Consider the following 143,413-nt stretch of genomic DNA (forward strand, 5'->3'; position numbering starts at 1 on the left):
GAGATAAGGAGGTGCTGCTCACAGGGAAGAGAGATTCCCTTTTCGGTGGGAACGTGATCTTTTGGAGTACGCGATGGTGTAAACAAGCAAAGTAGGCAATTACTGGCCGTGGTAGAAAAGTATGTAAAGAGCACGCTTGCTTAATACAGCGGATGTCGGTTTCGATCCTGCATATCGCAGTCCGCGCGTTCCCACCGCCACACGCCCCCTCCCCCGCGGGCCGCCCCCCGGCCCCGGCAGCGCCCCGCTCCGCCCGCCCGCCCCCGCCCTGGGCAGGAGCTCCCCGAGCCCGCGCCGCCCCGCCGGAGCGCAGCGGGACGAGCAGCTGCAGCGCCCGGTGCCGCGGGGCCGGTTCCTGCGCGCCGTCACCCGCGGCGGGAGGAGCCGCACCGCGCCCGCGGGCACCGGCGGGGCTCGGCTCCGCTCGGATGGGGTCGGATGGGGTCGGCGGGGGTCGGATCTGTTCGGCCCATCCATCCCCCAGTGGTGGGAGGGGAGAAGGGAACCCCCCCGTCTTTGCCAGCGCCGCCTCCTCCCCACAGTGTCCCCCAGAGAAGGCTCTGAACTCGGGACGATGCCAACGCGGGGGGGGACTGCAGTCTCCGCCCTCCGGCACCCACTCCGAGGGGATCTTCCGCTCTCTGACCATCTCCTGCTCCCGCTGCGGGGAGTTCCTGCTCTGGATGGATCCAGCCGGTTATGGAGGTATCGAGGGAAGTTGGACTCTCGCGTCCGCTACGGGGAGGTCAGAGCTGGGAAGCGCTCCGTACCCCGGCAGCAGCGGGGGGGGGTCGAGCTGAGCAGGGAGGTGTTGGCCGGGCAGGAGGAACTGCTGCGCTGTCCCTGTGTCCCTCCAGAAGGACAGCGGCAAGAGAGGAGTGTGGGAGGAGGAGGTGGCGGGGGCAGAAGAGGAGGGGGAAGGGGAGCCGAACGCGGAGGAGCTGCGGGAGAAGAGCTGGACCATGGGGCTGTCCTGCCCCCCGCTGCCGGGCACGGGGGTCTGGGGGCACCGAGGGCTGGAGCTGTGCTCCGCAGGGCTGTGCTGGCCCCCAGGTGCGGTTTTAATGTTGAATTTCTGTAAATGACTGGCTTGTAGAAGGCATGTGTAGATTTGGGGAGGGGGGAAGCAGGAGCTGTGGCCGTGGGGGGGTGCATGCAGCTGAGGGGGTGGAGCTGTGACCTTGCTGGGCAGGAAGGACCACGGACCTGTCCGTGTCTGATCCCTGCAGCCCCCCGGCTGTCCCCCTGCAGCTCTAGGGGAAGGGGCTGCCAGCGTCGGACAGGCGGCTCCGGCTCCTGCCCCCTCCGGGGGAAAAGGGTCCCCGGGGCTGCGGGCAGAGCCCCTCCTGTGCTCCCCGGGGGCTCTCGGGAGGTGCCCGACAAGGTGCCGTCAGGGGCGACCTCCTCTTGCAGTAGCAGCGGGGGGGGCAGTGCCGCCCGAACCAAGGTGCCTGCCTGTGTCAGGTTCTGCAGGCAGCCTGTGGGCAGGGACGGTGCCCGGAGGGGGCTGGGGGGACCCCGCGCTCTTCCCACATGCCTGCAGCAGGGCAAGCAGCCCCAGGACCCTCCAGCTCCCCACGAGCGCTGGGGGATGTGCCTGTCCCCACCATGGCCTCGCTACGGGGAAACAACATCCAGAGAGACATTGCAACATGGCAAAATGCATAGCAAGAGTCGTAGCTGAGAGGTTCCTGAATGGTGACCCTGGGGCAGCTCTACCTTGGAAGTGGCAGAAAGCAGAGCCATCTGGAGCCATAGAGCAGCGGCTTTGGCAACCAGATAAGGACAGTTGACCAAAACAATACAGTGATTAAAAAGGAGTCAACGACTCCCAGAGGATTCTGAAGGACTATCCGAGAGACTATAATGCGCATACCGGGGTGGGTAGTAGCCTATGGTAATGAGTTCCCGGAAAAGTAACGAACATGTTAATCATTTCCCCAAAACCTTGTGAATGTGTATATATAGCATGTCTGTAAGCTGTATAACTAACCCTTTACGGTGTGTAAGTTTGGAGGAGCGATCCCCCTTGCACCAGCGCTGCAATAGACATAGCTGCTTTATAACGCTGTGTGAGTTGTGGACTTTGTTTCCGCACGTCAGCACTGCAGGGCTCAAGGATGGGGACACCCCCCCCTCCCCCGTCCCCTCCCTTCTGCCCGCAGGGAGCAGCCCCAGGCAGGGATGCTGAGCACGGGGGTTTCTTGACAGGCCTAGGGCTGGCAGCGGTGACACTTGGCTGTAGGACATGTCCCACCCAGGCAGGGGTGCAACTCCTTCAGGGGGCAGCATGTCACTCAGAGCTGGGGGGGACTTGGATGGTCTCGGGCAGAGTGAGTGTTACCCCAGCCTGCTACCATGGCCCTTTGCAGCTCCGGTGGTACCCGGGCAGGGACGGGATGGGCTGGCCTGAGGCTGGAGCACCCGAGGGTGATGCCCCCCCACCACAGAGCATCCTCAGACCAATGCGTGCTGTGGAGATGGTGGGGCAGGGCTGGATGAAGGATGCGGAGCAGCGGGGCCAGGGCAGGGCCAGGGCCATCACCTGTAGCTGTAGCCAAGGGGAAGCCGAAGTCCTTTTGGGGTGGAGGTGGTGGAAGGAGTAGCGAGGGCGGCACTCGCTGTCGGACAGGTCCAGGTTGCAGTTCCAGCCGATGGTCACACTGATCATCCAGTCCTGCAGCAGGGACCAGCAGACCTCACACAGTGCCAGCACGCTGCGGGCACAGCATCCCAACGTGCACGGCACCACCATGGTCACAGCATCTCCAGGGGCACGGCATCCCCATGGGTACAGCACCTACGTCCCTGCAGGCGTAGAATCTCCACAGACATGGCAATCCCCCAGGCACAGCACCCCAGTGGGCATGGGAACCCCCACGGGCATGGCATCCCTGCGGGCACAGCATGTCCACGGGTATGGCATCCCTGGGGGCATGCAGCATCCCCCCAACCCACACTGCTCCCGCCCGGCCACGAGCACAGCCCCATCCTCGCCCTCCCCAGCAGGACGGGGCTGGGTTGCCACAGGCGTTGGGCCACAGGCCCTTGCCAGGGACGCCGTTGGCACTGCCTGCTGGCCCAAGAGTGCCCGGGAAGGGGCTTCCCAGAGGAGCTGGCCGGGCAGCAAGGAGCAGGTCCCAAAGGACGGGAAGACGCTGGGGACGGGCAGGGGGGCAGAGAGCGGGGGAAGGATGGAACAGCGTCGAGTGCCTCTCCTGGGGGGGACTTGTCTGCTCCTGCAGGTGCAGAGGGCAGGGAGGGCCCTGCGGGGACGCTGCGCTGCTCGGCCACCCGCCCCCCCATCCCCGGCAGAGGCGGGAGGGAGTCCCGGGGAGGCGGCACTGCCTCGCTCCGGCCGCGCCTGCCGCCTGCTCCCCCCGCCCGGCTCGGCCCGGCTCTGCCCGCACGGCTGGCTGGATCGGCTCGTCTGGGCTCGGCTCGTCTGGGCTCGGCTCGAGTGGGCTGCGACCCTGCGGGCCCGGGCCGGGCCGTGCGGCGGGAGCCCCGGCGGAGCGGCGGGGCAGGTGTGGGCGCGGAGGGGGCCGGGGGTCCCGGTGGGTGCGTGCGGGGGCTGCGGGCAGGGGGCGTGTGGGCCTCGCTCCGCGGAGGCTGCGGAGGCCGCGGCGGGGCCCGAGGGCAGAAGCGCGGGGCCGGCGGGCCCGTGAGCGGGTCCCCGCGGGAGCGGGCAGCGGCGCAGCCGTCGGGCGTCCCCCGGGCGCGGCCCCGCCCCTGCCCGCTGCTGCCGGGGGTCTGGCGGGGCGGCCGTCGGCGGGCAGCGGGGGTGCGGAGAGGGGCCGGGCTGCGGCCGCTGGCTGCGCTCCCCCCGGTGCCGGCGGGGTCGGGGACGGGGACGGGGACGGGCCCGGGGAGAGGCGGGCTGGCGGCGGGGCAGAGGCTGCGGGGCTCCCCCGGGGCACAGGGTCGGGCCCGGGCCGGTGGAGACGCTCTCGGGCTGCGGCCGGGACAGACGAGGCACAGCCGGCGGCTCTGGCAGAGGAGACGGAGGCTCCGCTTCGATTGCCCGCTCCGTCCTGAGGCAGCATGGCGCCTGCAGCCTGTGCAAGCAGGCCGTGCCCGGCCCAGGGCAGAAGACCCCCGGGGGGCTCGTGCAGGGAGGTCCCGGAGGTGCCCCTGCCAAGCTGGCACAGGGAGGAGAGGCGGAGGGATGGAGGGCACCGCTGGACTCCCGCTCCTGCCAGGACAGGGAACCGCTGGCCACAACTGGCCCCGAGGAGCCCTGGCAAGGGGCCGTGCTCGGGGCTGCAGAGGAAGGCGAAAGACCCCCGGGGGCCCATGCCAGTGTGCCCCGGGGGAAAAAATTCCTTCCTGACCCCAAAAGTGGCGATGGGCTGTTCCCTGAGGACTCGAGCAAGACCTTTTGCGAGGCCTCCAGGGCAGCGGTGGCTCCAGGGGACACCAGCACTGCCCAACCCCTCCTCTGCTTCCACTGGGGCACTTCAGGGCCATCTCAGCATGGAAAACTGACATGGTTTTCTCTACCAAAACACTCTTTTTCTATGAAAATGTATCCTCCAGGGTCCACACAAGACTCCTCCGAGGCAACTCCTGCAGGCTCTTGATCACAGCTTTAGGGACCTGAGATCCCAGGAAGCAACCCCAGACTCGTCCAGGGAAGATACCCGAGATGATTTTTCTCCTTGGACAATGCTCCATCCTCTGGGATGCACCCGAGACTTATCCCAGCTATGTCCCAGGTATGGCCCTGAGTCTTTTTTTCCAGTGTTTTGGTGACCTGTGATCCCGGGTAGCAACCCCAGACTCCTCCAGGGAAGATACCAAAGATGATTTCTCTACTTGGGAATGAGCTATCCTGCAGGAATCACTCAGAACTCCTCCCAGGCGTCTCCCACAGTCTTTATTCCGGTGGTTGAAGGTCTGGTCATCCCGGGTAGCAACCCCAGGCTCCTCCAGGGAAGAAAGCCAAGATGATTTTTCTCATTGGACAATGCTCCATCTCTGGGATGCATCCGAGACTCCTTGCAGGTATGTTCCTGAGTCTTTTTTCCGGTGGTTTGGGGGCCTGTGACCCCAGGTAGGAACCCCAGACTCCTCCAGGGAGGATACAAAAGATGATTTTTATCCTTGGGCAAAGCTCCATCCTCTGGGATGTATCCGAGATTCCTCCCAGGCGTCTCCCGCAGACATTTTTCCTGTTGTTTGGGGCCCTGTGATCCTGGGTATCAACCCCAGACTCCTCCAGGGAAGATACCCGAGATGATTTTTCTCTTTACAAAATGCTCCATCCTCTGGGATGTACCCCTGACTCCTCCCAGGCGTCTCCCGCAGACTTTTCTCCAGTAGTTTAAGGATCTGAAATCCCAGGTAGCAACCCCAGACTCCTCCAGGGAAGATACCCAAAATGATTTACCTCCTTGGGCAATGCTCCGTCCTCTGGGATGCATCCGAGACTTATCGCGGCTATGTCCCTGAGACATTTATCCGGTGGTTTAGGGTCCTGTCATCCCAGGTAGCAACCCCAGACTCCTCCAGGGAAGATACCGGAGATGATTTTCCTCCTTGGACTATTGTCCATACTGCGGTATGCACCGGAGACTCCTCCCAGCTCTGTTTCTGAGTGTTTTCTTCCAGTGGTTTAGGGTCCTGTCATCGCGGATAGCAACCCCAGACTCTTCCAGGGAAGATACCCGAGATGAATTTTCTCCTTAGAAAATGTTCCATCCTCTGCGATGCATCTGAGATTCTTCCCAGGCATCTCCCGCAGCCTTTTCTCCAGTGGTTTGGGGCCCTGTTATCCCAGGTAGCAACCCCAGACTCCTCCAGGGAAGATACCCAAGGTGATTTTTCTCCTTGGACAATGCTGCATCATCTGGGATGCACCCGAGACTCCTTGCAGGTATGTCCCTAAGTCTTTTTTCCGGTGGTTTAGGGTCCTGTCATCCTGGGTAGCAACCCCAGACTCCTCCAGGGAAGATACCCAAGATGATATTTCTGTCTTGACAGTGGTCCATCTTGCGGGATCTACCCAGAACTCTTCCCAGGCGTCTCCCGCAGAGGTTTCTCCAATGCTTTAGGGCCCTGTGATCCCGGGTAGCAACCCCAGACTCCTCCAGGGAAGATACCCGAGATGAATTTTCTCCTTAGAAAATGTTCCATCCTCTGGGATGCATCTGAGATTCTTCCCAGGCATCTCCCGCAGACTTTTCTCCAGTGGTTTGGGGCCCTGTTATCCCAGGTAGCAACCCCAGACTGCTCCAGGGAAGATACCCGAGATGATTTTTCTCTTTAGAATCTGCTCCATCCTCTGGGATGTACCCCTGACTCCTCCCAGTTGTCTCCCGCAGACTTTTCTCTAGTGGTTTAGGTATGTGAAATCCCAGGTAGCAACCCCAGACTCCTCCAGGGAAGATACCCGAGATGATTTTTCTCCTTGGGCAATGCTCCATCCTCTGGGATGCACCAGAGATTCTTCCCAGTCGTCTCCCGCAGATATTTTTCCTGTGGTTTGGGGCCCTGTAATCCTGGGTAGCAACCCCAGACTCCTCCAGGGAAGATACCCGAGGTGATTTTTCTCCTTGGACAATGCTGCATCGTCTGGGATTCACCGGAGACTCCTCGCAGGTATGTCCCTGAGTCTTTTTTCCGGTGCTTTAGGGTCCTGTGTTCCCGGGTAGCAACCCCAGACTCCTCCAGGGAAGGTACCCGAGATGATTTTTCTCCTTGGATAATTCTCCATCCTCTGGGATTCATCCGAGACTTATCGCAGCTATGTCCCTGAGACATTTTTCCGGTGGTTTAGGGTCCTGTCATCCCAGGTAGCAACCCCAGACTCCTCCAGGGAAGATACCCAAGATGATATTTCTGTCTTGACAGTGGTCCATCCTGCGGGATCTACCCAGAACTCTTCCCAGGCGTCTCCCGCAGAGGTTTCTCCAATGCTTTAGGGTCCTGTGATCCCGGGTAGCAACCGCAGACTCCTCCAGGGAAGATAACCAAGATGAATTTTCTCCTTAGAAAATGTTCCATCCTCTGGGATGCATCTGAGATTCTTCCCAGGCATCTCCCGCAGCCTTTTCTCCAGTGGTTTGGGGCCCTGTTATCCCAGGTAGCAAGCCCAGACTCCTCCAGGGAAGATACCCGAGATGATTTTTCTCTTTAGAATCTGCTCCATCCCCTGGGATGTACCCCTGACTCCTCACAGTTGTCTCCCGCAGACTTTTCTCTAGTGGTTTAGGTATGTGAAATCCCAAGTAGCAACCCCAGACTCCTCCAGGGAAGGTACCCGAGATGACTTTTCTCCTTGGGCAATGCTCCATCCTCTGGGATGCACCAGAGATTCTTCCCAGTCGTCTCCTGCAGATATTTTTCCTGTGGTTTGGGGCCCTGTAATCCCAGGTAGAAACCCCAGACTCCTCCAGGGAAGATACCCGAGGTGATTTTTCTCTTTAGAATCTGCTCCATCCTCTGGGATGTACCCCTGACTCCTCCCAGGTGTCTCCCGCAGACTTTTCTCTAGTGGTTTAGGTATGTGAAATCCCAGGTAGCAACCCCAGACTCCTCCAGGGAAGATACCCGAGATGATTTTTCTCCTTGGGCAATGCTCCATCCTCTGGGATGCACCAGAGATTCTTCCCAGTCGTCTCCCGCAGATATTTTTCCTGTGGTTTGGGGCCCTGTAATCCCGGGTAGCAACCCCAGACTCCTCCAGGGAAGATACCCGAGGTGATTTTTCTCCTTGGACAATGCTGCATCGTCTGGGATTCACCGGAGACTCCTCGCAGGTATGTCCCTGAGTCTTTTTTCCGGTGGTTTAGGGTCCTGTGTTCCCGGGTAGCAACCCCAGACTCCTCCAGGGAAGGTACCCGAGATGATTTTTCTCCTTGGATAATTCTCCATCCTCTGGGATTCATCCGAGACTTATCGCAGCTATGGCCCTGAGACATTTTTCCGGTGGTTTAGGGTCCTGTCATCCCGGGTAGCAACCCCACGCTCCTCCAGGGAAGATACCCGAGATGATTTTTCTCTTTAGAAAATGCTCCATCCTCTGGGATGCATCTGAGACTTATCACAGCTATGTCCCTGAGTCTTTATTCCGGTGGTTTAGGGTCCTGTCATCCCAGGTAGCAACCCCAGACTCCTCCAGGGAAGATACCCAACATGATTTTTATCCTTGGGCAATTCTCCAACCTCTGGGATACATCCGAGATTCTTCCCAGTCGTCTCCCGCAGACATTTTTCCTGTGGTTTGGGGTACTATAATCCTGGATAGCAAGCCCAGACTCCTCCAGCGAAGATAGCCAAGATGATTTTTCTCCTTGGACAATGCTCCATCCTGCGAGATGCACCCGAGACTCCTCCCACGTCTGTTTCTGAGTGTTTTCTTCCTGGGTTTTAGGGCCCTGTGATCCCGGGTAGCAACCCCAGACTCCTCCAGGGAAGATAGCCGAGATGATTTTTCTCTTTAGAATCTGCTCCATCCTCTGGGATGTACCCCTGACTCCTCCCAGGTGTCTCCCGCAGACGTTTCTCTAGTAGTTTAGGTATCTGAAATCCCAGGTAGCAACCCCAGACTCCTCCAGGGAAGATACCCGAGATGATTTTTCTCCTTGGGCAATGCTCCATCCTCTGGGATGCACCTGAGATTTCTCCCAGGCATCTCCCGCAGATATTTTTCCTGTGGTTTGGCGCACTGTAATCCTGGGTAGCAACCCCAGACTCCTCCAGGGAAGATACCTGAGATGATTTTTCTCCTTGGGCAATGCTCCATCCTCTGGAATTCACCAGAGGTTCCTCACAGGTATGTCCCTCAGTCTTTTTTCCGGTGGTTTAGGGTCCTGTCATCCCAGGTAGCAACCCCAGACTGCTCCAGGGAAGATATTTGAGATGATTTTCCTCCTTTGGCAGTGCCCCATCCTCTGGGATGCACCTGAGATTCCTCCCAGTCGTCTCCTGCAGACATTTTTCCTGTGGTTTGGGGCCCTATAATCCTGGATAGCAAGACCAGACTTCTCCAGGGAAGATATCCGAGATGATTTTTCTCCTTGGACAATTTTCCATCCTGCGGGATGCACCTGAGACTCCTCCCAGCTCTGTTTCTGAGTGTTTTCTTCCTGGGGTTTAGGGCCCTGTGATCCCAGGTAGCAACTCCAGACTTCTCCAGGAAAGATACCCAAGATGATTTTTCTCCTTTGACAATGCTCCATCCTGCGGGATGCACCCGAGACTGCTCGCAGGTATGTCACCGAGTCTTATTTCCGGTGGTTTAGGGCCCTGTGATCCCGGGTAGCAACCCCAGACTCCTCCAGGGAAGATACCCGAGGTGATTTTTCTCCTTGGACAATGCTCCATCCTGCAGGATGCACCCGAGACTCCTCGCAGGTATGTCCCCGAGTCTTATTTCCGGTGGTTTAGGGTCCTGTGATCCCGGGTAGCAACCCCAGACTCCTCCACGGAAGGTACCCAAGATGATTTTTCTCTTTAGAAAATGCTCCATCCTCTGGGATGCATCCGAGACTTATCCCAGCTATGTCCCTGAGTCTTTATTCCGGTGATTTAGGGTCCTGTCATCTCGGGTAGCAACCCCAGACTCCTCCAGGGAAGATACCTGAGATGATTTTCCTCCTTGGGCAATGCTCCATCCTCTGGGATGCATCCGAGACATATCGCAGCTATGTCCCTGAGACATTTTTCCGGTGGTTTAGGGTCCTGTCATCCCAGGTAGCAACCCCAGACTCCTCCAGGGAAGATACCCGAGGTGATTTTTCTCCTTGGGCAATGCTCCATCCTCTGGGATTCACCGGAGACTCCTCGCAGGTATGTCCCTGAGTCTTTATTCCGGTGGTTTAGGGTCCTGTCATCCCAGGTAGCAACCCCAGACTCCTCCAGGGAAGATACCCAAGATGATTTTTATCCTTGGGCAATTCTCCAACCTCTGGGATACATCCGAGATTCTTCCCAGTCGTCTCCCGCAGACATATTTCCTGTGGTTTGGGGTACTATAATCCTGGATAGCAAGCCCAGACTCCTCCAGCGAAGATAGCCAAGATGATTTTTCTCCTTGGACAATGCTCCATCCTGCGAGATGCACTCGAGACTCCTCCCAGCTCTGTTTCTGAGTGTTCTCTTCCTGGGTTTTAGGGCCCTGTGATCCCGGGTAGCAACCCCAGACTCCTCCAGGGAAGATAGCCGAGATGATTTTTCTCTTTAGAATCTGCTCCATCCTCTGGGATGTACCCCTGACTCCTCCCAGGTGTCTCCTGCAGACTATTCTCTAGTGGTTTAGGTATCTGAAATCCCAGGTAGCAACCCCAGACTCCTCCAGGGAAGATACCCGAGATGATTTTTCTCCTTGGGCAATGCTCCATCCTCTGGGATGGACCTGAGATTTCTCCCAGGCATCTCCCACAGATATTTTTCCTGTGGTTTGGCGCACTGTAATCCTGGGTAGCAACTCCAGACTCCTCCAGGGAAGATACCTGAGATGATTTTTCTCCTTGGGCAATGCTCCATCCTCTGGAATTCACCGGAGGTTCCTCACAGGTATGTCCCTCAGTCTTTTTTCCGGTGGTTTAGGGTCCTGTCATCCCAGGTAGCAACCCCAGACTCCTCCAGGGAAGACACCCGACATGATTTTTCTCTCTTGACAGTGGTCCATCCTGCGGGATCTACCCAGAACTCCTCCCAGGCATCTCCCGCAGAGTTTTCTCCAATGCTTTAGGGCCCTGTGATCCCGGGTAGCAACCCCAGACTCCTCCAGGGAAGATACCCGAGATGATTTTTCTCCTTGGACAATTCTCCATCCTTCGGGATGCACCCGAGACTCCTCCCAGCTCTGTTTCTGAGTGTTTTCTTCCTGGCGTTTAGGGCCCTGTGATCCCAGGTAGCAACCCCAGACTCCTCCAGGGAAGATACCCGAGGTGATTTTTCTCCTTGGGCAATGCTCCATCCTTTGGGATTCACCGGAGATTCCTCACAGGTATGTCCCTCAGTCTTTTTTCTGGTGGTTTAGGGCCCTGTGATCCCAGGTAGCAACCCCAGACTCCTCCAGGGAAGATACCCGAGATGATTTTTCTCCTTGGGCAATGCTCCATCCTCTGGGATGCACCAGAGATTCTTCCCAGTCTTCTCCCGCAGATATTTTTCCTGTGGTTTGGGGCCCTGTAATCCTGGGTAGCAACCCCAGACTCCTCCAGGGAAGATACCCGAGGTGATTTTTCTCCTTGGACAATGCTGCATCGTCTGGGATTCACCGGAGACTCCTCGCAGGTATGTCCCTCATTCTTTTTTCCGGTGGTTTAGGGTCCTGTCATCCCAGGTAGCAACCCCAGACTGCTCCAGGGAAGATACTTGAGATGATTTTCCTCCTTTGGCAGTACTCCATCCTCTGGGATGCACCTGAGATTCCTCCCAGTCGTCTCCTGCAGACATTTTTCCTGTGGTTTAGGGCCCTGTGATCCCGGGTAGCAACCCCAGACTCCTCCAGGGAACATACCCAAGATGATTTTTATCCTTGGGCAATTCTCCAACCTCTGGGACACATCCGAGATTCTTCCCAGTCGTCTCCCGCAGACATTTTTCCTGTGGTTTGGGGTACTATAATCCTGGATAGCAAGCCCAGACTCCTCCAGCGAAGATAGCCAAGATGATTTTTCTCCTTGGACAATGCTCCATCCTGCGAGATGCACCCGAGACTCCTCCCACGTCTGTTTCTGAGTGTTCTCTTCCTGGGTTTTAGGGCCCTGTGATCCCGGGTAGCAACCCCAGACTCCTCCAGGGAAGACAGCCGAGATGATTTTTCTCTTTAGAATCTGCTCCATCCTCTGGGATGTACCCCTGACTCCTCCCAGGTGTCTCCCGCAGACTTTTCTCTAGTGGTTTAGGTATCTGAAATCCCAGGTAGCAACCCCAGACTCCTCCAGGGAAGATACTTGAGATGATTTTCCTCCTTTGGCATGCTCCATTCTTTGGGATGCACCTGAGATTCCTCCCAGTCGTCTCCTGCAGACATTTTTCCTGTGGTTTGGGGCCCTATAATCCTGGATAGCAAGACCAGACTTCTCCAGGGAAGATATCCGAGATGATTTTTCTCCTTGGACAATTCTCCATCCTCTGGGATGCACCCGAGACTCCTCCCAGCTCTGTTTCTGAGTGTTTTCTTCCTGGGGTTTAGGGCCCTTTGATCCCAGGTAGCAACCCCGGACTCCTCCAGGGAAGATAACCAAGATGATTTTTCTCCTTGGACAATGCTCCATCCTGCGGGATGCACCCGAGACTCCTCGCAGGTATGTCACCGAGTCTTATTTCCGGTGGTTTAGGGTCCTGTGATCCCGGGTAGCAACCCCAGACTCCTCCACGGAAGGTACCCAAGATGATTTTTCTCCTTGGATAATGCTCCATCCTCTGGGATGCATCCGAGACTTATCGCAGCTATGTCCCTGAGACATTTTTCCGGTGGTTTAGATACCTGTCATCCCAGGTAGCAACCCCAGACTCCTCCAGGGAAGATACCCGAGGTGATATTTCTCTCTTGACTGTGGTCCATCCTGCGGGATCTACCCAGAACTCCTCCCAGGCATCTCCCGCAGAGTTTTCTCCAATGCTTTAGAGCCCTGTGATCCCGGGTAGCAACCCCAGACTCCTCCAGGGAAGATACCCGAGATGATTTTTCTCCTAGGGCAATGCTCCATCCTCTGGGATGGACCTGAGATTTCTCCCAGGCATCTCCCACAGATATTTTTCCTGTGGTTTGGCGCACTGTAATCCTGGGTAGCAACCCCAGACTCCTCCAGGGAAGATACCTGAGATGATTTTTCTCCTTGGGCAATGCTCCATCCTCTGGAATTCACCGGAGGTTCCTCACAGGTATGTCCCTGAGTCTTTTTTCCGGTGGTTTAGGGTCCTGTCATCCCAGGTAGCAACCCCAGACTCCTCCAGGGAAGACACCCGAGATGATTTTTCTCTCTTGACAGTGGTCCATCCTGCGGGATCTACCCAGAACTCCTCCCAGGCATCTCCCGCAGAGTTTTCTCCAATGCTTTAGGGCCCTGTGATCCCGGGTAGCAACCCCAGACTCCTCCAGGGAAGATACCCGAGATGATTTTTCTCCTTGGACAATTCTCCATCCTTCGGGATGCACCCGAGACTCCTCCCAGCTCTGTTTCTGAGTGTTTTCTTCCTGGCGTTTAGGGCCCTGTGATCCCAGGTAGCAACCCCAGACTCCTCCAGGGAAGATACCCGAGGTGATTTTTCTCCTTGGGCAATGCTCCATCCTTTGGGATTCACCGGAGATTCCTCACAGGTATGTCCCTCAGTCTTTTTTCTGGTGGTTTAGGGCCCTGTGATCCCAGGTAGCAACCCCAGACTCCTCCAGGGAAGATACCCGAGATGATTTTTCTCCTTGGGCAATGCTCCATCCTCTGGGATGCACCAGAGATTCTTCCCAGTCTTCTCCCGCAGATATTTTTCCTGTGGTTTGGGGCCCTGTAATCCTGGGTAGCAACCCCAGACTCCTCCAGGGAAGATACCCGAGGTGATTTTTCTCCTTGGACAATGCTGCATCGTCTGGGATTCACCGGAGACTCCTCGCAGGTATGTCCCTCATTCTTTTTTCCGGTGGTTTAGGGTCCTGTCATCCCAGGTAGCAACCCCAGACTCCTCCAGGGAAGATACTTGAGATGATTTTCCTCCTTTGGCAGTACTCCATCCTCTGGGATGCACCTGAGATTCCTCCCAGTCGTCTCCTGCAGACATTTTTCCTGTGGTTTGGGGCCCTGTAATCCTGGGTAGCAACCCCAGACTCCTCCAGGGAAGATACCCGAGGTGATTTTTCTCTTTAGAAAATGCTCCATCATCTGGGATGCATCTGAGACTTATCACAGCTATGTCCCTGAGTTTTTATTCCGGTGGTTTAGGGTCCTGTCATCCCAGGTAGCAACCCCAGACTCCTCCAGGGAACATACCCAAGATGATTTTTATCCTTGGGCAATTCTCCAACCTCTGGGACACATCCGAGATTCTTCCCAGTCGTCTCCCGCAGACATTTTTCCTGTGGTTTGGGGTACTATAATCCTGGATAGCAAGCCCAGACTCCTCCAGCGAAGATAGCCAAGATGATTTTTCTCCTTGGACAATGCTCCATCCTGCGAGATGCACCCGAGACTCCTCCCACGTCTGTTTCTGAGTGTTCTCTTCCTGGGTTTTAGGGCCCTGTGATCCCGGGTAGCAACCCCAGACTCCTCCAGGGAAGACAGCCGAGATGATTTTTCTCTTTAGAATCTGCTCCATCCTCTGGGATGTACCCCTGACTCCTCCCAGGTGTCTCCCGCAGACTTTTCTCTAGTGGTTTAGGTATCTGAAATCCCAGGTAGCAACCCCAGACTCCTCCAGGGAAGATACTTGAGATGATTTTCCTCCTTTGGCATGCTCCATTCTTTGGGATGCACCTGAGATTCCTCCCAGTCGTCTCCTGCAGACATTTTTCCTGTGGTTTGGGGCCCTATAATCCTGGATAGCAAGACCAGACTTCTCCAGGGAAGATATCCGAGATGATTTTTCTCCTTGGACAATTCTCCATCCTCTGGGATGCACCCGAGACTCCTCCCAGCTCTGTTTCTGAGTGTTTTCTTCCTGGGGTTTAGGGCCTTTTGATCCCAGGTAGCAACCCCAGACTCCTCCAGGGAAGATAACCAAGATGATTTTTCTCCTTGGACAATGCTCCATCCTGCGGGATGCACCCGAGACTCCTCGCAGGTATGTCACCGAGTCTTATTTCCGGTGGTTTAGGGTCCTGTGATCCCGGGTAGCAACCCCAGACTCCTCCACGGAAGGTACCCAAGATGATTTTTCTCCTTGGATAATGCTCCATCCTCTGGGATGCATCCGAGACTTATCGCAGCTATGTCCCTGAGACATTTTTCCGGTAGTTTAGATACCTGTCATCCCAGGTAGCAACCCCAGACTCCTCCAGGGAAGATACCCGAGATGATATTTCTCTCTTGACTGTGGTCCATCCAGCGGGATCTACCCAGAACTCCTCCCAGGCATCTCCCGCAGAGTTTTCTCCAATGCTTTAGGGCCCTGTGATCCCGGGTAGCAACCCCAGACTCCTCCAGGGAAGATACCCGAGATGATTTTTATCATTGGACTATTGTCCATCCTTCGGGATGCACCCGAGACTCCTCCCAGCTCTGTTTCTGAGTGTTTTCTTCCTGGCGTTTAGGGCCCTGTGATCCCAGGTAGCAACCCCAGACTCCTCCAGGGAAGATACCCAAGATGATTTTTCTCCTTGGGCAATGCTCCATCCTCCTGGATTCACTGGAGATTCCTCACAGGTATGTCCCTGAGTCTTTTTTCCGGTGGTTTAGGGTCCTGTCATCCCGGGTAGCAACCCCAGACTCCTCCAGGGAAGATACCCAAGATGATATTTCTGTCTTGACAGTGGTCCATCCTGCGGGATCTACCCAGAACTCTTCTAAGGCGTCTCCTGCAGAGGTTTCTCCAATGCTTTAGGGCCCTGTGATCCCGGGTAGCAACCCCAGACTCCTCCAGGGAAGATACCCGAGGTGATTTTTCTCCTTGGATAATTCTCCATCCTCTGGGATGCACCCGAGACTCCTCCCAGCTCTGTTTCTGAGTGTTTTCTTATGGTGGTTTAGGGCCCTGTGATCCCGGGTAGCGAGCCCAGACTCCTCCAGGGAAGATACCCGAGATGATTTTTCTCCTTGGATAATTCTCCATCCTCTGGGATGCATCCGAGTCTTATCGCAACTATGTCCCTGAGACATTTTTCCGGTGGTTTAGGGTCCTGTCATCCCGGGTAGCAACCCCAGACTCCTCCAGGGAAGATACCCAAGATGATTTTTATCCTTGGGCAATTCTCCAACCTCTGGGATACATCCGAGATTCTTCCCAGTCGTCTCCCGCAGACATTTTTCCTGTGGTTTGGGGTACTATAATCCTGGATAGCAAGCCCAGACTCCTCCAGGGAAGATAGCCAAGATGATTTTTCTCTTTAGAATCTGCTCCATCCTCTGGGATATACCCGTGACTCCTCCCAGGTGTCTCCCGCAGACTTTTCTCTAGTGGTTTAGGTATCTGAAATCCCAGGTAGCAACCCCAGACTCCTCCAGGCAAGATACTTGAGATGATTTTCCTCCTTTGGCAGTGCTCCATTCTTTGGGATGCACCTGAGATTCCTCCCAGTCGTCTCCTGCAGACATTTTTCCTGTGGTTTGGGGCCCTATAATCCTGGATAGCAAGACCAGACTTCTCCAGGGAAGATATCCGAGATGATTTTTCTCCTTGGACAATTCTCCATCCTGTGGGATGCACCTGAGACTCCTCCCAGCTCTGTTTCTGAGTGTTTTCTTCCTGGGGTTTAGGGCCCTGTGATCCCAGGTAGCAACCCCAGACTCCTCCAGGGAAGATAACCAATATGATTTTTCTCCTTGGACAATGCTCCATCCTGCGGGATGCACCCGAGACTCCTCGCAGGTATGTCACCGATTCTTATTTCCGGTGGTTTAGGGTCCTGTGATCCCGGGTAGCAACCCCAGACTCCTCCACGGAAGGTACCCAAGATGATTTTTCTCCTTGGATAATGCTCCATCCTCTGGGATGCATCCGAGACTTATCGCAGCTATGTCCCTGAGACATTTTTCCGGTGGTTTAGATACCTGTCATCCCAGGCAGCAACCCCAGACTCCTACAGGTAAGATACCCGAGATGATATTTCTCTCTTGACTGTGGTCCATCCTGCGGGATCTACCCAGAACTCCTCCTAGGCATCTCCCGCAGAGTTTTCTCCAATGCTTTAGGGCCCTGTGATCCCGGGTAGCAAACCCAGACTTCTCCAGGGAAGATATCCGAGATGATTTTTCTCCTTGGACAATTCTCCATCCTCTGGGATGCACCTGAGACTCCTCCCAGCTCTGTTTCTGAGTGTTTTCTTCCTGGCGTTTAGGGCCCTGTGATCCCAGGTAGCAACCCCAGACTCCTCCAGGGAAGATACCTGAGATGATTTTTCTCCTTGGGCAATGCTCCATCCTCTGGGATTCACCAGGGATTCCTCACAGGTATGTCCCTCAGTCTTTTTTCTGGTGGTTTAGGGCCCTGTGATCCCAGGTGGCAACCCCAGACTCCTCCAGGGAAGATACCCGAGATGATTTTTCTCCTTGGGCAATGCTCCATCCTCTGGGATGCACCAGAGATTCTTCCCAGTCGTCTCCCGCAGATATTTTTCCTGTGGTTTGGGGCCCTGTAATCCCGGGTAGCAACCCCAGACTCCTCCAGGGAAGATACCCGAGGTGATTTTTCTCCTTGGACAATGCTGCATCGTCTGGGATTCACCGGAGACTCCTCGCAGATATGTCCCTGAGTCTTTTTTCCGGTGGTTTAGGGTCCTGTCATCCCGGGTAGCAACCCCAGACTCCTCCAGGGAAGATACCCAAGATGATATTTCTCTCTTGACAGTGGTCCATCCTGCGGGATCTACCCAGAACTCTTCCCAGGCGTCTCCCGCAGAGGTTTCTCCAATGCTTTAGGGCCCTGTGATCCCGGGTAGCAACCCCAGACTCCTCCAGGGAAGATACCCGAGAAGAATTTTCTCCTTAGAAAATGTTCCATCCTCTGGGATGCATCTGAGATTCTTCCCAGGCATCTCCCGCAGACTTTTCTCCAGTGGTTTGGGTCCCTGTTATCCCAGGTAGCAACCCCAGACTCCTCCAGGGAAGATACCCGAGATGATTTTTCTCTTTAGAAAATGCTCCATCCTCTGGGATGCATCTGAGACTTATCACAGCTATGTCCCTGAGTCTTTATTCCGGTGGTTTAGGGTCCTGTCATCCCAGGTAGCAACCCCAGACTCCTCCAGGGAAGATACCCAAGATGATTTTTATCCTTGGGCAATTCTCCAACCTCTGGGATACATCCGAGATTCTTCCCAGTCGTCTCCCGCAGACATTTTTCCTGTGGTTTGGGGTACTATAATCCTGGATAGCAAGGCCAGACTCCTCCAGCGAAGATAGCCAAGATGATTTTTCTCCTTGGACAATGCTCCATCCTGCGAGATGCACCCGAGACTCCTCCCACGTCTGTTTCTGAGTGTTCTCTTCCTGGGTTTTAGGGCCCTGTGATCCCGGGTAGCAACCCCAGACTCCTCCAGGGAAGATAGCCGCGATGATTTTTCTCTTTAGAATCTGCTCCATCCTCTGGGATGTACCCCTGACTCCTCCCAGGTGTCTCCCGCAGACTTTTCTCTAGTGGTTTAGGTATCTGAAATCCCAGGTAGCAACCCCAGACTCCTCCAGGGAAGATACCCGAGATGATTTTTCTCCTTGGGCAATGCTCCATCCTCTGGGATGCACCTGAGATTTCTCCCAGGCATCTCCCGCAAATATTTTTCCTGTGGTTTGGGGCCCTGTAATCCTGGGTAGCAACCCCAGACTCCTCCAGGGAAGATACCTGAGATGATTTTTCTCCTTGGGCAATGCTCCATCCTCTGGAATTCACCGGAGGTTCCTCACAGGTATGTCCCTGAGTCTTTTTTCCGGTGGTTTAGGGTCCTGTCATCCCAGGTAGCAACCCCAGACTGCTCCAGGGAAGATACCCGAGATGATTTTCCTCCTTTGGCAGTGCTCCATCCTCTGGGATGCACCTTAGATTCCTCCCAGTCGTCTCCTGCAGACATTTTTCCTGTGGTTTGGGGCCCTATAATCCTGGATAGCAAGACCAGACTTCTCCAGGGAAGATATCCGAGATGATTTTTCTCCTTGGACAATTCTCCATCCTGCGGGATGCACCCGAGACTCCTCCCAGCTCTGTTTCTGAGTGTTTTCTTCCTGGGGTTTAGGGCCCTGTGATCCCAGGTAGCAACCCCAGACTCCTCCAGGAAAGATACCCAAGATGATTTTTCTCCTTTGACAATGCTCCATCCTGCGGGATGCACCCGAGACTGCTCGCAGGTATGTCACCGAGTCTTATTTCTGGTGGTTTAGGCCCCTGTGATCCCGGGTAGCAACCCCAGACTGCTCCAGGGAAGATACCCGAGATGATTTTCCTCCTTTGGCAGTGCTCCATCCTCTGGGATGCACCTTAGATTCCTCCCAGTCGTCTCCTGCAGACATTTTTCCTGTGGTTTGGTGCCCTATAATCCTGGATAGCAAGACCAGACTTCTCCAGGGAAGATATCCGAGATGATTTTTCTCCTTGGACAATTCTCCATCCTGCGGGATGCACCCGAGACTCCTCCCAGCTCTGTTTCTGAGTGTTTTCTTCCTGGGGTTTAGGGCCCTGTGATCCCAGGTAGCAACCCCAGACTCCTCCAGGAAAGATACCCAAGATGATTTTTCTCCTTTGACAATGCTCCATCCTGCGGGATGCACCCGAGACTGCTCGCAGGTATGTCACCGAGTCTTATTTCCGGTGGTTTAGGGTCCTGTGATCCCGGGTAGCAACCCCAGACTCCTCCACGGAAGGTACCCAAGATGATTTTTCTCCTTGGATAATGCTCCATCCTCTGGGATGCATCCGAGACTTATCGCAGCTATGTCCCTGAGACATTTTTCCGGTGGTTTAGATACCTGTCATCCCAGGTAGCAACCCCAGACTCCTACAGGGAAGATACCCGAGATGATATTTCTCTCTTGACTGTGATCCATCCTGCGGGATCTACCCAGAACTCCTCCCAGGCATCTCCCGCAGAGTTTTCTCCAATGCTTTAGGGCCCTGTGATCCCGGGTAGCAACCCCAGACTCCTCCAGGGAAGATACCCAAGATGATTTTTATCCTTGGACTATTGTCCATCCTTCGGGATGCACCCGAGACTCCTCTCAGCTCTGTTTCTGAGTGTTTTCTTCCTGGCGTTTAGGGTCCTGTCATCCCAGGTAGCAACCCCAGACTCCTCCAGGGAAGATACCCGAGATGATTTTTCTCCTTGGGCAATGCTCCATCCTCTGGGATGCACCAGAGATTCTTCCCAGTCGTCTCCCGCAGATATTTTTCCTGTGGTTTGGGGCCCTGTAATCCTGGGTAGCAACCCCAGACTCCTCCAGGGAAGATACCCGAGGTGATTTTTCTCCTTGGACAATGCTGCATCGTCTGGGATTCACCGGAGACTCCTCGCAGGTATGTCCCTGAGTCTTTTTTCCGGTGGTTTAGGGTCCTGTGTTCCCGGGTAGCAACCCCAGACTCCTCCAGGGAAGGTACCCAAGATGATTTTTCTCCTTGGATCATTCTCCATCCTCTGGGATGCATCCGAGACTTATCGCAGCTATGTCCCTGAGACATTTTTCCGGTGGTCTAGGGTCCTGTCATCCCGGGTAGCAACCCCAGACTCCTCCAGGGAAGATACCCGAGATGATTTTTCTCTTTAGAATCTGCTCCATCCTAAGGGATGTACCCCTGACTCCTCCCAGGTGTCTCCCGTAGACTTTTCTCTAGCGGTTTAGGTATCTGAAATCCCAGGTAGCAACCCCAGACTCCTCCAGGGAAGATACCCGAGATGATTTTTCTCCTTGGGCAATGCTCCATCCTCTGGGATGCACCTGAGATTTCTCCCAGGCATCTCCCGCAGATATTTTTCCTGTGGTTTGGGGCCCTGTAATCCTGGTTAGCAACCCCAGACTCCTCCAGGGAAGAAACCTGAGATGATTTTTCTCCTTTGACAATGCTCCATCCTGCGGGATGCACCCGAGACTGCTCGCAGGTATGTCACCGAGTCTTATTTCCGGTGGTTTAGGGCCCTGTGATCCCGGGTTGCAACCCCAGACTCCTCCAGGGAAGATACCCGAGGTGATTTTTCTCTTTAGAAAATGCTCCATCCTCTGGGATGCATCCGAGACTTATCCCAGCTATGTCCCTGAGTCTTTATTCCGGTGATTTAGGGTCCTGTCATCTCGGGTAACAACCCCAGACTCCTCCAGGGAAGATACCTGAGATGATTTTCCTCCTTGGGCAATGCTCCATCCTCTGGGATGCACCCGTAACTCCTCCCAGCTCTGTTTCTGAGTGTTTTCTTCTTGGGGTTTAGGGCCCTGTGATCCTAGGTAGCAAGCCTGGAGTCCTCCAGGGAAGATAACCAAGATGATTTTTCTCCTTGGACAATGCTCCATCCTGCGGGATGCACCCGAGACTGCTCGCAGGTATGTCACCGAGTCTTATTTCCGGTGGTTTAGGGTCTTGTGATCCCGGGTAGCAACCCCAGACTCCTCCAGGGAAGATACCCGAGATGATATTTCTCTCTTGACTGTGGTCCATCCTGCGGGATCTACCCAGAACTCCTCCCAGGCATCTCCCGCAGAGTTTTCTCCAATGCTTTAGGGCCCTGTGATCCCGGGTAGCAACCCCAGACTCCTCCAGGGAAGATACCCGAGATGAAATTTTCTCCTTGGGCAATGCTCCATCCTCTGGGATGTACCCCTGACTCCTCCCAGGTGTCTCCCGCAGACTTTTCTCTAGTGGTTTACGTATCTGAAATCCCAGGTAGCAACCCCAGACTCCTCCAGGGAAGATACCCGAGATGATTTTTCTCCTTGGGCAATGCTCCATCCTCTGGGATGCACCTGAGACTCCTCACAGGTATGTCCCTGAGTCTTTTTTCCGGTGGTTTAGGGTCCTGTCATCCCGGGTAGCAACCCCAGACTCCTCCAGGAAAGATACCCAAGATGATTTGTCTCCTTTGACAATGCTCCATCCTGCGGGATGCACCCGAGCCTGCTCGCAGGTATGTCACCGAGTCTTATTTCCGGTGGTTTAGGGCCCTGTGATCCCGGGTAGCAACCCCAGACTCCTCCAGGGAAGATAGCCGAGGTGATTTTCCTCCTTGGGCAATGCTCCATCCTCTGGGATGCATCCGAGACATATCGCAGCTATGTCCCTGAGACATTTTTCCGGTCGTTTAGGGTCCTGTCATCCCAGGTAGCAACCCCAGACTCCTCCAGGGAAGACACCCGAGATGATTTTTCTGTCTTGACAGTGGTCCATCCTGCGGGATCTACCCAGAACTCCTCCCAGGCATCTCCCGCAGACTTTTCTCCAGTGGTTTGGGGCCCTGTTATCCCAGCTAGCAACCCCAGACTCCTCCAGTGAAGATACCCGAGATGATTTTTCTCTTTAGAATCTGCTCCATCCTCTGGGATTTACCCCTGACTCCTCCCAGTTGTCTCCCGGAGACTTTACTCTAGTGGTTTAGGTATCTGAAATCCCAGGTAGCAACCCCAGACTCCTCCAGGGAAGATACCCGAGATGATTTTTCTCCTTGGGCAATGCTCCATCCTCTGGAATTCACCGGAGGTTCCTCCCAGGTATGTCCCTCAGTCTTTTTTCCGGTGGTTTAGGGCCCTGTGATCCCGGGTAGCAACCCCAGACTCCTCCAGGAAAGATACCCAAGATGATTTGTCTCCTTTGACAATGCTCCATCCTGCGGGATGCACCCGAGCCTGCTCGCAGGTATGTCACCGAGTCTTATTTCCGGTGGTTTAGGGCCCTGTGATCCCGGGTAGCAACCCCAGACTCCTCCAGGGAAGATACCCGAGGTGATTTTCCTCCTTGGGCAATGCTCCATCCTCTGGGATGCATCCGAGACATATCGCAGCTATGTCCCTGAGACGTTTTTCCGGTGGTTTAGGGTCCTGTCATCCCGGGTAGCAACCCCAGACTCCTCCAGGGAAGATACCTGAGATGATTTTCCTCCTTGGGCAATGCTCCATCCTCTAGGATGCATCCGAGACATATCGCAGCTATGTCCCTGAGACATTTTTATGGTGGTTTAGGGTCCTGTCATCCCAGGTAGCAACCCCAGACTCCTCCAGGGAAGATACCCGAGATGAATTTTCTCCGTAGAAAATGTTCCATCCTCTGGGATGCATCGGAGATTCTTCCCAGGCATGTCCCGCAGCGTTTTCTCCAGTGGTTTGGGGCCCTGTTATCCCAGGTAGCAACCCCAGAATCCTCCAGGGAAGATACCCGAGATGATTTTTCTCTTTAGAATCTGCTCCATCCTCTGGGATGTACCCCTGACTCCTCCCAGGTGTCTCCCGCAGACTTTTCTCTAGTGGTTTAGGTATCTGAAATCCCAGGTAGCAACCCCAGACTCCTCCAGGGAAGATACCCGAGATGATTTTTCTCCTTGGGCAATGCTCCATCCTCTGGGATTCACCGGAGACTCCTCGCAGGTATGTCCCTGAGTCTTTTTTCCGGTGGTTTAGGGTCCTGTGTTCCCGGGTAGCAACCCCAGACTCCTCCAGGGAAGGTACCCAAGATGATTTTTCTCCTTCGATAATTCTCCATCCTCTGGGATGCATCCGAGACTTATCGCAGCTATGTCCCTGAGACATTTTTCCGGTGGTTTAGGGTCCTGTCATCCCGGGTAGCAACCCCAGACTCCTCCAGGGAAGATACCCGAGATGATTTTTCTTTTTAGAAAATGCTCCATCCTCTGGGATGCATCTGAGACTTATCACAGCTATGTCCCTGAGTCTTTATTCCGGTGGTTTAGGGTCCTGTCATCCCAGGTAGCAACCCCAGACTCCTCCAGGGAAGATACCCAAGATGATTTTTATCCTTGGGCAATTCTCCAACCTCTGGGATACATCCGAGATTCTTCCCAGTCGTCTCCCGCAGACATTTTTCCTGTGGTTTGGGGTACTATAATCCTGGATAGCAACCCCAGACTCCTCCAGGGAAGATACCCGAGATGATTTTTCTCCTTGGACAATGCTCCATCCTGCGAGATGCACCCGAGACTCCTCCCAGCTCTGTTTCTGAGTGTTCTCTTCCTGGGTTTTAGGGCCCTGTGATCCCGGGTAGCAACCCCAGACTCCTCCAGGGAAGATACCCGAGATGATTTTTCTCTTTAGAATCTGCTCCATCCTAAGGGATGTACCCCTGACTCCTCCCAGGTGTCTCCCGCAGACTTTTCTCTAGTGGTTTAGGTATCTGAAATCCCAGGTAGCAACCCCAGACTCCTCCAGGGAAGATACCCGAGATGATTTTTCTCCTTGGGCAATGCTCCATCCTCTGGGATGCACCTGAGATTTCTCCCAGGCATCTCCCGCAGATATTTTTCCTGTGGTTTGGGGCCCTGTAATCCTGGTTAGCAACCCCAGACTCCTCCAGGGAAGAAACCTGAGATGATTTTTCTCCTTTGACAATGCTCCATCCTGCGGGATGCACCCGAGACTGCTCGCAGGTATGTCACCGAGTCTTATTTCCGGTGGTTTAGGGCCCTGTGATTCCGGGTTGCAACCCCAGACTCCTCCAGGGAAGATACCCGAGGTGATTTTTCTCTTTAGAAAATGCTCCATCCTCTGGGATGCATCCGAGACTTATCCCAGCTATGTCCCTGAGTCTTTATTCCGGTGATTTAGGGTCCTGTCATCTCGGGTAACAACCCCAGACTCCTCCAGGGAAGGTACCTGAGATGATTTTCCTCCTTGGGCAATGCTCCATCCTCTGGGATGCACCCGAGACTCCTCCCAGCTCTGTTTCTGAGTGTTTTCTTCTTGGGGTTTAGGGCCCTGTGATCCTAGGTAGCAAGCCTGGAGTCCTCCAGGGAAGATAACCAAGATGATTTTTCTCCTTGGACAATGCTCCATCCTGCGGGATGCACCCGAGACTGCTCGCAGGTATGTCACCGAGTCTTATTTCCGGTGGTTTAGGGTCTTGTGATCCCGGGTAGCAACCCCAGACTCCTCCAGGGAAGATACCCGAGATGATATTTCTCTCTTGACTGTGGTCCATCCTGCGGGATCTACCCAGAACTCCTCCCAGGCATCTCCCGCAGAGTTTTCTCCAATGCTTTAGGGCCCTGTGATCCCGGGTAGCAACCCCAGACTCCTCCAGGGAAGATACCCGAGATGATTTTTCTCCTTGGGCAATGCTCCATCCTCTGGGATGTACCCCTGACTCCTCCCAGGTGTCTCCCGCAGACTTTTCTCTAGTGGTTTACGTATCTGAAATCCCAGGTAGCAACCCCAGACTCCTCCAGGGAAGATACCCGAGATGATTTTTCTCCTTGGGCAATGCTCCATCCTCTGGGATTCACCGGAGTCTCCTCACAGGTATGTCCCTGAGTCTTTTTTCCGGTGGTTTAGGGTCCTGTCATCCCGGGTAGCAACCCCAGACTCCTCCAGGGAAGATAGCCGAGGTGATTTTCCTCCTTGGGCAATGCTCCATCCTCTGGGATGCATCCGAGACATATCGCAGCTATGTCCCTGAGACATTTTTCCGGTCGTTTAGGGTCCTGTCATCCCAGGAAGCAACCCCAGACTCCTCCAGGGAAGATACCCAAGATGATTTTTAACCTTGGGCAATTCTCCAACCTCTGGGATACATCCGAGATTCTTCCCAGTGGTCTCCCGTAGACATTTTTCCGGTGCTTTGGGGTTCTATAATCCTGGATAGCAAGGCCAGACTCCTCCAGCGAAGATAGCCAAAAAGATTTTTCTCCTTGGACAATGCTCCATCCTGTGAGATGCACCCGAGACTCCTCCCATGTCTGTTTCTGAGTGTTTTCTTCCTGGGTTTTAGGGCCCTGTGATCCCGGGTAGCAACCCCAGACTCCTCCAGGGAAGATACCCGAGATGATTTTTCTCCTTGGGCACTGCTCCATCCTCTGGGATGCACCTGAGATTTCTCCCAGGCATCTCCCGGAGATATTTTTCCTGTGGTTTGGCGCACTGTAATCCTGGGTAGCAACCCCAGACTCCTCCAGGGAAGATACCTGAGATGATTTTTCTCCTTGGGCAATGCTCCATCCTCTGGAATTCACCGGAGGTTCCTCACAGGTATGTCCCTGAGTCTTTTTTCCGGAGGTTTAGGGTCCTGTCATCCCAGGTAGCAACCCCAGACTGCTCCAGGGAAGATACTTGAGATGATTTTCCTCCTTTGGCAGTACTACATCCCCTGGGATGCACCTGAGATTCCTCCCAGTCGTCTCCTGCAGACAATTTTCCTGTGGTTTAGGGCCCTGTGATCCCGGGTAGGAACCCTAGACTCCTCCAGGGAAGATACCCGAGATGATTTTTTTCTTTAGAAAATGCTCCATCCTCTGGGATGCATCCGAGACTTATCCCAGCTATGTCCCTGAGTCTTTATTCTGGTGATTTAGGGTCCTGTCATCTCGGGTAGCAACCCCAGACTCCTCCAGGGAAGATACCTGAGATGATTTTCCTCCTTGGGCAATGCTCCATCCTCTGGGATGCATCCGAGACATATCGCAGCTATGTCCCTGAGACATTTTTCCGGTGGTTTAGGGTCCTGTCATCCCAGTTAGCAACCCCAGACTCCTCCAGGGAAGATACCCGAGATGATTTTTCTCCTTGGGCAATGCTCCATCCTCTGGGATGCGCCTGAGACTCCTCCCAGCTCTGTTTCTGAGTGTTTTCTTCCTGGGGTTTAGGGCCCTGTGATCCCAGGTAGCAACCCCGGACTCCTCCAGGGAAGATAACCAAGATGATTTTTCTCCTTGGACAATGCTCCATCCTGCGGGATGCACCCGAGACTCCTCGCAGGTATGTCCCTGAGTCTTATTTCCGGTGGTTTAGGGTCCTGTGATCCCGGGTAGCAACCCCAGACTCCTCCAGGGAAGGTACCCAAGATGATTTTTCTCCTTGGATAATGCTCCATCGTCTGGGATGCATCCGAGACTTATCGCAGCTATGTCCCTGAGACATTTTTCCGGTGGTTTAGATACCTTTCATCCCAGGTAGCAACCCCAGACTCCTCCAGGGAAGATACCCGAGATGATTTTTCTCTTTAGAATATGCTCCAACCTCTGGGATGTACCCCTGACTCGTCCTAGGTGTCTCCCGCAGACTTTTCTCTAGTGGTTTAGGTATCTGAAATCCCAGGTAGCAACCCCAGACTGCTCCAGGGAAGATACTTGAGATGATTTTCCTCCTTTGGCAGTACTCCATCCTCTGGGATGCACCTGAGATTCCTCCCAGGCATCTCCCGCAGACATTTTTCCTGTGGTTTGGGGCCCTATAATCCTGGATAGCAAGACCAGACTCCTCCAGGGAAGACACCCGAGATGATTTTTCTCTCTTGACAGTGCTCCATCCTGCGGGATCTACCCAGAACTCCTCCCAGGCATCTCCCGCAGAGTTTTCTCCAATGCTTTAGGGCCCTGTGATCCCGGGTGGCAACCCCAGATTCCTCCAGGGAAGATACCTGAGATGATTTTCCTCCTTGGGCAATGCTCCATCCTCTGGGATGCATCCGAGACATATCGCAGCTATGTCCCTGAGACATTTTTCCGGTGGTTTAGGGTCCTGTCATCCCAGGTAGCAACCCCGGACTCCTCCAGGGAAGATAACCAAGATGATTTTTCTCCCTGGACAATGCTCCATCCTGCGGGATGCACCCGAGACTCCTTGCAGGTATGTCACCGAGTCTTATTTCCGGTGGTTTAGGGTCCTGTGATCCCGGGTATCAACCCCAGACTCCTCCAGGGAAGGTACCCAAGATGATTTTTCTCCTTGGATAATACTCCATCGTCTGGGATGCATCCGAGACTTATCGCAGCTACGTCCCTGAGACATTTTTCCGGTGGTTTAGGGTCCTGTCATCCCAGGTAGCAACCCCAGACTCCTCCAGGGAAGATACCCGAAATGATTTTTCTCCTTGGGCAATGCTCCATCCTCTGGGATGCACCTGAGACTCCTCCCAGCTCTGTTTCTGAGTGTTTTCTTCCTGGGGTTTAGGGCCCTGTGATCCCAGGTAGCAACCCCGGACTCCTCCAGGGAAGATAACCAAGATGATTTTTCTCCCTGGACAATGCTCCATCCTGCGGGATGCACCCGAGACTCCTCGCAGGTATGTCACCGAGTCTTATTTCCGGTGCTTTAGGGTCCTGTCATCCCAGGTAGCAACCGCAGACTCCTCCAGGGAAGGTACCCGAGATGATATTTCTCTCTTGACTATGATCCATCCTGAGGGATCTACCCAGAACTCCTCCCAGGCATCTCCCGCAGAGTTTTCTCGAATGCTTTAGGGCTCTGTGATCCCGGGTAGCAACCCCAGACTGCTCCAGGGAAGATACGCGAGATGATTTTTATCCTTGGACTATTGTCCATCCTTCGGGATGCACCTGAGACTCCTCCCAGCTCTGTTTCTGAGTGTTTTCTTCCTGGTGTTTAGGGCCCTGTGATCCCAGGTAGCAACCCCAGACTCCTCCAGGGAAGATACCCGAGATGATTTTTCTCCTTGGGCAATGATTCATCGTCTGGGATGCACCAGAGATTCTTCCCAGTCGTCTCCCGCAGATATTTTTCCTGTGGTTTGGGGCCCTGTAATCCTGGGTAGCAACCCCAGACTCCTGCAGGGAAGATACCCGAGGTGATTTTTCTCCTTGGACAATGCTGCATCGTCTGGGATTCACCGGAGACTCCTCGCAGGTATGTCCCTGAGTCTTTTTTCCGGTGGTGTAGGGTCCTGTCGTCCTGGGTAGCAACCCCAGACTCCTCCAGGGAAGATACCCGAGATGATTTTTCTCTTTAGAATATGCTCCATCCTCTGGGATGTACCCCTGACTCGTCCCAGGTGTCTCCCGCAGACTTTTCTCTAGTGGTTTAGGTATCTGAAATCCCAGGTAGCAACCCCAGACTCCTCCAGGGAAGATACCCAAGATGATTTTTCTCCTTGGACAATGCTCCATCCTGCGGGATGCACCCGAGACTGCTCACAGGTATGTCACCGAGTCTTATTTCCGGTGGTTTAGGGTCTTGTAATCCCGTGTAGCAACCCCAGACTCCTCCAGTGAAGATACCCGAGGTGATTTTTCTCTCTTGACTGTGGTCCATCCTGCGGGATCTACCCAGAACTCCTCCCAGGCATCTCCCGCAGAGTTTTCTCCAATGCTTTAGGGCCCTGTGATCCCGGGTAGCAACCCCAGACTCCTGCAGGGAAGATACCCGAGATGATTTTTCTCCTTGGGTAATGCTCCATCCTCTGGGATGTACCCCTGACTCCTCCCAGGTGTCTCCCGGAGATTTTCTCTAGTGGTTTAGGTATCTGAAATCCCAGGTAGCAACCCCAGAGTCCTCCAGGGAAGATACCCGAGATGATTTTTCTCCTTGGGCAATGCTCCATCCTCTGGGATTCACCGGAGTCTCCTCACAGGTATGTCCCTGTGTCTTTTTTCCGGTGGTTTAGGGTCCTGTCATCCCGGGTAGCAACCCCACACTCCTCTAGGGAAGATACCCGAGATGATTTTTCTCTTTAGAAAATGCTCCATCCTCTGGGATGCATCTGAGACTTATCACAGCTATGTCCCTGAGTCTTTATTCCGGTGGTTTAGGGTCCTGTCATCCCAGGTAGCAACCCCAGACTCCTCCAGGGAAGATACCCGAGATGATTTTTCTCCTTGGGCAATGCTCCATCCTGTGGGATTCACCGGAGACTCCTCGCAGGTATGTCCCTGAGTCTTTTTTCCGGTGGTTTAGGGTCCTGTGTTCCCGAGTAGCAACCCCAGACTCCTCCAGGGAAGGTACCCAAGATGATTTTTCTCCTTCGATAATTCTCCATCCTCTGGGATGCATCCGAGACTTATCGCAGCTATGTCCCTGAGACATTTTTCCGGTGGTTTAGGGTCCTGTCATCCCGGGTAGCAACCCCACACTCCTCCAGTGAAGATACCCGAGGTGATTTTTCTCTCTTGACTGTGGTCCATCCTGCGGGATCTACCCAGAACTCCTCCCAGGCATCTCCCGCAGAGTTTTCTCCAATGCTTTAGGGCCCTGTGATCCCGGGTAGCAACCCCAGACTCCTGCAGGGAAGATACCCGAGATGATTTTTCTCCTTGGGTAATGCTCCATCCTCTGGGATGTACCCCTGACTCCTCCCAGGTGTCTCCCGGAGACTTTTCTCTAGTGGTTTAGGTATCTGAAATCCCAGGTAGCAACCCCAGAGTCCTCCAGGGAAGATACCCGAGATGATTTTTCTCCTTGGGCAATGCTCCATCCTCTGGGATTCACCGGAGTCTCCTCACAGGTATGTCCCTGTGTCTTTTTTCCGGTGGTTTAGGGTCCTGTCATCCCGGGTAGCAACCCCACACTCCTCTAGGGAAGATACCCGAGATGATTTTTCTCTTTAGAAAATGCTCCATCCTCTGGGATGCATCTGAGACTTATCACAGCTATGTCCCTGAGTCTTTATTCCGGTGGTTTAGGGTCCTGTCATCCCAGGTAGCAACCCCAGACTCCTCCAGGGAAGATACCCGAGATGATTTTTCTCCTTGGGCAATGCTCCATCCTGTGGGATTCACCGGAGACTCCTCGCAGGTATGTCCCTGAGTCTTTTTTCCGGTGGTTTAGGGTCCTGTGTTCCCCAGTAGCAACCCCAGACTCCTCCAGGGAAGGTACCCAAGATGATTTTTCTCCTTCGATAATTCTCCATCCTCTGGGATGCATCCGAGACTTATCGCAGCTATGTCCCTGAGACATTTTTCCGGTGGTTTAGGGTCCTGTCATCCCGGGTAGCAACCCCACACTCCTCCAGGGAAGATACCCGAGATGATTTTTCTCTTTAGAAAATGCTCCATCCTCTGGGATGCATCCGATACTTATCACAGCTATGTCCCTGAGTCTTTATTCCGGTGGTTTAGGGTCCTGACATCCCAGGTAGCAACCCCAGACTCCTCCAGGGAAGATACCCAAGATGATTTTTATCCTTGGGCAATTCTCCAACCTCTGGGATACATCCGAGATTCTTCCCAGTCGTCTCCCGCAGACATTTTTCCTGTGGTTTGGGGTACTATAATCCTGGATAGCAAGCCCAGACTCCTCCAGCGACGATAGCCACGATGATTTTTCTCCTTGGACAATGCTCCATCCTGCGAGATGCACCCGAGACTCCTCTCACGTCTGTTTCTGAGTGTTCTCTTCCTGGGTTTTAGGGCCCTGTGATCCCGGGTAGCAACCCCAGACTCCTCCAGGGAAGATACCTGAGATGATTTTTCTCTTTAGAATCTGCTCCATCCTAAGGGATGTACCCCTGACTCCTCCCAGGTGTCTCCCGCAGACTTTTCTCTAGTGGTTTAGGTATCTGAAATCCCAGGTAGCAACCCCAGACTCCTCCAGGGAAGATACCCGAGATGATTTTTCTCCTTGGGCAATGCTCCATCCTCTGGGATGCACCTGTGATTTCTCCCAGGCATCTCCCGCAGATATTTTTCCTGTGGTTTGGGGCCCTGTAATCCTGGTTAGCAACCCCAGACTCCTCCAGGGAAGAAACCTGAGATGATTTTTCTCCTTGGGCAATGCTCCATCCTCTGGAATTCACCGGAGGTTCCTCGCAGGCATGTCCCTCAGTCTTTTTTCCGGTGGTTTAGGGTCCTGTCATCCCAGGTAGCAACCCCAGACTCCTCCAGGGAAGACACCCGAGATGATTTTTCTCTTTAGAAAATGCTCCATCCTCTGGGATGCATCTGAGACTTATCTCAGCTATGTCCCTGAGTCTTTATTCTGGTGGTTTAGGGTCCTGTCATCCCAGGTAGCAACCCCAGACTCCTCCAGGGAAGATACCCAAGATGATTTTTAACCTTGGGCAATTCTCCAACCTCTGGGATACATCCGAGATTCTTCCCAGTCGTCTCCCGCAGACATTTTTCCTGTGGTTTGGGGTACTATAATCCTGGATAGCAAGCCCTGACTCCTCCAGCGAAGATAGCCACGATGATTTTTCTCCTTCGAAAATGCTCCATCCTGCGAGATGTACCCGAGACTCCTCCCACGTCTGTTTCTGAGTGTTTTCTTCCTGGGTTTTAGGGCCCTGTGATCCCGGGTAGCAACCCCAGACTCCTCCAGGGAAGATACCCGAGATGATTTTTCTCCTTGGGCAATGCTCCATCCTCTGGAATTCACCGGAGGTTCCTCCCAGGTATGTCCCTCAGTCTTTTTTCCGGTGGTTTAGGGTCCTGTCATCCCGGGTAGCAACCCCAGACTCCTCCAGGAAAGATACCCAAGATGATTTGTCTCCTTTGACAATGCTCCATCCTGCGGGATGCACCCGAGACTGCTCGTAGGTATGTCACCGAGTCTTATTTCCGGTGGTTTGTGGCCCTGTGATCCCGGGTAGCAACCCCAGACTCCTCCAGGGAAGATACCCGAGGTGATTTTCCTCCTTGGGCAATGCTCCGTCCTCTGGGATGCATCCGAGACATATCGCAGCTATGTCCCTGAGACATTTTTCCGGTCGTTTAGGGTCCTGTCATTCCAGGTAGCAACCCCAGACTCCTCCAGTGAAGAAACCCGAGATGATTTTTCTCTTTAGAATCTGCTCCATCCTCTGGGATGTAGCCCTGACTCCTTCCAGGTGTCTCCCGGAGACTTTACTCTAGTGGTTTAGGTATCTGAAATCCCAGGTAGCAACCCCAGACTCCTCCAGGGAAGATACCCGAGATGATTTTTCTCCTTGGGCAATGCTCCATCGTCTGGGATGTACCCCTGACTCCTCCCAGGTGTCTCCCGCAGACTTTTCTCTAGTGGTTTACGTATCTGAAATCCCAGGTAGCAACCCCAGACTCCTCCAGGGAAGATACCCGAGATGATTTTTCTCCTTGGGCAATGCTCCATCCTCTGGAATTCACCGGAGACTCCTCGCAGGTATGTAACCTGAGTCTTTTTTCTGGTGGTTTAGGGTCCTGTGTTCCCGGGTAGCAACCCCAGACTCCTCCAGGGAAGGTACCCAAGATGATTTTTCTCCTTGGATAATTCTCCATCCTCTGGGATTCTTCCGAGATTTATCGCAGCTATGTCCCTGAGACATTTTTCCGGTGGTTTAGGGTCCTGTCATCCCGGGTAGCAACCCCACACTCCTCCAGGGAAGATACCCGAGATGATTTTTCTCTTTAGAAAATGCTCCATCCTCTGGGATGCATCTGAGACTTATCACAGCTATGTCCCTGAGTCTTTATTCCGGTGGTTTAGGGTCCTGACATCCCAGGTAGCAACCCCAGACTCCTCCAGGGAAGATACCCAAGATGATTTTTATCCTTGGGCAATTCTCCAACCTCTGGGATACATCCGAGATTCTTCCCAGTCGTCTCCCGCAGACATTTTTCCTGTGGTTTGGGGCCCTATAATCCTGGATAGCAAGACCAGACTCCTCCAGGGAAGATACCTGAGATGATTTTCCTCCTTGGGCAATGCTCCATCCTCTGGGATGCATCCGAGACATATCGCAGCTATGTCCCTGAGACATTTTTCCGGTGGTTTAGGGTCCTGTCATCCCAGGTAGCAACCCCAGACTCCTCCAGGGAAGATACCCGAGATGATTTTTCTCCTTGGGCAATGCTCCATCCTCTGGGATTCACCGGAGACTCCTCACAGGTATGTCCCTGAGTCTTTTTTCCGGTGGTTTAGGGTCCTGTGATCCCAGGTGGCAACCCCAGACTCCTCCAGGGAAGATACCCGAGATGATTTTTCTCCTTGGGCAATGCTCCATCCTCTGGGATGCACCAGAGATTCTTCCCAGTCGTCTCCCGCAGATATTTTTCCTGTGGTTTGGGGCCTTGTAATCCTGGGTAGCAACCCCAGACTCCTCCAGGGAAGATACCCGAGGTGATTTTTCTCCTTGGACAATGCTGCATCGTCTGGGATTCACCGGAGACTCCTCGCAGGTATGTCCCTGAGTCTTTTTTCCGGTGGTTTAGGGTCCTGTCATCCCGGGTAGCAACTCCAGACTCTTCCAGGGAAGATACCCAAGATGATATTTCTCTGTTGACAGTGGTCCATCCTGCGGGATCTACCCAGAACTCTTCCCAGGCGTCTCCCGCAGAGGTTTCTCCAATGCTTTAGGGCCCTGTGATCCCGGGTAGCAACCCCAGACTCCTCCAGTGAAGATACCCGAGATGAATTTTCTCCTTAGAAAATGTTCCATCCTCTGGGATGCATCTGAGATTCTTCCCAGGCATCTCCCGCAGCCTTTTCTCCAGTGGTTTGGGGCCCTGTTATCCCAGGTAGCAACCCCAGACTCCTCCAGGGAAGATACCCGAGATGATTTTTCTCTTTAGAATATGCTCCATCCTCTGGGATGTACCCCTGACTCCCCCGAGGTGTCTCCCGCAGAATTTTCTCTAGTGGTTTAGGTATCTGAAATCCCAGGTAGCAACCCCAGACTCCTCCAGGGAAGATACCCGAGATGATTTTTATCCTTGGGCAATGCTCCATCCTCTGGAATTCACCGGAGGTTCCTCACAGGTATGTCCCTCAGTCTTTTTTCCGGTGGTTTAGGGCCCTGTGATCCTAGGTGGCAACGCCAGACTCCTCCAGGGAAGATACCCGAGATGATTTTTATCCTTGGGCAATGCTCCATCCTCTGGGATGCACTTGAGATTTCTCCCAGGCATCTCCCGCAGATTTTTTTCCTGTGGTTTTGGGCCCTGTGATCCCGGGTAGCAACCCCAGACTCCTCCAGGGAAGATACCCGAGGTGATTTTTCTCCTTGGACAATGCTGCATCGTCTGGGGTTCACCGGAGACTCCTCGCAGGTGTGTCCCTGAGTCTTTTTTCCGGTGGTTTAGGGTCCTGTCATTCCAGGTAGCAACCCCAGACTGCTCCAGGGAAGATACTTGAGATGATTTTCCTCCTTTGGCAGTGCTCCATCCTCTGGGATGCACCTGAGATTCCTCCCAGTCGTCTCCTGCAGACATTTTTCCTGTGGTTTAGGGCCCTATAATCCTGGATAGCAAGACCAGACTTCTCCAGGGAAGATATCCGAGGTGATTTTTCTCCTTGGACAATTCTCCATCCTTCTGGATGCACCCGAGACTCCTCCCAGCTCTGTTTCTGAATGTTTTCTTCCTGGGGTTTAGGGCCCTGTGATCCCGGGTAGCAACCCCAGACTCCACCAGGGAAGATACCCGAGATGAATTTTCTCCTTAGAAAATGTTCCATCCTCTGGGATGCATCGGAGATTCTTCCCAGGCATCTCCCGCAGCCTTTTCTCCAGTGGTTTGGGGCCCTGTTATACCAGGTAGCAACCCCGGACTCCTCCAGGGAAGATACCCAAGATGATTTTTCTCCTTTGACAATGCTCCATCTTGCGGGATGCACCCGAGACTGCTCGCAGGTATGTCACCGAGTCTTATTTCCGGTGGTTTAGGGCCCTGTGATCCCGGGTAGCAACCCCAGACTCCTCCAGGGAAGATACCTGAGATGATTTTTCTCTTTAGAAAATGCTCCATCCTCTGGGATGCATCCGAGACTTAAACGAGCTATGTCCCTGAGTCTTTATTCCGGTGATTTAGGGTCCTGTCATCTCGGGTATCAATCCCAGACTCCTCCAGGGAAGATACCTGAGATGATTTTCCTCCTTGGGCAATGCTCCATCCTCTGGGATGCATCCGAGACATATCGCAGCTATGTCCCTGAGACATTTTTCCGGTGCTTTAGGGTCCTGTCTTCCCAGGTAGCAACCCCAGACTCCTCCAGTGAAGATACCCGAGATGAATTTTCTCCTTAGAAAATGTTCCATCCTCTGGGATGCATCTGAGATTCTTCCCAGGCATCTCCCGCAGCCTTTCTCCAGTGGTTTGGGGCCCTGTTATACCAGGTAGCAACCCCAGACTACTCCAGGGAAGATACCCGAGGTGATTTTTCTCCTTGGGCAATGCTCCATCCTCTGGGATTCACCGGAGACTCCTCGCAGGTATGTCCCTGAGTCTTTTTTCCGGTGGTTTAGGGTCCTGTGTTCCCGGGAAGCAACCCCAGACTCCTCCAGGGAAGATACCCGAGATGAATTTTCTCCTTAGAAAATGTTCCATCCTCTGGGATGCAGCTGAGATTTTTCCCAGGCAATTCCCGCAGACTTTTCTCCAGTGGTTTTGGGCCCTGTTATCCCAAGTAGCAACCCCAGACTCCTACAGGGAAGATACCCGAGATGATTTTTCTCCTTGGGCAATGCTCCATCCTCTGGGATGCACCTGAGATTTCTCCCAGGCATCTCCCGCAGATATTTTTCCTGTGGTTTGGGGCCCTGTAATCCTGGGTAGCAAACCCAGACTCCTCCAGGGAAGATACCCAAGATGATTTTTCTCCTTGGGCAATGCTCCATCCTCTGGGATGCACCTGAGATTTCTCCCAGGCATCTCCCGCAGACTTTTCTCCAGTGGTTTGGGGCCCTGTTATCCCAGGTAGCAACCCCAGACTCCTCCAGGGAAGATACCTGAGATGATTTTCCTCCTTGGGCAATGCTCCATCCTCTGGGATGCATCCGAGACATCTCGCAGCTATGTCCCCGAGACATTTTTCCGGTGGTTTAGGGTCCTGTCATCCCAGGTAGCAACCCCAGACTCCTCCAGGGAAGATATCCGAGATGATTTTTCTCCTTGGAAAATTCTCCATCCTGCTGGATGCACCCGAGACTCCTCCCAGCTCTGTTTCTGAGTGTTTTCTTACTGGTGTTTAGGGCCCTGTGATCCCAGGTAGCAACCCCGGACTCCTCCAGGGAAGATACCCAAGATGATTTTTCTCCTTTGACAATGCTCCATCCTGCGGGATGCACCCGAGACTGCTCGCAGGTATGTCACCGATTCTTATTTCTGGTGGTTTAGGCCCCTGTGATCCCGGGTAGCAACCCCAGACTCCTCCAGGGAAGATACCCGAGATGATTTTTCTCTTTAGAAAATGCTCCATCCTCTGGGATGCATCCGAGACTTATCCCAGCTATGTCCCTGAGTCTTTATTCCGGTGATTTAGGGTCCTGTCATTTCGGGTAGCAACCCCAGACTCCTCCAGGGAAGATACCTGAGATGATTTTCCTCCTTGGGCAATGCTCCATCCTCTGGGATGCATCCGAGACATATCGCAGCTATGTCCCTGAGACATTTTTCCGGTGGTTTAGGGTCCTGTCATCCCAGGTAGCAACTCCCGACTGCTCCAGGGAAGATACCCGAGATGAATTTTCTCCTTAGAAAATGTTCCATCCTCTGGGATGCTGCTGAGATTCTTCCCAGGCATCTCCCGCAGCCTTTTCTCCAGTGGTTTGGGGCCCTGTTATCCCAGGTAGCAACCCCAGACTTCTCCAGGGAAGATACCCGAGATGATTTTTCTCCTTGGGCAATGCTCCATCCTCTGGGATGCACCCGAGACTCCTCCCAGCTCTGTTTCTGAGTGTTTTCTTCCTGGAGTTTAGGGCCCTGTGATCCCAGGTAGCAATCCCAGACTCCTCCAGGGAAGATACCCGAGATGATTTTTCTCCTTGGGCAATGCTCCATCCTCTGGGATTCACCGGAGACTCCTCACAGGTATGTCCCTGAGTCTTTTTTCCGGTGGTTTAGGGTCCTGTGATCCCAGGTGGCAACCCCAGACTCCTCCAGGGAAGATACCCGAGATGATTTTTCTCCTTGGGCAATGCTCCATCCTCTGGGATTCACCGGAGACTCCTCACAGGTATGTCCCTGAGTCTTTTTTCCGGTGGTTTAGGGTCCTGTGATCCCAGGTGGCAACCCCAGACTCCTCCAGGGAAGATACCCGAGATGATTTTTCTCCTTGGACAATGCTCCATCCTGCGGGATGCACCCGAGACTGCTCACAGGTATGTCCCTGAGTCTTTTTTCCGGTGGTGTAGGGTCCTGTCATCCCGGGTAGCAACTCCAGACTCTTCCAGGGAAGATACCCAAGATGATAATTCTCTCTTGACAGTGGTCCATCCTGCGGGATCTACCCAGAACTCTTCCCAGGCGTCTCCCGCAGAGGTTTCTCCAATGCTTTAGGGCCCTGTGATCCCGGGTAGCAACCCCAGACTCCTCCAGGGAAGATACCCGAGATGAATTTTCTCCTTAGAAAATGTTCCATCCTCTGGGATGCATCTGAGATTCTTCCCAGGCATCTCCCGCAACCTTTTCTCCAGTGGTTTGGGGCCCTGTTATACCAGGTAGCAACCCCAGACTCCTCCAGGGAAGATACCCGAGGTGATTTTTCTCCTTGGACAATGCTCCATCCTCTGGGATGCACCTGAGATTTCTCCCAGGCATCTCCCGCAGATATTTTTCCTGTGGTTTGGCGCACTGTAATCCTGGGTAGCAACCCCAGACTCCTCCAGGGAATATACCTGAGATGATTTTTATCCTTGGGCAATGCTCCATCCTCTGGAATTAACCGGAGGTTCCTCACAGGTATGTCCCTCAGTCTTTTTTCCGGTGGTTTAGGGTCCTGTCATCCCAGGTAGCAACTCCCGACTGCTCCCGGGAAGATACCCAAGATGATTTTCCTCCTTTGGCAGTGCTCCATCCTCTGGGATGTACCCCTGACTCCTCCCAGGTGTCTCCCGCAGACTATTCTCTAGTGGTTTAGGTATCTGAAATCCCAGGTAGCAACCCCAGACTCCTCCAGGGAAGATACCCGAGATGATTTTCCTCCTTTGGCAATGCTCCATCCTCTGGGATGCACCTGAGATTCCTCCCAGTCGTCTCCCGCAGAAATTTTTCCTGTGGTTGGGGCCCTATAATCCTGGATAGCAAGACCAGACTTCTCCAGGGAAGATATCCAAGATGATTTTTCTCCTTGGACAATTCTCCATCCTACTGTATGCACCCGAGACTCCTCCCAGCTCTATTTCTGAGTTTTTTCTTCCTGGGGTTTAGGGCCCTGTGATCCCAGGTAGCAACCCCAGACTCCTCCAGGGAATATACCCAAGATGATTTTTCTCCTTGGGCAATGCTCCATCCTCTGGGATGCACCTGAGATTTCTCCCAGGCATCTCCCGCAGACTTTTCTCCAGTGGTTTGGGGCCCTGTTATCCCAGGTAGCAACCCCAGACTCCTCCAGGGAAGATACCTGAGATGATTTTCCTCCTTGGGCAATGCTCCATCCTCTGGGATGCATCCGAGACATATCGCAGCTATGTCCCCGAGACATTTTTCCGGTGGTTTAGGGTCCTGTCATCCCAGGTAGCAACCCCAGACTCCTCCAGGGAAGATATCCGAGATGATTTTTCTCCTTGGAAAATTCTCCATCCTGCTGGATGCACCCGAGACTCCTCCCAGCTCTGTTTCTGAGTGTTTTCTTCCTGGGGTTTAGGGCCCTGTGATCCCAGGTAGCAACCCCGGACTCCTCCAGGGAAGATACCCGAGATGATTTTTCTGCTTTGACAATGCTCCATCCTGCGGGATGCACCCGAGACTGCTCGCAGGTATGTCACCGATTCTTATTTCTGGTGGTTTAGGCCCCTGTGATCCCGGGTAGCAACCCCAGACTCCTCCAGGGAAGATACCCGAGATGATTTTTCTCTTTAGAAAATGCTCCATCCTCTGGGATGCATCCGAAACTTATCCCAGCTATGTCCCTGAGTCTTTATTCCGGTGATTTAGGGTCCTGTCATTTCGGGTAGCAACCCCAGACTCCTCCAGGGAAGATACCTGAGATGATTTTCTTCCTTGGGCAATGCTCCATCCTCTGGGATGCATCCGAGACATATCGCAGCTATGTCCCTGAGACATTTTTCCGGTGGTTTAGGGTCCTGTCATCCCAGGTAGCAACTCCCGACTGCTCCAGGGAAGATACCCGAGATGAATTTTCTCCTTAGAAAATGTTCCATCCTCTGGGATGCTGCTGAGATTCTTCCCAGGCATCTCCCGCAGCCTTTTCTCCAGTGGTTTGGGGCCCTGTTATCCCAGGTAGCAACCCCAGACTTCTCCAGGGAAGATACCCGAGATGATTTTTCTCCTTGGGCAATGCTCCATCCTCTGGGATGCACCCGAGACTCCTCCCAGCTCTGTTTCTGAGTGTTTTCTTCCTGGAGTTTAGGGCCCTGTGATCCCAGGTAGCAATCCCAGACTCCTCCAGGGAAGATACCCGAGATGATTTTTCTCCTTGGGCAATGCTCCATCCTCTGGGATTCACCGGAGACTCCTCACAGGTATGTCCCTGAGTCTTTTTTCCGGTGGTTTAGGGTCCTGTGATCCCAGGTGGCAACCCCAGACTCCTCCAGGGAAGATACCCGAGATGATTTTTCTCCTTGGGCAATGCTCCATCCTCTGGGATTCACCGGAGACTCCTCACAGGTATGTCCCTGAGTCTTTTTTCCGGTGGTTTAGGGTCCTGTGATCCCAGGTGGCAACCCCAGACTCCTCCAGGGAAGATACCCGAGATGATTTTTCTCCTTGGGCAATGCTCCATCCTCTGGGATGCACCAGAGATTCTTCCCAGTCGTCTCCCGCAGATATTTTTCCTGTGGTTTGGGGCCCTGTAATCCTGGGTAGCAACCCCAGACTCCTCCAGGGAAGATACCCGAGGTGATTTTTCTCCTTGGACAATGCTCCATCCTGCGGGATGCACCCGAGACTGCTCACAGGTATGTCCCTGAGTCTTTTTTCCGGTGGTGTAGGGTCCTGTCATCCCGGGTAGCAACTCCAGACTCTTCCAGGGAAGATACCCAAGATGATAATTCTCTCTTGACAGTGGTCCATCCTGCGGGATCTACCCAGAACTCTTCCCAGGCGTCTCCCGCAGAGGTTTCTCCAATGCTTTAGGGCCCTGTGATCCCGGGTAGCAACCCCAGACTCCTCCAGGGAAGATACCCGAGATGAATTTTCTCCTTAGAAAATGTTCCATCCTCTGGGATGCATCGGAGATTCTTCCCAGGCATCTCCCGCAGCCTTTTCTCCAGTGGTTTGGGGCCCTGTTATCCCAGGTAGCAACCCCAGACTCCTCCAGGAAAGATACCCGAGATGATTTTTCTCCTTGGGCAATGCTCCATCCTCTGCGATGCATCCGAGACTCCTCCCAGCTCTGTTTCTGAGTGTTTTCTTCCTGGGGTTTAGGGCCCTGTGATCCCAGGTAGCAACCCCGGACTCCTCCAGGGAAGATACCCAAGATGATTTTTCTCCTTTGACAATGCTCCATCTTGCGGGATGCACCCGAGACTGCTCGCAGGTATGTCACCGAGTCTTATTTCCGGTGGTTTAGGGCCCTGTGATCCCGGGTAGCAACCCCAGACTCCTCCAGGGAAGATACCTGAGATGATTTTTGTCTTTAGAAAATGCTCCATCCTCTGGGATGCATCCGAGACTTAAACGAGCTATGTCCCTGAGTCTTTATTCCGGTGATTTAGGGTCCTGTCATCTCGGGTATCAATCCCAGACTCCTCCAGGGAAGATACCTGAGATGATTTTCTTCCTTGGGCAATGCTCCATCCTCTGGGATGCATCCGAGACATATCGCAGCTATGTCCCTGAGACATTTTTCCGGTGCTTTAGGGTCCTGTCTTCCCAGGTAGCAACCCCAGACTCCTCCAGTGAAGATACCCGAGATGAATTTTCTCCTTAGAAAATGTTCCATCCTCTGGGATGCATCTGAGATTCTTCCCAGGCATCTCCCGCAGCCTTTCTCCAGTGGTTTGGGGCCCTGTTATACCAGGTAGCAACCCCAGACTACTCCAGGGAAGATACCCGAGGTGATTTTTCTCCTTGGGCAATGCTCCATCCTCTGGGATTCACCGGAGACTCCTCGCAGGTATGTCCCTGAGTCTTTTTTCCGGTGGTTTAGGGTCCTGTGTTCCCGGGAAGCAACCCCAGACTCCTCCAGGGAAGATACCCGAGATGAATTTTCTCCTTAGAAAATGTTCCATCCTCTGGGATGCAGCTGAGATTTTTCCCAGGCAATTCCCGCAGACTTTTCTCCAGTGGTTTTGGGCCCTGTTATCCCAAGTAGCAACCCCAGACTCCTACAGGGAAGATACCCGAGATGATTTTTCTCCTTGGGCAATGCTCCATCCTCTGGGATGCACCTGAGATTTCTCCCAGGCATCTCCCGCAGATATTTTTCCTGTGGTTTGGGGCCCTGTAATCCTGGGTAGCAAACCCAGACTCCTCCAGGGAAGATACCCAAGATGATTTTTCTCCTTGGGCAATGCTCCATCCTCTGGGATGCACCTGAGATTTCTCCCAGGCATCTCCCGCAGACTTTTCTCCAGTGGTTTGGGGCCCTGTTATCCCAGGTAGCAACCCCAGACTCCTCCAGGGAAGATACCTGAGATGATTTTCCTCCTTGGGCAATGCTCCATCCTCTGGGATGCATCCGAGACATCTCGCAGCTATGTCCCCGAGACATTTTTCCGGTGGTTTAGGGTCCTGTCATCCCAGGTAGCAACCCCAGACTCCTCCAGGGAAGATATCCGAGATGATTTTTCTCCTTGGAAAATTCTCCATCCTGCTGGATGCACCCGAGACTCCTCCCAGCTCTGTTTCTGAGTGTTTTCTTACTGGTGTTTAGGGCCCTGTGATCCCAGGTAGCAACCCCGGACTCCTCCAGGGAAGATACCCAAGATGATTTTTCTCCTTTGACAATGCTCCATCCTGCGGGATGCACCCGAGACTGCTCGCAGGTATGTCACCGATTCTTATTTCTGGTGGTTTAGGCCCCTGTGATCCCGGGTAGCAACCCCAGACTCCTCCAGGGAAGATACCCGAGATGATTTTTCTCTTTAGAAAATGCTCCATCCTCTGGGATGCATCCGAGACTTATCCCAGCTATGTCCCTGAGTCTTTATTCCGGTGATTTAGGGTCCTGTCATTTCGGGTAGCAACCCCAGACTCCTCCAGGGAAGATACCTGAGATGATTTTCCTCCTTGGGCAATGCTCCATCCTCTGGGATGCATCCGAGACATATCGCAGCTATGTCCCTGAGACATTTTTCCGGTGGTTTAGGGTCCTGTCATCCCAGGTAGCAACTCCCGACTGCTCCAGGGAAGATACCCGAGATGAATTTTCTCCTTAGAAAATGTTCCATCCTCTGGGATGCTGCTGAGATTCTTCCCAGGCATCTCCCGCAGCCTTTTCTCCAGTGGTTTGGGGCCCTGTTATCCCAGGTAGCAACCCCAGACTTCTCCAGGGAAGATACCCGAGATGATTTTTCTCCTTGGGCAATGCTCCATCCTCTGGGATGCACCCGAGACTCCTCCCAGCTCTGTTTCTGAGTGTTTTCTTCCTGGAGTTTAGGGCCCTGTGATCCCAGGTAGCAATCCCAGACTCCTCCAGGGAAGATACCCGAGATGATTTTTCTCCTTGGGCAATGCTCCATCCTCTGGGATTCACCGGAGACTCCTCACAGGTATGTCCCTGAGTCTTTTTTCCGGTGGTTTAGGGTCCTGTGATCCCAGGTGGCAACCCCAGACTCCTCCAGGGAAGATACCCGAGATGATTTTTCTCCTTGGGCAATGCTCCATCCTCTGGGATTCACCGGAGACTCCTCACAGGTATGTCCCTGAGTCTTTTTTCCGGTGGTTTAGGGTCCTGTGATCCCAGGTGGCAACCCCAGACTCCTCCAGGGAAGATACCCGAGATGATTTTTCTCCTTGGACAATGCTCCATCCTGCGGGATGCACCCGAGACTGCTCACAGGTATGTCCCTGAGTCTTTTTTCCGGTGGTGTAGGGTCCTGTCATCCCGGGTAGCAACTCCAGACTCTTCCAGGGAAGATACCCAAGATGATAATTCTCTCTTGACAGTGGTCCATCCTGCGGGATCTACCCAGAACTCTTCCCAGGCGTCTCCCGCAGAGGTTTCTCCAATGCTTTAGGGCCCTGTGATCCCGGGTAGCAACCCCAGACTCCTCCAGGGAAGATACCCGAGATGAATTTTCTCCTTAGAAAATGTTCCATCCTCTGGGATGCATCTGAGATTCTTCCCAGGCATCTCCCGCAACCTTTTCTCCAGTGGTTTGGGGCCCTGTTATACCAGGTAGCAACCCCAGACTCCTCCAGGGAAGATACCCGAGGTGATTTTTCTCCTTGGACAATGCTCCATCCTCTGGGATGCACCTGAGATTTCTCCCAGGCATCTCCCGCAGATATTTTTCCTGTGGTTTGGCGCACTGTAATCCTGGGTAGCAACCCCAGACTCCTCCAGGGAATATACCTGAGATGATTTTTATCCTTGGGCAATGCTCCATCCTCTGGAATTAACCGGAGGTTCCTCACAGGTATGTCCCTCAGTCTTTTTTCCGGTGGTTTAGGGTCCTGTCATCCCAGGTAGCAACTCCCGACTGCTCCCGGGAAGATACCCAAGATGATTTTCCTCCTTTGGCAGTGCTCCATCCTCTGGGATGTACCCCTGACTCCTCCCAGGTGTCTCCCGCAGACTATTCTCTAGTGGTTTAGGTATCTGAAATCCCAGGTAGCAACCCCAGACTCCTCCAGGGAAGATACCCGAGATGATTTTCCTCCTTTGGCAATGCTCCATCCTCTGGGATGCACCTGAGATTCCTCCCAGTCGTCTCCCGCAGAAATTTTTCCTGTGGTTGGGGCCCTATAATCCTGGATAGCAAGACCAGACTTCTCCAGGGAAGATATCCAAGATGATTTTTCTCCTTGGACAATTCTCCATCCTACTGTATGCACCCGAGACTCCTCCCAGCTCTATTTCTGAGTTTTTTCTTCCTGGGGTTTAGGGCCCTGTGATCCCAGGTAGCAACCCCAGACTCCTCCAGGGAATATACCCAAGATGATTTTTCTCCTTGGGCAATGCTCCATCCTCTGGGATGCACCTGAGATTTCTCCCAGGCATCTCCCGCAGACTTTTCTCCAGTGGTTTGGGGCCCTGTTATCCCAGGTAGCAACCCCAGACTCCTCCAGGGAAGATACCTGAGATGATTTTCCTCCTTGGGCAATGCTCCATCCTCTGGGATGCATCCGAGACATATCGCAGCTATGTCCCCGAGACATTTTTCCGGTGGTTTAGGGTCCTGTCATCCCAGGTAGCAACCCCAGACTCCTCCAGGGAAGATATCCGAGATGATTTTTCTCCTTGGAAAATTCTCCATCCTGCTGGATGCACCCGAGACTCCTCCCAGCTCTGTTTCTGAGTGTTTTCTTCCTGGGGTTTAGGGCCCTGTGATCCCAGGTAGCAACCCCGGACTCCTCCAGGGAAGATACCCGAGATGATTTTTCTGCTTTGACAATGCTCCATCCTGCGGGATGCACCCGAGACTGCTCGCAGGTATGTCACCGATTCTTATTTCTGGTGGTTTAGGCCCCTGTGATCCCGGGTAGCAACCCCAGACTCCTCCAGGGAAGATACCCGAGATGATTTTTCTCTTTAGAAAATGCTCCATCCTCTGGGATGCATCCGAAACTTATCCCAGCTATGTCCCTGAGTCTTTATTCCGGTGATTTAGGGTCCTGTCATTTCGGGTAGCAACCCCAGACTCCTCCAGGGAAGATACCTGAGATGATTTTCTTCCTTGGGCAATGCTCCATCCTCTGGGATGCATCCGAGACATATCGCAGCTATGTCCCTGAGACATTTTTCCGGTGGTTTAGGGTCCTGTCATCCCAGGTAGCAACTCCCGACTGCTCCAGGGAAGATACCCGAGATGAATTTTCTCCTTAGAAAATGTTCCATCCTCTGGGATGCTGCTGAGATTCTTCCCAGGCATCTCCCGCAGCCTTTTCTCCAGTGGTTTGGGGCCCTGTTATCCCAGGTAGCAACCCCAGACTTCTCCAGGGAAGATACCCGAGATGATTTTTCTCCTTGGGCAATGCTCCATCCTCTGGGATGCACCCGAGACTCCTCCCAGCTCTGTTTCTGAGTGTTTTCTTCCTGGAGTTTAGGGCCCTGTGATCCCAGGTAGCAATCCCAGACTCCTCCAGGGAAGATACCCGAGATGATTTTTCTCCTTGGGCAATGCTCCATCCTCTGGGATTCACCGGAGACTCCTCACAGGTATGTCCCTGAGTCTTTTTTCCGGTGGTTTAGGGTCCTGTGATCCCAGGTGGCAACCCCAGACTCCTCCAGGGAAGATACCCGAGATGATTTTTCTCCTTGGGCAATGCTCCATCCTCTGGGATTCACCGGAGACTCCTCACAGGTATGTCCCTGAGTCTTTTTTCCGGTGGTTTAGGGTCCTGTGATCCCAGGTGGCAACCCCAGACTCCTCCAGGGAAGATACCCGAGATGATTTTTCTCCTTGGGCAATGCTCCATCCTCTGGGATGCACCAGAGATTCTTCCCAGTCGTCTCCCGCAGATATTTTTCCTGTGGTTTGGGGCCCTGTAATCCTGGGTAGCAACCCCAGACTCCTCCAGGGAAGATACCCGAGGTGATTTTTCTCCTTGGACAATGCTCCATCCTGCGGGATGCACCCGAGACTGCTCACAGGTATGTCCCTGAGTCTTTTTTCCGGTGGTGTAGGGTCCTGTCATCCCGGGTAGCAACTCCAGACTCTTCCAGGGAAGATACCCAAGATGATAATTCTCTCTTGACAGTGGTCCATCCTGCGGGATCTACCCAGAACTCTTCCCAGGCGTCTCCCGCAGAGGTTTCTCCAATGCTTTAGGGCCCTGTGATCCCGGGTAGCAACCCCAGACTCCTCCAGGGAAGATACCCGAGATGAATTTTCTCCTTAGAAAATGTTCCATCCTCTGGGATGCATCGGAGATTCTTCCCAGGCATCTCCCGCAGCCTTTTCTCCAGTGGTTTGGGGCCCTGTTATCCCAGGTAGCAACCCCAGACTCCTCCAGGAAAGATACCCGAGATGATTTTTCTCCTTGGGCAATGCTCCATCCTCTGCGATGCATCCGAGACTCCTCCCAGCTCTGTTTCTGAGTGTTTTCTTCCTGGGGTTTAGGGCCCTGTGATCCCAGGTAGCAACCCCGGACTCCTCCAGGGAAGATACCCAAGATGATTTTTCTCCTTTGACAATGCTCCATCTTGCGGGATGCACCCGAGACTGCTCGCAGGTATGTCACCGAGTCTTATTTCCGGTGGTTTAGGGCCCTGTGATCCCGGGTAGCAACCCCAGACTCCTCCAGGGAAGATACCTGAGATGATTTTTGTCTTTAGAAAATGCTCCATCCTCTGGGATGCATCCGAGACTTAAACGAGCTATGTCCCTGAGTCTTTATTCCGGTGATTTAGGGTCCTGTCATCTCGGGTATCAATCCCAGACTCCTCCAGGGAAGATACCTGAGATGATTTTCTTCCTTGGGCAATGCTCCATCCTCTGGGATGCATCCGAGACATATCGCAGCTATGTCCCTGAGACATTTTTCCGGTGCTTTAGGGTCCTGTCTTCCCAGGTAGCAACCCCAGACTCCTCCAGTGAAGATACCCGAGATGAATTTTCTCCTTAGAAAATGTTCCATCCTCTGGGATGCATCTGAGATTCTTCCCAGGCATCTCCCGCAGCCTTTCTCCAGTGGTTTGGGGCCCTGTTATACCAGGTAGCAACCCCAGACTACTCCAGGGAAGATACCCGAGGTGATTTTTCTCCTTGGGCAATGCTCCATCCTCTGGGATTCACCGGAGACTCCTCGCAGGTATGTCCCTGAGTCTTTTTTCCGGTGGTTTAGGGTCCTGTGTTCCCGGGAAGCAACCCCAGACTCCTCCAGGGAAGATACCCGAGATGAATTTTCTCCTTAGAAAATGTTCCATCCTCTGGGATGCAGCTGAGATTTTTCCCAGGCAATTCCCGCAGACTTTTCTCCAGTGGTTTTGGGCCCTGTTATCCCAAGTAGCAACCCCAGACTCCTACAGGGAAGATACCCGAGATGATTTTTCTCCTTGGGCAATGCTCCATCCTCTGGGATGCACCTGAGATTTCTCCCAGGCATCTCCCGCAGATATTTTTCCTGTGGTTTGGGGCCCTGTAATCCTGGGTAGCAAACCCAGACTCCTCCAGGGAAGATACCCAAGATGATTTTTCTCCTTGGGCAATGCTCCATCCTCTGGGATGCACCTGAGATTTCTCCCAGGCATCTCCCGCAGACTTTTCTCCAGTGGTTTGGGGCCCTGTTATCCCAGGTAGCAACCCCAGACTCCTCCAGGGAAGATACCTGAGATGATTTTCCTCCTTGGGCAATGCTCCATCCTCTGGGATGCATCCGAGACATATCGCAGCTATGTCCCCGAGACATTTTTCCGGTGGTTTAGGGTCCTGTCATCCCAGGTAGCAACCCCAGACTCCTCCAGGGAAGATATCCGAGATGATTTTTCTCCTTGGAAAATTCTCCATCCTGCTGGATGCACCCGAGACTCCTCCCAGCTCTGTTTCTGAGTGTTTTCTTCCTGGGGTTTAGGGCCCTGTGATCCCAGGTAGCAACCCCGGACTCCTCCAGGGAAGATACCCGAGATGATTTTTCTGCTTTGACAATGCTCCATCCTGCGGGATGCACCCGAGACTCCTCGCAGGTATGTCACCGATTCTTATTTCTGGTGGTTTAGGCCCCTGTGATCCCGGGTAGCAACCCCAGACTCCTCCAGGGAAGATACCCGAGATGATTTTTCTCTTTAGAAAATGCTCCATCCTCTGGGATGCATCCGAAACTTATCCCAGCTATGACCCTGAGTCTTTATTCCGGTGATTTAGGGTCCTGTCATTTCGGGTAGCAACCCCAGACTCCTCCAGGGAAGATACCTGAGATGATTTTCTTCCTTGGGCAATGCTCCATCCTCTGGGATGCATCCGAGACATATCGCAGCTATGTCCCTGAGACATTTTTCCGGTGGTTTAGGGTCCTGTCATCCCAGGTAGCAACTCCCGACTGCTCCAGGGAAGATACCCGAGATGAATTTTCTCCTTAGAAAATGTTCCATCCTCTGGGATGCTGCTGAGATTCTTCCCAGGCATCTCCCGCAGCCTTTTCTCCAGTGGTTTGGGGCCCTGTTATCCCAGGTAGCAACCCCAGACTTCTCCAGGGAAGATACCCGAGATGATTTTTCTCCTTGGGCAATGCTCCATCCTCTGGGATGCACCCGAGACTCCTCCCAGCTCTGTTTCTGAGTGTTTTCTTCCTGGAGTTTAGGGCCCTGTGATCCCAGGTAGCAATCCCAGACTCCTCCAGGGAAGATACCCGAGATGATTTTTCTCCTTGGGCAATGCTCCATCCTCTGGGATTCACCGGAGACTCCTCACAGGTATGTCCCTGAGTCTTTTTTCCGGTGGTTTAGGGTCCTGTGATCCCAGGTGGCAACCCCAGACTCCTCCAGGGAAGATACCCGAGGTGATTTTTCTCCTTGGACAATGCTCCATCCTGCGGGATGCACCCGAGACTGCTCACAGGTATGTCCCTGAGTCTTTTTTCCGGTGGTGTAGGGTCCTGTCATCCCGGGTAGCAACTCCAGACTCTTCCAGGGAAGATACCCAAGATGATAATTCTCTCTTGACAGTGGTCCATCCTGCGGGATCTACCCAGAACTCTTCCCAGGCGTCTCCCGCAGAGGTTTCTCCAATGCTTTAGGGCCCTGTGATCCCGGGTAGCAACCCCAGACTCCTCCAGGGAAGATACCCGAGATGAATTTTCTCCTTAGAAAATGTTCCATCCTCTGGGATGCATCTGAGATTCTTCCCAGGCATCTCCCGCAACCTTTTCTCCAGTGGTTTGGGGCCCTGTTATACCAGGTAGCAACCCCAGACTCCTCCAGGGAAGATACCCGAGGTGATTTTTCTCCTTGGACAATGCTCCATCCTCTGGGATGCACCTGAGATTTCTCCCAGGCATCTCCCGCAGATATTTTTCCTGTGGTTTGGCGCACTGTAATCCTGGGTAGCAACCCCAGACTCCTCCAGGGAATATACCTGAGATGATTTTTATCCTTGGGCAATGCTCCATCCTCTGGAATTAACCGGAGGTTCCTCACAGGTATGTCCCTCAGTCTTTTTTCCGGTGGTTTAGGGTCCTGTCATCCCAGGTAGCAACTCCCGACTGCTCCCGGGAAGATACCCGAGATGATTTTCCTCCTTTGGCAGTGCTCCATCCTCTGGGATGCACCTGAGATTCCTCCCAGTCGTCTCCCGCAGACATTTTTCCTGTGGTTTGGGGCCCTATAATCCTGGATAGCAAGACCAGACTTCTCCAGGGAAGATATCCAAGATGATTTTTCTCCTTGGACAATTCTCCATCCTACTGGATGCACCCGAGACTCCTCCCAGCTCTATTTCTGAGTTTTTTCTTCCTGGGGTTTAGGGCCCTGTGATCCCAGGTAGCAACCCCAGACTCCTCCAGGGAATATACCCAAGATGATTTTTCTCCTTGGGCAATGCTCCATCCTCTGGGATGCACCTGAGATTTCTCCCAGGCATCTCCCGCAGATATTTTTCCTGTGGTTTGGGGCCCTGTAATCCTGGGTAGCAACCCCAGACTCCTCCAGGGAAGATACCTGAGATGAATTTTCTCCTTGGGCAATGCTCCATCCTCTGGAATTCACCGGAGGTTCCTCACAGGTATGTTCCTCAGTCTTTTTTCCGGTGGTTTAGGGTCCTGTCATCCCAGGTAGCAACCCCAGACTGCTCCAGGGAAGATACTTGAGATGATTTTCCTCCTTTGGCAGTACTCCATCCTCTGGGATGCACCCGAGATTCTTCCCAGTTGTCTCCTGCAGACATTTTTCCTGTGGTTTGGGGCCCTATAATCCTGGATAGCAAGACCAGACTTCTCCAGGGAAGATATCCGAGATGAGTTTTCTCCTTGGACAATTCTCCATCCTGCTGGATGCACCCGAGATTCCTCCCAGCTCTTTTTCTGAGTGTTTACTTCCTGGGGTTTAGGGCCCTGTGATCCCAGGTAGCAACCCCAGACTCCTCCAGGGAAGATATCCGAGATGATTTTTCTCCTTGGAAAATTCTCCATCCTGCTGGATGCACCCGAGACTCCTCCCAGCTCTGTTTCTGAGTGTTTTCTTCCTGGGGTTTAGGGCCCTGTGATCCCAGGTAGCAACCCCGGACTCCTCCAGGGAAGATACCCAAGATGATTTTTCTGCTTTGACAATGCTCCAGCCTGCGGGATGCACCCGAGACTGCTCGCAGGTATGTCACCGAGTCTTATTTCCGGTGGTTTAGGCCCCTGTGATCCCGGGTAGCAACCCCAGACTCCTCCAGGGAAGATACCCGAGATGATTTTTCTCTTTAGAAAATGCTCCATCCTCTGGGATGCATCCGAGACTTATCCCAGCTATGTCCCTGAGTCTTTATTCCGGTGATTTAGGGTCCTGTCATTTCGGGTAGCAACCCCAGACTGCTCCAGGGAAGATACCTGAGATGATTTTCCTCCTTGGGCAATGCTCCATCCTCTGGGATGCATCCGAGACATATCGCAGCTATGTCCCTGAGACATTTTTCCGGTGGTTTAGGGTCCTGTCATCCCAGGTAGCAACTCCCGACTGCTCCAGGGAAGATACCCGAGATGAATTTTCTCCTTAGAAAATGTTCCATCCTCTGGGATGCTGCTGAGATTCTTCCCAGGCATCTCCCGCAGCCTTTTCTCCAGTGGTTTGGGGCCCTGTTATCCCAGGTAGCAACCCCAGACTTCTCCAGGGAAGATACCCGAGATGATTTTTCTCCTTGGGCAATGCTCCATCCTCTGGGATGCACCCGAGACTCCTCCCAGCTCTGTTTCTGAGTGTTTTCTTCCTGGAGTTTAGGGCCCTGTGATCCCAGGTAGCAATCCCAGACTCCTCCAGGGAAGATACCCGAGATGATTTTTCTCCTTGGGCAATGCTCCATCCTCTGGGATTCACCGGAGACTCCTCACAGGTATGTCCCTGAGTCTTTTTTCCGGTGGTTTAGGGTCCTGTGATCCCAGGTGGCAACCCCAGACTCCTCCAGGGAAGATACCCGAGATGATTTTTCTCCTTGGGCAATGCTCCATCCTCTGGGATTCACCGGAGACTCCTCACAGGTATGTCCCTGAGTCTTTTTTCCGGTGGTTTAGGGTCCTGTGATCCCAGGTGGCAACCCCAGACTCCTCCAGGGAAGATACCCGAGATGATTTTTCTCCTTGGGCAATGCTCCATCCTCTGGGATGCACCAGAGATTCTTCCCAGTCGTCTCCCGCAGATATTTTTCCTGTGGTTTGGGGCCCTGTAATCCTGGGTAGCAACCCCAGACTCCTCCAGGGAAGATACCCGAGGTGATTTTTCTCCTTGGACAATGCTCCATCCTGCGGGATGCACCCGAGACTGCTCACAGGTATGTCCCTGAGTCTTTTTTCCGGTGGTGTAGGGTCCTGTCATCCCGGGTAGCAACTCCAGACTCTTCCAGGGAAGATACCCAAGATGATAAATCTCTCTTGACAGTGGTCCATCCTGCGGGATCTACCCAGAACTCTTCCCAGGCGTCTCCCGCAGAGGTTTCTCCAATGCTTTAGGGCCCTGTGATCCCGGGTAGCAACCCCAGACTCCTCCAGGGAAGATACCCGAGATGAATTTTCTCCTTAGAAAATGTTCCATCCTCTGGGATGCATCTGAGATTCTTCCCAGGCATCTCCCGCAACCTTTTCTCCAGTGGTTTGGGGCCCTGTTATACCAGGTAGCAACCCCAGACTCCTCCAGGGAAGATACCCGAGGTGATTTTTCTCCTTGGACAATGCTCCATCCTCTGGGATGCACCTGAGATTTCTCCCAGGCATCTCCCGCAGATATTTTTCCTGTGGTTTGGCGCACTGTAATCCTGGGTAGCAACCCCAGACTCCTCCAGGGAATATACCTGAGATGATTTTTATCCTTGGGCAATGCTCCATCCTCTGGAATTAACCGGAGGTTCCTCACAGGTATGTCCCTCAGTCTTTTTTCCGGTGGTTTAGGGTCCTGTCATCCCAGGTAGCAACTCCCGACTGCTCCCGGGAAGATACCCGAGATGATTTTCCTCCTTTGGCAGTGCTCCATCCTCTGGGATGCACCTGAGATTCCTCCCAGTCGTCTCCCGCAGACATTTTTCCTGTGGTTTGGGGCCCTATAATCCTGGATAGCAAGACCAGACTTCTCCAGGGAAGATATCCAAGATGATTTTTCTCCTTGGACAATTCTCCATCCTACTGGATGCACCCGAGACTCCTCCCAGCTCTATTTCTGAGTTTTTTCTTCCTGGGGTTTAGGGCCCTGTGATCCCAGGTAGCAACCCCAGACTCCTCCAGGGAATATACCCAAGATGATTTTTCTCCTTGGGCAATGCTCCATCCTCTGGGATGCACCTGAGATTTCTCCCAGGCATCTCCCGCAGATATTTTTCCTGTGGTTTGGGGCCCTGTAATCCTGGGTAGCAACCCCAGACTCCTCCAGGGAAGATACCTGAGATGAATTTTCTCCTTGGGCAATGCTCCATCCTCTGGAATTCACCGGAGGTTCCTCACAGGTATGTTCCTCAGTCTTTTTTCCGGTGGTTTAGGGTCGTGTCATCCCAGGTAGCAACCCCAGACTGCTCCAGGGAAGATACTTGAGATGATTTTCCTCCTTTGGCAGTACTCCATCCTCTGGGATGCACCCGAGATTCTTCCCAGTCGTCTCCTGCAGACATTTTTCCTGTGGTTTGGGGCCCTATAATCCTGGATAGCAAGACCAGACTTCTCCAGGGAAGATATCCGAGATGAGTTTTCTCCTTGGACAATTCTCCATCCTGCTGGATGCACCCGAGACTCCTCCCAGCTCTTTTTCTGAGTGTTTACTTCCTGGGGTTTAGGGCCCTGTGATCCCAGGTAGCAACCCCAGACTCCTCCAGGGAAGATATCCGAGATGATTTTTCTCCTTGGAAAATTCTCCATCCTGCTGGATGCACCCGAGACTCCTCCCAGCTCTGTTTCTGAGTGTTTTCTTCCTGGGGTTTAGGGCCCTGTGATCCCAGGTAGCAACCCCGGACTCCTCCAGGGAAGATACCCAAGATGATTTTTCTCCTTTGACAATGCTCCATCCTGCGGGATGCACCCGAGACTGCTCGCAGGTATGTCACCGATTCTTATTTCTGGTGGTTTAGGCCCCTGTGATCCCGGGTAGCAACCCCAGACTCCTCCAGGGAAGATACCCGAGGTGATTTTTCTCCTTGGACAATGCTCCATCCTCTGGGATGCACCTGAGATTTCTCCCAGGCATCTCCCGCAGATATTTTTCCTGTGGTTTGGCGCACTGTAATCCTGGGTAGCAACCCCAGACTCCTCCAGGGAATATACCTGAGATGATTTTTATCCTTGGGCAATGCTCCATCCTCTGGAATTAACCGGAGGTTCCTCACAGGTATGTCCCTCAGTCTTTTTTCCGGTGGTTTAGGGTCCTGTCATCCCAGGTAGCAACTCCCGACTGCTCCAGGGAAGATACCCGAGATGAATTTTCTCCTTAGAAAATGTTCCATCCTCTGGGATGCTGCTGAGATTCTTCCCAGGCATCTCCCGCAGCCTTTTCTCCAGTGGTTTGGGGCCCTGTTATCCCAGGTAGCAACCCCAGACTTCTCCAGGGAAGATACCCGAGATGATTTTTCTCCTTGGGCAATGCTCCATCCTCTGCGATGCACCCGAGACTCCTCCCAGCTCTGTTTCTGAGTGTTTTCTTCCTGGAGTTTAGGGCCCTGTGATCCCAGGTAGCAATCCCAGACTCCTCCAGGGAAGATACCCGAGATGATTTTTCTCCTTGGGCAATGCTCCATCCTCTGGGATTCACCGGAGACTCCTCACAGGTATGTCCCTGAGTCTTTTTTCCGGTGGTTTAGGGTCCTGTGATCCCAGGTGGCAACCCCAGACTCCTCCAGGGAAGATACCCGAGATGATTTTTCTCCTTGGGCAATGCTCCATCCTCTGGGATTCACCGGAGACTCCTCACAGGTATGTCCCTGAGTCTTTTTTCCGGTGGTTTAGGGTCCTGTGATCCCAGGTGGCAACCCCAGACTCCTCCAGGGAAGATACCCGAGATGATTTTTCTCCTTGGGCAATGCTCCATCCTCTGGGATTCACCGGAGACTCCTCACAGGTATGTCCCTGAGTCTTTTTTCCGGTGGTTTAGGGTCCTGTGATCCCAGGTGGCAACCCCAGACTCCTCCAGGGAAGATACCCGAGATGATTTTTCTCCTTGGGCAATGCTCCATCCTCTGGGATGCACCAGAGATTCTTCCCAGTCGTCTCCCGCAGATATTTTTCCTGTGGTTTGGGGCCCTGTAATCCTGGGTAGCAACCCCAGACTCCTCCAGGGAAGATACCCGAGGTGATTTTTCTCCTTGGACAATGCTCCATCCTGCGGGATGCACCCGAGACTGCTCACAGGTATGTCCCTGAGTCTTTTTTCCGGTGGTGTAGGGTCCTGTCATCCCGGGTAGCAACTCCAGACTCTTCCAGGGAAGATACCCAAGATGATAATTCTCTCTTGACAGTGGTCCATCCTGCGGGATCTACCCAGAACTCTTCCCAGGCGTCTCCCGCAGAGGTTTCTCCAATGCTTTAGGGCCCTGTGATCCCGGGTAGCAACCCCAGACTCCTCCAGGGAAGATACCCGAGATGAATTTTCTCCTTAGAAAATGTTCCATCCTCTGGGATGCATCTGAGATTCTTCCCAGGCATCTCCCGCAACCTTTTCTCCAGTGGTTTGGGGCCCTGTTATACCAGGTAGCAACCCCAGACTCCTCCAGGGAAGATACCCGAGGTGATTTTTCTCCTTGGACAATGCTCCATCCTCTGGGATGCACCTGAGATTTCTCCCAGGCATCTCCCGCAGATATTTTTCCTGTGGTTTGGCGCACTGTAATCCTGGGTAGCAACCCCAGACTCCTCCAGGGAATATACCTGAGATGATTTTTATCCTTGGGCAATGCTCCATCCTCTGGAATTAACCGGAGGTTCCTCACAGGTATGTCCCTCAGTCTTTTTTCCGGTGGTTTAGGGTCCTGTCATCCCAGGTAGCAACTCCCGACTGCTCCCGGGAAGATACCCGAGATGATTTTCCTCCTTTGGCAGTGCTCCATCCTCTGGGATGCACCTGAGATTCCTCCCAGTCGTCTCCCGCAGACATTTTTCCTGTGGTTTGGGGCCCTATAATCCTGGATAGCAAGACCAGACTTCTCCAGGGAAGATATCCAAGATGATTTTTCTCCTTGGACAATTCTCCATCCTACTGGATGCACCCGAGACTCCTCCCAGCTCTATTTCTGAGTTTTTTCTTCCTGGGGTTTAGGGCCCTGTTATCCCAGGTAGCAACCCCAGACTCCTCCAGGGAAGATACCTGAGATGATTTTCCTCCTTGGGCAATGCTCCATCCTCTGGGATGCATCCGAGACATATCGCAGCTATGTCCCCGAGACATTTTTCCGGTGGTTTAGGGTCCTGTCATCCCAGGTAGCAACCCCAGACTCCTCCAGGGAAGATATCCGAGATGATTTTTCTCCTTGGAAAATTCTCCATCCTGCTGGATGCACCCGAGACTCCTCCCAGCTCTGTTTCTGAGTGTTTTCTTCCTGGTGTTTAGGGCCCTGTGATCCCAGGTAGCAACCCCGGACTCCTCCAGGGAAGATACCCAAGATGATTTTTCTGCTTTGACAATGCTCCATCCTGCGGGATGCACCCGAGACTGCTCGCAGGTATGTCACCGATTCTTATTTCTGGTGGTTTAGGCCCCTGTGATCCCGGGTAGCAACCCCAGACTCCTCCAGGGAAGATACCCGAGATGATTTTTCTCTTTAGAAAATGCTCCATCCTCTGGGATGCATCCGAGACTTATCCCAGCTATGTCCCTGAGTCTTTATTCCGGTGATTTAGGGTCCTGTCATTTCGGGTAGCAACCCCAGACTCCTCCAGGGAAGATACCTGAGATGATTTTCCTCCTTGGGCAATGCTCCATCCTCTGGGATGCATCCGAGACATATCGCAGCTATGTCCCTGAGACATTTTTCCGGTGGTTTAGGGTCCTGTCATCCCAGGTAGCAACTCCCGACTGCTCCAGGGAAGATACCCGAGATGAATTTTCTCCTTAGAAAATGTTCCATCCTCTGGGATGCTGCTGAGATTCTTCCCAGGCATCTCCCGCAGCCTTTTCTCCAGTGGTTTGGGGCCCTGTTATCCCAGGTAGCAACCCCAGACTTCTCCAGGGAAGATACCCGAGATGATTTTTCTCCTTGGGCAATGCTCCATCCTCTGGGATGCACCCGAGACTCCTCCCAGCTCTGTTTCTGAGTGTTTTCTTCCTGGAGTTTAGGGCCCTGTGATCCCAGGTAGCAATCCCAGACTCCTCCAGGGAAGATACCCGAGATGATTTTTCTCCTTGGGCAATGCTCCATCCTCTGGGATTCACCGGAGACTCCTCACAGGTATGTCCCTGAGTCTTTTTTCCGGTGGTTTAGGGTCCTGTGATCCCAGGTGGCAACCCCAGACTCCTCCAGGGAAGATACCCGAGATGATTTTTCTCCTTGGGCAATGCTCCATCCTCTGGGATGCACCAGAGATTCTTCCCAGTCGTCTCCCGCAGATATTTTTCCTGTGGTTTGGGGCCCTGTAATCCTTGGTAGCAACCCCAGACTCCTCCAGGGAAGATACCCGAGGTGATTTTTCTCCTTGGACAATGCTCCATCCTGCGGGATGCACCCGAGACTGCTCACAGGTATGTCCCTGAGTCTTTTTTCCGGTGGTGTAGGGTCCTGTCATCCCGGGTAGCAACTCCAGACTCTTCCAGGGAAGATACCCAAGATGATAATTCTCTCTTGACAGTGGTCCATCCTGCGGGATCTACCCAGAACTCTTCCCAGGCGTCTCCCGCAGAGGTTTCTCCAATGCTTTAGGGCCCTGTGATCCCGGGTAGCAACCCCAGACTCCTCCAGGGAAGATACCCGAGATGAATTTTCTCCTTAGAAAATGTTCCATCCTCTGGGATGCATCTGAGATTCTTCCCAGGCATCTCCCGCAACCTTTTCTCCAGTGGTTTGGGGCCCTGTTATACCAGGTAGCAACCCCAGACTCCTCCAGGGAAGATATCCGAGGTGATTTTTCTCCTTGGACAATGCTCCATCCTCTGGGATGCACCTGAGATTTCTCCCAGGCATCTCCCGCAGATATTTTTCCTGTGGTTTGGCGCACTGTAATCCTGGGTAGCAACCCCAGACTCCTCCAGGGAATATACCTGAGATGATTTTTATCCTTGGGCAATGCTCCATCCTCTGGAATTAACCGGAGGTTCCTCACAGGTCTGTCCCTCAGTCTTTTTTCCGGTGGTTTAGGGTCCTGTCATCCCAGGTAGCAACTCCCGACTGCTCCCGGGAAGATACCCGAGATGATTTTCCTCCTTTGGCAGTGCTCCATCCTCTGGGATGCACCTGAGATTCCTCCCAGTCGTCTCCCGCAGACATTTTTCCTGTGGTTTGGGGCCCTATAATCCTGGATAGCAAGACCAGACTTCTCCAGGGGAGATATCCAAGATGATTTTTCTCCTTGGACAATTCTCCATCCTACTGGATGCACGCGAGACTCCTCCCAGCTCTATTTCTGAGTTTTTTCTTCCTGGGGTTTAGGGCCCTGTGATCCCAGGTAGCAACCCCAGACTCCTCCAGGGAATATACCCAAGATGATTTTTCTCCTTGGGCAATGCTCCATCCTCTGGGATGCACCTGAGATTTCTCCCAGGCATCTCCCGCAGATATTTTTCCTGTGGTTTGGGGCCCTGTAATCCTGGGTAGCAACCCCAGACTCCTCCAGGGAAGATACCTGAGATGAATTTTCTCCTTGGGCAATGCTCCATCCTCTGGAATTCACCGGAGGTTCCTCACAGGTATGTTCCTCAGTCTTTTTTCCGGTGGTTTAGGGTCCTGTCATCCCAGGTAGCAACCCCAGACTGCTCCAGGGAAGATACTTGAGATGATTTTCCTCCTTTGGCAGTACTCCATCCTCTGGGATGCACCCGAGATTCTTCCCAGTCGTCTCCTGCAGACATTTTTCCTGTGGTTTGGGGCCCTATAATCCTGGATAGCAAGACCAGACTTCTCCAGGGAAGATATCCGAGATGAGTTTTCTCCTTGGACAATTCTCCATCCTGCTGGATGCACCCGAGATTCCTCCCAGCTCTTTTTCTGAGTGTTTACTTCCTGGGGTTTAGGGCCCTGTGATCCCAGGTAGCAACCCCAGACTCCTCCAGGGAAGATATCCGAGATGATTTTTCTCCTTGGAAAATTCTCCATCCTGCTGGATGCACCCGAGACTCCTCCCAGCTCTGTTTCTGAGTGTTTTCTTCCTGGGGTTTAGGGCCCTGTGATCCCAGGTAGCAACCCCGGACTCCTCCAGGGAAGATACCCAAGATGATTTTTCTCCTTTGACAATGCTCCATCCTGCGGGATGCACCCGAGACTGCTCGCAGGTATGTCACCGATTCTTATTTCTGGTGGTTTAGGCCCCTGTGATCCCGGGTAGCAACCCCAGACTCCTCCAGGGAAGATACCCGAGGTGATTTTTCTCCTTGGACAATGCTCCATCCTCTGGGATGCACCTGAGATTTCTCCCAGGCATCTCCCGCAGATATTTTTCCTGTGGTTTGGCGCACTGTAATCCTGGGTAGCAACCCCAGACTCCTCCAGGGAATATACCTGAGATGATTTTTATCCTTGGGCAATGCTCCATCCTCTGGAATTAACCGGAGGTTCCTCACAGGTATGTCCCTCAGTCTTTTTTCCGGTGGTTTAGGGTCCTGTCATCCCAGGTAGCAACTCCCGACTGCTCCCGGGAAGATACCCGAGATGATTTTCCTCCTTTGGCAGTGCTCCATCCTCTGGGATGCACCTGAGATTCCTCCCAGTCGTCTCCCGCAGACATTTTTCCTGTGGTTTGGGGCCCTATAATCCTGGATAGCAAGACCAGACTTCTCCAGGGAAGATATCCAAGATGATTTTTCTCCTTGGACAATTCTCCATCCTACTGGATGCACCCGAGACTCCTCCCAGCTCTATTTCTGAGTTTTTTCTTCCTGGGGTTTAGGGCCCTGTGATCCCAGGTAGCAACCCCAGACTCCTCCAGGGAATATACCCAAGATGATTTTTCTCCTTGGGCAATGCTCCATCCTCTGGGATGCACCTGAGATTTCTCCCAGGCATCTCCCGCAGATATTTTTCCTGTGGTTTGGGGCCCTGTAATCCTGGGTAGCAACCCCAGACTCCTCCAGGGAAGATACCTGAGATGAATTTTCTCCTTGGGCAATGCTCCATCCTCTGGAATTCACCGGAGGTTCCTCACAGGTATGTTCCTCAGTCTTTTTTCCGGTGGTTTAGGGTCCTGTCATCCCAGGTAGCAACCCCAGACTGCTCCAGGGAAGATACTTGAGATGATTTTCCTCCTTTGGCAGTACTCCATCCTCTGGGATGCACCCGAGATTCTTCCCAGTCGTCTCCTGCAGACATTTTTCCTGTGGTTTGGGGCCCTATAATCCTGGATAGCAAGACCAGACTTCTCCAGGGAAGATATCCGAGATGAGTTTTCTCCTTGGACAATTCTCCATCCTGCTGGATGCACCCGAGATTCCTCCCAGCTCTTTTTCTGAGTGTTTACTTCCTGGGGTTTAGGGCCCTGTGATCCCAGGTAGCAACCCCAGACTCCTCCAGGGAAGATATCCGAGATGATTTTTCTCCTTGGAAAATTCTCCATCCTGCTGGATGCACCCGAGACTCCTCCCAGCTCTGTTTCTGAGTGTTTTCTTCCTGGGGTTTAGGGCCCTGTGATCCCAGGTAGCAACCCCGGACTCCTCCAGGGAAGATACCCAAGATGATTTTTCTCCTTTGACAATGCTCCATCCTGCGGGATGCACCCGAGACTGCTCGCAGGTATGTCACCGATTCTTATTTCTGGTGGTTTAGGCCCCTGTGATCCCGGGTAGCAACCCCAGACTCCTCCAGGGAAGATACCCGAGATGATTTTTCTCTTTAGAAAATGCTCCATCCTCTGGGATGCATCCGAGACTTATCCCAGCTATGTCCCTGAGTCTTTATTCCGGTGATTTAGGGTCCTGTCATCTGGGGTAGCAACCCCAGACTCTTCCAGGGAAGATACCTGAAATGATTTTCCTCCTTGGGCAATGCTCCATCCTCTGGGATGCATCCGAGACATATCGCAGCTATGTCCCTGAGACATTTTTCCGGTGGTTTAGGGTCCTGTCATCCCAGGTAGCAAACCCAGACTCCTCCAGGGAAGATACCCGAGATGATTTTTCTCTTTGGACAATTCTCCTAACTGCTGGATGCACCCGAGACTCCTCACAGTTCTGTTTCTGAGTGTTTTCTTCCTGGGGTTTAGGGCCCTGTGATCCCAGGTAGCAACCCCAGACTCCTCCAGGGAAGATACCCGAGATGATTTTTCTCCTTGGATAATGCTACATCGTCTGGGATGCATCCGAGACTTATCTCAGCTATGTCCCTGAGACATTTTTCCGGTGGTTTAGATGCCCGTCATCCCAGGTAGCAACCCCAGACTCCTCCAGGGAAGATACCCAAGATGATTTTTATCCTTGGACTATTGTCCATCCTTCGGGATGCACCCGAGACTCCTCCCAGCTCTGTTTCTGAGTGTTTTCTTCCTGGGGTTTGGGGCCCTGTGATCCCAGGTAGCAACCCCAGACTCCTCCAGGGAAGATACCCGAGGTGATTTTTCTCCTTGGACAATGCTGCATCGTCTGGGATTCACCGGAGACTCCTCACAGGTATGTCTCTGAGTCTTTTTTCCGGTGGTTTAGGGTCCTGTGTTCCCGGGTAGCAACCCCAGACTCCTCCAGGGAAGATACCCAAGATGATATTTCTCTCTTGACAGTGGTCCATCCTGCCGGATCTACCCAGAACTCTTCCCAGGCGTCTCCCGCAGAGGTTTCTCCAATGCTTTAGGGCCCTGTGATCCCGGGTGGCAACCCCAGACTTCTCCAGGGAAGATACCTGAGATGAATTTTCTCCTTAAAAATGTTCCATCCTCTGGGATGCATCGGAAATTCTTCCCAGGCATCTCCCGCAGCCTTTTCTCCAGTGGTTTGGGGCCCTGTTATCCCAGGTAGCAATCCCAGACTCCTCCAGGGAAGATACCCGAGATGATTTTTCTCTTTAGAATCTGCTCCATCCTCTGGGATGTACTCCTGACTCCTCCCAGGTGTCTCCCGCAGACTTTTCTCTAGTGGTTTAGGTATCTGAAATCCCAGGTAGCAACCCCAGACTCCTCCAGGGAAGATACCTGAGATGATTTTTCTCCTTGGGCAATGCTCCATCCTCTGGGATGCAGCTGAGATTTCTCCCAGGCATCTCCCGCAGATATTTTTCCTGTGGTTTGGCGCACTGTAATCCTGGGTAGCAACCCCAGACTCCTCCAGGGAAGATACCTGAGATGAATTTTCTCCTTGGGCAATGCTCCATCCTCTGGAATTCACCGGAGGTTCCTCACAGGTATGTTCCTCAGTCTTTTTTCCGGTGGTTTAGGGTCCTGTCATCCCAGGTAGCAACCCCAGACTGCTCCAGGGAAGATACTTGAGATGATTTTCCTCCTTTGGCAGTACTCCATCCTCTGGGATGCACCTGAGATTCTTCCCAGTCGTCTCCTGCAGACATTTTTCCTGTGGTTTGGGGCCCTATAATCCTGGATAGCAAGACCAGACTTCTCCAGGGAAGATATCCGAGATGAGTTTTCTCCTTGGACAATTCTCCATCCTGCTGGATGCACCCGAGACTCCTCCCAGCTCTTTTTCTGAGTGTTTCCTTCCTGGGGTTTAGGGCCCTGTGATCCCAGGTAGCAACCCCAGACTCCTCCAGGAAAGATACCCAAGATGATTTTTCTGCTTTGACAATGCTCCAGCCTGCGGGATGCACCCGAGACTGCTCGCAGGTATGTCACCGAGTCTTATTTCCGGTGGTTTAGGCCCCTGTGATCCCGGGTAGCAACCCCAGACTCCTCCAGGGAAGATACCCGAGATGATTTTTCTCTTTAGAAAATGCTCCATCCTCTGGGATGCATCCGAGACTTAAACGAGCTATGTCCCTGAGTCTTTATTCCGGTGATTTAGGGTCCTGTCATTTCGGGTAGCAACCCCAGACTCCTCCAGGGAAGATACCTGAGATGATTTTCCTCCTTGGGCAATGCTCCATCCTCTGGGATGCATCCGAGACATATCGCAGCTATGTCCCTGAGACATTTTTCCGGTGGTTTAGGGTCCTGTCATCCCAGGTAGCAACTCCCGACTGCTCCAGGGAAGATACCCGAGATGAATTTTCTCCTTAGAAAATGTTCCATCCTCTGGGATGCTGCTGAGATTCTTCCCAGGCATCTCCCGCAGCCTTTTCTCCAGTGGTTTGGGGCCCTGTGATCCCAGGTAGCAATCCCAGGCTCCTCCAGGGAAGATACCCGAGATGATTTTTCTCCTTGGGCAATGCTCCATCCTCTGGGATTCACCGGAGACTCCTCACAGGTATGTCCCTGAGTCTTTTTTCCGGTGGTTTAGGGTCCTGTGATCCCAGGTGGCAACCCCAGACTCCTCCAGGGAAGATACCCGAGATGATTTTTCTCCTTGGGCAATGCTCCATCCTCTGGGATGCACCAGAGATTCTTCCCAGTCGTCTCCCGCAGATATTTTTCCTGTGGTTTGGGGCCCTGTAATCCTGGGTAGCAACCCCAGACTCCTCCAGGGAAGATACCCGAGGTGATTTTTCTCCTTGGACAATGCTGCATCGTCTGGGATTCACCGGAGACTCCTCGCAGGTATGTCCCTGAGTCTTTTTTCCGGTGGTTTAGGGTCCTGTCATCCCGGGTAGCAACTGCAGACTCCTCCAGGGAAGATACCCGATATGATTTTTCTCCTTGGGCAATGCTCCATCCTCTGGGATGCATCTGAGATTCTTCCCAGGCATCTCCCGCAGCCTTTTCTCCAGTGGTTTGGGGCCCTGTTATACCAGGTAGCAACCCCAGACTCCTCCAGGGAAGATACCCGAGGTGATTTTTCTCCTTGGACAATGCTCCATCCTCTGGGATGCACCTGAGATTTCTCCCAGGCATCTCCCGCAGATATTTTTCCTGTGGTTTGGCGCACTGTAATCCTGGGTAGCAACCCCAGACTCCTCCAGGGAAGATACCTGAGATGATTTTTATTCTTGGGCAATGCTCCATCCTCTGGAATTCACCGGAGGTTCCTCACAGGTATGTCCCTCAGTCTTTTTTCCGGTGGTTTAGGGTCCTGTCATCCCAGGTAGCAACTCCCGACTGCTCCCGGGAAGATAACCGAGATGATTTTCCTCCTTTGGCAGTGCTCCATCCTCTGGGATGCACCTGAGATTCCTCCCAGTCGTCTCCCGCAGACATTTTTCCTGTGGTTTGGGGCCCTATAATCCTGGATAGCAAGACCAGACTTCTCCAGGGAAGATATCCAAGATGATTTTTCTCCTTGGACAATTCTCCATCCTGCTGGATGCACCCGAGACTCCTCCCAGCTCTATTTCTGAGTTTTTTCTTCCTGGGGTTTAGGGCCCTGTGATCCCAGGTAGCAACCCCAGACTCCTCCAGGGAAGATACCCAAGATGATTTTTCTCCTTGGGCAATGCTCCATCCTCTGGGATGCACCAGAGATTCTTCCCAGTCGTCTCCCGCAGATATTTTTCCTGTGGTTTGGGGCCCTGTAATCCTGGGTAGCAACCCCAGACTCCTCCAGGGAAGATATCCGAGGTGATTTTTCTCCTTGGACAATGCTGCATCGTCTGGGATTCACCGGAGACTCCTCGCAGGTATGTCCCTGAGTCTTTTTTCCGGTGGTTTAGGGTCCTGTCATCCCGGGTAGCAACCCCAGACTCCTCCAGGGAAGATACCCAAGATGATATTTCTCTCTTGACAGTGGTCCATCGTGTGGGATCTACCCAGAACTCTTCCCAGGCGTCTCCCGCAGAGGTTTCTCCAATGCTTTAGGGCCCTGTGATCCCGGGTAGCAACCCCAGACTCCTCCAGGGAAGATACCCGAGATGAATTTTCTCCTTAGAAAATGTTCCATCCTCTGGGATGCATCGGAGATTCTTCCCAGGCATCTCCCGCAGCCTTTTGTCCAGTGGTTTGGGTCCCTGTTATCCCAGGTAGCAACCCCAGACTCCTCCAGGGAAGATACCCGAGATGATTTTTCTCCTTGGGCAATGCTCCATCCTCTGGGATTCACCGGAGACTCCTCGCAGGTATGTCCCTGAGTCTTTTTTCCGGTGGTTTAGGGTCCTGCGTTCCCGGGTAGCAACCCCAGACTCCTCCAGGGAAGATACCCGAGATGATTTTTCTCCTTGGGCAATGGTCCATCCTCTGGGATGCACCTGAGATTTCTCCCAGGCATCTCCCGCAGATATTTTTCCTGTGGTTTGGGGCCCTGTAATCCTGGGTAGCAACCCCAGACTCCTACAGGGAAGATACCCGAGATGATTTTTCTCCTTGGGCAATGCTCCATCCTCTGGGATGCACCTGAGATTTCTCCCAGGCATCTCCCGCAGACTTTTCTCCAGTGGTTTGGGGCCCTGTTATCCCAGGTAGCAACCCCAGACTGCTCCAGGGAAGATACTTGAGATGATTTTCCTCCTTTGGCAGTACTCCATCCTCTGGGATGCACCTGAGATTCTTCCCAGTCGTCTCCTGCAGACATTTTTCCTGTGGTTTGGGGCCCTATAATCCTGGATAGCAAGACCAGACTTCTCCAGGGAAGATATCCGAGATGAGTTTTCTCCTTGGACAATTCTCCATCCTGCTGGATGCACCCGAGACTCCTCCCAGCTCTTTTTCTGAGTGTTTCCTTCCTGGGGTTTAGGGCCCTGTGATCCCAGGTAGCAACCCCAGACTCCTCCAGGAAAGATACCCAAGATGATTTTTCTGCTTTGACAATGCTCCAGCCTGCGGGATGCACCCGAGACTGCTCGCAGGTATGTCACCGAGTCTTATTTCCGGTGGTTTAGGCCCCTGTGATCCCGGGTAGCAACCCCAGACTCCTCCAGGGAAGATACCCGAGATGATTTTTCTCTTTAGAAAATGCTCCATCCTCTGGGATGCATCCGAGACTTAAACGAGCTATGTCCCTGAGTCTTTATTCCGGTGATTTAGGGTCCTGTCATTTCGGGTAGCAACCCCAGACTCCTCCAGGGAAGATACCTGAGATGATTTTCCTCCTTGGGCAATGCTCCATCCTCTGGGATGCATCCGAGACATATCGCAGCTATGTCCCTGAGACATTTTTCCGGTGGTTTAGGGTCCTGTCATCCCAGGTAGCAACTCCCGACTGCTCCAGGGAAGATACCCGAGATGAATTTTCTCCTTAGAAAATGTTCCATCCTCTGGGATGCTGCTGAGATTCTTCCCAGGCATCTCCCGCAGCCTTTTCTCCAGTGGTTTGGGGCCCTGTGATCCCAGGTAGCAATCCCAGGCTCCTCCAGGGAAGATACCCGAGATGATTTTTCTCCTTGGGCAATGCTCCATCCTCTGGGATTCACCGGAGACTCCTCACAGGTATGTCCCTGAGTCTTTTTTCCGGTGGTTTAGGGTCCTGTGATCCCAGGTGGCAACCCCAGACTCCTCCAGGGAAGATACCCGAGATGATTTTTCTCCTTGGGCAATGCTCCATCCTCTGGGATGCACCAGAGATTCTTCCCAGTCGTCTCCCGCAGATATTTTTCCTGTGGTTTGGGGCCCTGTAATCCTGGGTAGCAACCCCAGACTCCTCCAGGGAAGATACCCGAGGTGATTTTTCTCCTTGGACAATGCTGCATCGTCTGGGATTCACCGGAGACTCCTCGCAGGTATGTCCCTGAGTCTTTTTTCCGGTGGTTTAGGGTCCTGTCATCCCGGGTAGCAACTGCAGACTCCTCCAGGGAAGATACCCGATATGATTTTTCTCCTTGGGCAATGCTCCATCCTCTGGGATGCATCTGAGATTCTTCCCAGGCATCTCCCGCAGCCTTTTCTCCAGTGGTTTGGGGCCCTGTTATACCAGGTAGCAACCCCAGACTCCTCCAGGGAAGATACCCGAGGTGATTTTTCTCCTTGGACAATGCTCCATCCTCTGGGATGCACCTGAGATTTCTCCCAGGCATCTCCCGCAGATATTTTTCCTGTGGTTTGGCGCACTGTAATCCTGGGTAGCAACCCCAGACTCCTCCAGGGAAGATACCTGAGATGATTTTTATTCTTGGGCAATGCTCCATCCTCTGGAATTCACCGGAGGTTCCTCACAGGTATGTCCCTCAGTCTTTTTTCCGGTGGTTTAGGGTCCTGTCATCCCAGGTAGCAACTCCCGACTGCTCCCGGGAAGATAACCGAGATGATTTTCCTCCTTTGGCAGTGCTCCATCCTCTGGGATGCACCTGAGATTCCTCCCAGTCGTCTCCCGCAGACATTTTTCCTGTGGTTTGGGGCCCTATAATCCTGGATAGCAAGACCAGACTTCTCCAGGGAAGATATCCAAGATGATTTTTCTCCTTGGACAATTCTCCATCCTGCTGGATGCACCCGAGACTCCTCCCAGCTCTGTTTCTGAGTTTTTTCTTCCTGGGGTTTAGGGCCCTGTGATCCCAGGTAGCAACCCCAGACTCCTCCAGGGAAGATACCCAAGATGATTTTTCTCCTTGGGCAATGCTCCATCCTCTGGGATGCACCAGAGATTCTTCCCAGTCGTCTCCCGCAGATATTTTTCCTGTGGTTTGGGGCCCTGTAATCCTGGGTAGCAACCCCAGACTCCTCCAGGGAAGATATCCGAGGTGATTTTTCTCCTTGGACAATGCTGCATCGTCTGGGATTCACCGGAGACTCCTCGCAGGTATGTCCCTGAGTCTTTTTTCCGGTGGTTTAGGGTCCTGTCATCCCGGGTAGCAACCCCAGACTCCTCCAGGGAAGATACCCAAGATGATATTTCTCTCTTGACAGTGGTCCATCGTGTGGGATCTACCCAGAACTCTTCCCAGGCGTCTCCCGCAGAGGTTTCTCCAATGCTTTAGGGCCCTGTGATCCCGGGTAGCAACCCCAGACTCCTCCAGGGAAGATACCCGAGATGAATTTTCTCCTTAGAAAATGTTCCATCCTCTGGGATGCATCGGAGATTCTTCCCAGGCATCTCCCGCAGCCTTTTGTCCAGTGGTTTGGGTCCCTGTTATCCCAGGTAGCAACCCCAGACTCCTCCAGGGAAGATACCCGAGATGATTTTTCTCCTTGGGCAATGCTCCATCCTCTGGGATTCACCGGAGACTCCTCGCAGGTATGTCCCTGAGTCTTTTTTCCGGTGGTTTAGGGTCCTGCGTTCCCGGGTAGCAACCCCAGACTCCTCCAGGGAAGATACCCGAGATGATTTTTCTCCTTGGGCAATGGTCCATCCTCTGGGATGCACCTGAGATTTCTCCCAGGCATCTCCCGCAGATATTTTTCCTGTGGTTTGGGGCCCTGTAATCCTGGGTAGCAACCCCAGACTCCTACAGGGAAGATACCCGAGATGATTTTTCTCCTTGGGCAATGCTCCATCCTCTGGGATGCACCTGAGATTTCTCCCAGGCATCTCCCGCAGACTTTTCTCCAGTGGTTTGGGGCCCTGTTATCCCAGGTAGCAACCCCAGACTCCTCCAGGGAAGATACCCGAGATGATTTTCCTCCTTTGGCAGTGGTCCATCCTCTGGGATGCACCTGAGATTCCTCCCAGTCGTCTCCCGCAGACATTTTTCCTGTGGTTTGGGGCCCTATAATCCTGGATAGCAAGACCAGACTTCTCCAGGGAAGATATCCGAGATGATTTTTCTCCTTGGACAATTCTCCATCCTGCTGGATGCACCCGAGACTCCTCCCAGCTCTGTTTCTGAGTGTTTTCTTCCTGGGGTTTAGGGCCCTGTGATCCCAGGTAGCAACCCCGGACTCCTCCAGGGAAGATACCCAAGATGATTTTTCTGCTTTGACAATGCTCCATCCTGCGGGATGCACCCGAGACTGCTCGCAGGTATGTCACCGATTCTTATTTCCGGTGGTTTAGGGCCCTGTGATCCCGGGTAGCAACCCCAGACTCCTCCAGGGAAGATACCCGAGATGATTTTTCTCTTTGGACAATTCTCCTACCTGCTGGATGCACCCGAGACTCCTCACAGTTCTGTTTCTGAGTGTTTTCTTCCTGGGGTTTAGGGCCCTGTGATCCCAGGTAGCAACCCCAGACTCCTCCAGGGAAGATACCCGAGATGATATTTCTCTCTTGACAGTGGTCCATCCTGCGGGATCTACCCAGAACTCCTCCCAGGCATCTCCCGCAGAGTTTTCTCCAATGCTTTAGGGCCCTGTGATCCCGGGTAGCAACCCCAGACTCCTCCAGGGAAGATACCCGAGATGATTTTTCTCCTTGGAATATTGTCCATCCTGCGGGATGCACCTTAGACTCCTCCTAGGCATCTCCCACACAGTTTATCCTTTGGTTTATGACCCTGTAATCCTGGTTACCAATCCCAGACTCCTGCAGGGAAGATACCTGAGATGATTTTTCTCATTGGACAATGTTCCATCCTCTGGGTTTCACCCGAGACTCCTTCCAGGCTTCTGGTGTTGTCTTTTTTCATGTATTTTAGGGACCTCAGATCCCTGTAGGACCTCCAGACTCTCCAAAGGGAGATAACTGTGATGGTTTTTTCTCATTTGGAAATGTTTTTTCTCTTTTAGGCAAAGCTTTTTACCCTGCGACAAATCCATGACTCCTCCCAGGGATCTCCCACAGACTTTTGAACTCTAGTTGAGGGACCTGATATCACAGGTAGCTACCAAGACTCCTCCAAGGAAGCTTCCTTCTGTTTTGCCAATAGGTCTCTGTTCCTGGATCCATCCAACCCTCCCATTAGCGTTAGGTTAGGGTGTGAGTTCTGTATGAGAATCCCACAGCTCCAGGGACACCTGGCTGGAAAAGATATGTCGAGGAGGGAACGGTATTGCACCAACATCGCTTCCTTGACACTGTGATGGTGTGCTCCCCCTCCCCGCCTTCCAACCTGACCTTTATCTCCCGTGACCCTGCCCAAGCACTAACACCTGTGGTGGTCACAATGGGCACGTGTACATGTGATGGCTGCCCCCGGCTCGATGTGGTTTCGGGGAAACACATAACACCACAGTAGCCAAGGGCTAACTTGAGCAGTGCTGGTACTGTGGCCAATATGCAGATATGACTATAGGTCAATCATCTCACCCACATCAATAGTGAACAGCCCAAGAGCCCTTTGAGCTCCCCTGCATGCCAGGATCTCCCCATGAGCGGGGACGCCTCTCAAGGTTACTCCTCGAGCTTCACAGATTCTTTGCCGCAACAGATCCTCGGTCAGTGACTAATAGCACGCGAAACTGTGAAATCTTAGCTAAGTGATAGAAAGGATCGATTGCACATATATAATCCCTTAGACATAAACCGTTGACCCAGTCTGGGACCAGGATTGGATCCAGCCGCACCCAGACTCCTCTCTGAGAAGGAGGTTAGAAAGCAAGGGGCTCCTTTCCGAACCTCAGCCCAACAGGAGGGTCTCCCTGGCAGTTCTGCCTGACCCTGTCCTCCATGCAGGAAATAACCAAGTGTACCTTGCCATCGAATCCTGCTAAAGCACTGTCGCATTTACTCTCAAACTTTGTTAAATCCCTGTTTTGTATCAATAAACGTGTCGCTGCTTCTCTCTACGAGTGAAGTGCATCACTCCATCCGCAACAGACACCTCTCTCCTCTGGGCCACCCGTGCTGCTGGGGACCTCAGCCTCAGCCCACGCTGCCATTAGCTGCCTGTCAAAGCGCTGCTACGGGATGGTGAAGGCAGGAACAGCTTTCCATCCTTGCTCCTTTTGTGTAGGAGCAGTCGCTGGATGTTTTCCATTTTGGAGCGGGGCTCTGGCGAGTGTGGGAGAGAGTGTTGGGAGCGTTACGGTGCAAGGAAAGCGCAGAGCCCCAGTGTTGGTCGGGCTGTGAAAGTGCTGCCGAGGGATAGTGAGGGCAAGCAGTCTAATATGACCGAACTGAATGAAACAATCCAGGAATTCTTTACTTACAGAATCTCACTTGGCTACAGCCCACGCTAAGGGATGCTGGACTAAAGTCACACTCCTTTTCTTTGAAGGAATTCTGAAAGGAAAAGGAACCAAAGAACTGTTACACAATGTAAAATTCTGTTGTACAGGAGAAGTTTATTTGTTTGCTTGCTTTAAGAACTAAAGGTGGTTTCAAACCCTAAAAATGCAAGGTAACCAAAGTACAGAAGGAGATACCCGAGCTAAACAAAAGACATCTCTCTCGTCTGTGCTATCGCCTAGCAGCCAACTACTCCCCTCGATAAATATCACCGTCAGGAGGAGCCCAATTTGACCTCTCCCTGAATGGCAGCTGGACTGCACGCCAGGCGACTCTCCCCGTGGGCAGGGGCGACTCTCAAGGTTAGAGATTCCTTACCTGAGACTGAGAGCCTTCCTCACCCACGGCGGAGAGATGCCTTAGCTGCGGCAGATCCTCAGTAAGTGACTGAGAGCGTGCTGAATTAGTACTAATGAGACATTACTAATCCGTGCAGCTACTCAATATTATTGCAAACATTGTATAGATAATTCCGTTAGACATAAGCTGTTCTCCAAGTGTGAGACCGGGGCTCCATAAGGAGTTTAGAAGGCAAGGGGATCCACTCTGAACCTCGTGACTCAATGGGAGGGTCTTCCTTACTCTTTGCGTCTCCAGTCTCTGTGTGAATCAGCCTAACCTGCTTCTAACTCAGTTTTCCTTTGTATGTTTTTTCCAAGCGGTAGTTAATCATAGAATGGTCTGGGTCGTCTTCAATTGGATCTGGTTGCTCAGAGCCCCATCCAACCTGACCTGGAATGTTTCCAGGTATGGGCCATCTCCCACCTCTTTGGGCAACCTGGGCCAGTGTCTCCCCACCCTCATCATCAAAAAACATAATCTTCCCAGATGCCCCATCCCTGCTTATTGCAGGGGGTTGGACTCAACAACCTCTAAAGGTCCCTTCCAACCCAAATGATTCTATGATACTGTGATTTCACTGATGTTTCCCTGTTGGCTTCTGTTCCATCAGAAGCCCCTGGCTCATCTCCATAAGACTGCGAGTCTGCTGCACCCAGCACGTCTCAGACCAACAGGCTGAGGGTCCTCGCTGGCGCCCCGTCCCCCTGACCTTAGCACGTTCCCGCAGCTTGTCACGGGCAAGCCTGATCCTATCCCTGACCCCTTCAAGCCTGATCCTATCCCTGACCCCTTCAAGTCTAGTTTAAAGCTCTGCCAATGAGCCCCACTGGCTCCTGAGCAAAGACCCTCTTCCCCCTTTCAGAAAGCTCAATCCCATCTGACCCCAGCAGGCCTGGCACCATGGAGGCCACCCTATTTGTGCAAAAAAAACGAAAATTGTGGTGGTGACAGCTGCCACGGAGCCATGTATTAAGAGACCAGGTCCGTCTGTTCCTTCCAGTGTCGCTGCGCATAACTGGAAGGAGAGAGGAAAAATAGCCGGCGCTCCAGATTCCCTTACCACCCATCCCAAGGCCCTGAAGTCTCTCCGGATTGCCCTCGGACTACGCATTGTGGCTTCGTGGCCACCCACAGGGAAGAGCAGCGCTGGGCAATAGTCCGAGGGCCATACCAGGCCGGGAAGTTTCCTAGTGACGTCCTTAACCCGGGCCCAGGGGGGCAGCAGACTTCCCCAAGAGGAGGGTCTGCCCGGTGAGTCAGGGGTATGTGATAGAGACAATAACACATTGTGCACTGATTGACTAGCAGTGATTCATAACCTAAAGGACAGGCCTGATAAAAATGGACGAAGCAAGAAGTCTTGAGATTGCCAAGGACAGCTCCTGATAACGAATAAGAGTATGCCTTGAAAAGCGGCTGAAACCAACCCTGCGGTCTGGACAAAGACCAAAGAAGAACTGAGTCTGCGCAAGGACAAAGAGTTACTTGCGGTGATGAAGAGGAATCATCAGCCTTCGTGGTCACGACCCTCAGCGACCACCACCAGGAGGCATTGCGCAAGCGCAGTTGGGAGGAGTTTATGGAAATGACTTCTTAGAGCTAATTTGAATACGAAGTGGGGACAGGTTATGCATATGTATAGGCGTATTGGGAAATCTTATGATTATGTAATTAAGCACTATATATATTTGAGAAGGCCGCTGCATTGGGCGCGCACGATTGTGGTGGGGCGACCCCCCCGTGCTGCCCAGCGCTGAATAAACACCTACTTTACAACCTTCCCGGTTGTGGAGTCTCTGGAGTTTCGTTTCCGCATGTCACCGGCAGATCCGGTCCTCCGTTCCCGTCCCCGTCTCCGGGAGGGCAGAGCGTGGCTCCAGCGGCCCCTCTCTCTCTCGCTCACGCTCCCGGCTGCTCCTCAGCCTTTCTCCTTCCTCCCGCGGCTCTTCCGCCAGGCCGAGCGCACCGTCCCCCTGCTCCCCCCTCACGCTGCGCTGCTCTCCGCCGCGGAGCGGGCCGGCCCCGGAGCGGCTCCCTCGGCCACCGGCCGCTCCCTCCGCTGCGGCGCGTTTGAGCCTCCCGCCGTTGCCCGGGCAACGCCCAGGTCTCGCCAGCGGCTGTGGCGAGAGGTACCGGCTGCCGCTCGGCTCCGCTCGGCAACACTCGGCCCCGCTCGGATCGGCTCGTCATCTCGCGGCCCCTCTCGGCCGGTCAGGGCCGTCCCCGGGCGCGGCGGCGGGGCCGGGCTGGCGCAGGGCGGGCAGAGGAGCGGCGGGCGGAGGGGCCGAGCCGCCCCGGGAGGAGGCTGCGGGGCGCTCCCCTCCTGCGCTGCCCCGAGGTCCCGGCCGGTCCGGGGCAGCCGCTCGGTGTCCCTCGGGTCCCCGCTGTCCGGGCGTCGGGGCAGCCCCGGGGCTGGGCTGGGGCCGCTCCGTCCCGGCGGCCATCCCCCTTTGGCGGGGCAGCCGGCGGGGGGCACGGCCGGACCCTCCTGCCTGCCCCGGGCCCCGCCGCACGGGCTCTGTACCGCACACACCGTCCCGTCCGTACCCGCCCTCTCCCCCGCTGGGAGGGCGGTGGGGCCACCGCGGGGCGGGCAGAGCCCTGCGGGGCTGCGCCCGGGAGTCACCGAGCGCCGCAGGTTGCCCGATGCGGAGCGAAAGGAGCCCGAGGGGCCGCCCAGAGCAGCCCCCGCAGCGCAGCGCAGCGCAGCGGCACAGGCAGCGGCAGGAGGGGCAGCCCCCGGCCGGGGGAGCCCCCGTCGGGGCGGGTAAGTAGCACAGCCACGTCTGCGCAAGAGGAGCAACGCAGAAGCCTTTTCCCGCCCCGACTGCTCCCGCCAGCGAGCTCGGGGCCGGTGGCACTGACGGCGGCAGCCAGGAGCATCGGGCCCCGAGTCACCGGTGCCGACAGCACAGGCGCCGCTGGAGGCGTCCGCCTCTTCCCGCCCCGACGGGATGCCGAGGGCAAGAGCGGGAAGAGGCCCCCAGACGCAGCCCCGCTGCCTTGCTGCGGCTCCTCTGCTTCCAGTACCTTTCCCTTTCCTTCCACAAGGCCGCCGTATCTTCACCAATCTTGACCTTTTCATGCTGGGAAGCAGAGGCCCGGCTCATACTACAAACCTCTGCTGCTTCTTGGAGGGAATGAGTGTTTTCTGCCGGGGTAAGACTGATTAAAGACTGATTAAAATAACACCAAGTTCCAAGTTGCTGCTTCTTTTATTAGAATCCCATAGAACAGTTTTTCAAAGGCACATTCCCGCTTTGTGACACACAAGGATCAAAATCTTAAAGCTTGTTGCTCTTTTCCCCAAAACTCTAGGTTGTGCAGAAAAACACATTCCAACCCAACACCTTCAGTACATCAATTTGGAAACATAAACAAAGTAGCATTTCACTTAAAGCATTCACTAGCTGAGACAAGCCATGTGAAAAGCAGAGTTACACAAGAAACAATACCACCAAACAGTCACACTACAAGTTTACCTTTCCACAACAATCAGTGCTTCCAGGTCAGTTCTTTCCACCAAAAAGATGCTGGAGTGGCAAAAAGATGATGCTGGGGAAACAACAACGAGCACGTTACACTGCCAGTCCTTCTCTGCGAATTGTAATGACAAGGCCATTTCTGGCCACCGGAAAGACACAACCCCAGCACAAAACAGACAGGGAAAGACTGAAAAAATAGAGACAACATAAAGAATAACTGGTGCACGGTGATGTTAATTTCAGTTTGCAATGGTGTCTTCAGGAGTGTTATGGTTTGAGAGACCCATAACAATCTGTTGTCATTTAGACAATCATTCTATCACCCGATGACCCCTCCCCACCTGGGAAAGGGAAATCGGGAAAAACAAGAAAACCCGGGAGCTGAAGTATAAACAGATTTAATAGAATAAGATTAGATAATTAACATTAACAGCACTAAAGAACTGATATTGATCCCGACACCAATACGGAATATGCAAAGATTATACTCAGCCAATTCTATCAGTAGGAAGCTGTGCACTCCCAGCAGTGGACAGCAAATGTTGGACACTGCGAGCGCTACGGCTTCAGGAGGAAGGGAAGGCCTCAGGGCTCCGGCACCAGGGCACGAAGTTCTCAGGATGGCAGCCATCAAGGGAGAGAGAGAACTTCGCAGCAAACTTTCTAATTTATAATGAGTGTGACGTTGATGGTATGAAATAATCCTGTTGGCCAGCTTGGGTCAAGTGCCCGGGTCTCGCTCCTCCTCATCCCTGCACCTGGCGAGCTCGAAAACACTGAGACCTTGAGACCCACACACCATAGCTGGCTGTAAAGTAAATATTTTCACAAATTCAGACACTGGAGTCTTCTGAAAGTGCAGTTTTCCCAAGCATTAGAAGAGAAATTAGTCCTGTGTCTCTCAAACCAGGACATTCCACCCCTTATTTCATACCATATATATGACACACTCAAATTACTGTTGTATTAGTCCTCTCATATATATACACACAAATATATAATCCTCTAAAGCTATAAACTATTCCTCTAAAAGGTCTATTAAGTTTTTTAGTTGAAAACTAGGAGTTCCATCTATCATAATAGTCTTTTAGGGTAAGAACCAGTGATGTGGCATCGTCTCAGTTGTCAGATCGGGACCAGGCCTCCATACAGGACAACAGACGTGTAGAGTTGGGTGCAGCAATATATCGTGTTGTGCTCACGGCTAGCATGTTCCCTGTCGCTGGACGCCATTCGATGGAGTTGGCTCCGGTTTCATTACCACCGTGTTATCCTGAAAAACACTTATTGAACACTGTTAGTGTTATGTGACAATTAACACCACACATTTTAAAATTAAGGATTCTCGCCCCAAATCAAATCTCCTAACGGGTACATCGAACTTCTCCATTTTCCTGCATCACCCACCAGGTATGCCCTGGTCCTTCAGCAAAAGCAACCCCACGAGCGGGCCTGCCTTTACCTGAGGCCGGGGTAACCCAGACTGTTTTCCCCAACATATTCTTTACATGCACCACAGGGACCTTGTCCCCTTCTACAGTAGGTAAAAGCTCTGACTGAGCCGGACCAGCTCGGCTGACAGTTCCCCTGGTGTTGACTAACCAGGTGGCTTTCGGTAAATGCTCATCCCACTTTTTAAATGTTCCAGCAGTCATTGCTTTCGAGGTAGTCTCCAGTAATCCATCGCATCGTTCGACCTTCCCAGCAGCTGGTGCGTGGTAGGGGATATGATATATCCATTCAATACCATGTTCTTTAGCCCAGGCATCTATGAGATTATTTCGGAAGTGAGTCCCATTGTCTGACTCAATTCTCTCTGGAGTACCATGTCGCCACAACATTTGTCTTTCCAGGCCTAAAATAGTGCTACGGGCAGTGGCATGAGACACAGCATACGTTTCCAGCCATCCGGTGGTTGCTTCCACCATTGTAAGCACATAGCACTTGCCCTGGCGGGTTTGTGGAAGGGAAATATAGTCACTTTGCCAGGCCTCTCCATACTTATATTTCAGCCACCGTTCTCCGTACCATAAAGGTTTTGACCGTTTAGCTTGCTTAATTTCAGCACATGTTTCACATTCATGAATAACCTGTGATATATTATCCATAGTCAAACCCACCCCTCGGTCATGAGCCCATCTGTATGTTGCATCTCTTCCTTGATGACCTGAGGTGTCATGGGCCCGCTGAGCTAAAAAGAATTCACCCTTACGTTGCCAATTGAGTGGGAGTTTGACCATTGGCCAAGGCTAACCCACCAGAGGTAGCATCGTTGGAGCATATTTAAATAAACCGTAGAACAGGTTTCTGCCAAAATGGCTCCTCTTGCAGCTGGAGTGTTTGCCCATGGCATGCACTCAGTCCCTTCCTCTGCTTAAAAGGAGTCAAATTCTTACCACCCTGCCCTGTTGGCTATGTACTGCTCTGGCTTTCTGCCTTGACTACTAAAGTTGTGATTTAAAAAAAAATAAATGATGAAATGTTGGCCGAACCAGAGATGGTAGGGAAGAGTAAGTGGTGCCCTGACCTGGCAGGTTGATGCTGGCTACTGTCCTGACCAACTGTTTCATGTGAAGAAGTCATTGAAGGAAATGCGTAAACAATCCATGGAGCAGGGATCAGGATCTGGGGGATCCCCTCACCTACCCATGCAACAGATCTGCTCAGCAGGCCAAGGACTGGTATTCCATTTTTGTCTCTCGAGGGATTCAAGGATGGCAGTCTTTGGTTTGAGAGCTAGTAATGCAGGGAAATTATTTGGTGAAAAAGGAGTCTGTCTTCTAGGGACTAGAATTTCCTGAAGTGCCTTTGGCATGCAGCAAGTCTACAGAGCTTAAAGAGATCATGCAGGCTTGCATGACGGCATTCAAGTCCTTGGTCCAAATCGGCCAAAAGTGGCGACTTGAAATTCTCTAACCATTAGCTGGACCTGTTTCTCTCTGGCTTTAAGAGCCAGTCTCAGAAATGGAATCACAGCTGACATTTCTTAGCGGGCACAATTACATGTTCTTGGTGGCCTGCACTGTTGGCTAGGCTCAGATGGCTCTTTGCTTAGCTTGATGGTTTCCAGGGAAGACAGTTCCACTTTCTGCTGCTCCGTGACATTATCTGGGGAGCCCCAAACACCCTGCCCAGGAGCGTGAGGTCTCTCTGGTTCTGACTAATTCAGTTCCCCTTTGGATTTAGCCCTCAGGTCAAAGTAGGAAATTTGTCTGCCTTGTGACTGATCCTAGTGTTAAAAGCAAGTCTCTAGAAAGATGGTACGTTACTGTGTTGTGTCCTCTGACTTTGCACGTTACACAGGGACAGGCTGGAGACTGCAGCCTCTGAGCTAAACAGACCTGAGACAAACTTTTACAGAGACCTGAGAGCATTCTCAGAGTTCCCTCCCGAGTCCTCTCCCTGCACTAATCCAAACAGGGTCTTTTAAAAAGTCAGGAGGCTTCTGCTCCTCTCAATCCCAGGAAGACTCTGCTAACCATGATGCATTACAATACTCTGGGCACTACCTGCTCCGTTGTCTTCTCATGGAGAAACGGCAGATTTTTCACGTATTATCATCACTCCTGGAAAATAATGCAGACAAGGTATACTAATAAACTCCTTTTGCCATGGTTATACTGGGAAATATCGTTACTTAATCAGCTCAACGGATTATAACATTTACTCACAATCACACGCAGAGGTGCGCTTGGGTTCAGGAAAAGGCTGTATTGTATGTGGAAGGGTTAAACTGAATCAGTTCTTCCTGCAGAGTAGCCAGATGCGGTTGTTTCTGTCTCCAGGCAGACAAGCCCGGCTGTAGCCCTCTGAAGATATAAATCACTGTGAAGACTTTCCGTGAAACTCAGCAGTGTGGGCCGATGTGATCCCAGTTTCATCTTTCTTTGATCTGCTCTGAAGCCAAGTCTGGCAAGGATATGGTCTTGTGCGACCTGTGGGCTTGTCTGAGTTCTTCGGGCGATTTTTTAACTTCTTCATGTCTTAGTTCCAAGTTCCTAAGCCTAATTTAGTTGTTGACTGTAGACCATGAGTTGAAGTAGAAAGTGTCTATTTTCTGGGAGTTTCCTCTGAGTCATGAAGAGTTGGACAGTAAAGCATTTAGCACTGGAAGAAATAACCGGAGTTGCAGGTGCTACTTACAGCCGCGTCAGATTAGTTTTTGAAGTTGTCTTTTTATTCAGATACTAACAAAAGCCATACAGTCTATTTTAAAGTATTGAGTTGTCTGTTCTTTCAGCAGCAATGGCTTTCTGGACATAAAGCCCCAGAGAGATTGGGTGTAAACCAGCGCAAATGACAACATTACTTTTCAGCCACTGGTGCCTGATCAGATGAGCACAAGCAGTTGGTCCATCTCTGCTGTCACTCTTTCTCAGCAGTAACGTATCTGACTAAAAGCTTTGTTCTCAGGTTTTGTGTATGGCTTGAGTTCCTCTCTCTGGGAATGTGCCATGCTGAGCAATGCAGCTAATTTTTTTCTCATGAATCCGGTCATATTTCCTACCTCCCAAACTGTCCTGATGGCATATGTACCTGTTCTGGGGTCATCGTGGCCTTTTGCTTGACTCTGACCAGGCACACGTACTGCTACCTAAGGATCAGCAAACACACCCCTTCTGGACTGTTAGCTCAAACTTGTGTTCTCTTCTCATCGAATTTGTGAATTTGGAAGAAAACTGAAACCTCTGTGCTGTTAACTGGGTGAGTACTTTTGTTTGAGTTGAATTATCTTGAAAGGCAGAAGTATGCTGGAACTGAAACTTCACAGCTGAAATACTTGGGTTATATCTATTTGGTTGGTCTGTACCTTACCTGAAGGTAACTTAGACCCACTGCATCTTTGCTTGATACTCAGAGAGTTAGAGTTACGGCTGTCTTGTGGAAACGCAGATTTGATTCATATGCTAGTAATATTGCGCCTCTGTCTTCTCCATCTTTTGCTTGGTTGAAACCTTCTGTTATTGGTCTGCGTGTGTCAGTTGATAGAACATTTCTTTGGCACATCCACGTGAAGCTTGTGGATGATGTCTACTGCTAAGGATGTTAGCAGAGTCAAGTTCTCTGATACAGCAATTGCCTTCAGACGCCTTGCATTCAGCGGGGGTGTTAGGTTATCTCCGGCGGGTGGAGTTGGTGCCAGCAGCATGCTGAAATGGCAGAGGGAGCTTGGAGTGGCTGGCAGGATGCGGTGCTCTCTGGGTATGGGTGAAAACAGCGTCATCTTCTGCCAAATCTTACAGAGGTCTGTGTGCGCCAATGTTCTGATGTCCCAAAACACGTGGGGATTCCTTTGGTTTTAAACAATTCACGTTGCCAGCAGACGAAGTGCTAAAATAGGGGTTTTATTCCCGCTCCCTCCCCCTCCCTTCTTTACTATAGGAATTACAGTAGTGGAGGGAGATAGCCTGTGGAATTCAGAATCCTCTTCCAGTGGTTTTGACCCCCTAGTGAAATACAGGAGGTGCTTTGTCGCTGGTGAGGACCTCCAGACAGAGGCTCAGCAAAAGAAACCTCTTGTAAATTGTATAGATACTCGCCTCACTTCCTACAGACGTCGTTAAGTTCCCATAAGTGTCATCTCTATTATGTTGTTGGGGAGTTGTGCCATGCTCTACTACTTTCTTTCCTAAACATCGGGTATTCTCTGCCCCATATTTGACAGCATGTTGGAATAGCGCTGCAAGTGAGGAGAATCCCGAGGCAAAACACTCGGGCGGAGCGGAGAGCAATGGCTTCTTCACCAGTCATGTGCATGGACAGTGCGAGGCGGTGGGGAAAGGTGAGCATGCAGCCCTCTGCAGCCGCTCTCGACAGCACGGGTGATTCGATAAAGACATCTGCACTGAGCAACAAACGCACGTGAAGTAGCAGGTGGTTGTCTGAGCCAAGTTAAGAAAGACGTGCCCAGGCACATTCAATCCAGCTTGAATAATCTTCATCAGTGAGGACAGCAGATTTATGTTCCTATGAACAGGCTGTGTCTGAAATAGCAGACATGGCTCCCAGAAGGGATTTTCACAGGCTTTGGCAGGCAGCCTCCGGAGGGATTTTCACTGGGTGGGTGTTCCCAGAACAGATCGTGCGCGTTATTTTAAGGGAAAGTTAGGAAATGAAAGCATTTCCCCCTCTACTCGAACACTTGGTCGAGTTTGAAACCCTTCCTTGGCGGGTTCCCGCTGTTCTGACCTGGCTGAGAGATGCCTGACATAGGTGTCCAGGGACGGTGCTATGTCTATATACCGGTGTATAGGTCCAGTAACGCTGACTTGAGGGAATTGAATGATGATGCTGGAGGAATGGGAGGGTGCTTTGCCCTTCTTCCCCCCCCAAAAAAACAGGTGTGCTGCCATAAGTGTGCCCACCCAGCTGCCTTGAGAGTGTCCACGAGAGCATTGAATGGTGATTCTTGGAAGCCCACCAGCAGAACCAGCCCACTGGCTGGGCAGAGGGGTGGCCATCCAGCGGCAGCAGAAGGGGAGGACATCTGTCCAAAGGCCACAGCCTCCCTCCTGTGCCCTGAACGCATGGGCAAACCTTCTCTGGCAGCAGCTGCTCCCGGTGGCTCTGTCCCTACCTGCAGAGCATTCGCTGTGCTGGCTACTGAGAGCATCTCCCAGCCCGTGCTGGTGTCACTGGGTGTCCTCCCTGCCAGAACCCCCGCTCCCCTTGCGCCTGCCTGCCTTCGGGCCAGCCTGGGCTCTGCATCTTTACCGGCCAAAACTGGATCTTGCCCCGGGCCTGTCAATGCAATTGATCTGGCAGGTGACTCCAGGAGAGGAGGCAGCGCAGGTGCTGGGGAGCCCGTGCTCTTAGGGAATTATAGTGGGTTGTGGTTTTTTTTCTCCAGGGCCTGGAGAAATTTGTGAAAAACTCTTTCATCCTAAACTTGGCTGCTTCTTAACCCACCCTTTCTTGTCTAGATAGTAAATACAAACAAGCCCTAAAAAAGCGGTCCCCATGTCTGCTGGTGTCCTGCAAGTGCTGTTGCCCCGTGTCCATAGCCCCCAGCACTGCCTCTCCCTGGACAGTGGCCGGGAGAGGCATGTCGGTATGCAAAGGTACAACGCTCCAATTTGTTACTGTTTGAGGAAACCTCATTAGTTTTAGGAAAAAGTAAAAAAGGTTTTGTTTTATTTCTGTAACGACTCTTGCCATGCCATCTGCTGCTTTTTCTTCTTGAACTGGGTGGGTGCCATGGAGCTGATCAACAACTTGGGCGCTTGCTTTGGTAGTAGGAGAAGCTTACTCAGTGAGGACCTGCAGCCACACGCCGGTGGCCCCGCTGCCTGTGGCCTGGAATAGGCACTAGCCAGGACTCCCTTGCTTCCTGGGAAAGGTGGCCAGATTTTTCCATGCTACATGATCCATATCTGTGTCACTTTACGCACCTGTAGTTTGAGGGTCTGGCCCATACATTCATGCTTAAGAATATAGTGGGCCCCAGCACCCTGCTGATGTAAATGGGCTCGAGTCCCTTGGCATTCCTCCCCCTCTCCTCTGCCCTGGTGGGGCCACATCTGTGTCCAGTACTGTGTCCAAATCTGGGCTCCCCTGTTCAAGAAAGACAAGCAACTACTGGAGAGAGTCCAGTGGATGGCTAGGAAGATGGTCAAGGGAGTGGAGCACCTCTCTGATGAGGAGGGGCTGAGAGACCTGGGTCTGTTTAGCCTGGAGAAGAGAAGACTGAGGAGGGATCTCATCAACGCTTACCAACATCTCAAGGGCGGCTGTCAAGAGGATGGGGCCAGACTCTTTTCAGTGGTGCCCAGCAATAGGACAAGGGGCAACGGGCACAAACTGGAATGCAGGAAATTCTGTCTGAACATGAGGAAAGGCATTTTTACTTTGAGGGTGACAGAGCGCTGGAACAGACTGCCCGGAGAGGTTGTGGAGTCTCCTTCTCTGGAGATGCTCAAAACCCGCCTGGATGCATCCCTGTCCAATGTGCTCTAGGTGAACCTGCTTTAGCAGGGTGGGGGGTTGGACTAGATGACCTCCGAAGGCCCCTTCCAACCCCTACTGTTCTGTGATTCTGTGAAGAGCTGGTGCAGTGGACCCTGCATTCGTGATTCAGTTGGTGGCCGGTCAGAAGCGGTGTTCTCCAGGGCTCAGTATTGGGGCGCTGGTGAGGCTGCACCTTGAGTTCTGTGTTCAGTTTTGGGCCCCTCACACAGGAGGGATGTTGAGGTGCTGAAGCGTTTTCAGAGGAGGGCAACAATGCCGGTGAAGAGTCTAGAGGACAAGTCTCATGAGGAGCGGCTGAGGGAACTGGGGTTGTTTAGCCTGGAGAAAAGGAGGCTGAGGGGAGACCTTATTGCTCTCTACAAGTACCTGAAAGGAGGTTGTAGCGAGGGGGGTGTTGGTCTCTTCTCCCAAGTAACAGGCCATAGGTCAAGAGGAAATGGCCTCAAGTTGCGCCAGGGGAGGTTTAGGATGGATATTAGGAAAAATGTCTTCACCCAAAGGGTTATCAAGCATTGGAACAGGCTGCCCAGGGAACCGGTTGAGTCAGCATCCCTGGAGGTGTTTAAAAGACGTGTAGCTGTGGTGGTGCTCAGGCACATAGTTTAGTGGTGGACTTGGCAGTGTTTTGGTTGACGGTTGGACTTGACAATCTTAAAGGTCTCTTCCAACCAAAAGGATTCTATGAGTCTATTCGATATTCAACTTGCCATCAGCCCAAAACCCCTAGATGTCTTTCCGCACAGCTGCTCTCCAGCCTCTTGTCCCCCAGTTTGTATGTGTAACCAGGATGACCCCATCCCAGCTGCAGAATCCCTGACTTGCTCTTCTTACCCTTCAGACGGTTGGTGGTGATTGCACCGCTCTCTACTCTACCCCGATCTCTCTGGAAAGCCTCTCTACCCTCCAGGGAGTCCACAGCTCCTCCTCCTTTACTATCCTCGGCAAACTTACTGAATGTCCATTCAAGTCCTGCATACAGATCATTTAGAAAAACATTCAAGAGCACTGCCCCTGAAATTGAGCCCTGGGGGAACCCACCTGGTGACTGGCGCCAACCTGATGGAACCCCAATTACTGTAACTCTTGGAGCCCGACCCGTCTGCCACTTAGTGTTGCAGTTGGACTCGAGGGTCTCAAGGGTCTTTACCGACCCGAATGGTTCTGTGATTCTATGACTTAATTGAAGGTTGCCCGGCGTGCAGTCAGGGGCTGGACTGCAAGATCCTCGTGAGTCCCTTCCCACCCAGGGTATTCTGTGATTACGAGATTGCCGCTGGCAGGCAGACGAGAGCCAACGCAAAACACAGCACGACAGCAGCTCCCGTGAAGAAAATTAACTCCAGCCCGGCCTGAACCAGGACCCCAGGGCAGCCGAGGGCCGCTGGGACAGGCTGGGGCCTGCCGCCGGGCGTGCCTGTGATGCGTTCCAGCGCCTGTGACATCACAGGCGACGTGTCGCGATGCGGGCAGCTGTAAAGGGCGCCAGCAGGCAACGCTGCCCCAGTACGGCTTGGGCCAGCGGTGAGTGCGCAGGCGGGGGGAGGCTGGGCTGGACGAGGGCCAGGGCAGAAACGCGCGGCCCCGGGGGGTGGGTTCTCACTGGGCATTGAGGGCCCCGCCGCTCGTGGCAGCGCCTTGGGCCAGGCACGGTGCGTCGCCACCACCGGGGCTGGGCGCAGGCCATGCTGCCTCCCCGCTGCCTCAGCCCCTCTCCTACCTGCCCCCAGCTCCCTGCGGCTCCCGTCCCTGCTGCCCCCGCCGCCAGCACTGATCCCCTTCTCTCCCTCCTCCTGCAGACCATGGCTATCGTAGAATTCATCTGCATGGTTATAGAAACCATGGTGCAGAATGCACTGATCGTCGGTGGTGAGCTGGACGAGGAGACGCGCCAGAGCATGCAGCAGCGTGCGGAGTTCCTCAGCCGGCAGATGAGCCGTCTGCTGCAGGAGGTGGAGCAGAGCGACTCTGCCTGGGGAGCCCTGCTCTTTGCTGCCTTGCAGCGCTGGCAGTTCTGGGCGGTCGCTGCACTCCTGGTGCTGCTCTTCGGGCTCTGCTGGTGGCTCAGGAAAAGGAGCCGCTGGCCAGCCAGCAATAGCAAGGAGGGCAAGAAGCAGGAAGGAGAAAAACCCCGGGTTGCCCAGCATGCGTGCACTGTTTCAGCCGACCGCCTCCTGGACCTCTCTGAATCCTTCAGCATGGTGGAGGAGCTGATGGATGAACTTCTCCGTGTCTGTGGAAAACTGTCCAGGAATAGTTTCATGCCACGACTGAAGCCAGTCATCGGGGTGAGCGGTGCCCTAGGATTGTTGAGTCCCGGTGAGGAGGATGCCGTCTACCACCTGCTCGTGCCCCTGAAGCCCCCCCGCGGGCACACCTTCCACGTGGACCTGGGCACCGCCACCGAGGACATGCCGGCGAGGAACTCCAGCCTCCGCGTCGAGCTGCAGTGCACCTGCATGAGGGAGTCGCTGGAGGAGGACATGCTGTGCTTCCTCCACCACCCCCAGGAGGAGCTGAGGAAAAAACAGGGTCCCAGCCTCCTACGCACCCTCTGCACCGGCCCCTACCTTGACATCGTCAAAACCGCCCGCTGGTTGCAGGTAGTGGTAAAAGGAGCCTGGGCCATGTTACCTCACTCCAAGTTCTGCCATCTAACGGTGCTGCCATCCAGGCACTCCTGCAAACTCCGGCTGACGCACGCTTCCGGTAGTACCATCCTGATTGACATGATGTTTGGCGTGAAGCAAGGTGACTCCTACACCTTCCTGAGCACCGACTAGGCAGAGGCCACCACTACCAGCAGCAGAGACTCCCATTACCCCCTGGTCAGCTCCCGCCCTCCCTCCTCCTGACTCCCGTTCCCTTGGGGAGTTTTACCATGTATGAAGGTGTCAATAAACCACTTGTTTAACACACAGACGCTGTGTCTCTCATTGTCTGTGCCTCTCATTGTCTGTGCATCACTTGGTTGGGCGACATAGGCACAGGGTGCTGACAGCTCAGCTGCCACAGAGTCAGGGAGCATTTTGCAGAAGAGGCATTCCTGAATGCTGCATTGCCTTCAGTCTTTAAGCTGGTCCTCATGAATCCGAGACCCTGGAGGTAAGAGAGCCTGCACAAAGGAAGACTTTCCCTTGGCCAAGGAGGATTGGGTCAGAGATCATTTAGGCACACTTGACACCCCCAAATCCATGGGCCCTCATGGGATGCACCCACAAGCACTGAGGAGGTGGCAGATGCTATTGCAAAGCCGCTCTCCACTGTCTTGGAAAGGTGAAGGAGAACAGGAGAGGTGCCTGAGGACTGGAGGAAAGCCAGTGTCCCACCGGTCTTGAAAAAGGGCAAGAAAGAGGAGCCTGGAAACTACAGGCCAGTCGGCCTCACCTCCATCCCTGGCAGAGCGATGGAACAGCTCATTCTGGATGTCATCAGTAGGCATGTGGAGGAAAAGCAGGTTATTGGGAGTGGTAAACATGGATTCACCAAGGGGGAACCATTCTGTGATGGCATGACTGGCTGTGTAGATGAGGGCAGAGCAGTGGACGTTGGCTACCTCGCCTTGAGGCGACACTGTCTCCCATAACATCCTCCTAGCTAAGCTTAGGAAGTGTGGGTTAGATGAGTGGACAGTGAGGCACATTGAGAACTGGCTGAGTGGCAGAGCTCAGAGGGTTGTGATCAGCGGCGCAGGGTCTGGTAGGAGGCCTGTAACTAGTGGTGTTCCTCAGGGGTCATTACTGGTTCTAGTCTTCTTCAATAAGTCGTCATCAATCACATGGGTGAGGGGGCAGAGTGTACCCTCGGCAAGTTTGCTGATGACACAGCACAGGGAGGAGCAGCTGACACACCAGAAGGCTGTGCCGCCAATCAGTGAGACCTGTCCAGGCGGGAGAGGTGGGCGGAGAGGAACCTAATGAAGTTCAACGAGGGCAAGTGTAGGGTCCTGCACCTCGGGAGGAACAACCCTGTGCACCGGTAGAGGTTAGGGGCTGACCTGCTGGAGAGCTGCTCTGCAGAGAGGGACCTGGGAGTCCTGGTGGTGTCCTGGTTTGAGGTAAAACAGAACCAATTTTCTGTTCAGTAACTTTACTTTTCAGTCAAGCCTCTTCTAACTCCTGAAATGAACAGCGTATCGTGCAGGCACTGGTCGCTCTCAGAGTGATAAGACCCGATGTGTATAGCTGATGCCCAGGGATGGTATGCGGAGAGGCTCGGGGTTAGACTCATTGCTCTAACACCCAAGGGCAGCCAACTTTGTTATTTGCCCCGTTGGAGGGTCAGAAGCAGAAAAGCATAGAGGTGTCGCAGCTGTGGGCAGGAGCGGGCTGGACAGGTGACCCAAAACTGACCAACGAGGTATTCCATTCAAGGAAGCTGCTTTACACTGACTGGCAAAAATCATTTCAGAACTGTCTGAAAGTCTCTCGTAACAGTGGCTTTCCAGTTTCGCTAACTGGCAATACTAGGAAGCCTCTGCACTCCTACAAAAATGATACTCAAGTTCTGAATTAGTTTACTTTTTAAGAGTTGTCTTCATATGTAGTATTCTTTTTGGCTATTTTATTCCTTTTTCTATGTGTGTTTATTTCATGCCTCTGTAAATTACTCTGTATTACACCCCACAAGTTTGAATGAACATTTCCAACTTTGTCAGCCCCAGCAGAAGCGGTCTCTTGAGCGAGGGGGTGGAATGTGGGAAAGTAACGGAAGATTGGCGAGGAGGACTGCTCAAGTGCCGCGCCCCTGGGGTGCTGGACAACACATGTGTCACACTAATTGTTGTTCAGCCCCATGTGTGCTCTCAAGTGGAATATCCGCACTTAGATACCGTGAGCCTGGGATGGGCTCAGGGACACCTTATCTGGCATACAGGAGATCACTGCTTTGGTGTTGAAGAAGATCAAAGTGCACTGGAAAGCTATGCCTGCTTCAACCCTTGAAAAGCAGTCGAGAACAGCGAGTTGGGAAAATTAAATATCAAACCGATCACGGTCTCCATAAGAGAGACCCAGATCAGTCAATTAGGATATTTTTTTTATTATTATTATTTTTAATTTTTATTTTTTATTTTTATTATATTTTTTAAATTTAAAAATTTAAAACCACTCTGTAGAGATCTCTAAGTGTCCCGGGGAAGTGTTCGAATCTTACCCACGAGTGTCCTTCTGGGGGGAAGTGAGGCTCAGGCCGTCGACTGGTCCCAGAAGTCCACGATGGTGTTTTCCCTCACATCCCCCCTTTCTTGGGCTATTTTTATACTTTTTTTTTATCGTCAAGGTGGAGTTTGAGTGACTCGAGTCATAAATACTTTCATTATGATTGGTGTAAAATTTTCTCGCCTCGCATTTAAAGGCATAGTTTACGAACAATTCAGGGCGCAGACTCAAGCAGGAGTGGTCGCACCTTGGAGACGTGCAGCTTTTGGGATGGAGGTGTGTTTTGGTATTATGATGACATTATAACGAGCAAAGTTCACCAAAGGACAGCATTTCATCAAAAAAATGACAGATCGTTTGCTCAAGGTAAGAAGTAGGCAGTTTATCAGTTCTATAAGACCTTCGAGGGCTCCGTTTGGCCCTCAAGTTCCCAGTTTATGACAGGGTTTTAGCTGCAGTGTCTCCACTCTGCTCCATCCTTCGCCCTGTTTTTCTTCCGTGGTGCCATCTCTTTCCCATGTTTGCTGGATTATCACAGGGTTTGGCCAACATCCATGGTTGAGCCCATGGAGACCAACGCATGCCAAAGGACACCCCTGGCTGAACTATGAATTACTTCTTCCGTCTGTAGCATCTAGACACATCCTGGCAGTTTGTGAACATAACAAAATACTGCCAATGATGAGGCTACTGGTGGCAGAGGTAAGCCCACTTCGAACTACAAACGGAACCTCACAAGGCAAGTGGCACTATAAAGTAGCCACAGTGCTCTTCGCCCGGCCCCTGCTACTCTGCCTGTTCTTCCTTTTCTCCTGCTAATGTAAATTAAGCAGTTAGTTCCTCTCAGTTCAGGCCAGAATGCAGCAGAAATTGTGGACTTCTGCTTCAGTTTATGGGGTGGCTGAAAGCCAAACTCTGTGCTTTTTTTCTTTTTGCTCCAAAACTGCAAAGTAATATCAGGTGAAAATTTACCTGCAGTAATCAGATTGATCCATTCTATACACTGCCAAATCTACTCTAGAATTCTCTTGTGAAAAGGATGAAGCCTATCCACCAAGGTACTTAGGTGTCAGTATTTTAATTTGCTGTATGTGACTAGCTTCTAAGTGCACTTTATGGAGGGTTATGCTCTTTCCTCGACCGTAGTCTGACTGGTTCTGTAAGGCCCATGTTCTGTGAGATATCAACTACATGCAAATCTGTTTCACCCGATGGAAGTGGAAAATGCACAGCACATCACATGCTCAAACATGTGGACATCAAAGCTTTTGGGAACTCAGGGACTGACCCTGCTCACATTGAATTTAACAGAGGGTGCAGACTGGCTAAAAGAAGCAGAACTGGTACATAACATAGAACAACTTCTGCCGTCTTGCAATGAAAGAAAATTTCACTTCAGATTGGTTTTATGGAGAGTGTATAGCGTCCAGCGCATTTGCAGGCAAAGAAAAGTAATCTCATCTAAAAATTATGAAATACATCATAATTAGGTACCTTTCACGTTGGGATACTTTGATGCAATTGCTTCTCTTTCCCGAGGTAGTGCCTCGCATCTTTTCCCTTCAACACATGTGTTCCTCTCTGCCACAGAGCAATCACCTCCTACAGGAAAGAAGTCTCACAGAGTCATCTGTACTCAAGAGCACCCTGAGAAATGAGAACAATGCAAAGACTCTGCTCTTCTTATAATTACATGAAGTTTATAACGGGAATGAATAAAAATATGCAAAGAATACCACAAAACCAAATAGATGATTCACTAAGGCTCACAAAAAGTTAGATAAACAGTCCACTTCGAAAGCTTTCTATAAATATGGGTATAAAGAGAGATTTCATTCTAGAATTTTTTCTCATCTCTATCCTTTTCTCGGAATGTATGTAGTTATAAATGAAGATATATCTTAAAAGCGATATTCATATATTGTTACTGATTTCCTTGTTTATAGTCTAAATATATTGAGATACTTGCCAGAAATAGCTTATCAAAACAATTTTAATAACAAAAATTTTAAATGTAGAAATGAGAAGAAAAGAATGTTGCCCAAATCTATTTAACAATTTAGGCTGACAAAAACGATCAGTTGAAAAAATGTGACTTCACTTGTCTGTATTATTCAAAATTGAGACAGATTTTCCATTCCCAGTTTTTATCAGCACATCATCCTACTCAAATCTGCTTTACATAGAACAGTATTGTGGGAAACCTCGGCTGGTCCGAGGCATCAGAATACGAGTTTAACATTGACCTTGAGCAGATATCCGTGTACCCTTGAAGAGACTGGGGAGTCCTGAGAAGAGCTAAGTAAAAAGATAAGGGTTGGCAAACGTCCTGGCTTTGACCAGAGCATGAACAGTGTGTGATGTGAGAGCGTATCGGGCAAAAGTAGAATGCTGAATATATGCATAGATAAGCACCTGGGTAAAAGAATATAAAAAAGCACTGCTTGTTAAATAAAGAAATTGGATTGCTGCAACTTGATGTCCAGTGTCGTGTCCGTCCCAACAACGACAACTGGTGACCCTGACGTGATTCTAAGGAAGAAGATGACTGGAAATAGTCGTGGGGACGGAGCCCAGTGAAGCTGAGGACAGCGGGCAGACGTGTTGATGGATCCAGACCATATTTAAGAAGACACCTGTAGTAGTTGAGCCACTGGGGACATGGGAGGGAAGTTAACTAAGGAGGAGCAGACTATACTCTCCACATGGACGCTGTTGTTGAAACGGCAAGGTGTAATCCTCCCTGAAGTGACTTTGTGAAAAATGCTATTGTGGGGAAAAGAATGGGGAGTAGAAGTAACGTCGGTTACAGCATTTAGTATAACGCAATGGACAAAGCTAGGGCAGACTTTGAGGAAGCTACGCGCAGCTCAAAAACGGCTGTTGTTAACTCCGTGGTGACTTTTATTAGAGACATTAAAGAACTTTAAGGAGCAGAGAGATTGAGCAGGAGGGAGTGAACAGCCGTCCACAGCCCCTGCGTCGTTTGTCTCTAAACCTTGTGTTGATGATTTAAAAGGGCTGGAGATTGCTGCTTGGGAAAATAAAGGACTGCTCCCGATGAACACAAAAGATAAACAATATAAATATGTATTACCTCGCGACCAAGTTGCAAGTGAAGGTGCTAACCGATCGGGATTTGTATTGCCTAGAGACCAAATCAAAAGCAGTGAAGAGGTCCAAAAGACCCCTCCGGAGGAGGTGCTCATGCCTTGTGAACCTCCTAATCCACCCTTCCCTTATCCACCTTTGCCCCCTGAATCGGACAATGAGGAGGAAAGCAATTTGATCGACTTGGGCAATTCTCCTCCAGTTTCTGTCCCTTCTGCCCCACCTCCCCCTTGTCCTTCTCACACTGATGTAAAATCACAAATAGAACAAGGGGGTCCTCTCTGTTGTTCAAAGTATCCCCGAACTTGGGACTTACCACCAGTTCAAGTGACGGTTAAACCCCGAAACCCTGTCCGATTGTGGAGGGAGGTGAAGCAAAAAGCGATGGAATTGGGTGAATGGGACTTGTCAGAGAAAATACCTGTTTCACTTTCTCATGCCGAGTCTCCTAGTACTGAAATTGCCGAACCTGCTGCTTTTCCTGTAGTATACGATGACCCTGCATCAGGGCAGCCCCATGAACATATGCCCTGTTCCTGGAAAGTGATGCAGGATTTGCAGAAAGCTGTTGCTCAGTACGGCCCTAACTCTCCTGCAGTAATGCAACTCATAAGATTGCTGTCCTTAGAAGCGATGACTCCTTATGATATTCAACACCTCGCTCAGATTATTTTTCAGCCGGTGCAGTTAACAGTTTTTAGAAGCATTTGGCAACAAAGAGCTGAGGCACAAGCTGTGGCTAACTTACAGTTTCCGCAAGGGGACCCTCGCTATGGTAATGGCGCTGAAGTATTAACAGGGACAGGTCAATTTAATAATCCACAGCACCAGGCGCAATGGCCCCCCCTTGTGTTAGAACAAGTGAAGCAAGTAGGAATTGAATCATTAATCCCTACTGCCGAGTTGGCAGAGCCAAAACAGAAATATACCACTATTAAGCAAGGTACTCGTGAAGCATTTCTTCTGTTTGTTGAAAAACTGCAGGCAGCCATTGAGCGACAGGTGTTTGGCACTCACCTCCGTGAGATGCTACTGAAACAGCTAGCCCGAGGTAATGTGGACTGCCAAAAAATAATTGAAGCTTTGCCAGGTGATCCCACCTTAGAGGCAATGAGAACCGCATGTGCTAAAGTTGGGTCTATGGAACATAAAATGACTGCACTTGCAACAGCAATGGCAGCAGTGCGTGAGCAAAGCCTAAAATGTTATGGGTGTGGTCAGTCGGGCCATGTAAAAGCAGAGTGCCCTAGAAAGAAGCCACAGAGAACTGGCCCTCAAAAGCAGAGTACAGGAGGTGCTGCAAGCATGATGTGTCATCGATGTGGAAGAATGGGACATATTGCTAAGCAACGTCACTCAAAATATCACTTTAATGGGAAACCTATACCATCGGGAAACGGCAAGAAGAGCACAAAAGGGTGTGCGCAGACACAAATACCCCGCCTCAACAATCCGTTCCTGGGAGTAGTGCAAGAGCAACCCTCTGTGACAGGCTATCAGGAGAGACAAGGGGGGCAGCCGGGATGGATGTATCCACTGCCGACGCAGTGACAATAAGTACGAAAGAGGTACACAAGGTGCCCCTGGACGCTTGGGGACCAATGGGCAAAGGTTTAAGTGCCTTACTGATAGGAAGATCTCGTACCACCTTACAAGGCCTCATGGTACGTGTTGGAGTGATTGATGCTGATTACACAGGACAAATATGTGCCATGGTATCAACAGCTACACCACCTGTGACTATTGAGAAGGGAACTCGACTTGCTCAGTTAATCCCATTTCAAAGTTGTGTTCCACGAACAAACAATGTTACACGTGGTAATGGTGGTTTTGGCTCTACAGGAAAGCCACAAGTCTATTGGGTGCAAAGAGTATCTAATCAACGCCCACAAATGCATTGTGTTCTTGAACTTAATGATGCCACCCCCAAGAAGATCCGACTGACTGGATTATTAGACACTGGAGCAGATGTGACGATCATCTCTTTATGGGAGTGGCCTGTTGCTTGGCCATTAACCTCCAATGCCTTGGGAGTGGCAGGACTTGGAGGAGTTGCCAACAGTTATATGTCCACTAACCCTATTGTGATTGTAAACTCAGAAGGGCAAAGGGCTACAGTGCGGCCATATGTGACCTCAACTCCTTTAAACCTATGGGGAAGGGACTGCTTAGGCCAATGGGGAGTTCGCATAACTACGGATTTTTAGTCGGGGCCACTGTATTGCAGGGTGTTTCTCAACCCACTTTAGCCCTAAAATGGCTAACAGAAAAACCGGTGTGGGTTGATCAGTGGTCCCTTGGCCAAAAGAAGTTAACGGCCCTGCAGTCTCTGGTAACGGAACAACTTGTTGCAGGACACATAGAGGCCTCACATAGCCCCCCAGTATTTGTTATCAAAAAGAAATCGGGGAAATGGAGATTGTTGCGTGATTTGAGAAAGATTAATGATGTCATGGCAACAATGGGAGCACTACAACCGGGATTACCTTCACCTACTATGATACCTACGGGGTGGGAAATTGTTGTAATAGATTTAAAAAAATTTTTTTTTTACCACCCCTCTGGCAGAACAAGACAAAGAAAAATTTGCATTTACTGTTCCCTCTGTGAATAACATGGAGCCTACCAAAAGGTATCAGTGGAAAGTGTTGCCACAAGGTATGAAAAACTCACCTACAATTTGTCAATGGCCTGTAGCAAAAGCGTTCACCATTTATCTTCACACCCACTGATTAAATTGGGCACACAAATAATCTTTGGCCAAAAAAAAAAAAAAAATCTCAGTCGTGGAAACCCAGTGGAGGGCCCCACGGTGTTCACAGATGGGTCAGGAAAAACTGGAAAAGCTGCCATTGTCTGGAGACAAGGAACACAATGGCGACGTAAGATCGAACATCAGGAAGGTTCGCCCCAAGTCGTAGAACTACAAGCGATGACCATGGTGTTTCAGAGTTTCCCCGGCCCAGTCAACATTGTGACAGATTCAGCTTATGTGGCCGCTCTGGTACAACGTTTAGATAAAGCTGTTTTAGGTAATGTAACTAATGAATTACTGTTTGGTGTATTGAAACTGTCATGGATAACAATGCAGAGGCGACAGCAGGAATATTATGTGATGCACATTAAAAGTCATACCCAGTTACCAGGATTTATTGTAGAAGGCAGTGCACAAGCTGATGCTTTAGTGTCTGCAGTGGCCCTGGGACCTGTGCCCAACGTTAAACAGCAAGCGATAGCATTGCATAGTTTTTATCATCAGGGACATCGTGCTTTGAAACGTCACTTTAATCTTAGTAATACTGAAGCCCGCAATATTATTGCGGCCTGCCCCGATTGTCAAGATGAACATGTACCTGTATATTATGGCACCAACCCACGAGGATTACGCGCTTTACAGCTTTGGCAAACTGATGTCACACATATTACTGAATTCGGCCATTTGAAGTATATACATGTATCAATGGATACCTTTTCTTCTGCCCTCGTAGCCACTGCTCACACTGGAGAATCAGCTCGAGATGTCTTACACCATTGGCAGCGTGCATTTTCTGGTTTAGGTGTCCCACAACAGATCAAAACTGATAACGGTCCTGCTTATGTATCGCAAAAGGTAGCTTGTTTTTTACAACTCTGGGGCGTGACACATGTCACAGGCATCCCCCACTCACCCACGGGTCAGAGTATTGTTGAGCGTGCACACGGGACTCTAAAACGCCTTTTACAAAAACAAAAAGGGGGAATGATAGGGGAAACCCCTGAAGCACGATTAACTAAAGCTGTATATGTATTAAACTTTTTGCAGTTTGCTGACGATACTCCTGCTGCGATGCCACCCCTTCTTCGGCACTTTGGTTCCCTTGTGACCCAGGAACGGGTAGGTCCTGGAGCAAAAGTGCTGCTGCGAGACCTCAGGACAGGACAGTGGTTGGGTCCGCATGACTTGATCACGTGGGCAAGAGGTTATGCTTGTGTCTCCACAGATCACGGACCACAGTGGGTGCCGTCCAGGTATATTCGTCCATACCTAAAGTCTACAGACAACGACTCCTCACGTGAACTCACAGGATGAAGGCTTTGCACTTGATCCTGGCATGCGTGACTCTAGTTACTCATGTCTCGGGATTTTGGATGCCCGCACAAGCAAAGACTAATGCGTGGGTCACCCTAGCAAACTTAACGGGCCAGGACACACTTTGTTTGTCAACCTCATCACCAGAAAATCTTTTCTCAACATGTCTGCTGGGACAGCCCTTAGACACCTGGCCTGTGCCGGAGTTAGAGTCTCTGAAGCACTTGACAAAAGGGGGTGATGCAGTTGATAATTGGGATGCCTGGGTACCCTATCTGCAATACAGTAACCTCAAACCACAAGAACTAGAATTACTGGGTTCTGTTAAAATGGATTACTGCTTGTATTTTAATTATAGTGGCAAAAATCAGTCAAACATTCAATGTATTAATTCTAGTCTGATTGTTTATAGAAATGAATCTGCTTGGTGCAACTACACATCAACTAATATCTCTAAATCTACTAATCATCCTCTTAGCTTGCCAGCGGGAATCTTTCTCATTTGTGGACATAGAGCATGGCCTGGTATCCCCTCTCATATAAAAGGGGGACCCTGTAGTTTAGGAAGATTAACCTTACTAACACCAAATACATCTATGATTGTGTAACACTATAGGTGCCCAAAATGAAGTGCTCATGCATTCAAAAATAGCTGCGATGACAATGTACAATTTTGGAACCTGGAGAAATAATCATGGCATCCTTTTTAGGCCCCAGAGTGCCGTCAGCTAAAGCACTTGCTACGCATAACAAGCTTGGGTGTTGGCTGGCTAAGCAATCTAATGCTACATCTTCAGCTTTTAGTAGTTTACTACTAGATGTAGACTCAGACATGCCACACTGCAGAATCGAGCTGCAATAGATTTTCTGTTGCTGGCTCAAGGTCATGGTTGTCAAGATTTTGATGGGATGTGCTGCATGAACTTATCAGACCATTCTCAATCCATTCATGCACGCATACAAGAGTTAATGGAATGAATGAAAAAATTAAAGGAAGAGGATGGGTTCTTCTCTTTTGATCACCTTTTGCAAAACTGGGGACTCTCGGGATGGCTGGTTTCAAAGGTCAAAGCAGGATTAATAATATTGTTGATAGTTGTAGTTGTGCTAATGATGGTGCCATGTCTCATCTCCCTACTGCACAGGGCCCTGGAGCAGGTGATGGAGGCGGCATTTGTAGCACAAATACAAAAAGGGGGAATTGTGGGAAACCTCGGCTGGTCCGAGGGATCAGAATGCAAGTTTAACATTGACCTTGAGCAGATATCCGTGTACCCTTGAAGAGACTGGGGAGTCCTGAGAAGAGCTAAGTAAAAAGATAAGGGTTGGCAAACATCCTGGCTTTGACCAGAGCATGAACAGTGTGTGATGTGAGAGCGTATCGGGCAAAAGTAGAATGCTGAATATATGCATAGATAAGCACCTGGGTAAGAGAATATAAAAAAGCACTGCTTGTTAAATAAAGAAATTGGATTGCTGCAACTTGATGTCCAGTGTCGTGTCCGTCCCAACAACGACACCTCCCCACACGGGAGTTGATGGGAATATTTCCTCAATCCACACTAATGTGTTTTAAGAAACCAGAACCTGTGGAGATCTCTGGGAACCAAGCCGTGGCACCCCACCAGCCACCACCTCCGGGAGAAGACTGCTTGCTGCTGGAGTCCTTTTGGGCTCATCCCTGCTGCAGGCAGAGCCTCCTCGTGCAGATGCAGCAGACACCAAGTCCTCTGCCACACATCAGTGGTGTGAAATCCCTTCTTCGAAGAAGAGGGAGCAAAGCAGACGCGCTCAGGGGTTCACCGGGTTCAGGCTGGAGGCGTTTGCTCAGCAAGGAGCACCCAGGGACGGTGCAGTTGTCAAGCACAGGACGTTTCTCCAGGGCAGACCTCGGGTTTTAGCTAATATTCCTTCATTCCCAGCACTTGGAGTAGGATAACTTCTATTCTCCCAATTGTCACAGAATTGACAAGAGACAAAACAAGCTCCTATTGATACATGGCGTCTGTCACCCCACGAGACCTTAACTCTGCCCCTTTAGCAAAGAAATTCGAACCTGCAGAACAGAAAACTCGGGAGCGACTCCCAGCTCATCCCAGTGCCAAAGGCTGTCCTAGACCAGTAGGAATTCAAAAACAGCTGATTCTTACCAGAGCTTCATGCAGGCGGTGCAAGGCATGCTCGAGGTTGGCTCTTTCCCCTGGCACGATCTTGGAGCAGGTATCCAGGTTTGTTTCGAAGTCTCCCCAGGGCTTCCACACCAGCGACGCTCCCTCTTCTTCCTCTTCCAACCGGGAACTGTCCTGCAGGTCTTGGATCTCCGTCTGAAAGTCGCTGCTCATGTTGACGTATCTGAAATCGATAAGGCAGAGGAGGTGAGGAAGGCAAGTTGGGAACAGCACGATAGCACACACCCGCTTTGAAGGAAGGGACGCGTCAGGTACGGCAGTTATTTCTCAGCACAGCATCACCAACTGCCCTCTAACAACTCCCACAGCCCCGTCTCGGCACCAACAGTGTTACCGTGCTGCCCTTCAAGCCCTTTTGTGCCCCATCAGGCAAGAAAATTGGGTATTTCTTCCTCAAAACCTGATCGAAATGGCAAGATCTACTCCAAGACTGACGGCCAGCAGCAGAAGAGCTGCGACTGCAGGCCAAAATGAGCGTCAGAATGTTGTGTAGAACGCGGGAGTCCGGCAAACAGCATCATGAGGTCAGCCTGAGTGGCAAGCCCAGCCTGGGCTAGCACTGGCCATTTCTGGCCAGCACGGGGGGATCCTCCGGCCAACAAAAACCCTCCGTTACCCTCAGCAGCACTGTGGGGCAGTGGGAGAACTGGTTGAGCCATGGGGAGAAGGACAACAGCAACAACGAGGGCTGGCCGAGCCCCAGCACCAAACCAACCACGCACCCGCTCCTCAGCCCCGTTTCCCCAGGGGTTACGGTTATTCTGACCGCTGGGCCAGAACTCACGGCCCAACTTGGATTTTAGGATTATCCTTCATCAGCCAAAACCCAAAGTCCCCGACCATTCTGCCCGAAAGATATATAAAAAAAAAATCCACTCAAGATAAAAATCTTTCCGCTGAGACCATCCTTTAGCCTCACGGCACTCATCATCGCACACCACCCACTATTCTCTTGGAATTTCCCTGCTTTCAATGAAATCTCTCACTGGACATGTAAGCTGTGGAGATGGACCCTCCGGATCTCCTGGCACAGCTGCCCCTCACCCAGCTCAGAGTTGGCCCCGCAGGGATTGAGCCGTTTGGGGCTTTTTCCAAGCCAAAGCCAGGAGCGGAGCAAAACCCCGGTGGGCTGTTTCCATCCCCTCTGCTACAACAGCAATCCCAAAGGAGAAAGGCACATCCTTTTTCACTTTTCCAGACTTTCATTGGAAGGCAGGAGCCTCTGAACAAAATAGTTTAATCACCGTCAACCATGCTCACATTGCGTAGACTTAACTGCATGTCTAGCAGGGAAATCTCTGCCCCTCATTTAGCGGCAAAAGGTGGGAACTTGAGAAAAATCCCCAGCGGGACATCAACCCCGGCATCATCATGATAGAGCCTGAAATAAGAGAGGCGGTTAAGATCCCTTCTCCTTTGAGCGGCTACGTGAATTGTATCCATTGACAGAAGCATACAAATATTAGTTTCAAAGTTACAGACGTCAATTTTTAACCACAACACCAAAAAAGAATGACCTGCATTAAAACTCCAAACGTGTTTTTCTTCCATACTGTGCTGGAATTTCTGAATAGTCCTGTTTCCTGCATGGAAAAATGCATCGTTTCTGGATAACAAAAGGCAACCTGAGCATTTGGGGAAGGTGAGCTCCAAAGTGCTGCGGATCGATCTTTCCATCCGCAGGAGGAAGACAGCAAAGGCAGTCAAAGCTCCCCAGCACAGCATCCTTACTGCCTGCCTGTTCCTATAGCCCGGGAGATCCTCGGAGCCTTCCCACAGGGAAAGGGAGGAGTGGGCAGACCCCCAGGGCAGGGTGGACCAGGTAACAATTGTCACCACTTTCATTGCTTGCCGAAGAACAATGAAATTCGTCCATCTGAATGAGACAGCAGGTCCCTTCCCTGCCATGGTTCAAGAGCTGGAGGAAAGGCACCTCTCCCAAGGCTGCATTGGGACAGCACTGCTGCACAGAAGGACAGAGAGTATAAAAATCTCTTTATTTCTTCCAGGGCAAAACTTGCTTTCTCACTCAGTAAAGGACAAGCTGGCCGGGCAGGAAGGCGGCACAGCCGTCCAGAGGGCTGTGCGGTCCCTGTGCCCAAGGAAAGCGGCCACTGCGAAAGCAGAGGGAAGGATGTGTCTCATCCGCAGCAGAGAGATCCGAGTCACAGACTCACTCTGCAAAAAAAAGAATTACCATAAAATTAGCTAATGGCTTCCCAAACCTCAATTCAGGGCCTGCCTCTGTGATTATAATGCAATGATGGTCTTAACAGGCAGGCAGCTCACCAGGAACGAGATGGAGAGTGACCCCCGTATTGCCCGGGTAACCTTTCGATGAGGCAAATCCATTAAGGCTCTCTCAAATTGTCGGTTCTTTACCTCCCCACGGGGAACTTGTGGCCTTTTATTGTCATAGTGTGTGACCAGGACAAGCCCGGCCATTCCTCATTCCATCCTTAAAAGCCTTCAGCATTTCACTCGGGTTACCTCCCTGTCCCGCTTCCGTCCCTCAACAATTCTTAGGAGGGAGACTCAGAAATTAGGTCTTGTGGTTCTCACTGAAACACCCATTAATTCATACAACCAAAACCCAGCCAAATGAAAAGGCTATGTTACATCTCAGCCCTGAGGGAAAAGAAATGTGCCCGACGAGGTGCTAAAAGGCGCTCTGGCAGACCTCCACCCCCCCACCCCCCCCCCCCAAACTGCAGTTTTCTCTAGAAAACTGATGAGTTTTCTTCCTCTGCGGCCTTAGCGAGGCTGTAGATTTTTCCACCCTGCAGGGAAAGAAACAATCCTCAAAAGCAGATGTTATTCTGCCTGCAAGGAAAGCTTTAAAATAGGCATTCTGCCTTTAACAAAAGAAAAATAAAGGGAACATCTGAGTTTGTTTCTCCATGAAAATAACACTTCGCACTTGCACAGCAAAGCAACACTCATTAACCAATCTCATAAAGCTTCGCAGGCATTAAGAAACACCTGCGTACACCCTGTAAGCACACGTGTAAAGAGGAATCGCCATTTCCACACCGCAACTATATCAAACCGCACTATTTCCCTCACAAGCCGTGATGGAAATGGGCCACGCTCCCATTCCTCAGCTCCAGAGCTCTGGCAATGTCGGGATCATGCCAACCCTCAGCCGCTGCGGGCATCAGTTCTTCCAACCACCCGCTGCAGGGTCAGCGACAGGAATCTGGGAGCAGGAAGGGGATTGTACCACCCAGGCTCCCCCAAATCCCCCGCACTTAAGAGGAATGCAAATCTCAGGCTCCCCTAAGCCACCAGATTTCACATCGTGACTGCCGCAGTAACATCAGAGCAGTTTTTAAGCAGCACCGACAGGGTTTAACCTCCTCGCCTGAGAAATTCCCTGTCCTGAGGGCTGCCGGTCCCCTCGGCCCAACGCAGGAGGCAGCAGCAAACCCCTCCGGAGAGGGCAAGAGGCGCTTGGAAGAGTGACATCCAGCTAATAACCAAAAAGCACTTAAACCAACCCCAAACTTTGGAGATATTTAGTCCCCGAGCCAGACGCAGCATGTTGCTCAGTAAGGCACACTTCCACAACTCCCCTTAATTAACTGTGACCTCCAGAGCCTCATCTCTGAAGGCGAGAAAGTCGTTTGGTTGACTCTTGATGTCCCTTTCTGTCCCACAGGCAACGAGACACCAAGTATTTCCACTTGAGAGCACAGTTCCCCTTCCACGGGCACCGAGCTCGCTCTGCAGCTTTGGATTACCACCGACCTTCAATGTAACAAATTCTACCATTCTTCCACCCCTCTTTCTTGGGAAAAGAAAGAGGGAACGAGACAACTCCAAACCGCTCTCTTTTATTTGATTTGCAGTGATCTGACAACCCCAGCCCTTCCCGCTGCCTTAGGCTTTGGGAAACAATTCAAGGGTCCTCAGCCACCAGTAAGAAACGAGCTGTTACTCATGGGCGAATCAGTAGAAACACCAGCCCTGATCATTAGGAGAAAGTCTCATTTTTCAGTCATGGATTTTCACGGGTTTTGTTTTCAGGCCACCCAAACAGGGCGCGCTTTTATAGCCATCAGCAATTAAATTCTCTGTCCCCTCCAGAAAAGCCTTTTCCTAAAGGCGCTCTCCTTCCAAGGGCAGACCCACAAAAAGAAGCCCACACTGCTTAATCCATTTCACAGAGAATTTCAAATGCAAACAACAATTAAACAGGATGTATTTTCCCCACTTCAGGGAAAGCCAGTAATACAGACCTTTGCAACATATTTAGCAAATCTATCATTTTAATGCCTTTGCATTTCCCACTTCCAGCTGGAGAGCAGGTTGCAAGGACTCATAACAAAAAACAAACCAACAGAACATATTCCTGTCTAGGGTATAATTTTATGATAGTGAAGTTCCTGCAAAACAGAGGTGTTATGATTGTTACCGTCTTCTTCAGCCTTATCGATTTGAACATCTTTTTACAGGTACAAAGAAACAAGAAACATTTTTGAGGTACCAAAAAACCCCACTTATTCACCTCTGTACCCCAAAGATTTTTCAAGACATGGATTCTGCCACCAATACACAGCTGCTAAATATCCCCGGCTGCTGCCTATCTGTAAAAAAACCTCCAAAATACAAGAGAACGCTGAGCCCGTCGCGCTGACGGTGCTGCCAGGGCTGTGAGTCGGAGCTGGAAGGAGTCGCAGCCCCTGAGGTTGAAATCAGCCCCACGTTTAGGCACAACCCGGGGTTTTAAGCCTCGCTACAAACCAGCCCCCGCTTTTGAAAAAAAAAAAAAAAACAACAGGGAGATTCACCTCGAAATGAACCACATTCTCGATGCTGAAGGGGCACTGGTCCATAGCCGCCGCCGCCCTTAGGGCCAGTTCCATGGGGCTTCACTTGACCTGGAGCAGAACTTGCGGGCGTGAGGACAATGACTTCCCTAAACAAAACCTAAAAAAAGGAAAAGTTAAATAAAATTAGCTTAACTAAATAAAATATAAATAAATAAATAAATAAATAAATAAATACATAAGTGACTGTCTGCAAAGCCCGTGCAAATACTACAGACATCAGTAATGCAGCTCGGTTACAAATGCGCTAAGCTATAAAACCACTCTGTGGAGATCTCTAAGTGTCCCGGGGAAGTGTTCGAATCTTACCCAGGAGTGCCCTTCTGGGGGGAAGAGAGGCTCAGGCCGCCGACGGGTACCCGAGACCCGGGCAGGCTGTGAGGGTCACCTCCTCCACTGGTTCACCACGGGGTCTTCCCTCGCCGTGCCATTGGCCAGGGCTGAGCCAATCAGCGGAGCCGGTGTTGGGCTGTCAGTCACAGCCATCCGGGGGCGGGGCCGAGGGGCCCGAGGAGGGGAGGGCCTGAGGGGATACAGAGGGGTGTGGGTCACAGCACCTTGAGTTGGAATTGCCTTCGTGTGTGGGAGAGGAGTCTGTTAATTTAATCTTGTGTGTATAGGCAGGGCCTTGAGAGTGCTACTGTGCTGGCCTCAAGTCTGTGGGTGTCTGCTTTTCTGTGTGTTTGTGACTGACCTTTCTTGTTTCTTTGAGTCAGGAAAATCTTGATATGTACTCCGGAGGGAAGAAAGAAATACAAAGAACTGAGAAAGACAGTGCTGCCAGTCAAAGGTTAGTTCTGGTTTTAAATTGTCTCAATTGTCTTCTAGCCACAAGCCTTGTTAGGAATTCTCGGGCCGCAAGGGGCGCGTGAGCAGCCCCTCCTGAGCGAGCGTGGTGATGGGCAGGGGAGAGGACAGGGCTGTTTGTTCTTGCTGTGAGCAGGGGACAGTGGGTGGAAGCTGCTCTGTGGACATACAGTGAAGAGCTGCCATCATGGTACTTGGTGGGAAGTCCCATGAGGAAGGAGGCTGCGTCAAGAAAGGCCGTATTAACTGCATGTGTGCAGTGACGGAAACAGCTTCAGGGTGCCGAGGCCACTGCTCGTTGTGATTAAGGCAGTGAGTGAGATGGTCCTTGTGGGCGCTTTCCAAGTGCCTCGGAATGGGGCAGGACTGCTCGTAGGGACAGAAAATGCTGTGGCAGTGGTTGAGCTGCTCAGATCTCGACAGTCCTACTCTTGTGGTTTTTCATTCTCCTTAAAAGAGTGGGTGTGTGCTTTTTCACTTGTGCTGGGCAGTGATTAAAAAAGAAAAAAACAAAAACTCTTGAAACTTCCTGTGAAATTAGGGGTGGCTGAGACACATTACATTTCTCACCTCTTTCACTAACTATGCTGCTTTCTCTGAAACTTGTTTGTATCCTTATTCTAAATGGTTTGGCTTCAGTAGAGCCAGGACACCCTAAGATCCAGTTTTGGGGCTGGTCGTCTCTTGTCAGGCAGAGATGTCCACATCGACATCCATGAGTGATGGTTTGGAGATGTTTCAGACCGGTGGTAATGACAGTAGAAGATACTTTGTATTAGCTCTCATATACTTTGTATTATACATAGTATAATACTTTGTTATTATATTATATTATAATACTTTGTATTAGCTGTCAGCTTTCTTTGCAACACAGTGTTTGTGGGTCGCTGACAAGAGGCTCCTGGAGGTGTTGGCTGAGATTCTGTAATGGGAATTCTTTTGTTCTGGGGCTGAAGCCCAAATCGCCGTCTCATGGTGTGCGACTACGTAAGCTCTTCTTAAAAGGGAAGATCATTGCGGTAGCAGGAGAGCCTGTTTGGCAGGTGTAGTAGTTTGGGGACAGAGTCGCATCGTGGGCTGGGCCTTCGGGGGTGGGGGCTGTTTGTGCCCTGAGCCCTTGGCCCGGTGCTCACAGCTGGAACAGGCCCTGCAAAATCCTGCTGGAAGGAGCTAGATGAGGGACCTGTGGCCGAGCCGGGGCAGAGGAAGAACCCCTGGAGCGGCCTGGGGACCTGCGGCAAAGCTGCCTTCAAATCAGCTCTTCCCAGGAGGCACTGAGTGCTGTGGTTCTCCTTCAGGAAGCACGGTACGCACCAAGCACGGCCAGAGCTGTTGCTGTGCCAAGAGAAGACTTCCCGCCATGCTGGGGCTGATGGTGACAGTTCCCACCAGCTGTGCATCTCAGGCAGGTGCTGGTAAGATGCCACAGAGGGGGCACCGCCTGGCTGTCACTTCTCTTGCAGGTTTAAGAGCAGAAGAGAGGCAGGATGGGAGGGTGCATGAGGTGCAAAAGCTCATCAGACAGCTGGTGCAGTAGTGATGAGAGCAGAAGGAGATGCAGGTGATGTGGCTGGGACAATGCTTCTGAGGTACCATCTGCCACACCAACACAGCGACAGCCGGAGATGTTGGGATGTCATGGAGCAGGTGAGAAAGGTGCCTGGGAGAGGGGAGAGCCTGGGGAAGTGGGAGACAGGGATGGAGGGGCAAAATCTTGGGGGTTGGCAGTAAGGGTGCTCCTGCTGTGCAGGTGCTTGTGAGGTCACTGGTGGCTGAGCAGGATTTAAGGCAGGAGAAGGCCCTGGCTTGTGCAGCTGCTTGTGCTGCCACAGCTGGGTGAGTAGGTGATAGTGTAGAAGGTCACACCTGGCTTTTTCATGTGCTTGTGCTGTCCCATGTGCCTGAAGAGGTGCCTGCCTGAAGAGGTGCCTGCCTGAGGGCAGGAGCAGGACCTGGCTTGTGCAGCTGCTTGTAATGTCATCTGTGTCTGAGTAGGTGTTAGGGCAGGAGAAGCCTCTGGCTTGTTGTTTCAGGAATTATGCAGCTGCCAGTGAGACTGTGGTAGGAATTTGTGTGTGCCACCTCAACAGGGCTCAGCCCCAGGTTTCCACTCACAGAAGATGAGTCGCCAGTTCGCTGAGTAACTCAGTGGTTTATTTACCCGACACGCAGAGCAGTTCGAGCTGTTGCCTCCAGGGAGGGACCCCTACTGCAGATTGCGCACCCCAATTATACCCTTACAGACAGATTCCCCAGAAAATACCGCCCATCACCCAATGCCCAAGTGCAATCGCTTCATTCTGGTTGGTGGTCTCTTGATTTCTTATTTTTCTTGGACAAATGCCATAGCCTTCAATAGACCTTCCCCCAACACCTTGCTCTATCTTTCCCCAACTTTTATTGCTGAGCATGACGTCCTATGGCGTGGGATATCCCTTTGGTCAGTTGGGGTCAGCTGTCACATCTGTGTCCTCTCCCATCTTCTTGCCCACCCCCAGGCTAGTTGCTGGTGGGTCAGCATGAGAGGCAGAGAAGGCCTTGCTGCTGTGCAAGCCCTGTTCATCGACAGCTAAAACTGCGTTGTGTTATCAGGACTTTTTGGTCACGGATCCAAAATAGGGCACCATTTGGGCTGCTGTGGAGCAAACTAACTCCGTCCCAGGCAAAAGCAGTGCCGTAAAGCCCATCCTACTCCTGCCGCAGCAGCCACACGCAGCGGAGAGGAGTGTTGGAGCACACTGGAGGGGCCGATGCATCCCAGAGGCATTCGATGCCCTCTCTCGTAACTGCCCAGCCGTAGCCCACACCTAAACCCCATCTGCCCGGACGGGCTGCCAGTGGCAGAGACATGCTGGTGCAGGGGGCAGTCGGGATTTTTGGAAAAGGACTGGGGAAAAGGGGGATCGCTGATTCCCAGGACAAGATGGGAAACCTATTTCCTCTCTACCCAGCTGTGCCCCCTCCCTGCAGGTGTCATAACACACCTTCACGTGACGCAGGCTGATGGCACAGGGAGGTCACCCCAGCAAAGCAGCATTGCCAGGACTTCCCGGCGAGGCCTGGGCACTGCTGGGCACTGCTGAGGGGCTCCCTACTGCTTCCCTTCAGATCTGCTGCACAGCCAGGAGCGGGGTCGGGAGGCAGCGGGGCTGTGCTGGGGGACCCTTGCTGACAGGCAGAGCAGGAGCACGTCGGAGAGGAGTTTTGGGCAGGGAGCTGCAAAGAGCATCCCTTTTCCCTGAGCTGAGGGCAAGCAGCAAGCGCGAGGGAGGGCTGCTGCACTGTGGCCGTCAGCTTGGAGCTGAGCTGCTTGTTCCCCATGCATTCCCAAAGTGAGTGCCGTTCTTCTGCAGCCCTCGAGCGAGCGGGTGGCTTGCCAGCTCCTGCTTAGGAGCACACGTTGTAGGGGCTCAACACTAGGCGTCGAGTCAGGGATCAGTCCTGAAGGGACTGCTTTCTGTTTAACTAATGCTGAGTTTGGGCTGCGTGTGTATTCTCCTGGAGTGACTGGGCATCGTGATCGCATTTCTCTCAGCCAGCCTGCCGTCATTGCCAGCAGAGAGAACCAAGTGCAGATGGAGAGGACACGGAGAGGCAAGTTTTCTGGTGTTGGGGGGAGATTGCCAATAAAAGGCATGCATGGCCCCAAAGGGAGAGGGATGCCACGCCTCACACGACAGCCAGGAGGACTAGTGCTGGGGAGCTGCAGTGGGGTCAGCCCTCTTCAAGCCTGTGTCATCGTTTGCTTTCCAGGTTTAAGTTGCAGCCATGCAGGAGAGCCATCCCCTTTGGACACTGTGGCTGTAGGGACTCTGGAGGTCCCCAGCACGTGCCATATGGTTTTCATGAGCTTGTTTGCCTCATTGCAGGCCTCTGAGTGGGGAAGACGGCAGATGCTGAGTGCACCCCGCATCACTTTGCTTGCCCTTACAGCAGACCTGAGGTGCAGTCCTCTCCCATCTGCCTGAAGGGGCTCAGGGCTCATCCCCCCTTGCCATGGGAAACGGCCCCACCTCCCCCGCTTCTTCTGCCAGCCTGGGAAGCTTTGATCCCAGATGCACACGGGAGGCCAACCTGCCCCGTGCTCATGCCGCCTCCTCCTGGTGTCTCTTTGCAGTGCGCTCCCCCCGTGTCCAGGCAGCTCCCTCAGGACCAAGGAGGCGGGCAGGCAGGCGCCAGCTCCTCCAGCCAGGCCCACCGTGGCCCTCCCATCCTCTGAAAACTGCAAGAGAGCACCGCAGGTACGTGCCCTGCCTTGCTTTAACTGCTGTGCTGTCTGAGACTCGGCAAAGGCCTCTTTGTGCAGAGAGCCATCCTGAAAGGATCCCTTGGCCTGCATTCATTGTCACCTCCTTCAGATCTGCTTCACGACAAGGAAGGTGCTGCACGCCCTTCCTGCCTTTTATTGCCCCCTGAGTGGTCAGGGAACACCTTACTGTGGACAGGGGCTATGGAAAATGTGCGAGTCCTTTCCAGGTGGTTGGCAGTGGAGGTCTTGGTCACTCTGCTGTGTTTTGCCAGGACTTGAGGAGCCTGGCATGACTCCACGGCCCCTGATCTGTCAGGGGCAAAGCGCTGCCGACCGAGCGGCTGAGGCAGGGGCACCAACACGGGTCAGAGCCAAAGGAAACCCCTCCAGGAGCCAAGACTAATCCTGCCTCCTGCTGCGTTTCCCTGCCCTCCAGGAGGTCAGGAGCTGTCTGCAGAGTGGGACGGGTTGAAGATGCCGTGACAGGAGCGGCAGGAACAAGCGAGGGCCGAATGGGGGGCGTGGGAAGCCTGGTCTGCAGGGGAGGACCGACAGCTGCCCCAGGTACGGGCAGCCATTGACAGCGCTGAGACAGCAGCCACCCTCTCTGTCACGGCAGCCGGGGTGGCAGGTCTGTGGGGGTGGGAGCAGGACTGACCCCCAGCTGCAGGGCAGGGCTTTGCCTGCTCAGCCCCGTGCAGGAGAGGTGGGCGGCAGGGTGCGAGGGGCAAAGCAGCCGCCATCTGTGAGGACGGGCACGCGGTGCCGAGTCTCCTGGCTCCCAGGTCCCGCTGAAGGCTCCTTTCAGGAGGTCCTCTGGGAAAGGGCACCTCTGTTTGCTGTCTGGTTTGCTGAGAGCATCTCCTCCTCGGCAGGCACTCGGCACTGGAGGCACTTGGACTCCCCACCCTCCAGCCCAGCCCAGGAGAAAGGAGGTCAGCCAGAGGTGGAGGAAGGCTGGAAAGCCTCTCCCAGCAGAGGAGATGGCAGCAGCAGCCCAGCTGCAGAGACTCCAGCCTGAGTAAGTGTGCGCTGACTCGGGCCACAGCCTGGGGCAGTCGAGCAGCCATGACCCCGCAGAGATGCCCAGGGGGTCCCTGCGTCCTGGGGTTGCACAGGACACTCTCTGATGTCTCCTACCACGGGCATGATGTGGATTGCTCTCCCAAGCCAAGGCCCAAAACCCACCCGCAGGGTTAAAGGATGGGTGGATGTGGGACAGGGTGGGCGTGTGGACTTGAGGTGGCAAGAAGGGGTCTCCGGCAGAGGGATGATGTTGCCCTCTTGTTGCAGCCACCTTTCTCCATGAGCCGCCCAAGTCCTCAGAAGGCTGGAGCTGCATCAGGCACAGAGGAACGTACTCCAGCATGTCACTGAGAACAGGCTGTGTGGAGAGCAGCAGAGGCAGCTCCCCTGGTAACTGTGTCCAAGAAGGGATGGTGCTTCCCCTGGCTCCAGGACCCATCCCTCCACTGAGGGCAGCCCTGGGGGAAGGAGGGGGATATCTCTGACACCACTCGTCAGACAGAAGGAGGTTTTGGAGGCCGGCTTTAGGCTGGACCTTCCTGACCCCCAAGGGGACTGCCTGGGCACCCAGAATTGGCTTTCCACGGGGGCAGTAGAAGTCCTGGCTGAAGGCAGAGGGATCCCTCTGATGGCTGTAGCTTCCTCTTTCCAAACTGGAGAGCATGTCCTGCCCCAAGATGCCTTGCCCTGAGGGGGAACACCACTATGGGACAGCCAAGGTCTCAGCCCCACCTGACCAGCTGTACCTGGGACCTTCTCCTGGGCTTGGGCATCAGGGGCCTCTCCCACTTCACAGACACCTTGAGGCTCTCTCGCAAGCAGATCCCTCCCACCGCGGGTGGCCTGAGCGATGCCTGTGGGGTATCTCTGCCTTCTCCCTCTCCATATGATCATACACTTTTCTTTCTTCCTCCCTGGCACTACAGGCTGGTACCGCAGCAGAGGGGCAGATGCTGGGAGCAGCGGCTGTAGCGGTGGCAGTTAGCCAAGGGGCTGGGTGGCTTCTCAGCTGCCGATATGCACCTAGAAATACAAAATCAAGAGCTCTGGGGCTGTTCCCAGCTGGACTGACTGGCCTGTGCCTGGCATGGATCAATCTAAAGGGATTGTGCACACCCCATGTGTCATCCCAGTACTCCTTGTAGGGGCAGGAGAGATGGAGTCCACACATACCCCACAGCGCAAAGACGTGCAGCCCCCTGAACTCTCACACCCTTCCCGGGTGGGAAACCAGCCCAGATGGTACCTCCCTGACATGCCTGGCACGCTCCTGCACACTGCGCGGAGTACCACCAGCAGGGCCAGAAGTCTGCACGTGATTACCAGGCTGTGACCACACTGGGACCGTGGAGGTGTGGTGGGTAAATGGCACAGAGGGAGAGCTGCAGTGGAGAGACGCGGGTTCTTCAGGAAGGGCCATGTGGGAAGGCGAGGAGGTGGACTTGCCTGCTGCTCGGGGTGGGACAGGAGCCGGCTTAGGGGCCAGGGTCAGCAGGCAGACCAACGTGGGTGCCGTGCTCGCAGGTACCTGCTAGGGACCTCCTGTTAATGAGGAGGATGTAGATGAGGAACTCTGAAAGATTTAAGGGAGTTTTTAGAGATGTATCAGTAAAAGAGTGAGGAAGGCATGCCGGCATGGATTTTGCAATCTTGGGGTAGTAGAGCTACATCTATTCTTTTATCAGCAGGTGGAAAAGATTTAGTAAGCCTTATAGCCATTGATGATCAGACACAATGAGGATATGCTCAGCTGCAAAATGTCAGAGGTCCTGCCAGGCGAGACATTATTGCACCGATGTTGTATCGGTGGTTGTGCGCAGCAGTTTCAGCAGCATATACAGAACCCGTTGGATCAGTGTCGTCCCTCAGAAACTGGTGTGCAATGGAGAAAGGTACTAATTTGGTGCAGCAGGTGGGGATGGCTCATGTGTTGGGTACAGGGTGCAATCCGGAGAGTTTAGCAGTGACGAGAAGTATCAAAGTGCAGTTTGTGAGAGGAGCGCCTGCCTCACTAAACCCCACGTGACAAATGCTGTGGGTACTGTAGGTGCCCTAGGAAAGACCTTGAGGGAAATTGGGGCTGCAATTTCGGGACCATCTGTGCAGGTGGTGAATAAAGTAAAGCCGGCAAAACCGGGGGGAGTTACAGCACAGGTTACAAGGAAACAAATGTGGAATAATCTTGTGCAAGCCAGTATCCCCCGACCAGAAATAGATGGGATCACAGCATCAAAAAGGTTTCGACGATGGCAAAAGTTAGCGTTTATGCAAAAAAAGCCAACCGCCCCCTGCCCCACCACCAACTCCTCACCCCCCTCCACCCTGCCTGCCCCCTCACTGCAAGGTGTGACCTGGAAACAAAAGCACTGTACTTTCCGAGTATTGCCTCAGGGATACACACACAGTCCCTCCATTTGCCGCCTAATGACAGCAGCTGATTTAGCACTATGCTCGGGGACTGTTACTGGTTACCGTTCTATTGATGATCTATTGATTCTGGCCGAGTCATAACAAGAAAGTGAAGCAGCTGCCAAATTGCTGAAAGCGCATTTGCAGGACTGAGGCTGGGCAATGAATGCCAAGAGAGTACAGGGTCCGAGTGCTACTGTACAATTTTGGGGAATAGTTTGGCATGGACAGATGAGAGGAATACCAAATCGGGTACAGCAAACAGCCCAGCAGCTTCCTGTGCCCATCGCAGTAAAAGAGTTACAGACCTTTTGGGGACTTTTAGGGTATTGGAGAACTTTTTCCCACATTTGGTGATATTAATGTGCCTTCTGCAGAAATTAATGAGGAAGAAAGTTTTCTGGCAGGGGACCAAGCAACAAGAAGCCTCTGATGCCTGCAAAAGTGCTTTGATTGAGCATTTGCAATTATACACTCCTAAGCAAGGCTATCCTTTTGAATTAGAAGTAACAAGTCCAGATGATACACTCTCGGGATTGTGGCAGATGATTGGGACAAGAAATGAGAAAGAACCTGTAGGATTTTGGTCCAAGGCATTACAAGGCTCCACAATACATTATACCCCAACTTCCCCTCTTATTTGACATCACTTATTAGTATCAGATTCTCGAGTTCTTGTATTTCAGGTACCTTCGACAAATACCTGCGTCTTATCTAGAGGAGACGGCATCGGAACGGTGTTGCAAACACAACATCACGTTGAAGTTCCATCTGAAAAAGTGCGCGCCACAGCTCTCCAGTCTGTATGGGCAATTAGCCCACATGAGGGTATCAAATCTAGAGTAATATTGGCTGAAGGAGCTGGAGCGATGTCTATGTGTCACTGGAAGGAGATGACACTGCTGCTTTTCTCCCCTAGCACAGGTTGGCCACTCGTGCTGTGTAGTCTTGTGCTACAAGCGCATGCCCTGGGTACAGCTCTGACAAACCAACATGCAAATACTTAGATTTGGTCAGCCTCTACTGTCACTAACTCATCTGCCTTTTGTATCAAGGGAAGATTAGCAGCTGCAGGTCTTTTGGTAACTTGTTTCCGTGGCACATCAACCCCAGCAGCTGTACTACAGAACTACACTGTGCAAAGTGGTTTTGGTATTAATGTCTCTCATTGCTCTCTCTTCTGAGTAGGTAACAGCTGTACGCCAATGAATATTACAAACCCAACTGATGGTGGACTGTTTCCTCCCTCGACGTCAGAAATGCTGCTTCGACTTTGAAAACACGTGTTGTTCCAACATAACTGAGGAAGCAGTCAGCATGAAGCAAGACATTCAAAATCCTCCAGGACTTAATGCATCCAGTGAAACAACGTACTGGCGGTGCCCGGCTGGCTGAGGGGTTTAATTTCTTGACAGGAGGAATGGGACACCTGATTCAAAGCTTTACTTTAGAGAGTTGTTTATTTCCTTTTTTATGTGTGTTTATTTCATGCCTCTGTAAATTACTCTGTATTACACCCCACAAGTTTGAATGAACATTTCCAACTTTGTCAGCCCCAGCAGAAGCGGTCTCTTGAGCGAGGGGGTGGAATGTGGGAAAGTAACAGAAGATTGGCGAGGAGGACTGTAAACACGCTCAAGTGACGCGCACCTGGGGTGCTGGACAACACATCTATCACACTAATTCAGCCCCGTGTGCTCGCAGATGGAATATCCGCACTTAGATACCGTGAGCCTGGGATGGGCTTAGGGACACCTTATCTGGCATATGGGAGATCACTGCCTTGGTCTTGAAGAAGGTCACAGCACAGTGGAAAACTACGCCTGCTTGAACCCTTGAAAAGCAGGCGAGAAGAGCGAGTTGGAGCTCACGCTGCTGCTAACAAGGACTTTCTCCCACCCTGTGGCACCTGCATCCCCTGCGTGTGTCCCTCTGTCCGGGCGTTGCTGTGGAGACTCCCCGATTCGCGAGGTATTGAGATCACATTTGTTCTTTGTCTTTCATCCGTGGTCTTGTGGTCGTTCCTGCGTCCTGCCCGAGTCAGCTCACACAAAAGCCTTTTGATTGTATACCATTCCTTAACGTGTGACCAATGCTGTATTATTGATCATTTTTAGTAATCTTTCCACAGGGGGGGATGTTGGAGTCCCTCATGGCACCATCTGTGGTGCAGCCGCGGAACCCTGGGGTGCTCCCCATGGGAAATGTTAAAGAAATAGAGACCAACGTTTTATCCCTGGTGCTATGGTTCCTCCTCCCATCCCGCGGCTGGGGCTGTGCCCCCCTCAGTGCCCGACCCAGTGGGACAGGCTGGCACTGCTGGCACCCACCAGCCTGGGGGGGTGACTGTGTCAGGGGAGCTGGGTGGGCTGGAGAAAGGGAGGAAGCACCTCTTGAAACCAGCTCGGCCCTCTCCAGCCACAAAACCCTCCCCAGAGGCACCAGAGGGGACCCCCAGATCCTTGAAGGGCTGCCCCAGACTCCCTCTGGCCTGCAAGAGTCCCCCCCAGGACCCCATAAGGGCAGCCCAGGACCCCTTACAGACAGCCCAGTGGTGTCCCAAATCTGGGTTCTTTACCTGCTGGGCAAGCCAATAACACACAGAGCAGAGGTATTTCTAATTTTATGCCATTAATGTGCAGAAATGGGTGCTTGTCCCAAAACAGGAGCGCTCACACCTTAGTTCCAAAAGTCCACTTTTACACATTGATTATTACATATTCAAACAATTAATACATAGTCACTGTTATTCCCTCTAATGATTGGGTAAATGACTAAATGAGTGTGCAGACTCTGTCTTCTTTTTCCTTCTTTTTAATAGGTGGTATCATTTGGGGAGGTGGTCAATGAGCCAGTGGTCACCATCTCCCCCCGGCCGAAACCACCTTTTACCTGCTTTTCCTCTGATCTTGGCAGTTCCAAGTGGGTTTCTGGGTTTGCTGACCAGGCCTACAGCTCGTCGCTCTCTTGATAGGAATACCCTGCTTATCGACAGTGCTACACTGTCTGCTGGGTAGTTCCTTAACTGAATCATAGAGAAATCGTGTCTACTAACTATTTCTCTATTTTGACATTAGGTAAATAAATAGAGTTGGGGCAGTATAGAGGACTTGAGCAGCAGCAGGTTTCCTTTGTTGCTTCAATTACAGTTTACATTTAATTTTCCTAGTTTATACCAATTTTACTACAACAATTCCCCCCCCCTTGAGACTTACCCAAGTCTTTCTGTACTTCAGTGAGCCTCATTTCCTAATACACATACTAATACATAAGGTTAAGATGATCGCTTGATAACGATGCTCTTAAGACATCCAAACAAAACACAAACAAAAATCACTACGATCACAAAAATGACTGGGTTTCGCAATAGGCTTTGCAGCCATCTGGTCCGGGCAAACTCAAAGCCAAGCAAGATCTTCTTCAACCATCTGACTTCTATTGCCTCTTGTAGATTTCTGCTATCCAAGCAGGAGCCAAATTAATTTTTCCTATCTTCTCTTTTGACTGATTCCCTGTCCAATCCATACACCAAGGAGTAGATTGCACATAATGCCTTTCTCTGTGTTCAAATTCCCTGCTCCAAAGGAGAGTTTGCTGTCTTTGGTAAAGGCAGACTTGCTGTAATTGAACCCATGTTAGGGATTTTACTACAGCACCAGGACACCGCAGCGGACACGCAGTGTCCTCAAGGGCCCATCCAGCACAAACCAGGACACCATAAAAGGACCCCCAGCACCATCAGGGGAACCCCAGACCCGAAGATGCCTCTGTTTTGGGTAGCGCTTCCAGGAGATGCGGTTTCTCAGCCCCAGCCTGAGAAGCGAGCTGCACCAGCCAGTGAGAACCATGTTGTTGTGGGTTTGCAACCACCAGTCCCCATGTGCCACCCAGTTTGGGGTGTCAAACTCGGATTCCAAAGCCACAGGCGCAGATGCTGGCAGCCAGCTGCCTACTCGCAAGGACCCATGCGCAGCTACGACATCCTTCTGGGGAAGGATGCCATGGAGAGAACCCCGAGATCCACCAGCAACTGGAAAACTACATCCTGGAGCCCCTCTGCAAGCGAAGCACCAGCCGCTGCACTGGTGGCAGAACAACAAGCATCGCTTCCCGGCCGCGGGGCGGCTGAGCCGGCAGTACCTCGCCATCCCCATCCACCATCCTCCTGCCAGACCATGCCTTCGCTGCCAGGGAAGGTGCCCTGGAGCATGGGCGCGCCGTCCTGGTGCCAGAGAATCTGGTCCAGATTCTGTTTATGCGTCAGAACTTTGAGGTTTTTGAAGCCATACGGAACAGCAGCAAGACTTGCAGCAGGAATCCGCACGTGGAGCCCTTCCGTGGGGCAGCGGTGGTTTAAATCCACCCACGGGGCTTTTGGACCTGTATTTCAATACAGTGCCGGGTATTTTCCCCAAATTCCCACCTTTTGGCATCGCTTTGGCAGCACCCGCAGCGAGGAGCGGGCTTAGGGAGGAGGTGTAAACACACCGCCGCTTCTTTGATTTTCAGGTTTTTTTACGAACAAGTGATGAGGAGCAAAAGGAGAATGTGCTGTTAATGTTAATTACCTAATCTAACTCTACTAAACATGTTTATACTTCAGCTCCCGGGTTGCCTTGTTTTACCCAATTCCCTTTCCCAGGTGGGGAGAGCTCATCGGGTGATAGAATGATTGCCTAAATGACAATAAATTGTTATGGGTCTCTCCAGCCATAACAGCACCACCAACCAAGCGGAACGAGTTTTAATTGCTTAAATTATTTACGGCACAAACAGCAAGATCAGTCCCAGAAATTTTACATTCACCAACCCAATTTAATAAGTAAAAGACATAAAATGTGTTGCAGTTGATTGCATGCTGTGGATTGCATGCTCTTGATTGCAGAAGCCAGGGCAGTCACAATTATGCCATGGGGCGTGATGATGTTGTTGTTCCTCCTCCTCTCCGATTGCGCTTCCTCCTCCTGGGAGGTGCCTTCCTCCTCGATGGTGGCCGGAAGCGGCTCTGTGGCATCCCACGGCAAGCTGAGCAGCTATCCGCCTCGCTGCACCGGCTGCTCCCTGGCAGGCAGATGCACTTGTGCTCCACGTCGTTCTCCCGTGGGCTTACAGCCATGCGCTGAGTGCCGTTGATCACGGAAGCGAGGTCACTTGCACCTGTGCCATGAGGAGTGACGTTCCTCCTCCGCTGCTTGCGCTTTCTCCTCCTGGCAGGTGCCTTCCTCCTCCCTGGTTGCAGGGAGTGGCTCTGTGGCGTCCCATGCCAAAGTGGACGGCCATCTGCCTCACTGCTCTGGCTGTTCCCTGGCAGGCAGATGCGCTTGGGCTCCACGCTGTCTCCTGGTGAGCTTATGGTCAGGCGCTCCATGCCTCTGATTATAGAATCGAGGTCATCCGCGCTTGTGCCATCAGGAGTGGTGTGCCGCCTCTGCTCATTGAGCTTCCTCCTCCTGGGATGAGCCTGCCTCCTCTGCGGTTGCGGGGAGCGGCTCTGCGGCGTTCCACACAAAGGTGGGCAGCCATGCGCCTCGCTGCTCCAGCTCCTCTTCCTTCCAAGCATGCTTGGCATCCGAGGGCCTGGAAGCTCGGGAAACTGTGGGCCAGCTGCAGGGACCCCTGCTTTTATAGGTCCCCAAGAACAGGCAGTGTGAGGTGGCTGATGACATCAGGAAGCCATTGTGATGTTGATTGGGACTGTGGCTGATGCGTGTGGCCAAATAGGGTATGTTTGGGCAGGGGGGGGCTGTGGCCTGAAACATGCCCAAATGTGGGAAGAGGAGGAGGGTCGAGGGGGCCGAAAGCCTCTTTCCTGGGGCTCACTCCTGCCCGTCATGTTGCTTGCCCGAGAGGGCAACAGTGTTCCAGGAGGGCTGGGGGTCCTCAGTGCCCTCCCACCGACCCAGTGCCCTGCAAGTGGCAAAGCCCCCCATGCTTGATAGTGGCTCTTCATCTGAAGTAAGGGCCTGGGTGGTAGTGCGACAGGCCGCCTTCCACAAGGTTGTGGCTGTCGCTGCCCATCTGGGGAAGGCAGGACAGCTCACCTTTGAAGAACCACAGAAGCATAGAGGTTGGTAGAGACGCTTGGAGGTCTTCAGTCCAAGCTTCTGCTCAGAGCAGCCCCAGCTGGATCCCGTTGCTTGGAACTTAGTTCAGTCATGTTTGGGTACCCTCAAGGACAGGCTTCACAACCCCTCTGGGCCCTTGTGCTGTGTCTGAGGAGCCTCATGGTGACAATCTTTTCATTTTGTCTAGCTGGGATTTCTTCTGGGCCTAGTGCCACTTGTTCAGCTGTAGTCACCAGCTGGGTCCACCACGAGCCTCCTCTTCTTGATGCAGACCAGAGGCAGCTCCCTCTGCCTGCCTCTTGTGTGCCCCTCACCATCCCAAAGGCTTTGGGCTGGGCCCACAGCAAGTCTTTTCTTGGTCTGTGGAAACCAGGAGGGGGACAGAAGTGTCCAGATGAAGTTTCCCAAGTGCCAAAGAAGAGAGGAGGCATTTCAATTGCATTTTCTGGTGTCGTTTTATTGTCTGGGTTTTTTTTTTAATGGATTATTGCCCAGTCTTCTGCCATGTTGTCAGTCACTTCTGTTGCTCTTTTCCTTAAAATGTGTTCATGTGAAGCACTGGGGCATTTGGATACAATGAAGGAAGTCTGTCCCTTTGTGTCCTTTGCCATTGATTTGTGAGGAGAAGAGCAAAGGGGAAGGAAGAGGAGGACAATCAGCAAATGGTTGCGGTAGCTCAAGAAATCCCTTAACTTGAAGCTGTTATCCAGCAACCTAATCAAACCAAGACCTCTTCCCATTGCAGTTTCTCTCATGGGACCTGTGTTGTGCTTTTTCTCGTCTGGACTCTAAGTAGCTATAGATTTTATAAATATTTTTCCAGCTCCCCCAGTGATGAGTTTGCAAAGAGAGTGACAGTTCCCTGTTCATGCAGATTGATTTCTGAGGTGCATTGGGGTAAGGACAGTTTTCCAGCCTATTTGGAGCCAAGTGTTGAATCTGACTGAGGCCAGTAGGTGGAGGGAGGTCATTCTTCCCCTCTACTCTGCACTGGTGAGGCCTCAACTGGAATAATGTGTCCAGTTCTGGGCTCCCCACTTCAAGAGAGACAGGGAACTACTGGAGAGAGTCCATGTCCTGGTTTGAGGTAAAACAGAACCAATTTTGTTCAGTAACTTCGCTTCTTAGCTGGGCCTCTTCTAACAACTGAAATTAACTGCATATTGTGCAGACAATGTTCACTCTCTCAGAGTGATAAGACCAATGTTTATAGCTGATGCCCAGGCATGGGATGCAGAGAGGCTCCTGCTTACACTTATTGCCATAACAGCCGAGGCCAACCAACATTGTCATTTGCCACGTTGGAGGGTCGGAAGCGGAAAAGCATAGTGGGGTCCCACCTGGAGGGAGGAGCGGACAGGACAGGTGACCCAAAACTGACCAACAGGGTATTCCATCCCATCTGCCTCATGCTCAGTAGAAAAGCTGAGGGATCAAAGGGTCAGGGGCTCTTCCTTCAATGGCTGACGTCTGAGGAGGACTCTGTTCGTCTGCCTGTGATCCCAATCCTGAATCCACATCTGGAATCCAGTTCCCATCCGTCACTGAGTCCAGCCTGGGACTGCCCCAGTGCCAGCCGGTGACGTGATTGTCATCTCGGGAGCTTGATACGGTTTTGTATATATTTTTCATTATTTCTTTTTATTTTCTTATTAATATTTCATTAAAGTAGTTTAGTTTCTTCTAAACTCGTAAGTCTCTTTTTCCTCCTCTGCCTCTCTCTTTGTAGAGGGGTAGAGGGGAGCATCTGTCGGTCCCGTCTGGGGTCCCTCGGGTCCCCAGTGGTGGATTTGGCCTAAACCACGACATACCCAAAGAACACACAAGTTAAAACCCGCACATGAGGATAACTCATTACTTTCTTATTGAGCCAACATTATATTGATTCTGAATAAATAGTCCATGTTTGTAATTTCTGCTTATAGCAACTACCTGAATTTCTGCAAAATCCGTTATTTAACACAAAGTCCTTCAAAACAGGTTTGTTCTTCAAAGAAACATTTATATTGCACCTGGTGAAAATCCGGGGGTGGGTGTAGGGCTCTCTGTCATTGCATCCATTTCAGCACTGGGGATTTAGGTGTTAATACCTGGGTGATGGCCTTTGGCTCCAGACCCCATCATGTCTCAGGGGATGGCCCAGTCGTACTGACTAGAGACCAAAAGCGGCGTGGTTTTGAGATGCTGCTCCTAGAGCCAGCTGTTAATGTCTGGAACTGGGTGAAACTGACCTTCAAATATTTTCAAATGTGACTTTGTTTTCCTCTAAAAAATTACGCAGAAACCCGTTAAGAAATAACCGGCAACTTGGCACTTACAGATGTCAGCTGGGATGTTGTTCGTACCCAGGATACAAACCCACGTGTCTATTTGTCACCATAATACTGTTATACCTGGACTACTGAATCACCTCCCCTGTTAATTAAAACCAAGAATTTTTAATCTGCTATGCCAGCAAGTTGAAGGCAAAGAAAGGAATTGTATTGGCATTTGAATAGGGTTGCGTATGATTTTTTTTAGCTGTCATTTTAGGGATCTTCCTAAGTGTCAGTGACATGAAAGATGAACTCGCAAACAGCAATTGAGGTTGCCAAGGTCCACAGAGTAAAAGTGTTGCTTTACTTGGGTATTTGCTAGATCAAATCTTTCTAGTAGTAAAAGTGGTGAGTAGGCAGGTGATGATGTAAGAGAAATGAAAAGTAGTGTGTGTGGTGGTGGGAGGCGGTTGGTAGGGCCACGAGTAGCAATATCTGTTGACAGAGCACAACATGTGAGATGGATGAGACCCCCCTCAGACAGATAACATCAGATTACAATGCTGTGTGTGCAGGTGTACTTCCAGTTCATTGTTTCGAATAAATTTTTCAGGCTTGAACACTGGATGCAGGCTATTGAAGTACAGTACTAGTGTACAAGGCAGTATAATATCTGAAAATCAGAGTATTTATGGAAAAAAAAAATTATAAGGTGGGATTTTTCCCTCAGTCCATTCTAAGAAGAGCTCTTGTCTACCAGGAGTCCTAGTAGACAGCCGGAACCTGGAACGGGGTAAGACTCCAGGGCAGGGAACCAAGACAGATGTCAGAAATCGGGGGAAGCCAAAGTGAGAGCAAGTCATCGAACCATAGAATAATATAATAGTTTAGGTTGGAAAGGACCTTAAAGATAATCCTGTTCCAACTCCCCTGCCATGGGCAGGGACACCTCCCACTAGACCAGGTTGCTCAAAGCTCCATGCACCCTGGCCTTGAACACCTCCAGGGATGAGGCATCCACAACTTCTCTGGGCAACCTGGGCCAGTGCTCAGCAACCTCAGAGTGAAAAATTTCTTCCTCATGTCTAATCTAAATCTCCCCTCTTCCAGTTTGAAGCCATTACCCCTCATCCTATCACTACATGCCCTTGTAAAAAGTCCCTCTCCAGCCTTCTTGTAGGCCCCCTTCAGATGCTGGAAAGCTGCTATAAGGTCTCCCCCGAGCCTTCTCTTCTCCAGGCTGAACACCCCCAACTCTCTCAGCCTGTCCTCCCAGCAGAGGTGCTCTGATCATCTTCGTGGCCCCCCTCTGGACCCGCTCCAACAGGTCCATGTCCTTGTTATGTGGAGGCATCCAGAGCTGGACACAATAGTCCAGGTGGGGTCTCAGAAGAATGGAATAGAGGGGCAGAATCCCCTCCCTCGCCCTGCTGGCCACGCTTCTTTTGATGCAGCCCAGGATATGGTTGGCCATCTGGGCTGTGAGCACACGTTGCCGGCTCATGTTGAGCTTCTCGTCGATCAGCAACCCCACGTCCTTCTCCTCAGGGCTGCTCTCCATCCATTCTCTGCCCAGCCTGCATTTGTGCTTGGGATTGCCCCGACCCAGGTGCAGGACCCTGCACTTGGCCTTGTTTGAACTGCATGAAGTTGGCGTGGGCCCACCTCTCCAGCCTGTCCAGGTCCCTCTGGATGGCATCCCTTCCTTCCAGCGTGTCAACCACTCCAGGCAGCTTGGTGTAAATGAGAAACTTGCTGAAGGCGCACTCAATCCCACTATCCATGTCACCGACAAAGATCGGTTCCCTTTAATCCTGACTCATAAATTCTCTGTCGGCTCCTCATCTATCCCTAGGTGGAGCTCCATGCACTCACTCCAGGTGGTCATGGACATAGAGGGCAACACCCCCTGCTTGTTTCCCCTGCCTGTCCTTCCTAAAGGGCCCGTATCCCTCTATTCCAACACTCTAGACATAGGCGCCATCCCACCACGTCTCTGTGATGCCAATGAGATCATGGACCTGGAGGTGTGCACACGTCTCTAACTCCTCTTGTTTACTCCCCACGCCATGTGCGTTTGCATAGAGGCACTTAAGCTGGGTCCCCGTTGAAGGTGACTTAGTGGCTGGAGTGGCTGCAGTTCCTTTGTGCTGTTCTCCAGGTGGCCTTCCTTTGAGGTGTTTACCTGTGTTTCCCCATTGGCTCCTCTTGCCTCAGGAGCCCCTGGCTCCTCTTCATAAGACTACGAGTGTGCTGCAGTATACCCAGCACATCTTGGAGCAAGAGGCTGAGGGCCCTCGCTCGCGCCCCATCCCTCATACCTTGGAGTGTCGTCCCTTGGCTTGTCACAGCCATCCTGATAACACCCTGCGAGTGTCCCTGCACTGGCCCAGCCTTTCCTGCCCCAGAAAAGCTCCAGAAAGGCCCGGGTTGAGGCCGAAAAGGGGTTCCGCTGCGGCCCTGCCTGTACCAGCACTGCTCATTTCAGCGAGTCGGCATGGCGTGTCATAGATGGATGAAGAAGTGGACTAAACCAGAGTTGTTCCTGGGCCTTATCTCCAGAGCTGTGGACAGGTGTCACCAGAGAACTCCAGAGAGACCTCTAGTCAGAAGCAAACACCTTGAGTTCCTGAAATTCCCCCAGGAAAGGGTAGCCTGTCATATCTGGGCATGTTGAGCCTAACTAACCCCATGGCAAGGGGTCGTGTGCTCTTTCTGTGAGTGCCCATACTGCTTCCAGTGCAGTTTCCACTTCCCCCGTGTCGGCGCCAGGCAGCTGGTGCTGCCGTGCCCACCACATGGGCATGACATTGGGTCTGGTGTGAGTCAGAGACTGTGCCTAAGAGGCACTGCGGACAAGGGCATCCTGTAGAAGAGCAACGTCCAACAATCAGAAAGAGAAAATGGACGCAGGCCTTTTCCTTTTTACTGCAATATGGATGAATTCAAAGTTCGTGTGCTGCACAATAACATTGCAAATATGAAAAGTGCATTGATTTGTTTTAATACTTAGAAATCTTGTTAAACGAATTCAAGTTTGATTTGGCTTACACTACCCAGGGCTAATAATATCCTATTCTGGACACTGACAAAGGCTCTATCAAGGTAAAGTGTTGTATCTTACATTCTCTGGCATGAAATACAACAAATCTGATCTGCAGGAGTGTTATTAAAATGGGTTTGCTAGGATACACATGCTGCTCCTAGGCAAGCAAGAGATGCGGAAGAATAACAGCAAGTGGAATAACAGAAAATGCCCACGCTTCATCTTATTTCTTTGATATTTTTAATATAATGCACAGAATCCTGATTGTATATAGAGCTGCAAATTGGTCAGCTTGAACAACACAAATAGACTTACCATTTTGCATCATTTTTATTTTCAGTCCGTTGCATTTCCTGGCTCTCAGAAAATGCTATCCCTGTACTGGAATGGTTTTGCTGCAAATATTATGGGTAGATATAAATTCCTAAGGAAAAGAATATCTTTTCTGATTTTCTTCTAATTAAGTGCAAATTATTTTTGTGAACTGGATATTCTTTCTCAAAATCTACATTTTGTACTTAGTAAAGAGAATTGTGATTCAGAAAATTGATAGCAAAAGAACGTCTACAAGCCAAAAAAAGGTAATCTTAGCATTGTGTCGTGGTTTAGGCCAAATCCACCACTGGGGACCCGAGGGACCCCAGACGGGACCGACAGATGCTCCCCTCTACCCCTCTACAAAGAGAGAGGCAGAGGAGGAAAAAGAGACTTACGAGTTTAGAAGAAACTAAACTACTTTAATGAAATATTAATAATAAAATAAAAAGAAATAATGAAAAATATATACAAAACCGTATCAAGCTCCCGAGATGACAATCACGTCACCGGCTGGCACTGGGGCAGTCCCAGGCTGGACTCAGTGACGGATGGGAACTGGATTCCAGATGTGGATTCAGGATTGGGATCACAGGCAGACGAACAGAGTCCTCCTCAGACATCAGCCATTGAAGGAAGAACACGTGACCCTTTGATCCCTCAGCTTTTCTACTGAGCATGAGGCAGATGGGATGGAATACCCTGTTGGTCAGTTTTGGGTCACCTGTCCTGTCCGCTCCTCCCTCCAGGTGGGACCCCACTATGCTTTTCCGCTTCCGACCCTCCAACGTGGCAAATGACAAAGTTGGTTGGCCTTGGCTGTTTTGGCAATAAGTGTAAGCAGGAGCCTCAAACCAGGACAACGTCTTTCATAGAGTTTTTCTTCATGATCAAGATTTGTGTAGTCTAAGTTTAGCCACCCTAAGGTTAGGAATATAGTTTAAATTTCTCATGTAGGCTCTCTGTTGGAAATGGAGAGATATAGGCACTGTTTGGGGCTATTTATTGAATCATAAGACAGTGCCAAAGACCGGTGAGAGGACTCACTTTCCCAGAGGTGCTCCGTGCTCTCTGCTGGCTGTCTTGAGTGTCTACAGGATTAGATGCAGTGATACACCAAACTTTTATATTACTAAATGTAGATTAAATAAATACCCCCTTGAAGTGTCTTGTACGCTCTCACATCACACGCTGTTCATGCTCTGGTCAAAGCCAGGATGTTTGCCAACCCTTATCTTTTTACTTAGCTCTTCTCAGGACTCCCCAGTCTCTTCAAGGGTACACGGATATCTGCTCAAGGTCAACGTTAAACTCGCATTCTGATCCCTCGGACCAGCCAAGGTTTCCCACAGGATGGAATACCCTGTTGGTCAGTTTTGGGTCACCTGTCCTGTCCACTCCTCCCTCCAGGTGGGACCCCACTATGCTTTTCCGCTTCCGACCCTCCGACGGGGCAAATAACAAAGTTGGTTGGCCTTGGGGGTTATAGCAATAAGTATAAGCAGGAGCCTCTCTGCATCCCATGCCTGGGCATCAGCTGTAAACAATTGGTCTGATCTCTCTGAGAGAGTGAACACTGTCTGCGCAATATGCAGTTAATTTAGTAGTTAGAAGAGGCCCCGCTAAGAAGCGAAGTTACTGAACAAAATTGGTTCTGTTTTACCTCAAACCAGGACAGTCTCCATCCACAACCTTGGGGGATTCCTCATATACAGGGGTGAAGAGGTGGAGGGTCAGATGTACACATGCGGCACGGGCTGCGTTAACCCCCGTGCCTCCCACTGCAGTAATGACCGCAGGCAGACGTACTGTGAACCAGACATCAAACCTTTAATGAATTAAGAAAGAGAGAGAGATGTGGGAGAGTGGGGCTGGGGCTGGAGTGGGTGGGTGCGGGTCGCATGCGGTGGGGATGCGTGCTCCACGCCTTCTCTATCAGCCCATGAAGAGAGGCTGGGGGAGCGTGGGGCACTTTGCCCCCCAGCATCCCCCAGGGTTCTGGGTCGCTTGGTGGCCATGGTGTTGCCATCTGCCCTCCACTTGTTGCTGCCCACGTGCTGCCTGCTGCTGCCCACTGCGGCACCGTCCCGCTCCGGCATTCCCTCCCACAGGGGTTTGGAGTGTTTTTCCACCTGGCACACCACCATCTTCCTCTTCTTGGGTGGGATGTTGTCCCACGGGGAGGTCTCTTGCGTCCTGGGGGTGCCGTGTGGCACGGGGCGCTTGGCCTGCTTGCCACCCGCCTCTCCCGATCTAGGCACAGCCTGGCAGGAGACAACGGCTGGTGGCAGCAGCGAGCAGGTCAAAACCTCCTGGGACTGCCTCCTCAGCAGCTCCTCCAACAGTTGGGCCATGCGGGGTGGCCGATGCTGGGGGACAGCCGGGGGTCTGGCCAGGGTTCTTGGCAGCGGGTGACAGAGGGTTCTCAGTAGGGAACTCTCTGGAGGACCCTTCAGGGGATCCTTCCAGGGACTCTTCACAGGACTGTCCTTTAAAGTCTTCTCTGAACTCTCCACAGAGCTCCCCTTGGAATTCTCCAGGGGACTCAGTGGCAGCCAGGTGGGGAGGCCTGCCGCCACCCCACCCTGCTTGCCCTTGGGGTTCTGCAAGGGGGTGTCTGGCACTCCCCAGAAGGGCTCATTATCCCCGAGTATTGCTTACACCAGGCGGTCCTTGGAGCAGCCACCCTCCACCCCAGGCTCCAAGAAGTCATGGATTTTGTTAAAGGAGGTGGAGCTGGCAAAGCTGTTGGGGTCATCAGGGAAGGTGTTTTTGCCAACTGCCAGCATCACCACCACCACTAGCTCCTTGTTGCAGCCACCCTCTGCCCTGTGCTCCAAGAGGTGGGGAAGCTTGTTGAGGGAGGTGGTCAATGTTCTTTTGCAACATCTCTGTGGTTTTATTCAGCTTCATGGTGACCAACCGTGGCCTCTACGGCCAAAGAGCACCAAAGTGATCTTCAGCGCCAGACAATGGCCTGGAGGTGGTCCCCTCGCCCACCGGCTGGACCTAACCAGGGGTGTCCATGGAGGGACAGCTTTGCTGGTTTTGCTGCCTCGGCTCGCTGGTGGCCGTTGGAGGGCCCCGTAGGCGGGCTCCTTGAGCAGGCTGACCTCAGAACTTGTTGCCGATAATACGGCTATTACAGACGTTATGAAGGCCGAGGCTTCGCGAGGATGGGAGGACTCGGCCTTCACCGCCTTCAGCACTGTGCATTCGGTGAGGATTTTCTCCACTATTCCTTCTCTTTCTCTTCCTCCTTCTCTTCCTCTTTCTCCTCCTTCTCCTCCTCGTTCTTCTTCTCTTACTCTTTCTCCTCCTTCTCTTGCTCCTTCTCTTCCTCCTTCTCCTCCTCTTCCTCCTCTATAGGACTGAGGGTTGGCTGCCATCTCTTGGCTCTGCGTCCACGTTGTCTTTTGGGCATTGCTTTGCCCTTGGGTTGGCTGGTCATGGGCTGGTTTGTGTCGGAGGAGACCCTTGGGACCACCAACCGCCGCCTGGAAGGACACAAAGGGAGAGGTCTACCTGAGGACGCAATGGGTTTGGGGCTGCTTTCTGCCCCTCCCCATGAGCCACGTGCCTCCTCACGTAGCCACCAGCAGGTCGGCTGAGGAAACCCCCTGTGCCGGGACCCTCATCTGACACACAGCTGTCCCATTGTCCCTAGACCACGCATGGGCTCTCCTGAAGAGCTGGAGAAGATCCAGCCCTGTGAAATGGGGGTGTTCCTGGCAGCCACATCCCCCGCCTCCAGGTGCTGCCTTCACCACGCTTGGGTGGTGATGACCAAGGAGCGTTCAGGGCTGGGGAACGGGCTCTTGCTGGGTCAGAAAATCATGGAATGGTTTGGGTTGGAAGGGACATTTAGAGGTTCATCTAGTCCAACGCCCCCCGCTGTCATCGGCAGGGCCACCTTCCAGTAGACCAGGTTGGTTCCAGCCCCATCCAACCTGACCTTGAACACCTCCAGTCAGGCTGATGGAATGGTTTGGGTGGGAAGGGACCTTTGAAGGTCCATCTAGTCCAACACCCCTGCCATGAGCAGGGAGGTCTTCAACCAGATCAGGTTGCTCAAAGCCCCATCCAACCTGGCCTGGAATGTCTCCAGGGATGGAGCGTCTCCCACCTCTCTGGGTAAAATGGCCCCGTGGGGCTGCCCACCCTGAGCCTTCAGCCTCACCTGGCCAGAGACCTTGTCCTCTTCTTCTTCTGCAGCTCCGAGATTTCCCCGAACTGCGGTGTTTTGCTTTGAGTCGGGCTCGGACCAGCAGGAAAGGGAAAACCGGGAAACCCCACTGGAACCAGAAAGAAGACACCTCCTCAGAAGAGCGTCGCTGCGACGCTGCCAGACCACCCAGGGACACGCAGGGGGTGCTCAGGCCTCTTCCCAAAATGTCTGAGGGTTGGACATTCTGCTCCTCTAGCAGCCCCATCGTGTCCTCCCCAACACCAGCACCATTTCCAATGTGGTTTTCCGACTTCATCATCATCATGATGGTCAGGAAGGAGGAGCCGGGTGGTGCCAGGGAGGGGACAGGTGTCATTTCTGAGGGGAAGAGGGGGAGGAGAAGGCCTTGGCCCACCATCCTCCCACTGTACCCTTGGGCACATCCCACCCCGGGGCTCTCTTTTGGTGACACCAACAAATCGTTAGGACAAAAGGCCCTCAGGAGTTGGCCTGAAGCTTTGGGACAAGTGGGAGCCTTTTGGCACTCAGCATCAGCCATTTCCCCACAACATGGCAGAAGTTGGTTGCCCGTCCCATGGAGAAGAGCTGGGAGCTGCTTTACCTTTCCCACCTTGCTGGAGAGGTGGCAAACTGTCTTTTCTCATCTGCACATCCTCACCAGGGACTTGTCTCGAGGTCTTGAGGAGAGCCCTGGGTGGGTGTTTGGGCACACACTCCATCACAAACCTGGAAAGAAGGAGAAGACACCCATATGACCCATGGCACCACCAGCACTTGCCACTTGCTGCGGCCACCTGCCCGCAGGCAGAGTTTGGCATTGCCATGAAGGCCATTGTCTTCCCAAGTCTACCACATCCCATCCCCAAGGACGGGCCTGGGAAATGGAGTCGCCCAGCAAAGAAGTCCAGGCCACCACGGGAAGAAATGTCACCCAAATTCCTCTGTCTTTCCCCTCAGAGCTGCCTTATGGGAGTGACTGCGGCCTGGGGACATCATCAAGAGTCGCCGCCTGGTGTCCCCAGGACACCCGCGGTGGCACAAGGAGGAGATGCTACCTTGGGCGTTGGCATCAAAGAGCGGCTACAGCCGCCAACGTACTCACTTGGGAAAGAGGATGACATGGCCGGAGAAGCTCAGTGAGGCCACGGGTACCACTGGGGACACAATCATGTCCAGCAGATGGGGGACCTACAATGGAGGAACACAAAGATTGCCAAAGATGCAAAGATGCATCTTTGGCAAAGATGCCAAAGACAGCAGGACATCCTCAATGTGGTTGAGGGTCTCAGTGTTGGAGGAGGCCAAAGATGGCAGGATGTCTCCAGCATGGCTGAGCCACTCAGTGTTGGAGGAGGCCAAAGATGGCAGGACATCCCTCAATGTGGTTAAAGCACCCCACATTGGAAGAGGCCAAAAACGGTGGGACATCCTCCACATGGCTGAGGCACTCAAGTGTCGGAGGAGCTTGAGGCAGCAAGTGTTGGCAGGACCGTAACTCTCACCTGGACCGAGTGGCTGAACGTGTCCTGAGGGACCCCACACAAGCAGTGCCAGAACACTGCTGTGTGACCACGCGCACAACAGAGAAACCAAAATGCTTACCTTGAAGACAACCTTCTCCAAGTTCTCCTTCCCAGACAGCCTCTCCAGGAAGCTGCGGTAGAATTTCACGTGCACCTTCGTGCCTTCGATGAGGAGCACCCCCACCTCCCTCAGGATGAGGGCCACATTCTCCCCCTTCCCCAGGCAGTGTGAGAGGAGGGTCGTGGTGCCTTGGATGCAGTCCACCACTTTCTGCCGGGACACGGCGGCTGCCACGGCCACCTTGGAGTACTTGAGGGGCTCCAGCTCCTTGTTGCCTGGAAGAACCACAGGAGAAGGATGGAGAGGCTCACCCGGTGGCCCGTGTCCTACAGCTTGTGCGTCACAATCACTGCATTGCCCCAAAAAAACTCAAAACCACTCAATTATTGGACTTTGGAGTTGCTTCAGAGAAGATGACCGTGCAGTCAGCCATCTTACCAGGCAGGTAGTCCTTGTTGTCCATCAGGTTGTGGACAACAGCAAGGTTCCTGGCCAGGTGGAACACCGGCTTCTGGATAGTCAGGGTTTCAGCTCCGACCTGGACGCGTTCGAGGACAGTGCCGAAGGAGCCAAGGGTGGGAATTCGGATGCCCTGCAAGTGGACGAGAAGGGTGGGAGGGTGAGGACTGGCCAGAGGGAAGATCTGGAGGTGACCTCCCCCGTCCAGGGATGGTGCTTCAGGCTGGATCCTGCCCTCTCCCACCGTTTGGAGGCACGAGCTGGGTGGTGGGGAGAACTTTGGGGAGGAGATGTTGAGTCCTTCCCCTCCTCAGGAGAAAAAAACAGCACTGGAGTTTGGGCAGAACCAGGATGAGGCCATCCCGGGGGGTCTCCAGCGACCAGGATCAGCCCTACCAGAAGTGACACCAACATTGCACAGGCCCCGTTTGGCCGTCAGTGGGGACTTTTGGGGTGAGATTCCTGTTTTCTGAGGAGTTGAAGGGTGAGAGCAGGCCACGCCCCAGGGGGATCCCACCACCCCTCATGGTGCATGAGGAGGACATGGGTGTTGCACCACCTTGTGGAGCAGGAGTTGGTCTTGAATGTAGCCAGCCACTGCATCCCAGACGGCCGTTCGCTCTGAAAAAACAAAGAACAACCAGGTGAGGCCCCATCTCCACCAGCTCTCAGGTCCACCCCAAACATCTCCCCCTTGAGCCGCGACGCGGTGGCAGACGCCAAGTGTCATGGCTGGCTCCAAAATGGTGACAAGCCCTTGAGTCTTGGCTGCCGGAGAGGTGGCTGCGGTTGGCCGTACCTTCAGCGGTGACGCTGGACATAGCGAAGGTGTGCTCCATCCCATCCCAGAAGTCCATCTTGGTCCGCCTCACGCTGGCAGGTCGGTTCTTGGTGGTGACAGCCATGTTAGAGGTCATCTTATGGACGTTCCTCCAAAGTGTGGGACCCACCACCCGGTGGGCCCTTTTATACCCCCTGAGTGGGTGTGCCCCGCACCTCTTGTGACATCAGGGTGACATGTTCATCGCTGATTGACTGACCGTGGTGACACGGCAACCGCCAACCTCTGGTGGGGTGGCCATTAGCAGGGAGAGCTTCAAGCAGCTCAGGATGCTCCAAGCCCCATCCAACCTGACCTTGGACCTTCCAGTCATGGACACACAGATTGGTTTGGCTTGGAGGAGACATTTGAAGGTCCATCTCGTCCAACCTACCCTGTCTTCGGCAGGGGCATATTCCAGTAGAGCAGGTTACTCAACGCCCCATCCAACCGGACCTTGGATACATCCACTCAGACCCACAGAATGGTTTGCATTGGTTGAGTTGGATTTTTGGGTGGTTTGGGTTCCAACAGACCAGGTTGGTCCCAGCCCTGTCCAATCTGACCTTGAACCCCTCCAATCAGACTCATAGAAAGTTTGGGTTGGTTGAGTTGGATTTTTGGGCTGGAAGGTTTGGGAACCAGTAGAGAAGGTTGGTCCCAGTCTCATCCAGCCTTACGCTGGACACTTCCAGTCATAGACCCACAGAACGGTTTGTGTTAAAGGGGACCTTTGAAGGTCCATCCAGTCCAACCTCCCCATCATCGGCTGGGACACCTTCCAGTAGACCAGGTTGGTCCCAGCCCCATCCAACCTGACCTTGAACACCTCCAACCAGACCCAAAGAACAGTTTGGATTGGATTTCTGGGTGGTTTGGGATCCGGTAGACGGGGTTGGTTGCAGCCCCATCCAACCTGACCTCAGACACTTCCAGTCATGGACCCAAAGACTGGTTTGGGTGGGAGGGGACCTTGGAAGGTCCATCCTGTCAAACCCCCCAATCACTGCAGTGGCCGAGAATAAAAGTAGTGCCACGAGTGGGGCGGGTGCTCCTGCGTTATTGTATCTCATCCTATTGTATTATTTTATCTCTTTCGTTTATTTTGTTTTTTCCTCTTGAGCTGTTGAGCAGAGATGGTTCTCGTGCTCTCTTCCCATCTCGGGGGGGTCGTTGGGCTGCGGCGTGGGGCTGCAGAGCCCGGGAGGAGAGGACAACCCCGAAGAAAAGGTCCCCTTGCCGCCCTCCACCAGCAGCGGTGGGATGGGTGCAGGGACCCTCCTGCCATCGGCTTATCCCGTCCCCTGCGGGAGCCTTTTTCTGCAGCAAACCGACCCAAAACGACAACAGCACGTTGGTGCTTCTTGCTAAATGGGGAGGGGGGAGAAAAACAAATCTATCAGTTTGCTCTGTAAGGATGGAAGCGGCGCATCCCCAAACAGGGCCAAAATCAGGCGGCTTTTACAGGATGGGGTTTTGCAAAGCTGCTGGTGCCAGTGCCCCATGGTGACGGTCAGAGGGGGAAGAAACTGGTTGAGCCCTTAAAAAGAGGAAAAGAAAAAGGCTCGGAGGAAGGGAAAGGTGCAGTGCCGGGGTTTCCTTGCTGCTGTTCCTCCGGGATGCCCGTGCGCGTCCCCTCCACGCTGCCCTCCGGGCAGGACCGTGCTCGCTGCTCCGGCTCTGCCTCCCTGGAGGGGAAAGGTCCCGGCGCAGGAGAGTCCCCATCTCTCCCCCCTTCCCAAAAGAAACTTTAATTACCGGAGAGGTACATTATTACGCCGGTGACCCACAGTGGCTGTGGGGCTGGGGGGCTGTGGTACCAGCCCTATTGCTGCCCTACCCTTAAAATGGAATTATACACTTCTAATATAGGACAATTTGGTTTTCTTTTTTCCATTTTGTTTTCCTCCCTGTAAAAGGAGGGAGCGGGGCTGAGCTTCACTCCCTCCTGGCAGGGACCGGGAGAAATGAGAAAATCAGGATCTAATTTCTCATTTTTCAAAAAGTCTCCATCTGACTTTCAGAAGCTTGAGACACTGGCGTTTTTATAATTTCAGTATGTTATACAGCAGAAGGCCAACACTTTTGTTAGATTCATGAAAAAGTTAAGAGCCCCTGGGAGATAGCCTCCCAGCCTGCAGTTCCTAGACACATCCAGGCTTACTACAACTGTAATTGAGAGCTGGAAATCTTTTTGCTGGTTTATCCACTGCACTTTGGCTTGTGCTCAGTAGCACTCCAGTGTCATATGCAAATCTATAGCCTGGGATGAGCCAGTGACTTGGAATCCACCATGACGCAAGCTACAGCAAAGACACACAGATATGCACAGTGAACACTGTACCTCTGAGTGGCTGCCAAACCTAGTATGCTAAGGGAATTAAGGCAGAATCTTACTATTGACAACTAAGCATTGCTTCAATCTTGCAAATGATGCTTTTTTTTTCTCTTTTTTAACCTTCTTGCTTTAACTGACATATCTTGATATCTGTAGAAACCCGATTTCTTTCCCAGAAAGAAAGAAAATAGGACTCTGGACAATTAGAACATCTTCCTACTAATTGTAGAGGATGAACAGGACAACCTGCTTACACTATATCCTTCAAGCCACTTCCCACTGCTTAGGTTCATCTTGTATACTAATTGAGACCAGGCTCGCTCTTAATTTATTTTTTAAAAAGCCATCTCCTTATACAAAACATGTATTAAGCAAGAGTCTGCAATTTACCTTGGGCTGGTCACATCATGGGTATTATGGAACAACTTCTGTATCTTGTTGCTAGAAACAACTCACACTTTCACCAGGTAGGAATAGGCTTCCACGTGAAAAGCCCAGAAGTGCTTCCCTTTGGCAATCCCAGTGTCGCCAATGATGTAATCCAGGGTTGTGTAGCATCCGACCTGCATGCGCTCAGACCCCAGCAGTAGAGGAAATCCAGCCCTACTTTCCACAGAGGTTCTTCCTGGGTTCAGCAGGAGATGTTCACTGTTGTACCCGCATTTGTCATCAAAAAGAAAACTGAGAACTGAAAAACAGCATCCCAAAAAATTTTCTCTTAGTTAAGTATTTCTGTGCTTATAAACTATATTTTAAGTCATGCTGGCACTAGAATTCCTCGCTTTTAAAGGCTACCAGGAACATTACGCAAGCTAACACAGTCTCAGTATGCTACCTACTTAACCTGTTTGTTAACAGTGCTTTTAAACATGTATACAACCGGTAACAGTGTAGTAGAAGTCTGGGAGCTACTGGAAACCACCTACAGCTCTTAACACCACCAGCAGCTCGTGGACATAAGAAAACCCAATACCTGGGGCTGGAGGCGTACGCAAGATAACTTCTCGGCTCCAAGGGCTAGAGATGGATCCTTTATATCCTCGAACTCTGAAGGCATAGCTGCTGTCGTCATCGAGATCAGATATGACTTTGCTCTTGCTGCAAACTTCGATCTCCTGCCACGTTGTACTCTCCTCTTCTCTATGAAGCTTATGATACTCAAGAACATAGATATCAGCTGAGTCTGTCTTCCCAGGGCATTCCCAACTGATCAGAGCTTTGTTGTACATTTTGCTCTGCTCTTCATTGATTTCTGGTATTTCTAGACCTGGAATGGCAGAGATTCAGGAGAAAAAAACCTCAAATGTAGATACATGTTGTTTTAGAATTAAACACAGAAGCCCTTTGTTGAGTGGCTACAGCACTGGGGGGACAGTGGGGGGGGGAAATCTGACTCAGTCAAAGAGTGCAGATGAGGATGGGTCTGTTCATGCACTTAAATCCTTTCTGGTTTTACTTTGAAAGTTGTATTATTTATTTTTGCTGGCAACTAAAAAACCATATAAAAACCTATTCTTTTCTGTCATGCAATCACGACAAAAAGCTGCTAGGAAGACCTAGTATTACTTAACTACAATATTTTGGAAGCCAATGTAAACTGGTTCTGAATGCCATGGCATCTTAGCTTCTTTATCAAAGCTGAAGCTAGCATTGCTGCCAGGTAACGCCTTGTGAATCACAGAGGCAGAAGGGACAATGCAAGTCACAAGATTGAGTTCTGCAACTGCAGCCCTGCACAAGTTTTGCCTCTTTCCAGAGAAGCCCTTAAAGCTGTAACTCAAGAAAGACGTGATGCTCTCATAATTTACCATTGGAATGGAAGGACAAGTCACCAAGGATCTCTTCTTGCTTGGCTATGTCCATCACAAAGTCCTCGAAAGTAGTTTCAGCTGCTGGCTTGAAGCTCTTCAGGATTCAGTAGCTTTTTGGATTCTGAAAGCACAGAAGCAGAGGGATGGCAGAAGAGGGAAAAAGGAATTCACATGGGTGCATTCCTTAAAGCAAAACCGCTAGGTTTTGCTTTAAAAAAAGTTCTCTTTTCAGGTACTTACTCATGTGTCCCAGAAACTTGTCTCTCTAGACAGAATTAAAATGCAAAATTTAAAGGCCTTTTGTACATCAGTGTAAAGATAACTAACAGGGAATCTTTTGGTTGGCAGAGCATTTTAACAATTTGGGGCATTACATTCAAAGAACAAAATAGGTGTGAAGCGCTAATGGAGCACAACTATTCAGATCAAAGAGTTTAAAGCCAGAAGAGACCTGTTAGATTAACTTGCAAACACCCGATGCAATCTCTGAGCAAAGGACTGTATCAGTGAGCTGAATGGGTTACCCTTCCACTGCAGTCCTACTGAAGAAGGCTAGGCGTTGTCGCAGGACAGAGCCCCTCCTCTGGGCTGTTTTTTAACGCACACTGTAATATAGGAATTTCTACTGAATGGTACCGGGACCGCCTCTGAGGCTCTGCAACACAAAGTACTTGCATTCAGTACTTTCCTAGCAGGTGTCCAAAGAATAGGACTGACCAGACATCCCTGGAACAGTACCTGTACCTCGAACGGAAGATAATTAATAAGATACCTGACATGAAGTTGTTTTGCTGTTTGAACAAAACAAGATGGATCAGTTTCTTTAAGCAGTTCTTGAGCAAGTCCTACAAGGCCATTATTTTCCAGGAGCCCTTGAGATTCTTCTGCTTGTGTTTGCAATTTTTCCAGCCTTAAATTCTTAGAAGCTTCAATTGCCCTAAGAGCTGCGGATTTCTTCTCTTCCAGGACATGAGATAATTTCTCAAAACTCTGAGATGCTTCTTCTTTAGCTCTTTCACTGTTGCACTAGGAGGGAATAAAAGACACTTTAGACGGATCCCACAGCACTGTGGCTGTGTACAGAAATGTACTTAGGGTTGTTCAAGAGATCAGAGCAAACTAGTCATCTGTTTGACTGACAAGACTAACGAGCTTTGTTATGCTCTTCAACACTGAAAATGCAATCAGCACTGCACCCAAGCTAGTAAGCGTCTCCTACGTTAACACAGAGAGGAAAGAGCAGGAAATTATTCCTCCAATTATGTATTGAGTTACGCACAGCGTTTGTCTAAGTAGTTCATGGAAAAGCACTGTAAAAGCAAGTCAGCGTCTGAAGTCTTCATGCCCAAGACCTAGGTGCTCTTCCACCTTCCCCAGTCACCCTGAACTGGGAGTCCAGCCCAGTTTCTCCCCTATGCCCTGTAGTGCCACCTCTGATGAGTGCCCTGGATTAAAGGAACTATGAAGCACAAAGGCCATCTGCAGCAAGATACAGGCAGGGCCAGGAGCTCCTGCCAATTTTTGCCATTGCGTTTTTCAGCTCCTATGTGAGCTCCCAGCTCTGACTCTTCTGCAGGGAGATTTTGCCCTTAATTCTGACTTCACTGCAACATCCTCAAGGTAAACAGACAGCATAAATTGTGCAGCACCACTCATATGCAAGAGCTGTAAGTCTAACCCACCTCTCTTTGGGTAAGGTATCAAATAAGCTTTATGTCAATTAAATTCACAGCAGCACCCAAAACTTAACTTCCCTCTGTAGGTTGCCCAAATTTCCCACACTGTCAGGATTAGGTCTTACCGTCTGTGACTCAGAACCAACACAAGCTGTTCAGAAATGGTTTTGCTGGCTAACAAAAAAAAAAAAAACTCAAAGGATCTGGAACACTTCACTGTTCCATTTGGAGTCCCTGCTGTGTCCTTGCAAGGTCCATGCCCAGACAACCCACAAGCCACTCTCACCTCTGTTTCTTTCAGCAGCAGATCCAGCTGCGTGATGCGAGCTTTCACCTGGCTCTCCTTACTGATGAGGTACTCGATATCTTTTGAAAGCTTCTCCTGTTAAAAGAAAACAGCAAACTGGCAGGCAGAACAAGGGCATCCCACCCAAACTGACAACAAGCACAGGTGGGCCACCCAGCCAGCACTCAGTTTCTGTAGTTACGAGGACAAGAGCCTGCCATCAGTTATGAGCAGCAACCCTGCGGAGAACTGCTCAGTGACCCGCCATGACTGGCCCGGGACATCAGGCCACTGCCATGTGCAGGACTGGTGGCACAGCCTCTGAGGAGAAGAGGTGACAGCCTCAGCTGGCTCATCCTTCCCCAGCCACAGCAGTCACCTTCTCTCTTAGGCTAGGAACACGAGTCTTCAAGGCATTACCAGAACTAATAGAAAAGCCTCATAGGTTATTAACTCATCTGTAGTAAGGTTTGCTAGAAAAATGAGTGGTTGGAAACTCGAACTTAGGAGTGTCTCTGCACTTCCTTAGTTGCAAGAGTTAACAGCTGTACAGGAAAAGCCTTGCAAACAGGCGAGGAGGCCAAAGAGCAGAAGGCAGGCTGGGATGGGCTTTTTTTTTTTTTTTTCTCTCCTGTGAGCAAGAGAGGAAGCAAAGGAAGAAGAGGAGGCAGCAGCAATCATTCTTTAATAACAAAGCAGTGTTTGCAAGGCTGCCCTGTTGTATGGTGCTTAGGGAATCAACAGCTCTGCAACTTCAAAAACATACAGCGTCCCAGCAGATAACTGCCGATGCAGATTCTTCAGGAGTGCTTCTGAAGTATAAGCTAACCCAAGCCACAAGGACACTTGCCTTAAAAAAGCCAGATTGTAAACCATTAACTTCTTAAACCTTCTGCATTGGTCAGTACTGATGCACAGTTGGCTAACATAAGGTGGAAGCGCTTTTAAGGGGTTCTGTTTGAAGCCTCATAGAAAATATAGTTTAGTTTCTTAGCCGCACACTATGTCACACTAATATATACATTAACAGATGTTGCACAGCAGCATGCCTCATGACTCGTTCAGTGTCCTCCAAACACACGTCCTGGCATCCTGCCAGGGGAAGTTTGCCCTTAAACCCGAGGCTCAGTGCTCTTCCCCCTTCTTAAGGCCAGGTCCAACAATATTTACTTTTACCTTAAAGGTTTTGTAGGCAGTGCTTATGGTTGTTACTCTGTGGTTTGCATGACATCCACCCGGTTTACATAGACGACAAACAGGCCTTCTGCAGGTTTCACAGTACATGTTTACCCTCTCCATTTCATGTTCTGGACACATCAAAATCTGGAAGAAAAAAAAAGAGAGCAGAGAGAATGCAGGTGTCCTTCCAAAAACGGAGGTGCTCAACAAACCACCAAAACACTCAATTATCCCACAGCAGCGTCTGACTTATCAGTGGGTATTTTTTATATTCTGTTTATCTTCCACCTTTTACATTTGTCCATGCCAGTGAAAGCCAGCAGATGAAAACAAACAGTTTCACCAGGTTTACAGTGAGTGAACCTGTAGCAATGTCTGTGTACACATCACATAGCCTCCATACTGCAATCAACCATTTTGCTAATCCCTGAAGTTGTCTGCACACCTCAAGCTCCCCGCACTCCAGTTCGGAGATGTAAATGCAATACAGAACATGTCCACCCTGTCAAATTTAACCCTGTTCACACCGGCATCTCTTGAAACAGCTATGAACTGTTTCTTAAAGCAAGAGTTGACATAATACTGTAATGACTGAGGTCTAAGCTAGACTCTGACCAGCCACATAGCCATTGCTCTTGGAGCAACAAATGAAACGCAGCCACCACCACCAGTCACAGCCATCTTAAAGACAAAAGGCCCCAGTGTTTCAATTTTTCTGTCTGACTCCAATTACAAGTTGCTCATGCTGAGCGCTAATTCCAGCAACAGCTTAAACAGCACTGTAAAAAACCTGGTGTTCACTAAAACTCATCTTTCAAAAACTGAGCGTGTTGAAATAACTGCTCAAAGAGGGAAAAAGTGCCGCTCAACTCCAAGATCATGCAACAGATAAAGCCATCTAAAAGGCACATAAAGTAGCATAAACACGGACACTCAAAGCTAAGGTTGCAGACCATCTCCAAAACCAACTCTCAAGCTCCAAATGTTATCTTAGGCTATGGTGAAAAGCCCAAAGACAAAGGAAATGTTCAGGAAAATTAGCTGTGCAGGCAGACATCTCCAAAAACTGCAGTCATGCTGTTAGTCTGTGGAAGCAGTTTTTCCACAGCAGTGCACAGTCACACCTAATGGAAACTGCACACTTTTATTCATCTCCTCGTGTAAGTAAGAATTACAGCCTGCAAGCTAGAGACCGAAGAGGTCAGCAGATTACCTCGTCTAGTTCTCTCAGAATTCAAGAACAATCAGCCCAGTATCTGCTTCTCCCATCCCCACCACACACGTTACAAAGTGCTCTCCAGTCTGGTTGTGAATGAAAGCGGGTTTATGAAAGGTGGGTTAACCTTGACCAGCAGCCAGACAACAACCAAGCTGCTCACTCGCTCCCCGTCCTCAAGATGATACGAGGGGAAAGATGATCATGGGTCAAAACAAAGACAGGGAAATCACTTACAAATTATCAGTCCATTGCCAAGTCAAGTAGACTTGGATAGTCAGAAACTATGACTAAATATTTTAGACCATTCCCCCACCCCACTTTTTTTTTTTTCCCCCTAGGCTCAAATTACTCCTTCATTTGCATTTGCATTTCTTCTTCTCACTCCCGCCTGGAGAGGCACACGAGGGATGGGAAATGGAGGATTACAGTCAGTGCATAACACTCCATCTCTGCTACTCCTTCCTCATTATAAGTTTCCTCTCTTCATCACAGGTCCTCTCCACAGGAGACCAAGGTGTTTATGGCCAAGGGGATCTGTTCTCATTTCTTTCTGTCTTACTTTTGTCCTCTACACTCACAGAATGGGTGAGGTTGGAAGGCACCTCTGGAGACCGTGTAGTCCAAGCCCCAGCTGAGGCAGGGTCAGCTACAGCAGGTTGCTCAGGACCTTCTCTCGGTGGGTTTTGAATAACTCCATTATTAGAGACTCCACCACCTCTCTGAGACACCTGTTCCAGTGTTTGTTCACCCTCAAAATTCAAAGCTCACTGGGAACTCCTGAGGGTTTGGAAGATCTCCATTGGTGGAGAGTTAACAACCTCTTTGGGCGGTTGCAGTGTTCCAGTGGTTCCAGAGTTTGACAACCTTCCGAGTCTACTCACTGGGAACTCCTGAGGTACAGTTGGCTCCCTTGCCTTCATTCCCTCCCATCAGGCATTGAGACACCTTAATAAGGTCTCCCTGAGCCATTTTTTCTCCAGACTGAACAGCCCCAGATCTCTCAGCCTGAAGAGGACTTCAGGTGTGTAGGGGCCATCGTGTCCACAGGCAGGTCCATGAAACTCTCCACGACAGCAGAGACAGGAGATGTGATGGGACACCGTACCACAGACCTATGGCACATCCTCCGCTTGAACGGCAGGTAACCGTGGCTGAAGAAGACACCAGAGGGGAAGGAAACACTGGAAACTCTTGGGGAGAGTGAAAGAGGGAACAGGGAAGGAGGGCTAAGACAACAGTGACAGGAAAGGAGAAGAGACAAATTGTCCCTTCCCAGGGGCGGGCTCACAGGGGGCGGGCTCACAGGACACAGCCAAGGGGGGTGAAGATGTCTATAAGAGCGTCCCACCCTGTGCCTGAGCTCTGCTTCCAGCAACAATGGCCCAAGGAGCTGCTCAGACATGCAAGTTTATGCACGTACCTTCAGACAGCGCTGAGTAAGAAAGCAAGGCCTGGAGTTACTAGGAACCAATTAAGGAAGCTAATTATGGCCTTCAAGCATGAACTGAAGTCCTCCAACTTCTCCAATAACCAAAGCACCCACTGAACCTTGCTCCCAGACAGAACCGCTGTCCTGCGGATAACAGTTATTGCCCACCATGTCAGGGATGAGGTGGACTCTCCTTCCCAGGCCCAAGGGGGTTAAACCCACACCTTAGACTGAAATAACGACTTTTCAGAGCAGCACTGGCACAGTTGGAAGCCCATCATCACCCGAAGGGCTCTGAGCTTTGCACCAGGCCAGTGCCCCTGGACGCCACGGCCGCGGCACGAGGAAGCAGTGACTCGGGGCACTTACAGTCACCGTGAGGTTCTCCCAGGTGATGCCAGACACATTGATCTTGTTGCTCTCCCAGAACTGCAGGGTTTCGTTGCTGGGATGGGTCGGTGCCTCACCCTTACAGCTGGGAGGAGAGGAGCCAAGACAGAGGTGAGGGGAAGGCGATGGAGGTGCAGCCCTGAGCTCCTGCCAAGGGGCAGCGGCACTTTAGGAGGAAGAAACCCACTAGGAGATGGTGAGGAAGTCCAGCTTGCTGTGCGTGTGCACAGGGTAGGCCTCTCGCAGGTGACTCAGCTTCTCCAGAGCCTCATAGATGAAGATGATGCAGATGAGGGAGGCGAAGGCTTCTTCGGTGAAGCGGGTGATGTAGCACACCAAAGAGCTAGCGTCAGTGGCCACCAGCACTATGCAGAAGAAGGCGGTCCACAGCCCAATGCACGCCCGTAGAGAGAGGAAGAGTGCGTAGTCCCTGGGAAAGCAAAAGAAAACGCAGGGTGGAAAGGGCAGCAAGAGGCTCCGAGCCGTGCCTTCCTTTGGGGAAAGTCGGCAGCAATTCAGGAGCGTGTCAAGGCTGCGGATGGTAAATGCAGTTTCCACGTCCTACGACAGACAGCCTCGGGGCTGCGGCGCAGGGTGTGGGCCCGCAGGAGGAGAGGCCAATTATTTAATTATCATTCTTTAACAATTACCTTGTGTTAATGCCTCGGAGGCTAATTGAGGTCAGGTCCCTGTTGTGGAAGGTGGTGTTCTCCCACATCACCCCGATGCCCTAACAGCCAAACCGGCTGGGTTTGCACCCAGTTACCTGCTGCCAGCAAGTTGGGGCTTCATAATAAATTTAATTGCAATAAGAGAGGTTAATCTCCCATCACAGTTGCCACAACAAAAAGACTGTCACGGAAAATATCCGTTTTGCCTGAAAAGCTCCTGCTTTTTCAAAAATCATCAAAACATTTGACCAGAGAACTGTTTGGATATGTGGGTAAAATATATTTCCACTTCCAGCAAAAAACATGCAAAAAAGTGCCCGAGTTTGTACTGAGAGGAAAGCAAATCTTCCCTCATTCCAAACCAGAGTCATTTGTCTCATCTTCCCTGTGCAGCCCATCTCGGGCATCCATATCCTTGTGGTTTCTCCTCCTCCTGCTCTTTCACTTTAACTCTAAAAACCCTGAACCACCCATCCATCCTTCAGAGACCGAGGGCTCCTGCACCGTCACATACTAAAGCAGCAGCGCGTGATGTCTGTGACACAGAAGACAACTTAAATCTACCAACTACCACTAACAAAAACATCTTTTCTCCATCCCTGCCTTCTTCTGAAGGCGCTCGCAGCACCTGGCCGCAGCAGCCAGCCTTACTTGCAGAATTTGTAGAGGATCTTCTCGAACACGAGGATGGGGCCGGTGCTGCCGAGGATGGTGAGAGGTTGGCCAGCAAAGAGGAAATACACCACGCCGGTCATGGATGTGCCCAGCAGCGACTCCATGGCACTCTGTCCAGGGAAAAGAGGCAGCAGCGAGTAATTAAATCATTAGAGGGAAAACCACAAGTGCAAATTCACTGCAGCAAGGACTTTTGCATGAGTGTTGTCCTCCCTCGTGCCACCCAACAGAGAGAGGTGCTCACTATGTGGCTGTTGGTCGCCTCCCCCAGCAGTCCCCCAAAGGTGATTGATGACGGGGGACATGCAGGCACAGCAGAGGAAGAGGAAGGACGCCAGACACTGCAGGCTCAGACCATCCCGAAAGTCACTCCAGAACCAGGGGGCTTTTCGCTTCACATCCCGGATCAAACCTCCAAAGAGCCTGGAGGAAGGAAAAAAAATTAAACCATTTTCGTGGAAGACCACGTTGTTTTCTTGGCTGAGGAAGGACAATCGCAAGCACAGAGTAACTTCCATTGCTAAAAAGAAGTCTCCTTCTCCCATTTTAGCCCCAGGAGAAACTGAGGCATACAAAAAAAACACAGAATCACAGAATAGTCAGGGTTGGAAGGGACCTCTGGAGATCATCTAGTCCAACCCCCCTGCCAGAGCAGGGTCACCTACAACAGGTTGCACAGGACAGCGTCCAGGCGGGTTTTGAACATCTCCAGAGTGGGAGACTCCACAACCTCTCTGGGCAGCCTGTTCCAGTGCTCCACTACCCTCAAAGTGAAGAAGTTCCTCCTCATGTTAAGATGGAACTTCCTATGTTCAAGCTTGTGCCCATTACCCCTCGTCCTATCAATGGGCACCACTGAAAAAAGACTCCTCCCATCCCTCTGGCATCCTCCCTTTAAGTATTTGAAAGCATTAATAAGATCCCCCCTCAGTCTTCTTTTCTCTACACTAAAGAGACCCAAGTTCCTCAGCCTTTCCTCATATGAAAGATGTTCTAATCCCCTAATCATCTTCGTAGCCCTTTGCTGGACCCTCTCCAGCAGATCCCTGTCTTTCTTGAACTGGGGAGCCCAGAACTGGACGCAGTACTCCAGATGCGGCCTCACCAGGGCAGAGTAGAGGGGGAGGATGACCTCCCTCCACCTGCTGGCCACACTCTTTTTGATGCCCCCCAGGATGCCATTGGCCCTCTTGGCCACCAGGGCACATTGCTGGCTCATGGTCATCCTGTTGTCCACCAGGACTCCCAGGTCCCTTTCCACAGAGCTGCTCTCCAGGAGAGAGTCAGCCCCCAACCTGTACCGATGCGTGGGGTTATTCCTCCCCAGATGCAGTACCCTACATTCACCCTTGTTGAATTTCATTAGGTTCCTCCCTGCCCAACTCTCCAGCCTGTCCAGGTCACGCTGTAAAGCAGCACAGCCTTCCGGCCTGTCAGCCACTCCTCCCAGTTTAGTGTCATCAGCAAACTTGCCGATGGTACACTCTATCCCTTCATCCAGATCATCGATGAATATATTGAACAGGACTGGACCCAGTACTGACCCCTGAGGGACACCACTTGTTACTGACCTCCAACTAGACTGCACCACTAACCACAACCCTCTGAGCTCTATCTGTCAGCTTCTCAATCCACCCCACTGTCCATCCTCCAACAGAAAGAAAAAGAGACCAAACCTGAGAGCCCGTCCCCTCTTATTGCAACAGTCCCTCACTTTGAGAAGCAGCACAGCTCTACCTGGAGGTACTTACACATCTGCTTCCACCCCAAAGCAAGAAAACCTGTGTGCAACCACGCTGCGGCTGAGCCCAGCTGCCCAAATCTCCCACCCACCCAGCCCAAGGGACCAAGCTGGTAACCTGGAGCCCCTTCACTGACCCACTTCACCCCAAAACTCTGCTAGAAGGGAGGTGCACACTCAGATTTTAGGGGCAAACAGAAAAACACCCCACCAAACTATTTCAGTTCACACCTTCCTGTCCGCTCCAGTTACTAAAAGGGGAGACAGTTGAGTGTTTCAAACCAAAACCAAACCTCCTGCTTCATTCTTGTGGTTCCTTTCGAAAAATTAAAATAGGGATTTCCAAACTGGGGGTGGGGTGGGGTGGGGAGACCCAACCCCACACTTTTGAGCACAGCCAGTTTCATTCTCCAAACGTGATACCTGCAGGACTCACTAGATGGCACTTGGCCACAGGACATGGCCACCACCTACCTCCAAAGGCCCTCAGAACCTACAAGGGTGAAGCTTCGTCTTCAGCCCAACCAGGCTCAGGCTTCTCTTGCTGCAAGCCCGCTTTCCACACAAAACTGCATTTTTCCCCTCAAAAAAAAAAAGCCAAGGGCTGACAGCTAATGCCCTCCTTGGCTGAAATACCACTGCCAGCGCTGCACAAAGAGCATCTGTGCCTTAAAAGCTGAAGGAGAACTACAGGAGTTCTCTTCTCTCCTTGCCCCCGGGGCTGGGGAAGCATCACTGGGATCACCGCGCTCAAAGAAATAAAAAACCAACCACATCTCACACTCGAGTCGCAACTGCGGCTTTGAAAGGGCCTCCAGGAAACCCTTCTCTTTAGAGAAGAGCAAAATACCGGAAATCTGCTTTTTATCCCCCAAATTCCTGCTTCGACCGAATGGCATCA

At 51.9% G+C, this 143,413-nt stretch overlaps 1 long non-coding RNA gene across 1 annotated transcript; it reads right to left on the reverse strand.

Annotated features, from left to right (window-relative positions):
* Nucleotides 1-75,759: 75,759 nt before the first annotated feature.
* Nucleotides 75,760-78,419, reverse strand: LOC309684902. The gene is made up of 3 exons (XR_014270370.1): nt 78,220-78,419; nt 78,058-78,114; nt 75,760-75,821 (listed from the first exon to the last, which is right to left on the reverse strand). It is a non-coding gene; the product is annotated as an uncharacterized lncRNA (long non-coding RNA).
* Between the last annotated feature and the right edge of the window lie 64,994 nt (nt 78,420-143,413).

This window comes from Vanellus vanellus, assembly GCF_965231255.1.
Source record: "Vanellus vanellus genome assembly, contig: HAP1_SCAFFOLD_40, whole genome shotgun sequence".
Classification (NCBI taxonomy): Eukaryota; Metazoa; Chordata; class Aves; order Charadriiformes; family Charadriidae; genus Vanellus; species Vanellus vanellus.